Source organism: Gobius niger, assembly GCF_951799975.1.
Source record: "Gobius niger genome assembly, chromosome: 3".
NCBI classification, from domain to species: domain Eukaryota; kingdom Metazoa; phylum Chordata; class Actinopteri; order Gobiiformes; family Gobiidae; genus Gobius; species Gobius niger.
This window is the reverse complement of record NC_136854.1, coordinates 10,306,056-10,450,234: the sequence shown is the minus strand read 5'-3', so window position 1 is coordinate 10,450,234 and position 144,179 is coordinate 10,306,056. Positions and strand designations below refer to the sequence as shown.

The 144,179-nt window shown below is 41.9% G+C and overlaps 5 protein-coding genes and 1 pseudogene across 6 annotated transcripts in view; all 6 read right to left on the bottom strand.

The window, feature by feature from the left end:
• Positions 1-26,235: 26,235 nt before the first annotated feature.
• LOC306961018 (uncharacterized protein) lies at positions 26,236-31,080 on the bottom strand (the record flags this gene model as incomplete). Its single annotated transcript, XM_079553626.1, has 4 exons — positions 30,845-31,080; positions 30,712-30,759; positions 30,363-30,422; positions 26,236-26,244 (listed from the first exon to the last, which is right to left on the bottom strand). The coding sequence occupies exons 1-4, from the start codon at positions 31,043-31,045 to the stop codon at positions 26,236-26,238; spliced, it is 318 nt and encodes a 105-aa protein (XP_079409752.1). The 5' UTR covers positions 31,046-31,080.
• Positions 31,081-31,459: 379 nt separating this feature from the next.
• On the bottom strand, positions 31,460-32,588 carry LOC306961017 (uncharacterized protein; the record flags this gene model as incomplete). Its single annotated transcript, XM_079553625.1, has 3 exons — positions 32,162-32,588; positions 31,981-32,085; positions 31,460-31,599 (listed from the first exon to the last, which is right to left on the bottom strand). Exons 1-3 carry the CDS (start codon positions 32,553-32,555, stop codon positions 31,460-31,462), a joined length of 639 nt encoding a protein of 212 aa, XP_079409751.1. The 5' UTR covers positions 32,556-32,588.
• A 24,439-nt stretch (positions 32,589-57,027) lies between these two features.
• LOC306960276 (G patch domain and ankyrin repeat-containing protein 1-like) lies at positions 57,028-63,299 on the bottom strand. Its single transcript, XM_079552654.1, has 5 exons — positions 63,161-63,299; positions 61,455-61,880; positions 60,177-60,318; positions 57,822-57,897; positions 57,028-57,530 (listed from the first exon to the last, which is right to left on the bottom strand). The coding sequence occupies exons 2-5, from the start codon at positions 61,866-61,868 to the stop codon at positions 57,080-57,082; spliced, it is 1,083 nt and encodes a 360-aa protein (XP_079408780.1). The 5' UTR covers positions 61,869-61,880; positions 63,161-63,299; the 3' UTR covers positions 57,028-57,079.
• Positions 63,300-69,179: 5,880 nt separating this feature from the next.
• On the bottom strand, positions 69,180-78,863 carry LOC306960711 (uncharacterized protein). Its single transcript, XM_079553189.1, has 2 exons — positions 74,468-78,863; positions 69,180-69,970 (listed from the first exon to the last, which is right to left on the bottom strand). Exon 1 carries the CDS (start codon positions 78,791-78,793, stop codon positions 74,483-74,485), a length of 4,311 nt encoding a protein of 1,436 aa, XP_079409315.1. The 5' UTR covers positions 78,794-78,863; the 3' UTR covers positions 69,180-69,970; positions 74,468-74,482.
• Positions 78,864-100,688: 21,825 nt separating this feature from the next.
• Positions 100,689-107,314, bottom strand: LOC306961016 (kynurenine/alpha-aminoadipate aminotransferase, mitochondrial-like; the record flags this gene model as incomplete). The annotated part of the gene is made up of 6 exons (XM_079553624.1): positions 100,689-100,733; positions 101,824-101,925; positions 102,551-102,657; positions 103,837-103,901; positions 104,006-104,067; positions 107,189-107,314. 6 exons carry the CDS (start codon positions 107,312-107,314, stop codon positions 100,689-100,691), a joined length of 507 nt encoding a protein of 168 aa, XP_079409750.1.
• A 32,085-nt stretch (positions 107,315-139,399) lies between these two features.
• Positions 139,400-144,179, bottom strand: part of LOC306961015 (NXPE family member 3-like) — a 10,410-nt pseudogene continuing 5,630 nt past the window's right edge. Inside the window, exons 4-5 of the transcript XR_013794271.1 lie at positions 141,134-141,328; positions 139,400-139,983 (exon numbers count right to left, since the gene is read on the bottom strand). The product of XR_013794271.1 is annotated as an NXPE family member 3-like (transcript). The remainder of the gene's footprint in view (positions 139,984-141,133; positions 141,329-144,179) is intronic.

The following is a 144,179-nucleotide window of genomic DNA, read 5'->3' as shown; positions in this document are numbered from 1 at the left end:
AGAAATACACGATGCAACTTAAAACACAAAACAGCAACTCAATCTTAACCTAGAACATCATAACTAAAGCAGAAATCTTCATAGAGAACATGTGCAATAAATCTGAATGTTCCACATCATGAAAGATGACAAGTCATGAACCAACAGGTCGACAGCATTGGCTGCAATAACAAACAGAGGAGCAGCATCCTCCCCCTCACAGCAGGTCTGAACCATAACCTTAGTCAGAACATTACACAATTACATTACATTACCTTCACATCACACAATAAAACAGCCTCATCACACACGCTCTCACAGCAGAGAAACACAAAAAAACACATCACCACAGAGGATCTAACTGTTAATAACTGGACCATTTCACCTAATGCAAACAAGAAATAAGAGTGTTCCTCACTAACAAAACAATTCAACTTCAATAAGATAGTGATTTGAAAAGGATAGAAAAGCCAACTTAATCTCCATAAAATCAGTTTTTAAAAAAACATGCTATTTTGTTTAAGAAACATTAGGTGTTAAAGGAATAGGCCACCGTTTTTACATACTAAGATATGTTCTTACCTCACTTTAGACGTGTTAATATATCCCCGTCTGGTCTTTGTCCGTGCGCTCTGCCAGGCAAACGGAGCACATACGCAGCCTCTCCCACATGTCCTATAGCTCCAAAGAAGCTCACAATAGAAGCTACCAAGCTCTTCCACGAGTTCCCTATTTAAATAAAGTTACGTGAAGTGTTTTCATGCGAAGTATATTTACCCAGAAATGTAGCATGTCGATTTTATAAGCAAATAAAAAGGGGGACTATATTGTGAGGCGTAATGATACGAGGAGTAAAACGTCCGCGCAGTAACTCCTAAAGGTTATTGACGGAAGTGAGCGGGGGAAGTCTTTAGGAGTTACTACGCGGACGCTGTGCTCCTCGTATCATTACGCCTCACAATATAGTCCCCCTTTTTATTTGCTTATAAAATCGACATGCTACATTTCTGGGTAAATATACTTCGCATGAAAACACTTCACGTAACTTTATTTAAATAGGGAACACGTGGAAGAGCTTGGTAGCTTCTATCGTGAGCTTTTTCGGAGCTATGTGACATGTGGGAGAGGTTGCGTATGTGCTCCGTTTGCGTGACAGAGCGCGCGGACAAAGACCAGACGGGGATATATTAACTCGACTAAAGTGAGCTAAGAACATATCTTAGTATGTAAAAACGGTGGCCTATTCCTTTAAGTGACACTATAAAACTGTTCCAAAACATATTTACAACATGACGAATGAAAAAAGATGAACCAGCAGGTCTAATGCAAACACAGTCCCAGAATCAAAATGGCGGCTCTCCATCACACAGACACCTCTCACGAGGAGGAACATTAGGTCTGAACCAGTACCACACTGAGACTGGACCATGAGCCAGGGTCAGACTTTATTGTGAATAGAAGACCTGCCATATTAAAATGATCCCCAAAACACAGAACTAAACCAAGTCTTCAACAAGACTGTCATCATCACTGCATGAACATTCACATGACTTGATAAAACTGTCCACAACATTAAAGATGTTTAAATCATGAACTGAAACGTCTAATGCAAACACAGCTCAGCACAGACGTGTTCTTCAAACAAGGACAAACACGTGTGAAACATAACCCTAGTCAGAACATTACATTTATATCACACACGCTCTCATAGCATTTATCCTCACGTCACACAATAAAACAGGCTGAGCAAATGACCTGCAATACACACAATGACCACCCAGAGCACTGCGCTTCAGAGAATATGTACTCCTGTTCATCACATGCAATCTCACAACAGAGAACCAGAAAAAAGCAAACAAATAGATGCCAACTGTGTCAAAACTGGACATTTTCACACAACACTACAGGCTACACCAACAAAGACTTGTTCCCCACAAACAGCTAAGCTACTAGAACAAAATAGTTTTAAATGATGATTTATTTGTGAAGTGTCACAGTCGAGCCAACAAGTCTAATGCAAACACATTAGCAGTATCATATCTGACACAAAATGGCGGCTGTCCTTAAACACACAGAACATCGTCCCTCCTCTCACAAGTACAAACCCTACATCAGGTCTGAACCAGTACCAGAACACTACAGTAATGTTGACATGAATCACTATAACAGTACATTTATAGGTAACACTTTATTTTACACTACCACTGATACATTGTACCTGCCACATTTAGTACAGTGTAATCTGCTCTGTAACCATGTGTTATGGTTACATAGAACATTACATTGTACTAAATGTGGCAGGTACAAAGTAATCAAGGGTAATGTAAAATAAAGTGTTACCCATGTATATTCACATTGCAATAAAACCGCCTGAGCAACTGTCCTGCAGACACAAAATGGCTGCCTATTACAGTTTTGTTCCTTTAGTAACACAGAAGGTTTAGTTTACCTCCTTCACTAGTTTCGATCGCTTCCTGTGATCTTCTTCATCTCCCTCCTTCCAGAGGAAGATCACAGGAAGTGATTGAAACTAGTGAAGCAGGTAAACTAAACCTTCTGTATTACTAAAAGAACAAAACTGGAATAGACTTAACCTAACAAGACAGTATGAACCTTTTACAAAGACGAAATGGCTGCCCACAGCACTGCACTTCAGATATTATTATATAAACACCTGTACATCACACACGCTACCACAGCAGAGAGTCAGCAAAAAACACCACCACACAGAGGCTAACTGTGCTCCAAATTTCACCCAATGCAAACAGGCAAAACCAAGAACAAAGACTTCTTCACAACAGTTTTAAATGATGATTTACTTGTGAGGTGTCACAGTAAAAACAGATCAAATGTGTGTATTTGACCTTGTAGTGACCCAGCGGTTGTATATGAGTGGTCAACATGGCACCTTTACTTTCCATCACAGTGGTCTTTAAAACACTCCTAAAAGTTACACAATGAAGCTTTAAGTAAAACACAAGGACATTAACAGAACGAGAAACTAGCCTGAAATGTACAGACCATCACTTTAAAGCCACACAGTGGGAACATTCCAGATTATATGAGCAACTGAAAACTATTGCCAATTTCAAACATTCACAAACAGATCAGATAAGCAATTGCAAAAAGCGGACTAATCAGAAATACACGATGCAACTTAAAACACAAAACACCAACTCAATCTTAACCTAGAACATCATAACTAAAGCAGAAATCTTCATAGAGAACATGTGCAATAAATCTGAATGTTCCACATCATGAAAGACGACAAGTCATGAACCAACAGGTCGACAGCATTGGCTGCTATAACATCTGAGACACAGACAGAGGAGCAGCATCCTCCCCCTCACAGCAGGTCTGAGCCATAACCTTAGTCAGAACATTACACAATTACATTACATTATCTTCCCCTCACACAATAAAACAGCCTCATCACACACGCTCTCACAGCAGAGAAACACACAAAAAACACATCACCACAGAGGATCTAACTGTTAATAACTGGACCATTTCACCTAATGCAAACAAGAAATAAGAGTGTTCCTCACTAACAAAACAATTCAACTTCAATAAGATAGTGATTAGAAAAGGATAGAAAAGCCAACTTAATCTCCATAAAATCAGTTTTTTAAAAAACATGCTATTTTGTTTAAGAAACATTAGGTGTTAAGTGACACTATAAAACTGTTCCAAAACATATTTACAACATGACGAATAAAAAAAGATGAACCAGCAGGTCTAATGCAAACACAGTCCCAGAATCAAAATGGCGGCTCTCCATCACACAGACACCTCTCACGAGGAGGAACATTAGGTCTGAACCAGTACCACACTGAGACTGGACCATGAGCCAGGGTCAGACTTTATTGTGAATAGAAGACCTGCCATATTAAAATGATCCCCAAAACACAGAACTAAACCAAGTCTTCAACAAGACTGTCATCATCACTGCATGAACATTCACATGACTTGATAAAACTGTCCACAACATTAAAGATGTTTAAATCATGAACTGAAACGTCTAATGCAAACACAGCTCAGCACAGACGTGTTCTTCAAACAAGGACAAACACGTGTGAAACATAACCCTAGTCAGAACATTACATTTATATCATCACACACGCTGTCACAGCATTTATCCTCACTTCACACAATAAAACAGAATGACCTGCAATACACACAATGACCACCCAGAGCACTGCGCTTCAGAGAATATGTACTCCTGTTCATCACATGCAATCTCACAACAGAGAACCAGAAAAAAGCAAACAAATAGATGCCAACTGTGTCAAAACTGGACATTTTCACACAACACTACAGGCTACACCAACAGAGACTTGTTCCCCACAAACAGTTAAGCTACTAGAACAAAATAGTTTTAAATGATGATTTATTTGTGAAGTGTCACAGTCGAGCCAACAAGTCTAATGCAAACACATTAGCAGCATCATATCTGACACAAAATGGCGGCTGTCCTTAAACACACAGAACATCGTCCCTCCTCTCACAAGTACAAACCCTACATCAGGTCTGAACCAGTACCAGAACACTACAGTAATGTTGACATGAATCACTATAACAGTACATTTATAGGTAACACTTTATTTTACACTACCACTGATACATTGTACCTGCCACATTTAGTACAGTGTAATCTGCTCTGTAACCATGTGTTATGGTTACATAGGACATTACATTGTACTAAATGTGGCAGGTACAAAGTAATCAAGGGTAATGTAAAATAAAGTGTTACCCATGTATATTCACATTGCAATAAAACCGCCTGAGCAACTGTCCTGCAGACACAAAATGGCTGCCTATTACAGTTTTGTTCCTTTAGTAACACAGAAGGTTTAGTTTACCTCCTTCACTAGTTTCGATCGCTTCCTGTGATCTTCCTCATCTTCCTCCTTCCAGAGGAAGATCACAGGAAGTGATTGAAACTAGTGAAGCAGGTAAACTAAACCTTCTGTATTACTAAAAGAACAAAACTGGAATAGACTTAACCTAACAAGACAGTATGAACCTTTTACAAAGACGAAATGGCTGCCCACAGCACTGCACTTCAGATATTATAATATAAACACCTGTACATCACACACGCTACCACAGCAGAGAGTCAGCAAAAAACACCACCACACAGAGGCTAAATGTGCTCCAAATTTCACCCAATGCAAACAGGCAAAACCAAGAACAAAGACTTCTTCACAACAGTTTTAAATGATGATTTACTTGTGAGGTGTCAGAGTAAAAACAGATCAAATGTGTGTATTTGACCTTGTAGTGACCCAGCGGTTGTATATGAGTGGTCAACATGGCACCTTTACTTTCCATCACAGTGGTCTTTAAAACACTCCTAAAAGTTACACAATGAAGCTTTAAGTAAAACACAAGGACATTAACAGAACGAGAAACTAGCCTGAAATGTACAGACCATCACTTTAAAGCCACACAGTGGGAACATTCCAGATTATATGAGCAACTGAAAACTATTGCCAATTTCAAACATTCACAAACAGATCAGATAAGCAATTGCAGTTTTAAAAAAAACATGCTATTTTGTTTCAGAAACATTAGGTGTTAAGTGACACTATAAAACTGTTCCAAAACATATTTACAACATGACGAATAAAAAAAGATGAACCAGCAGGTCTAATGCAAACACAGTCCCAGAATCAAAATGGCGGCTCTCCATCACACAGACACCCCTCACGAGGAGGAACATTAGGTCTGAACCAGTACCACACTGAGACTGGACCATGAGCCAGGTCAGACTTTATTGTGAATAGAAGACCTGCCATATTAAAATGATCCCCAAAACACAGAACTAAACCAAGTCTTCAACAAGACTGTCATCTTCACTGCATGAACATTCACATGACTTGATAAAACTGTCCACAACATTAAAGATGTTTAAATCATGAACTGAAACGTCTAATGCAAACACAGCTCAGCACAGACGTGTTCTTCAAACAAGGACAAACACGTGTGAAACATAACCTTAGTCAGAACATTACATTTATATCATCACACACGCTGTCACAGCATTTATCCTCACGTCACACAATAAAACAGAATGACCTGCAATACACACAATGACCACCCAGAGCACGGCGCTTCAGAGAATATGTACTCCTGTTCATCACATGCAATCTCACAACAGAGAACCAGAAAAATGCAAACAAATAGATGCCAACTGTGTCAAAACTGGACATTTTCACACAACACTACAGGCTACACCAACAAAGACTTGTTCCCCACAAACAGTTAAGCTACTAGAACAAAATAGTTTTAAATGATGCTTTATTTGTGAAGTGTCACAGTCGAGCCAACAAGTCTAATGCAAACACATTAGCAGTATCATATCTGACACAACATGGCGGCTGTCCTTAAACACACAGAACATCGTCCCTCCTCTCACAAGTACAAACCCTACATCAGGTCTGAACCAGTACCAGAACACTACAGTAATGTTGACATGAATCACTATAACAGTACATTTATAGGTAACACTTTATTTTACACTACCACTGATACATTGTACCTGCCACATTTAGTACAGTGTAATCTGCTCTGTAACCATGTGTTATGGTTACATAGAACATTACCTTGTACTAAATGTGGCAGGTAAAAAGTAATCAAGGGTAATGTAAAATAAAGTGTTACCCATGTATATTCACATCGCAATAAAACCGCCTGAGCAACTGTCCTACAAGACACAAAATGGCTGCCTATTACAGTTTAGTTTACCTCCTTCACTAGTTTCGATCGCTTCCTGTGATCTTCCTCATCTTCCTCCTTCCAGAGGAAGATCACAGGAAGTGATTGAAACTAGTGAAGCAGGTAAACTAAACCTTCTGTATTACTAAAGGAACAAAACTGTAATAGACTTAACCTAACAAGACAGTACGAACCTTTTACATAGACGAAATGGCTGCCCACAGCACTGCACTTCAGATATTATAATATATACACAATTGTTTTGGAGGTTTTCTGGTGAGAGGCTCAGTCAGCAGTGAAAACCTTCCAAACAATTGATCCTGGAGCGTCCTAGAGACCACTGTGATGGAAAGTAAAGGCACCATGCTGACCACTCATACACCCACTGGGTTACAAGGTCAAATACCCACAAATATAAACTATTTTTCCACATGAAAGTTACATAATGCAGCTTTAAGACACAAGGACATTAACAAACCTTACACTGAAACAACATCCGCACTAAGCATGGACCAGAACTATACTGAGGCTAACTGTCTAAAAGTGGTCATAGACAGATTTTAATTAAATGCAGATAAGGTAAACAGGCAAAGATGGACAGACCATCACTTTAAAGCCACACAGTGGGAACATTTCAGATTATATGAGCAACTAAAAACTATTGTCACTGTAAAACATACACAAACAGATCAACTTAACTGTTGCACAAAACTGTACAGTAAAAACGTGACACTACAGGACTAAACAAGAACCAGAACTCTGCAAGGCCTACACAAACAATAAGACCCACCAGGGTCAGACTTCATTGTGAATAGAAGACCTGCCATATTAAAATGATCCACAAAACACAGAACTAAACCAAGTCTTCAACAAGCCTCATCATCACTGCATGAACATTCACATGACTTGGTAAAACAGCAGCTGCACAACATTTAAGATGTTTAAATCATGAACTAAAACATCTAATGCAAACACAGCTCAGCACAGACGTGTTCAAACAAGGACAAATGACCTGCAATGCACACAATGAACACCCAGAGCACTGCGCTTCAGAGAATATGTACTCCTGTTCATCACATGCAATCTCACAAGAGAGAACCAGGTTACTACCAAGTCAAATACCCACAAAAATAAACTTTTTTTTCCACATGAGAGTTACATAATGCAGCTTTAACTAAGACACAAGGACATTAACAAACAGAACGAGAAACAAGCCTTACGCTGCTTTACCAAAGCACTGCACTTCAGAGAGTTCATCACATGCAATCTCACAACAGAGAACCAGAAAAAAGCAAACAAATAGGTGCCAACTGTGTCAAAACTGGACATTTTCACACTACAGGCTACACCAACAAAGACTTGTTCCCCACAAACAGTTAAGCTACTAGAACAAAATAGTTTTAAATGATGATTTATTTGTGAAGTGTCACAGTCGAGCCAACAAGTCTAATGCAAACACATTAGCAGCATCATATCTGACACAAAATGGCGGCTGTCCTTAAACACACAGAACATCGTCCCTCCTCTCACAAGTACAAACCCTACATCAGGTCTGAACCAGTACCAGAACACTACAGTAATGTTGACATGAATCACTATAACAGTACATTTATAGGTAACACTTTATTTTACACTACCACTGATACATTGTACCTGCCACATTTAGTACAGTGTAATCTGCTCTGTAACCATGTGTTATGGTTACATAGAACATTACATTGTACTAAATGTGGCAGGTACAAAGTAATCAAGGGTAATGTAAAATAAAGTGTTACCCATGTATATTCACATTGCAATAAAACCGCCTGAGCAACTGTCCTGCAGACACAAAATGGCTGCCTATTACAGTTTTGTTCCTTTAGTAACACAGAAGGTTTAGTTTACCTCCTTCACTAGTTTCGATCGCTTCCTGTGATCTTCTTCATCTCCCTCCTTCCAGAGGAAGATCACAGGAAGTGATTGAAACTAGTGAAGCAGGTAAACTAAACCTTCTGTATTACTAAAAGAACAAAACTGGAATAGACTTAACCTAACAAGACAGTATGAACCTTTTACAAAGACGAAATGGCTGCCCACAGCACTGCACTTCAGATATTATAATATAAACACCTGTACATCACACACGCTACCACAGCAGAGAGTCAGCAAAAAACACCACCACACAGAGGCTAACTGTGCTCCAAATTTCACCCAATGCAAACAGGCAAAACCAAGAACAAAGACTTCTTCACAACAGTTTTAAATGATGATTTACTTGTGAGGTGTCAGAGTAAAAACAGATCAAATGTGTGTATTTGACCTTGTAGTGACCCAGCGGTTGTATATGAGTGGTCAACATGGCACCTTTGCTTTCCATCACAGTGGTCTTTAAAACACTCCTAAAAGTTACACAATGAAGCTTTAAGTAAGACACAAGGACATTAACAGAACGAGAAACTAGCCTGAAATGTACAGACCATCACTTTAAAGCCACACAGTGGGAACATTCCAGATTATATGAGCAACTGAAAACTATTGCCAATTTCAAACATTCACAAACAGATCAGATAAGCAATTGCAAAAAGCGGACTAATCAGAAATACACGATGCAACTTAAAACACAAAACACCAACTCAATCTTAACCTAGAACATCAGAACTAAAGCAGAAATCTTCATAGAGAACATGTGCAATAAATCTGAATGTTCCACATCATGAAAGACGACAAGTCATGAACCAACAGGTCGACAGCATTGGCTGCAATAACAAACAGAGGAGCAGCATCCTCCCCCTCACAGCAGTTCTGAACCATAACCTTAGTCAGAACATTACACAATTACATTACATTACCTTCACATCACACAATAAAACAGCCTCATCACACACGCTCTCACAGCAGAGAAACACAAAAAAACTCATCACCACAGAGGATCTAACTGTTAATAACTGGACCATTTCACCTAATGCAAACAAGAAATAAGAGTGTTCCTCACTAACAAAACAATTCAACTTCAATAAGATAGTGATTTGAAAAGGATAGAAAAGGATAGAAAAGCCAACTTAATCTCCATAAAATCAGTTTTTAAAAAAACATGCTATTTTGTTTAAGAAACATTAGGTGTTAAGTGACACTATAAAACTGTTCCAAAACATATTTACAACATGACGAATAAAAAAAGATGAACCAGCAGGTCTAATGCAAACACAGTCCCAGAATCAAAATGGCGGCTCTCCATCACACAGACACCTCTCACGAGGAGGAACATTAGGTCTGAACCAGTACCACACTGAGACTGGACCATGAGCCAGGTCAGAACACGACAGTAAAGTTAACATGGATCAATAAAACAGAGCCCTGTTACACATGAGACACAAAATGGCCGCCCGTGTCCTATTATGCAGATAATAGCACATGGAAGAGACGTAATGGCCGCCGGAGCATGAGACGCAACTTCAAAGGCACAGTGAAAAAAGCCTACTAGCCGCATTAGCATATGAAGAAAACATGAGGCCTCCATCCACAACTAAACGAAAATCAACCTAAAGCCAATATTAATGAATGTGGTCGACCTACAACAGCGTGATAGCACATTTAGCATCTTTATGCCATTATTTTAGCTCTATTATGTGATCACTGAACATGTGGCACAGGGCACAGGGACAGAAAAAAAGCCTGCTAGCTGCATTAGCATATGAAGAAAACATGAGGCCTCCATCCACAACTAAACGAAAATCAAACTAAAGCCAACATTAATGAACTCTGTCAACCTACAACAGTGTGATAGACATTTAGCCAACAATAAGCATCCAGCAGAAGTAAATTAAATCACACAAAAGCCAGCCTTAATGCATGAGGTCTTCAAACACCACCTGCTAGCAACATTAGCATCTGAGAACAATAGGCTAACAAACTAAACTAAACTTAATCACAAAAAAGCTAGCACTTTACCCCACATTTGAAATAAACAGCAATAAAGAGAGTAAAACATTTTTTTTTCTTACCTTCTCCTGGGAAAGTGGCTCTTTGCTGAAAGTCAAAGACGATCAGACGGTCCTTTCTCCAGCCGAAGATGTCCTCAATCCAAAAAAAAAGTCCACACAAAAGACGATAAAACTCACAAAAGACTACAAAAGACTAACAACCAAAAAACAGTAATCCAATGATCCGATGATCGCAAAGGCAAGCCAAGGTTTGAGAAGACGATTCTGGTTCAACCACAAGTGACTTCACCCGAAGTCTGGAACGTTCAGTCCTCTCCCCCTTCTATTTATAGACTCCAGTGAGTCACAGATAGCGCCGTCTCTCCACCAATCAGAGCGGAGGGAGGGGAGGGTGGGGCTCGTGGGGGAGGGGAGGGGCGCTGTTACTGGGCAGAAAATACACAGGGATGGGAGGGGCTGAGGAGACGTGCTCTGTGCGGAGCAGAAAGAGACACAGAAACAGCCTCCGTTTGGACATGATTAGTTTAGTGAGTTTAAGGACTACAAATATAAACCAGGACAGGAGAGATGATTTGTTTCTGAGATACTTATATCTGCACAAGAGCTGTGTGATCAGGGGAGAGTTATTTTATCACAATTCTTAGTAGATTTCTGTTTCTCTTTGGCTCAATGGTTAATCACTCAGACTGGAGTTTGAGAGATGTAGTTTCTAAACTGGGAGTTCTTTGTACTTTATATACAGATATTATACAGATATACCTTTACTCCTGTGATGACGTGATTTACAATAATTAAATAAGACATGTATTATACTGATGGAAAATATTTGCTCTTAAAGAAAGGACAGAAAGTGGCCAGAGAATTGCATATTTGCATTTGCAACAATAGCATGACATTTATTGAACATGTAAGTCGTTTTTATTGGGTTTACTCAAATAAATCAACACAGAAGCTAAATCTGTGGAATAGTGGTTCATTGATGACTGGTGGAGATGCATAATGAGATCCTACATGTGTTTGCCTGATCGCTCACATGATTTAATCACACTTAATGTAAGTAAAGTCAGAAATGCCAGGCACGTTGGCGCCTTCTGTATGTGTAGTCACAAAGTTTTACCCAATGTTAAAATGATTTTTATTTTTTTTAAATATGTGTTCCATTTGTGGGAAATAAAAAAGGCGCGACAGCGCCACCTACAAAAGTGAAAATACTCCCATGAAAAAAAGATAAACAGTATGTTGACCCTTCACCCCTGGACACAACAAATGTAAACCAATGACAGTGGGCGCGATAGCGCCCCCTCTAGTTTGAGAAGAAAAAATGCATTGGTAGTCAAACAATTAGTTTGTAGGAAATGTATGTAATTTGGCAGAATAATAGTTGATGGCATCCTGATAAAATAAGCTAATAGGAACCACACGGTGTTTTGTACGGTGTTGCCATGGAGACGACTGAGGCCCACCATGTTTTTCTGACGGGACAGACACATAGATCTCACATTATACAACATTACAGCGCGTTAGCGCCCCCTATAAGGAGCTTGTGGCCAGTGGTCATTGAAGTATGGCCGTACAACACTGCTTGTGAAACAAAAAAGATTTGGGGCGCGCTAGCGCCCACTACAGGTTGGAGCCATTATTCGCATGGACAGGCTAAATATTTAGTTTTGACAAAGATTAATGGCACATCAGGGCAATAAAATGTAGTTGGCGCGTTAGCGCCCTCGGTAGGGTTACAGAGGCGCGGCAATGGAGATGCAACAATCGAGGCACAGACGGTGGTCAGTGAAATAGAGCCCGATGCTGCTTGTGAAATTAAATAGATTATGGGCGCGCTAGCGCCCTCTGCATGTTGGAGACATTATTCACATGGAGAGGCAAAAAATGCCGTTTTCATGTTTACTGACAAAGATTAATGGCACTCAAGGGCAATAAAATATAGTGGGCGCGCCAGCGCCCTCTTCAGGTGGGTGCCATTATTCACAAGGACAGGCTAAAATGCAACTTTTCGTCTGTGTTTACTGACGGATTAATGGTACATCAGGGCAATAAAATGTAGTGGTGTTACAGAGGCGCTAAAGGAGGCACGGCCCGCGAGGGCCGTTCGATGCCGCTTGCGGCTTTAATTAGGCCCGAGCGGCCTGCCGTCGCAAGGGCCTATTGTAATCGCAATCACAGCGCAGTGCGCGCAGCGCACTGAACCTAAGTGCGCGGAGCGCACAAAAACAGCGCGAAGCGCTGTCCCCATGTCAACCGTAAACTCACCATGTAAAACAGTGAAGCCCACACCAAAGGTGTGGGCCCTTATACTTATTATTGCATTAAAATGAATGGGGGTATATAGTGTGAATGGGGGTATATAGTGGATGACGAGCGCGAAGCGCTCGTCATCCACCCAGGACCCCCACGGATGCGTGCGGATCGTTGAAAGCTTTCCAAAAATGTATAATATGATATCGTCGCGAAAGCGACGATATTGTTTTTGTAAAAAATATTATTATTAGGCCCGAGCGGCCTGCCGTCGCAAGGGCCTATTGTAATCGCAATCACAGCGCAGTGCGCGCAGCGCACTGAACCTAAGTGCGCGGAGCGCACAAAAACAGCGCGAAGCGCTGTCCCCATGTCAACCGTAAACTCACCATGTAAAACAGTGACAGCCCACACCGGAGGTGTGGGCCCTTTATACTTATTATTGCTTTAAAATGAATGGGGGTATATAGTGTGAATGGGGGTATATAGTGGATGACGAGCGCGAAGCGCTCGTCATCCACTCAGGACCCCCACGGATGCGTGCGGATCGTTGAAAGCTTTCCAAAAATGTATAATATGACATCGTCGCGAAAGCGACGATATTGTTTTTCTCGGAAATATTATTATTCTTTCTTCTTTCTTCTTCTTCTTCTTTCTTCTGCTCTTTGAGCAGGAATTTGACCCCCTGAACATTGTCGAAAACTCACCAAACTTTGCCCAAAATTCAGGTCCGGCGAAAAATTAATTAAAATGTGTGTTTCATATTGGGGAAAAAAAAAATGGCGCGACAGCGCCACCTACAAAAATCAAAATACATTACGCCAATGGGGGAGGGGCCGAAGTAAACTTTGTCGTAGAGCGACGAGATTCGGTACAGATATTCGTCATGTGACGAAAAAAAATATATATTATTGTGGCCACGCCCCCTGACAAACCGGAAGTCCGCCATATTGACAGGAAGCCCGGAGATTGCTGAGTCAGCGTTTTCGCTGACGTCGCATTTTAACGAACTCCTCCTAGGGCGTTTGACCAAATGAGCTCAAAATCGCTCCAGCTCATCTCGAGATGTGGGGCATCAAAAGTTATCCAAATTTTTTGTTTATGTTTTACGGTTTGTTTGCGGCGAAGCCGCAATCTTTCCGAAGTATTTTGCGATTCATCAAAAACTAAAAATCGCTCCCATTCGCACAAACAAACTCCGATTAAAAATCGGAAATATACATTTTATTGACCTTTCACCCCTGGACACAACAAATGTGAAAAAGTGAAATTGGGCGCGATAGCGCCCCCTCCAGGTGCAAAATAAAAATTGCATTATGGGAAAAAAATTAGTTTCTCGGAAATGGATAAAATTCAGCACAAAAATAGTTGATGGCGTCCCGATCCAAAAAGCCAATGAGACCCATATCGTATATTGTACGGTGTTGCCATGGTAACGCCCGGGGCCCCCCATGTAAATCTAATGGGGCTGACACATAAATCTCACATTATACAACATTACAGCGCGTTAGCGCCCCCTGTCAGGAGCTTGTGGACAGTGGACATGGAAGTACGGCCCGTTAGGGCCGCCAGATGCTACTTGTTAAATTAAAAAGTTTATGGGCGCGCTAGTGCCCTCTGCAGGCTGGAGCCATTATTCACATGGAGAGGCTAAAAATGTAGTTTTGACGTTTACTGACAAAGATTAGTGGCACATCAAGGCAATAAAATGCAGTGTGGCGCCCTTGGGTGGGTTGTGGCACGGATAGATAGAGGCGCTAAAGGAGGCACGGCCCGCGAGGGCCGTTCGATGCCGCTTGCGGCTTTAATTAGGCCCGAGCGGCCTGCCGTCGCAAGGGCCTATTGTAATCGCAATCACAGCGCAGTGCGCGCAGCGCACTGAACCTAAGTGCGCGGAGCGCACAAAAACAGCGCGAAGCGCTGTCCCCATGTCAACCGTAAACTCACCATGTAAAACAGTGACAACCCACACCGGAGGTGTGGGCCCTTTATACTTATTATTGCTTTAAAATGAATGGGGGTATATAGTGTGAATGGGGGTATATAGTGGATGACGAGCGCGAAGCGCTCGTCATCCACCCAGGACCCCCACGGATGCGTGCGGATCGTTGAAAGCTTTCCAAAAATGTATAATATGATATCGTCGCGAAAGCGACGATATTGTTTTTCTCGGAAATATTATTATTCTTTCTTCTTTCTTCTTCTTCTTCTTCTTCTTCTTTCTTCTGCTCTTTGAGCAGGAATTTGACCCCCTGAACATTGTCGAAAACTCACCAAACTTTGCCCAAAATTCAGGTCCGGCGAAAAATTAATTAAAATGTGTGTTTCATATTGGGGAAAAAAAAAATGGCGCGACAGCGCCACCTACAAAAGTCAAAATACATTACGCCAATGGGGGAGGGGCCGAAGTAAACTTTGTCGTAGAGCGTTGAGATTTGGTACAGATATTCGTCATGTGACGACAAAAAAAAAATATTATTGTGGCCACGCCCCCTGACAAACCGGAAGTCCGCCATTTTGACAGGAAGTCCGGAGAATGCTGAGTCAGCGTTTTCGCTGACATCGCATTTTAACGAACTCCTCCTAGGGCGTTTGACCAAATGAGCTCAAAATCGCTCCACCTCATCTCGAGATGTGGGGCATCAAAAGTTATCCAAATTTTTTGGCTAAGTTTTACGGTTTGTTTGCGGCGAAGCCGCAATCTTTCCGAAGTATTTTGCTATTCATCAAAAACTAAAAATCGCTTCCATTCGCACAAACAAACTCGGATTAAAAATCGGAAATATACATTTTATTGACCTTTCACCCCTGGACACAACAAATGTGAAAAAGTGACATTGGGCGCGATAGCGCCCCCTCCAGGTGCAAAAGAAAAAATGCATTATGGGAAAAAAATTAGTTTGTCGGAAATGGATGAAATTCAGTACAACAATAGTTGATGGCGTCCCGATCCAAAAAGCCAATGAGACCCATATTGTATTTTGTACGGTGTTGCCATGGTGAATCAAAATACATTGCGTCTCTGGAGGCGGGGCCAACGTCAACTTTGTCATAGAGCGACGAGATTCGGGACAGACATTCGTCATGTGACGACAAACAAAAAATATTATTGTGGCCACGCCCCCTGACAAACTGGAAGTCCGCCATTTTGACAGGAAGTCCGGAGAATGCTGAGTCAGCGTTTTCGCTGACATCGCATTTTAACGAACTCATCCTAGGGCGTTTCACCAAATGAGCTCAAAAGCGCTCCAGTTCATCTCAAGATGTGGGGCATCAAAAGTTATCCAAATTTTTTGGCTATGTTTTACGGTTTGTCTGCGGCGAAGCCGCAATCTTTCCGAAGTATTTTGCGATTCATCAAAAACTAAAAATCGCTCCCATTCGCACAAACAAACTCGGATTAAAAATCGGAAGTATACATTTTATTGACCTTTCACCCCTGGACACAACAAATGTGAAAAAGTAACATTGGGCGCGACAGCGCCCCCTCCAGGTGCAAAAGAAAAAATGCATTATGGGAAAAAAATTAGTTTGTGGGAAATGGATGAAATTCAGTACAACAATAGCTGATGGTGTCCCGATCCAAAAAGCCAATGAGACCCATATTGTATTTTGTACGGTGTTGCCATGGTGAATCAAAATACATTGCGTCTCTGGAGGCGGGGCCAACGTCAACTTTGTCATAGAGCGACGAGATTCGGGACAGACATTCGTCATGTGACGACAAACAAAAAATATTATTGTGGCCACGCCCCCTGACAAACTGGAAGTCCGCCATTTTGACAGGAAGTCCGGAGAATGCTGAGTCAGCGTTTTCGCTGACATCGCATTTTAACGAACTCCTCCTAGGGCGTTTCACCAAATGAGCTCAAAATCGCTCCAGCTCATCTCGAGATGTGGGGCATCAAAAGTTATCCAAATTTTTTACCTAAGTTTTACGGTTTGTTTGCGGCGAAGCCGCAATCTTTGCGAAGAATTTTACGATTCATCGTAAGCCAAAAATTGCTCCCATTCGCATAAACAAACTCCGATAAAAAATCGGAAATATACATTTTATTGAACTTTCACCCCTGGACACAACAAATGTGAAAAAGTGATATTGGGCGCGATAGCGCCCCCTCCAGGTGCAGAAGAAAAAATGCATTATGGGAAGAAAATTAGTTTCTCGGAAATGGATGAAATTCGGTACAAAAATAGTTGATCGTATCCCGATCAAGAAAGCCAATTGGACCCATACCGTAATTTGTACGGTTTTGCCATGGGAACGACCGGGAACCCCCATGTTATTCAAATGGGGCTGACATATAAATCTCACATTATACACCATCACGGCGCGTTAGCGCCCTCTGTCAGCAGCGTGTGGACAGTAGTAATTGAAATGAGGCCCGTTAGGGTCGTCCGATCCTGCTTGTGAAGCAAAAAAGATTATGGGCGCGCTAGCGCCCTCTGGAGTTTGGAACCATTATTCACAAGGAGATGGAAAAAACACATAGCACCTATGGGGGCGGGGTCAACGTCAACTTTGTCGGAGAGCGACGGGACTAGGTACAGACATTCGTCATGTGACGACAAACAAAAAATATGATTGTGGCCGCGCCCCGACAAACCGGAAGTCCGCCATTTTGACAGGATGTCTGGAAAATGCTGAGTCAGCGTTTTCGCTGACATCGCATTTTAACGAACTCCTCCTAGGGCCTTTAACCAAATGAGCTCAAAATCAGTCCCCCATTCATGCGTAATCTCATCGTCTCAAACAGTGACCAAACATATTGTTATTGCTGGATAGTGCCACTCAGTCATATTGAGCTCTTTTTTTTTTTTTTTTTCCAATAATCTTTGAACATTTATTGGAAAATACACTGACCTAATTTCATACATGTTGACAGAAAATCCTGAGCATTGTGACAGATTTTAGCCAAAATGAGAAAGTCATGTGACGCTAGTTCATGTGCTGAGAGAGAAGACGCTGGACCTTGGGACAAGTTTTGTTTCATATGGATAGGTCCAGCCATAAACCAATAGTAATCATGGTTACCACAATAAAATTTGTAACTGTGCCAACTTGATTTTAAATTGTAGGCTGTTTTTGTGACATCATGAGAACACAACCTAATGATGCAATTTTTTTTTTTAGAAGTAGAAAAGATAAGACAGATCTTTATACAATGAAACCATAGACCAGAACACTGATGGAGCTCACTAAAGTGCACTCAGTCTCTACCCCGTTCATCTCAATACCATAAGAAATAATCATAAACATGAGTTTATTTTAAAAGTACACCTTGAGTTGAGAAAGGATTACAAACACAACTGTTATTGCACTTTGCGCTATGTTTCCACTGATCGTGGGTAAACCTGTTCTGCAGCCTATTTGTGTGTGCCCTGGGATTTTGGAGTCTGCCTGAGGAGAGAGTGGAGAAGAGGCAGTTTCCTGGGTGAGTGGGATCCTGCAGTATGTTGACTGCACGTGTGAGCAGTCGAGTGGCGTAGATGTCATCCAGGTTTGGCAGACAGGAGCCCAAGATCCTGTCTGCTGTTCTTATCACACACTGCAGGCCCTTCTCAGCAGCAGCTCGCGCACCATGCTGTGCAGCAGTATGTATGTAGTATGCTTTCTATGGTAAAATGATAGGCGAAAGTGATCCTGAAAAGGGACCCTGCAAGTTGTGTAAAGTGACGATTATTTGAAATAAAAATATCAGGTATAGGGACTTTAATAATGCAGGTGTTTACACTCCAGGTTTTTGGGTGTGCAGATCAGTGAGGACCTGACATGAAGTCTGAGACCCTCTCCACCTCCACCCCATCAGTCCACAGACCACTGTGAGGCGTTTTCTCGTTCTCTCCCAAAATCAATTATGACCTCTGTTTTCTTTGTGTTCAAAAGTTGCAGCTAAAATGGCAGGAAACATTCTAAAAGACCTGACAGTATTTGACCATTTAAGATAAACATGTGTCATGTATCTGAAACACTAAACCTGCTCTATATGTCTGAATTCTTTCATCTGCTGCCTTTGTAATTTGTCATAAAATTTCTACACCAGAAAAATGACTAAGCCTTGAATGTAAGCAAAATCAATAACAAGTGTAACAAAACATTTATTGAGTTGAATACTTCTTTAAATTGACATTGACAAAACATTTATACACATGATTCAAACATTAACAACCGTCGCTTAAAATACAAACACAAAACATTTTCAATTTCTGTCACATTTTTACAAAATAACTACTTTTTAAAAACCTTGTGAATACATTCAAACCCATTTACATCATAAAAAAAAAATAAAAAAAATGAGGATAAATCAGTGAAAACTTCATTGTAGTTTAATTTAATATAATCTGAACCACTCTTGGTCTGGCCTGTCACCTAGAACCTGTTTGCCCTGGGAGTCCCTTCAGAGGCATAAAGCCCCTCACAACATAGCTCCTAGGATCCTTCAGGCGCTCAAACCTCTCCACCACGATAAGGTGGTGGTTCAAGGAGAGGAAAATTTATTTACATTATTAGTGTCATTACAATTGAATACATGATTTACATTAATAATACATTATAAAATACATAACAGTACATAAAATATACAATATAAATACAATACATACATTATTATTTGGCATGCATATATACATTACATAATTAATTTATTATTCGAGGGACCCTTTGAACCAGTCAGAATGGTTCAAGACCAGAGACAACAAACCTTACAGTATGTGTGCACGCATCACTGTAAGGTACAACACACAATAAAGGCAAAGCTAAAACGGTAACAGCAATTACAACCAAAAGCCCTAAAACTACAACGCCTAAATCAGCAAACACATGATCCAAAGCTAAGCAGTCTCTTCACAGACAGGTTTGTTTGTTCACCTGCTTTACAACTTTGGTTTTCCTCAGAAACCCCCCTCTTAACATGATGTCACTGTGTAAAGGCTTGTAGTCTAATAATGTACTTTTGTCAGACAAAATGGGAAAACTTTAACTGCATGGTCACAGATAAGTTTCCCCAGTCTGACAAAATGACATTAGAAAACTACAACACTGAGCACAGCCATTCACCTAATTAAGAGGACGAGAGGAGGAAGACCAATATTGTAATGTATGATTCACAAAAAACCTGTCAGCAAAGAGAAAACCTCTGCAAATAAATATCTCAAAATACTCCATCACTGAATTTCCATGATCCAACATCTAAAGCCTATCATCAAAACAAACCAACACATAAATATATACAACACTCGAAATGTTTCCAAAGACAAACACACACAAAAGTCAAAATACATGATTACTGCCAATTATTAAAATGTTATGTACAATTTTGACAAAGAGTCAAACACTGAATGCTCAATAATCAAAAGAGAGGAATGAACTGCTTAGGGCATGATGAAAGGGCATGGGAAGACATAGTTATAAGAGACACAAGACAAGTCATATGTAAGGAGCAATGTGATGAGCCGACACAATAAACAACAGCTGTCCATTTTAACTATAAAGTAAATCTAATCTAAACGCGGCATTTCAACGCACTTCCCCCTAAAAGAACAGACGATCCCTTCATGGTCGCTAAAGTATGTTGGCACGACTGAACAGTCAATGTCGTACTCACTTGACTTTAGATAGAAATGATCGATTAATGTCCCTCTCTCAGTTGTGGGAGATGTGACGTATTGAACATAACCTCTTTCTACCATAAAATTGCAGAGACTTGTAGATTTCAATACGTCGTCATTAAAATCTCCCATCACAGCCACAGTGGCACAATGTGAACTCAGCCAATTCAATAACCTGTCAAAGTTATATTTGAATAGAGACATGGGATAAGACGGTGGCCGGTAAATTACTGCTATGATGATTTGATGCTCTGCAAAATAGTTCACTAAACACTCCAAATCGAAATCTCGTACTGTGATTTCATAGTTACGGTTCTCCTCACAGTACATGCCAACTCCACCGTACTGTTGGCCACGTAAACTAACCAACGCTGTGTGGTTACTGCGCTGGTAGGAGATACTACGGGGACGACTATGGAAGGTATAACCTTCAATTTGACAACCATCAAAAGATGAGTCTACAGATAACCATGTCTCTACCACAGCGATACAGTTAGGCTGCAAAAGCTGTGTGCGTGAAGCTAAGTCAGACACATGTCGGGCTAATCCCTGTACATTCATAAAAAACACTGTCAAAACATGTGCCTCTTGTCTGTGCCAGGGCAAACTGTCGGCCACGAAGGGAGGCAGGTTCTCTAACGCGGCTCTAATGTTGTCCTTGCAGTAAATGGCCTTTTCCGAAAAGTCTTGAATTACAAGACCCTCTAAACTCCGGACGCGACTTAAGGCCACATACGCCTGACCCGCGGTAAATATTTTCTTCAGGGACACCACAGCTTCATCTACAGTTACCCCTTGTACTTTGTGTACTGTACAGGCCCACGCGAGTTTAAGCGGAAACTGTCTACGCCTCTCGGTGCGTTTATTCACCTGTTCTTCAGCTGGTCCTATGCGGGTAGAACCAGTCAGGTCTGCAGGGGTACGGGTCTGTTTCCTTGTCTTCGCGCCCACTCTATCGTCATCAAATTTCACGTAAATAGCTAAAGGAAACTTCTTGTTCTGGGGATCTTCGACTATATAGGTTACAATGCCACATACCCCATTTACTAGACCGTCAGAAAGATCTATGTTTTTACAAAGCATAACGCGTGCATTGACGCCGATATGCAGTGCCTCCGCCAAACTAGGTTTCATTTTTTTGGACTTATGGAAACACAGATGACCATGGAGTTCCTTAATTTTACCGGAGCCCTTATCAATCCCAAAATCCCGCGCCTCTATGGTCATCACCTCTGAACAAACGCTACTAAGCTTTCTTAAGTTATATTCCCCAACATGAACCCTCCTCGCGAAAATATGCAATACGTCGGGCTCTTCGCCTGTTTCACGACGCTTCAATATATCTATGTCGCTTTGGAGCATGGGTGTCCCTCTCGTACGCACTCTTAGCCGGTTTAAGAGGTCCGCGAAAGTACTATCTTGTTGTCTAACAACAGTTTTTAATTCCGCTACTTTAAACAAATCGTTGAAAAAATCAACGCCTACATTTTCTTTATACAAAACCTCCCCCCCAACAGGAGCTAACTGATAAAAATCCCCAACTGCAATAACGCAAACGTTTCCAAATTTTATCTCCTCATCCGTCTGTTTAATTTGACCCAAACGACCGTCAATCCACTCAAAAACCCTTTTGTCAACCATCGATATTTCGTCGATTACAACAATTTCAACATCGATGTATCTAGCGCGCAGTGTACTTAACTTTTCCTCTCCAAGCTTACCATACTTTGCTGGAGGATTCGCAGGGATAGAAAACGTTGTATGGATTGTCGCCGCCTCTAAGTTATACGCTGCTATCCCGGTCGGAGCCATTAATAAAACGCTAATGTTATCCGGACTATGACAAATAGGAGCCAATAACCGCGACGCTTCGTACTGAATAGCCCTAATCAGGTGACTCTTCCCGGTGCCAGCTCCACCTGATATAAATACGTGCAATGGCTCAGGGTTGTTACCGGCAACCTTATCTAAGCACCATTGCCGTATTTTGTAAAAAATTGACAGCTGTTGCTCATTCAGGCTTCGCAAAAGTGCAAGACCCTCTGGACGACTCATAACATTTGTCCTCTCCAAATGACAAATGTCCTCGTTCCTTACAGCTAAGTCAGGGATGGGCTCTTGCTCATGCTCAGAGAGGACCTCCTGCAACATCTCCCTAAACTCCTCCTTCGACTCCAACCTTTCAACTTCCAGCTCTGGGCAGAGATCGGCCCATGCCTCTTCCAAAAGCTCTTCAGAGTTCATAGCCTCTTGGATCTCATCCAGATCCTCAGCCTCCACTTCAAAACGACACCTATTCGCATCAACTATCGCCTTCACCGAATGCACCGACCCGTCACTATAGCGCACTTCCCCATTTTCATAAAAGTCCTTATATGTTTCGTATGGAGCCGGCTTAAGGTCGGCTTCATCGCGATATGGTAAAAACAATTGAAGGATGCTAAGATGGAATAACTCTGAATCTTTTGTCTCTGAAAACCGTGCATACCTAACAATTGCAGGCTTGGTGTTCTGCCGTTTAGCGACAGCACCTAAAGAATTTAGTAAAGGAATAGCCTTTTGACATGTATCTGTTTGACTAAGTACACGGTATTCAGATACAAAAGAAGCAATACACATATCATTAAAAGTACTATCGTTTGGCCTACTCATAAAGCGATCTATAATGTTGGTCATCCAAATATCGTCCGCAGCCGAATCACCATCTAACTGACTGATAGGTTTGCTCAATCTAACAATGTTGTTTCCCGTCGGAATGAATTCTACTTTACGTGAGAATTCCTTAAGGTGCATGTTTGTAACGCGATAAACAGCTTCCTGCGCAGAGACATCCCGATTATGCAAATAAACGCGTCCTAACTTTTTCAATGCCTCTTTTGCACTAACATTATCTTTGGAAGCTTCTTTTTGGGCAGCGCCCAAGAGCAAACCCATCTCCCTCTCTGCCTTAGAAATATATGAAATTATATAAACTATACACGCCCACGCATCTACAACAAACTGAATATCCATATTCGCATCCCAAGCATCCAACAATTTCGCGTTATAATTATTAATCCAAACTTCCTTAATCCCCCGCTTTAAAACTACATGAGTGTGACCGCCTAAAGCCTGGTACACCATTTCAAACGAGTCCTGTGTTAAACCGGCAGCTGCAAACAATGACTCCACACTATCAATGGGAACATTCTCATCTACAATAGCATCTTTAAGTGCAGTCATAAACGCCACAGCTTCCTCTTTAGGCATAATCGGTTCGCTCTCCGGGTCTACTTTTTTAATAAACGTGCGCATGGACGGAGGACGTGGGAAATTAAAGCGACACTTCTTTTTTCCCTTTTTACACGTTTTTGAGTGACGCTTTGAATGCTGCTGCACTGAAGTAACTTTTTCCAATAATTTTGGATCAGAGGGTAATTCACAACTAATGTACTTGTCAATAAAGTCAATTACCTCCTCGTCTGAATTAACTCCTAGCTTGGGGGCGTCTCTAACCCAATATAAACAGTGGACGTGAGGGCTTCCGCGCTGCTGAAACTCTACACGATAAAAGGAATCTATAATTTCGCCTATCGGGTGAGCCGGGGACTTCAGGACGGTATTTTGAAATCTATGCCACCGCTGATCAAACATACGGGCGACAGTTGTGGGGTGGCGACGCAAAAGATCACATCTGTCTGCCCAATTTAAGTCCTCTACACTCCTGGTACTCCCTTCTATTTTTAACAGGGCCTCGAGGACTTCTGGCCAACGCATATCTGCCGAACTAAATGAACAAAACCATGTTGGAATACCCAGCTGGCGCACCATCGCGATTAAGTCTTTCAGTGTGGCTTGCCAGTATGGGGGCGTGCCTCTAATAGGCTTTAAAAAACGATAACCGCTATCAAACTGTAATAGATTTTCCAAAGATTCTTCATCTGCAGCAGCATTACCCGAACCCTGACACGCGTGTCCCTTTCGCAAAGCTATGGAGACCTTCGATACGACCTGCTCTACTTCCAACATGTACAGAGCCATGAATAGAAATTTAAGATTACGCGCGAAACGACCGTCCGCGTGCAATAGTCTGTTAATGAAATACCGGCACAAAGTAATACGAACAGGCCTACGGGTGTGAAACGTATTACGCCCAAAGGGGAACTCTTTTGGGAAGCATTTTGCCTCATTTTCCTTATCAGTGAGCAAACTCACTGGACTGTTCCCCTCTGCCGGAGCCAAATTCAGTACACCCTGGAAGTAGTGGTCAAGAGCCTCCTGAGCCATATCTGCAGGCATAAAGAAGGTGTCCTGAAACATACAATGACGCTGACGGTCATGGAGATGCTCATCATCTAAATCTTCATCCTCTCCCTGTGCTGCCTGTCCCTGTGCTGCCTGTCCCTCTCCTTCCTGTCCCTGTGCTTCCTGTCCCTCTCCCCCCTGTCCCTTCGCCTGTCCTGCCTGTCCCTTTGCTGCGCGTCCCTTTGCTACGCTTCCCTTCGCAGCGCGCCCCTTCGTCGGTCGCCCCTTCGTCGGTCGCCCCTTCGTCGGTCGCCCCTTCTTCCCCTGTGCTTCCTGTCCCTGTGCAGCCCCCATCTGCCCCTGCGTTGCCTGTCCCTGCACCGCCTGTCCCTGTGCTTCCTGTCCCTGTGCAGCCCCCATCTGCCCCTGCGTTGCCTGTCCCTGCACCGCCTGTCCCTGTGCTTCCTGTCCCTGTGCAGTCCCCATCTGCCCCTGCGTTGCCTGTCCCTGTGCTTCCTGTCCCTGTGCAGCCCCCATCTGTCCCTGCGTTGCCCGTCCCTGCGATGCCTGTCCCTGCGTCGCCTGTCCCTGCGTCGCCTGTCCCTGCGTCGCCTGTCCCTGCGTCGCCTGTCCCTGCGTCGCCTGTCCCTGCGTCGCCTGTCCCTGCGTCGCCTGTCCCTGCGTCGCCTGTCCCTGCGTCGCCTGTCCCTGCGTCGCCTGTCCCTGCGTCGCCTGTCCCTGACCCGCCTGTCCCTGACCCGCCTGTCCCTGACCCGCCTTTCCCTGACCCGCCTGTCCCTGACCCGCCTGTTCCATAGCTTCCTCTTCCTGCCTCACGAACTCATTAACCCACTCTTCATCAAACTCTATGTCTAAATAATGCTGGTTGTTCGCTTTAAGAAAGGCTATCGCGCTCTTTATCCGACCCGTGTCGACGTATTGATATTCATAATGGCCTTTGTAAGTAAGTTTACGCTTTAATTTCACAGGTAATAACCATCCGTCCATGCTACGACGCGGTAACAGCTTAGTGGTATCAATAATATTGGACGGCACACAGGTGGCCGGACCATGAGTCCCCCCTTGACCCCCTTTTGGCAGAGCATACATCTGCATAAACACTATATTGAGCGCCACTAAATGCTGTTCGACAGTGTTCAAACACGCGAGTTCAGGAGGAATGTCATCTAACTGTAAATTGTTTATTGAGCATTCAGCCGGCATTTGACCCTTTTTGAGTTTAGAGTTACAAGTGTAGCAGATCCACAAACTCCCTCTACAATCAGACAGCGGACACGGTGACGGACAACTCTTACTACACGTATGTAAATAGGCATCTGAGATACAGGCCTCAGCAACAGCAGCACATTTAGGATCAACCATAAAATCATCCTTTCTACAAGGTAAGACCTGGTTGATAAATAATAATTTAAAGCACACGCAACAAATGTGTTCAGGACCGTGTTCAACTTCCCGCCAAAAGCGTTCCTTAACCAAATCAAAATTATCAGCCAATTGTCGCTTAATTTGCCTTTTACGATTTCTGTAAGCAACACGAGTTTGAGCTTTGTATTGCTCATCTTTGTGGTATTTCACTTTGCTATAGGTTTTTACTTTCTGCCTATGTTTGGGACTATCTTTGTACTTCTGTTTACTGGCGGCCCTGACATCGTGTTTGTGCTTTAAGTTATCTTCATACTTTTTAATGCTAGCTGCCTTTTTCGTTTGTCTATACTCTGTATTAGCACAATATTTATCTTTATTTGCTGCCTTGATTGCCACTTTCCTTTTCTCTCTATAATCTACATTGTCGCTATATTTAAGATTGACTGCAGCCTTCTTTTCCTCTTTATAAAATACATTCTCTCTATATTTAAGATTGACTGCAGCACTGCTTGCAGACTTTTTTTGTTCTCTATAATCTACATTGTCTCTATATTTACGATTGACTGCAGCCTTCTTTGCCTGCCTATAATCTAAATTTTCTCTATATTTAAATTTGTCTGCAGCCTTCTTTCCCTCTCTAAAATCTACATCTTCCCTATATTTAACTTTGTCTGCAGCCTTCTTTCCCTGTCTATAATCTACATCTTCTCTATATTTAACTTTCTCTGCAGCCTTCTTTCCCTGTCTATAATCTACATCTTCTCTATATTTAACTTTGTCTGCAGCCTTCTTTCCCTGTCTATAATCTACATCGTCTCTATATTTAACTTTGTCTGCAGCCTTCTTTCCCTGTCTATAATCTACATCGTCTCTATATTTAACTTTGTCTGCAGCCTTCTTTCCCTGTCTATAACCTACATCGTCTCTATATTTAAGGTTGACTGCAGCTCTATTTGCGGCTTTCTTTCCCTGTCTATAATCTACATTTTCCCTATATCTACTTCTCAATGTTTCACGCAGTCTATCTTTAATTGTGGCATATTTGCTTTTTAAATGTGTATGCTTTTTGTTTTGAATGTACTTGGATAATTTAGTGTGTTGTACATTCGTTTCAGTGTTTGGACTAACCACTGATTGGGCATCTACCTGTCTAGACCTAGTGTTGTAACCCATAAGAATAGAACTATTAATTTGGCAGCTTCCGTAACAACTATGGGTCACAGGGTTTTTAACGCAAGTTACATTTTCATAATGAATATTGTTAATATTTTCGAGGTAGATGCCGCTGGTTGACAAAGGCCTGGTAGTACAACCATATTTAAGCCAACGTCCACTCAAAAACGTATATATATCTACACATAAAAGATCTGCTGTTGCTTGGATCTCTATCTCAGTGGCCCACGTGTTAACTCTATGCATATTACTATCGTTAATATACTGGGCCACAGAAGAGCAGCCATCACGCAAAAGACTATTGTATTTTGATGCATTACTTTTAAGATGTTTAACGACCGCAAGTCTAAGTTTCCTATGATGTTTCTGTGTGCCACTAACAGCCTGCGAGATCGAGCGAAAGAAACAGTTACCGTCGGCAACGATTTTATCATTTGTACACGGCACATCTAACTTTAACGATCTCAAAGGATCTATTGTTTCTGGTTCTGCTACAGCGAGTCTCTCATAGTCAATGTTTAGGTTCTTACACAGTGCCCTACAAACATTCTCCTGAAGAGGAATAAAATCAAGAGCATCATCTGTGGCACCGGTACAAACAACATCCCAATCAACATCACATTCACGATCAAGCTTTGTCTTTTTAGGTGTGTGTGTGTGTTTGGGAACAGACGACTTTGCTTTAACTGAGCTTTTACGCTTCGGCTTTTGGTCAGAAGTGTCAAGCTTCGGAGGGGAAATGACCTCAGACGCTTCACACTTCAAACCAACCACCACGACAACAACACCCGTGATCTCAAACAACTTATACTCAAGTCCATAACACTCAGCTAACGCGCAAAAATGAGCATACACTTCATCCAGGCTGCTAAAGTAAACAACAACACTTTTACCATCAGGGTCAACCATCCCAGTCGCACTACGACTGTGTGAGTCCACCACCGCGTATCTACCGCTGTCTTTAATGACTGCACAAGTGTTGCCACACATCGTCAGTAGACATGCATCATAGTGTGCCAACATCTCCGCTAAACCACCATCTAAGGTCACACAGGTACCGGAAACAATAAGCTCATGCTCCACTACATTTGCAGCCCCAGCAACCGGCCGACTGAACTCAAACTCAAACGGTTGACCATCAATAACTGACTCTTTGGGCAAGTCAGAAGGTAGTAAGTTATCATTCCCATTAGTCAGGTCGTTACCCCTAAGCTCTGTGTAAATAGCATCACCAATCTCTAAAGTCCTGTCTAAATCCTTTTGCTGCCATGTAAACACACTGGACACAGTGTGCCTAGCTAATGCCACCAGAGCTATGGCTGCACACTGCACCCCTCCATACGGGAACCTGCTATCAGCCTGATGAAAACTACCCCTAACACAACTCGGAATATCAACGGGAACGCTATCCTCCATAACTATATCAGAACACGCTACAACAGGACTATCAACTAGAACACTATCCTCCATAACTACATCAGCACACACAACATCCAAATCATCACGTTCACGTTTCACCCTCTTACTTGTGAGTGTGCATTTGGGAACAGACGACTTAGCTTTAACTGACCTTTTGCGCTTTGGCCTTTGGTCAGAAGTGTCAGGCTTCTGAGGCAAAATGACCTCAGACGCTTCACACTTCAAACCAACAACCACGACAACAACGCCTGTAATCTCAAACAACTTATAGTCAACTTCATAACAGTCAGCTAACGCGCAAAAATGAGCATATAAATCATCCAGGCTGCTAAAGTAAAGTACAACGCTTTTACCATCAGGGTCAACCATCCCAGTCGCACTACGACTGTGTGAGTCCACCACCGCGTATCTACCGCTGTCTTTAATGACTGCACAAGTGTTGCCACACATCGTCAGTAGACATGCATCATAGTGTGCCAACATCTCTCTTAAACCACCATCTAAGGTCACACAGGTACCGGAAACAATAAGCTCACTCTCTAGTACATTTGCAGCCCCAGCGACCGGCTGACTGAACTCAAACTCAAACGGTTGACCATCAATAACTGACTCTTTGGGCAAGTCAGAAGCTAGTAAGAGCTCGTGCCCATGAGTCAGGTCGTTATCCATAAGCTCTGTGTAAACAGCATCACCAATCACTAAAGTCTTGTCTAAATCCTTTTGCTGCCATGTAAACACACTGGACACAGTGTGCCTAGCTAATGCCACCAGAGCTATGGCTGCACACTGAGCCCCTCCATACGGGAACCTGTCATCAGCCTGATGAAAACTACCCCTAACGCAACTCGGAATACCAACGGGAACGCTATCCTCCATAACTATATCAACACACGCTACAACAGGACTATCAACCTCCATCTCTACATCGCTACTACCAAACGTGATAAGGCTTTCACTATCACTAACATCCATGTCAGACTGTGCACAACAAATGCAAGACTTATCTGGGTCCCTGGCGTCAGAAGCGCTCTCCCCGTGGACAGCTGGTGGAATGCTGCGGCGTGGAGAAGGCTGACTGGCTGAAAGGGGGCTGGTCCTCTTCATCTACAAGTCACAAAGAAAACACATAACCATTAGACATCTCTCAAACTAAAGCGGATCTCACTCTGTTCAGTGTAGCTGCTTTTGAAAATGATACATAAAAATCATCATCTCACCTGGTCCACGAAGACCACTGGGGCGTCGGGGGAACTGGTGAGTGATGCTCCTGGAATCACCCCCACATCCACGAACTCCAGCTGCAAAAAGAATAACGTGTTAGATACTACTTCATGACAGATCATAGAGTGTCAATTAATAAAAAGTACACACACCTCCTCCTCCAGGAAGCCGTCCAGGATGACCACGCTGGTAGGTGACGTTCCTGGTGTCACCTCCACGACAGCTGCCGCCACCTAGAGGACAACATTTGTTAATAATCAAAGAAGTTACAATGTATAAACTTATTCAGCCACTTTAAACGACACTGACCTGGTCCTCCTCCATAGTAGACACGGAGCTGGCAGATGAGCTGGGTCTCACCGCCACAACCTCTTGTGCTGCCCGCGCCTACAATAAACAAAATAACAAATATGCATTAATTTCTTTAGAACGTATAAAGAGCACAGCCTTAAAAACACCTACCTGCCGCGTGGGCTGGCGTCTCTTTGGGGCAGCACGCTTGCGACGCCTCGTCCGAGACGTCTGCAAAAAAAAGACACGTTATTTCACCAGCTCAGAAATCATGATTAAACAACAACATTTCACACAAGATCTGATACTTACCTTCTTTCCCGAAGGAAAGGAGCCGATGCCCTGGCCACAGCCGCCGTGAGATGGAGAGAAGCGCTCCATCTCCACCAGCATGGCAGGGCTGAAGAGGCAAGGCGACAGGGGAAAGGAGAACACGTTCTCCACCTCAAAACAAAGGAAACAGACAGTTTAGTCACAGCACTCACAATCTAACCATAGCTTTATAGAGTAGAACACTAACCTCCTGCGCCTGCAGCAGTCCCTTGGGGCTCACGGGGGAGACCCCAGGCTGAGTGACAGAGATAAACACAAAGCAGTCAGTATAATGCAACTTCAGTTAACAATGCTTTAACAAAACAGGAACAGTATCTCACCTTGCTGCCCCGTCGAACCTCGGTCCACTCAGGAGGGGGTGGAGGTGGCACGGGCGGCGGCTCGGGCACCTCCACTCTTGGGGAAACCCTCCTGGTGGCCGGGCGGGGCGGGGGAGGAGACACCGGCGCAACAGCGGCAGCGTCATCCAGCTCCAGCTGCATGTAGCACGCCTGCCACAGCAGCTGGACGAGGATGGGCATGCCAAAGTCGTCGCTCAGGTGAGTCTGAAACACATCATTCACCCACGTTAAATAAAACAACAGTCACTAAAATGGTCAACTTTAAAGAGAGAGACTGTACTTACACCATCCCTGGCCCACAGATGCCCTTTGCTCCGGGGAAACTTGTGTGCTACACGGAAGTAGCGGATCCCTAAAACAGATGTTAGCAACAAAAAGAACATGTTAAAGTATGCGCCACTCTAAGGAAAATAGTGATGACAGTTGCATTTTTTATACATACCCATGCTGACAGCGATGCGGTGGTACGCCTGCCGAAGGAGGGTCTGAATCTCCACCCCAGCGCTAAGCCGAGGTGGAAAATCCACGACACACACCTACGAACACAAAATTACAATTTAGACAAGTTAAATACAATAATGAAGTACTCAGACCTCATAGAAGTGAAGTACACACCTTGGGCCAGCGTCCACAGACGTAGGCCAGGAGCTGGCCGAACTCCCTCGCAGCCTGGTCCAACGTCCGGCACGTCGACAGTCCGTTGCAGGGTGCCATCAGAACGACAAGAGCTGGCTCTGACAACAAGAGAAGGGTCAGAGGTCAAACGTGCTGAACTATATGAGACATTTCAAAAATGTAAAAAAAAAAAAAAAAAAAAAAAAAAAAAATTTTTTTTTTTTAAAAGGCTAAAATGTTGCTAGTACAACTGTACCCACCTCGGGGCAGGGTGGTCCCAGCCAGCTCCCTGTGGATGTGCGAGGGTCCACCACCAGGCGTCGCGCTGAAGCCGAAGGAATAGTGCCCCTCCTGCATCGGCACGTGCTGGTCCACGATGGCTCGCAGATGGGAGTTCCCGACAAGCAGAATGAACTAAGACCAAAAAAGAAACAATCTGTATTTAGTGATTGTCAGCACATCAAAAGTCACACATTTATTTCCTTCTCAAACTCGTGAACTTGCCTTCTTGTCGGGAGACTCCTGCGGGAGCACCAGCCGGTGCTGCTTCCCGGACACTCCAGTGGGCCAAACCTGGGGACGGTGTCGGTAGCCGGGTCCACGGGCTTCAAAGACAAGAGAAATCATTGTAATATCAAACAGAATTAAAAAGGAGGTGGAAGTATTCTGAAATCCACTTACGTTCCTCGATGGGGGGCCAAAGAGGAGAGGGATCGAGCTCCTCCTCAGGAACAGCCGACTGCCCCGGGAGCAGCTCGACGGGAACAGCGGACTGCCCCGCGAGCTCCTCCTCGTGAACAGCCGACTGCCCCGGGAGCAGCTCGACGGGACCAGACGACTCCCCCAGGAGCAGCTCGACGGGAACAGGGGACTGCCCCGCGAGCTCCTCCTCGGGAAGAGCGGACTGCCCCGCAAGCAGCTCGTCAGGTACAGCGCACTGCCCCGGGAGCAGCTCGACGGGAACAGAAGACTGCCCCGCGAGCTCCTCCTCAGGAACAGCGCACTGCCCCGCGAGCTGCTTCTCCCTCCTCCTCTTGGCCGCAAGGGATCGCCTGGACCCCTTGCCGCGCGGCATCTGAAATACAAAAGTGGAATGAGTAAACAACACAATGGTCAAACAATCAAACCGAAGTAGCCATGTCTTAAACTAAAGTCATACGCATAGAGAAACCACACTTCATATCATCCTAGCCTCAGTCTTGTGATGGTGCTGTAGAAGGTACTGACCTCATTCTGGCATCAATGGACTGAGGCAGAGACGACCACAGCATGGACTGGTATGACTCAGTCCACACTGTCAACAGCTAAAGATTTAATTCAGGTTTAATGTGAAACAACTTCTGTCCTCAGTGTCCTCACAGACAGGACCAGACATGGACCAAGCCAGAACCAGCAAAACCAAAACCACATGATCCTAGATGTATCTAGTTTAACACCAAATATAGCCTAAAGTGAGATTTAGTCAACCTGCCAGACACAGACAATACATTTCCAAATCTGACAACAGAAAACGCTCCACTTCCCAAATTTTCACCAAAGAGTAACAAAAGAAAGACCTTATCCCAAGCAGTACTAAGCCACTATCTCAGTTGTACCAAGAAGACAGTCATTTACGGCCCGTTTCATCAAAACATTCCACATAACATAAGCAACTAAAAACTATTAACTCAAAACAGTCAAATGATCTAAACTGTAGAATTCATCTGAACTGTAGAATTCATCATTAGTGGGACCCATCAGGTATAAGGCAATAAACAAAAAAGACGTACACAAGACACAGAGCCACACCAAGTCTGCACCAACAGTGTTATCATCACTACATTAAAACATGCCACTGCTCCACAACAAGAAAGAACCAACAGGTCTAATATATTGGCTTTAAACTGACAATTTTGGATGCTACAAATATGTTCCGAAAGTTAGGAATGAGTTTGGCCCACAAACAACATTTTAATTTAGTGATTTCCTTTTCTGTGTTTGCAATCAACAAAGTCACATAGGGCCTTTAAACACAGGGCAGCAGCATCCCTCCTCCTACCACAGACATGTCACAAATACAAACCCTGCATCAGGTCTGAAACAGTACCACTCTGAGGCTGAACCCTAAGCCAGACCAGAACACTACAGTAAAGTTCACATGAATCAAGAAAACAGCCGCTGTCAAACACAAGGTCAAATACCCACAAATATCAACTATTTTCTCCACATAAAAGTTGCATAATGCAGCTTTAAGTGAGACACAAGGACATTAACAAACAGAACGAGAAACAAACCTTAAACTGAAACATCCGCACCAAGCTTGGACCAGAATGCAAACTCTATACAAAACATGTAGACAGTTCCACCAGGAACAGAACTCATTTAGATTAAATCTTAGAGGAATCTATCAAGTTAAAATTAGCTTAAAATGAAAACAAATAAATCAAATCAACAAGACCAAGAACCAAACCAAGTCTGCACCAAAACAAACATGAATACGCGACACAATGAAACTGTTCCACAACATGAAAGATGAGAAATCATGAACCAAAACATCTGAGACAAAATGGCCGCTCTCTATCACACAGATGTGCTGTCACAACAATAAACACTACATCAGGTCTGAATGAGCACCATACTGAGGCTGAACCTTCAGCCATGCCAACGCTCCTGTTCTTAACACACGCTCTCACAGCATCTATCCAAACATCACACAATAAAACAGAATGACCTGCAATACACACAATGGCCACCCAGAGCACTGCACTTCAGGGTCAAGGTCAAATACACACAAATATAAACTCTTTTTCCACATGAAAGTTACATAATGCAGCTTTAAGACACAAGGACATTAACAAACCTTACACTGAAACAAAATCCGCCCTAAGCTTGGACCAGAACTCCACAAACTACAAACAAACCGTGTAAACAGAGTCCTCCCAAGAACAGAACTCATTTAGATTAAATCTAAAATATGAACAATGCACTTTTAAGTAAGACACAAGGACATTAACAAAGAGAAAGAACCAAACATTACATCCTCTTAGATGACACGCTCTCACATGTACCAGAACACGACATCAGGTCTGAACCAGAACCTGCGTACTACAGCACTACAGTAAAGTTCACATGACACAAGAAAACAGAGCCACTGTCAAATACAAGGTCAAATATCTACAAATATCAACTCTTTCCACATAAAAGTTACATAATGCAGCTTTAAAGCAGTACTAAGTAACTCTTCCCCCTAGAGGCCATAAGCGCAACTGCAGGTGTAGTAGAAAGTTACGATTTTTTTACTTATTAATTGTCTTGGAGAGTAAATACTACGCCAACAGGAAAGGCGAAGGGAGAGAGGGTTACAGTGCATCCAATTATACAATGGAAATATTTTTTTTCACTCAAACTTTGCTGTAAATACTGTTTAAAGTGACGTTAGCCCGCAGTTAGCTTTGCCCGTTAGCATGTTAGCTTCTTCTTCGTGATTTCATTAGTGTGTATTGCTTTCTCCGCACCGGTGGCAGTCAAGTTGCAAACATGGTTTTCTGTCCAGAGACACCAGGGGGAGATGAAAGACCCTCCAATCATCCCATAAACACTTCTATTACCCGCACAGGGACTACGAAAAGGATTTATTAAGGTAAACACGTTACTTAGTACTGCTTTAAGTAAGACACAGGGACAATAACAAACAGAACGAGAAACAAACCTTAAACTGAAACAACATCCGCACCAAGCTTGGACCAGATATCTACAAACTCTACACAAAACATGTAAACAGTCCCACCAGGAACAGAACTCATTTAGATTAAATTCTTAGAGGAATCTATCAAGTTAAAATTACCTTGAAATGAAAACAAATACATCAAATCAACAAGACACAGAACCAAACCAAGTCTGCACCAAAACAAACATGAATACACGACACAATGAAACTGTTCAACATAAAAGATGAGAAATCATGATCCAAAACATCAGAGACAAAATGGCCGCCCTCTATCACACAGACGTGTTGTCACAACGATACACACTACATCAGGTCTGAACGAGCACCATACTGAGGCTGAACCTTCAGTCATGCCAACACTCCTGTTCTTAACACACACTGTCACAGCATCTATCCAAACATCACACAATAAAACAGAATGACCTGCAATACACACAATGACCACCCAGAGCACGGCACTTCAGAGAATATGTACTCCTGTTCATCACATGCAATCTCACAACAGAGAACCAGAAAAAAGCAAACAAATAGATGCCAACTGTGTCAAAACTGGACATTTTCACACAACACTACAGGCTACACCAACAAGACTTGTTCCCCACAAACAGTTAAGCTACTAGAACAAAATAGTTTTAAATGATGATTTATTTGTGAAGTGTCACAGTCGAGCCAACAAGTCTAATGCAAACACATTAGCAGTATCATATCTGACACAAAATGGCGGCTGTCCTTAAACACACAGAACATCGTCCCTCCTCTCACAAGTACAAACCCTACATCAGGTATGAACCAGTACCAGAACACTACAGTAATGTTGACATGAATCAATATAACATTACATTTATAGGTAGCACTTTATTTCACACTACCACTGATACATTGTACCTGCCACATTTAGTACAGTGTAATCTCCTCTGTAACCATGTGTTCTATGTAACCATGTGTTATTACACACCCATTTATATTCACATCATACAATAAAACCGCCTGAGCAACTGTACTGCAAGACACAAAATGGCTGCCTATTACAGTTTTGTTCTTTTAGCAAGACAGACGGTTTAGCTGATCTGCTTCACTAGTTTTGATCGCTTCCTGTGATCTTCCTCATCTTCCTCCTTCCAGAGGAAGATCACAGGAAGTGATCAAAACTAGTGAAGCAGGTAATCTAAACCTTCTGTCTTACTAAAATAACAAAACTGTAATAGACTTAACCTAACAAGACAGTATGAACCTTTTACAAAGACAAAATGGCCACCCACAGCACTGCACTTCAGGGTCAAGGTCGAATACCCACAAATATCAACTATTTTCTCCACATAAAAGTTGCATAATGCAGCTTTAAGTGAGACACAAGGACATTAACAAACAGAACGAGAAACAAACCTTAAACTGAAACATCCGCACCAAGCTTGGACCAGAATGCAAACTATACAAAACATGTAAACAGTCCCACCAGGAACAGAAATCATTAAGATTAAATCTTAGAGGAATCTATCAAGTTAGCTTAAAATGAAAACAAATAAATCAAATCAACAAGACACAGAACAAAACCAAGTCTGCACCAAAAACAAACATGAATACACGACACAATGAAACTGTTCCACAACATGAAAGATGAGAAATCATGAACCAAAACATCTGAGACAAAATGGCCGCTCTCTATCACACAGATGTGCTGTCACAACGATAAACACTACATCAGGTCTGAACGAGCACCATACTGAGGCTGAACCTACAGATCAAATGTGTGTATTTGACCTTGTAGTGACCCAGCGGCTGTATATGAGTGGTCAACATGTCACCTTTACTTTCCACCACAGTGGTCTTTAAAACACTCCTGGATCAATTGTTAAGTAGGTTCCCTCCTGACCGCCAGAGGCGGTGTTGTAAGCACTGACAGAGAAGCTCTGGCGGTCATCCGGGATTCATAGAACCGTAGTTACATACGTAACTTTCGTTTTCTGATGAGGCTCAGTCAGCAGTGAAAACCTTTTAAAACAATTGATCCTGGAGCGTCATAGAGACCACTGTGATGGAAAGTAAAGGCACCATGCTGACCACTCATACACCCACTGGGTTACTACAAGGTCAAATACCCACAAATATAAACTATTTTTCCACATAAAAGTTACATAATGCAGCTTTAAGACACAAGGACATTAACAAACCTTACACTGAAACAACATCCGCACTAAGCTTGGACCAGAACTCAACAAACTACAAACAAACCATGTAAACAGAGTCCTCCCAAGAACAGAACTCATTTAGATTAAATCTAAAATATGAACAATGCACTTTTAAGACACAAGGACATAAACAAACAGAAAGAGAACCAAACATTATATCCTCTTACACGCTTTCACAAGTACCAGAATACTACAGGAAAGTTCACATGAATCAATACAACAAAACCACTGTCCTGTGAGTCACAACATGGCCACAGCACCACAGAAACAACAAGAGTAAACATAATGCCTTTTTAAAATACAAAGCCTTAGAACTACTCCTGTTCATCACACACAATCTCACACAGAGAACCAAAACATACACAAACAGATCAACTTAACTGTTGCACAAAACTGTACAGTAAAAACGTGACACTACAGGACTAAACAAGAACTAGAACTCTGCAAGGCCTACACAAACAATAAGACCCACCAGGGTCAGACATTATTGTGAATAGAAGACCTGCCATATTAAAATGATCCCCAAAACACAGAACTAAACCAAGTCTTCAACAAGACTGTCATCATCACTGCATGAATAGTCACATGACTTGGTAAAACAGCAGCTGCACAACATTTAAGATGTTTAAATCATGAACTAAAACATCTAATGCAAACACAGCTCAGCAGAGACGTGTTCAAACATGAACACGTGTGAAACCTAACCTTAGTCAGAACATTACATTTATATCATCACACACGCTGTCACAGCATTTATCCTCACTTCACACAATAAAACAGGATGACCTGCAATACACACAATGACCACCCAGAGAACATCAGAACTAAAGCAGAAATCTTCATAGAGAACATGTGCAATAAATCTGAATGTTCCACATCATGAAAGACGACAAGTCATGAACCAACAGGTCGACAGCATTGGCTGCTATAACATCTGAGAGACAAACAGAGGAGCAGCCCCTCACAGCAGGTCTGAACCATAACCTTAGTCAGAACGTTACACAATTACATTACATTATCTTCACATCACACAATAAAACAGCCTCATCACACACGCTCTCACAGCAGAGAAACACAAAAAAACACATCACCACAGAGGATCTAACTGTTAATAACTGGACCATTTCACCTAATGCAAACAAGAAATAAGAGTGTTCCTCACTAACAAAACAACTTCAATAAGATAGTGATTTGAAAAGGATAGAAAAGCCAACTTAATCTCCATAAAATCAGTTTTTAAAAAAACATGCTATTTTGTTTAAGTAACATTAGGTGTTAAGTGACACTATAAAACTGTTCCAAAACATATTTACAACATCACGAATAAAAAAAGATGAACCAGCAGGTCTAATGCAAACACAGTCCCAGAATCAAAATGGCGGCTCTCCATCACACAGACACCCCTCACGAGGAGGAACATTAGGTCTGAACCAGTACCACACTGAGACTGGACCATGAGCCAGGTCAGAACACGACAGTAAAGATCAGATGAATCAAGAAAACAGAGCCACTGTCAAATACAAGGTCAAATACCCACAAATATCAACTCTTTTCTCCACATAAAAGTTGCATAACGCAGCTTGTAAGACACAAGGACATTAACAAACAGAATGAGAAACAAACCTTAAACTGAAACATCTGCACCAAGCTTGGACCAGAACGCAAACTATACAAAACATGTAGACAGTTCCACCAGGAACAGAACTCATTTAGATTAAATCTTAGAGGCATCTATCAAGTTAAAATTAGCTTAAAATGAAAACAATTTCAAATCAACAAGACACAGAACCAAACCAAGTCTGCACCAAAACAAACATGAATACGCGACACAATGAAACTGTTCCACAACATGAAAGATGAGAAATCATGAACCAAAACATCTGAGACAAAATGGCCGCTCTCTATCACACAGACGGGCTGTCACAACGATAAACACTACATCAGGTCTGAACGAGCACCATACTGAGGCTGAACCTTCAGCCATGCCAACACTCCTGTTCTTAACACACGCTCTCACAGCATCTATCCAAACATCACACAATAAAACAGAATGACCTGCAATACACACAATGGCCACCCAGAGCACTGCACTTCAGAGAATATGTACTCCTGTTCATCACAAGCAATCTCACAACAGAGAACCAGAAAAAGCAAACAAATAGGTGCTAACTGTTCAAAACTGGACATTTCATCCAATGCGAAGAGGCAAAACCAAGCACAAAGACTTCTTCACAACAGTTTTAAATGATGATTTACTTGTGAGGTGTCAGAGTAAAAACAGATCAAATGTGTGTATTTGACCTTGTAGTGACCCAGCGGCTGTATATGAGTGGTCAACATGGCACCTTTACTTTCCACCACAGTGGTCTTTAAAACACTCCTGGATCAATTGTTAAGTAGGTTCCCTCCTGACATTTGTCCTTAAACACACAGAACATCGTCCCTCCTCTCACAAGTACAAACCCTACATCAGGTCTGAACCAGTACCAGAACACTACAGTAATGTTGACATGAATCACTATAACAGTACATTTATAGGTAACACTTTATTTTACACTACCACTGATACATTGTACCTGCCACATTTAGTACAGTGTAATCTGCTCTGTAACCATGTGTTATGGTTACATAGAACATTACATTGTACTAAATGTGGCAGGTACAAAGTAATCAAGGGTAATGTAAAATAAAGTGTTACCCATGTATATTCACTTAAGTAGGTTCCCTCCTGACCGCCAGAGGCGGTGCTGTAAGCACTGACAGAGAAGCTCTGGCGGTCATCCGGGATTCATAGAACCGTAGTTACATACGTAACTTTCGTTTTCTGATGAGGCTCAGTCAGCAGTGAAAACCTTTTAAAACAATTGATCCTGGAGCGTCATAGAGACCACTGTGATGGAAAGTAAAGGCACCATGCTGACCACTCATACACCCACTGGGTTACTACAAGGTCAAATACCCACAAATATAAACTATTTTTCCACATAAAAGTTACATAATGCAGCTTTAAGACACAAGGACATTAACAAACCTTACACTGAAACAACATCCGCACTAAGCTTGGACCAGAACTCAACAAACTACAAACAAACCATGTAAACAGAGTCCTCCCAAGAACAGAACTCATTTAGATTAAATCTAAAATATGAACAATGCACTTTTAAGTAAGACACAAGGACATTAACAAACAGAAAGAGAACCAAACATTACATCCTCTTACATGACACGCTCTCACAAGTACCAGAACACTACATCAGGTCTGAACCAGTACCTGTGTGCCAGAACACTACAGGAAAGTTCACATGAATCAATATAACAGAACCACTGTCCTGTGAGTCACAACATGGCCACAGCACCACAGAAACAACAAGAGTAAACATAATGCCTTTTTAAAATACAAAGCCTTTGAACTACTCCTGTTCATCACACACAATCTCACACAGAGAACCAGAGCAAAATACTATACTGAGGCTAACTGTGTCTAAAAGTGGTCATAGACAGATTATAATTAAATGCAGATAAGGTAAACAGGCAAAGATGGACAGACCATCACTTTAAAGCCACACAGTGGAAACATTTCAGATTATACAAGCAACTAAAAACTATTGTCACTTTAAAACATACACAAACAGATCAACTTAAAGGTCCTATATCATGCAAAATTGACTTTTTGGAGCTTTTAGCCATGTTGTTATGCTATTTCCTTATCAAAAACACCCCAGAGTGGTCTGTGGCTTCATTCACGCAGCTCTCAGTAATCCTCCTGAATCCTGCTCTCTGAGCAGCTGCTCCTCCCTCTCCTGGTGAACGACTGAGTGTTCAGTTGTGTCGTAACAGCGACAGCAAAGATGGACAGACCATCACTTTAAAGCCACACAGTGGAAACATTCCAGATTATATGAGCAACTAAAACCTATTGTTACTTTAAAACATACACAAACAGATCAACTTAACTGTTGCACAAAACTGTACAGTAAAAACGTGACACTACAGGACTAAACAAGAACCAGAACCCTGCATGGCCTACACAAACAATAAGACCCACCAGGGTCAGACTTTATTGTAAATAGAAGACCTGCCATATTAAAATGATCCACAAAACACAGAACTAAACCAAGTCTTCAACAGGACTGTCATCATCACTGCATGAACATTCACATGACTTGATAAAACTGTCCACAACATTAAAGATGTTTAAATCATGAACTGAAACGTCTAATGCAAACACAGCTCAGCACAGACGTGTTCTTCAAACAAGGACAAACACGTGTGAAACATAACCCTAGTCAGAACATTACATTTATATCATCACACACGCTCTCATAGCATTTATCCTCACGTCACACAATAAAACAGGCTGAGCAAATGACCTGCAATACACACAATGACCACCCAGAGCACTGCGCTTCAGAGAATATGTACTCCTGTTCATCACATGCAATCTCACAACAGAGAACCAGAAAAAAAGCAAACAAATAGATGCCAACTGTGTCAAAACTGGACATTTTCACACAACACTACAGGCTACACCAACAAAGACTTGTTCCCCACAAACAGTTAAGCTACTAGAACAAAATAGTTTTAAATGATGATTTATTTGTGAAGTGTCACAGTCGAGCCAACAAGTCTAATGCAAACACATTAGCAGTATCATATCTGACACAAAATGGCGGCTGTCCTTAAACACACAGAACATCGTCCCTCCTCTCACAAGTACAAACCCTACATCAGGTCTGAACCAGTACCAGAACACTACAGTAATGTTGACATGAATCACTATAACAGTACATTTATAGGTAACACTTTATTTTACACTACCACTGATACATTGTACCTGCCACATTTAGTACAGTGTAATCTGCTCTGTAACCATGTGTTATGGTTACATAGAACATTACATTGTACTAAATGTGGCAGGTACAAAGTAATCAAGGGTAATGTAAAATAAAGTGTTACCCATGTATATTCACATTGCAATAAAACCGCCTGAGCAACTGTCCTGCAGACACAAAATGGCTGCCTATTACAGTTTTGTTCCTTTAGTAACACAGAAGGTTTAGTTTACCTCCTTCACTAGTTTCGATCGCTTCCTGTGATCTTCTTCATCTCCCTCCTTCCAGAGGAAGATCACAGGAAGTGATTGAAACTAGTGAAGCAGGTAAACTAAACCTTCTGTATTACTAAAAGAACAAAACTGGAATAGACTTAACCTAACAAGACAGTATGAACCTTTTACAAAGACGAAATGGCTGCCCACAGCACTGCACTTCAGATATTATAATATAAACACCTGTACATCACACACGCTACCACAGCAGAGAGTCAGCAAAAAACACCACCACACAGAGGCTAACTGTGCTCCAAATTTCACCCAATGCAAACAGGCAAAACCAAGAACAAAGACTTCTTCACAACAGTTTTAAATGATGATTTACGTGTGAGGTGTCAGAGTAAAAACAGATCAAATGTGTGTATTTGACCTTGTGGTGACCCAGCGGTTGTATATGAGTGGTCAACATGGCACCTTTACTTTCCATCACAGTGGTCTTTAAAACACTCCTAAAAGTTACACAATGAAGCTTTAAGTAAAACACAAGGACATTAACAGAACGAGAAACTAGCCTGAAATGTACAGACCATCACTTTAAAGCCACACAGTGGGAACATTCCAGATTATATGAGCAACTGAAAACTATTGTCAATTTCAAACATTCACAAACAGATCAGATAAGCAATTGCAAAAAGCGGACTAATCAGAAATACACGATGCAACTTAAAACACAAAACACCAACTCAATCTTAACCTAGAACATCAGAACTAAAGCAGAAATCTTCATAGAGAACATGTGCAATAAATCTGAATGTTCCACATCATGAAAGACGACAAGTCATGAACCAACAGGTCGACAGCATTGGCTGCTATAACATCTGAGAGACAAACAGAGGAGCAGCATCCTCCCCCTCACAGCAGGTCTGAACCATAACCTTAGTCAGAACATTACACAATTACATTACATTATCTTCACATCACACAATAAAACAGCCTCATCACACACGCTCTCACAGCAGAGAAACACAAAAAAAACACATCACCACAGAGGATCTAACTGTTAATAACTGGACCATTTCACCTAATGCAAACAAGAAATAAGAGTGTTCCTCACTAACAAAACAACTTCAATAAGATAGTGATTTGAAAAGGATAGAAAAGCCAACTTAATCTCCATAAAATCAGTTTTTAAAAAACCATGCTATTTTGTTTAAGAAACATTAGGTGTTAAGTGACACTATAAAACTGTTCCAAAACATATTTACAACATGACGAATGAAAAAAGATGAACCAGCAGGTCTAATGCAAACACAGTCCCAGAATCAAAATGGCAGCTCTCCATCACACAGGCACCTCTCACGAGGAGGAACATTAGGTCTGAACCAGTACCACACTGAGACTGGACCATGAGCCAGGTCAGAACACGACAGTAAAGTTAACATGGATCAATAAAACAGAGCCCTGTTACACATATGAGACACAAAATGGCCGCCCGTGTCCTATTATGCAGATAATAGCACATGGAAGAGACGTAATGGCTGCCGGAGCATGAGACGCAACTTCAAAGGCACAGTGACATAGAAAAAAAGCCTACTAGCCGTATTAGCATATGAAGAAAACAGAGGCCTCCATCCACAACTAAACCTACAACAGCGTGATAGCACATTTAGCATCTTTATGCCATTATTTTAGCTCTATTATGTGATCACTGAACATGTGGCACAGGGCACAGGGACAGAAAAAAAGCCTGCTAGCTGCATTAGCATATGAAGAAAACATGAGGCCTCCATCCACAACTAAACGAAAATCAAACTAAAGCCAACATTAATGAATTCTGTCAACCTACAACAGCGTGATAGACATTTAGCCAACAATAAGCATCCAGCAGAAGTAAATTAAATCACACAAAAGCCAGCCTTAATGCACAAGGTCTTCAAACACCACCTGCTAGCAACATTAGCATCTGAGAACAATAGGCTAACAAACTAAACTAAACTTAATCACAAAAAAGCTAGCACTTTACCCCACATTTGAAATAAACAGCAATAAAGAGAGTAAAACATTTTTTTTTTCTTACCTTCTCCTGGGAAAGTGGCTCTTTGCTGAAAGTCACAGACGATCAGACGGTCCTTTCTCCAGCCGAAGAAGATGTCCTCAATCCAAAAAAAAAGTCCACACAAAAGACGATAAAACTCACAAAAGACTACAAAAGACTAACAACCAAAAAACAGTAATCCAATGATCCGATGATCGCAAAGGCAAGCCAAAGCTAGAGAAGACAATTCTGGTTCAAACACAAGTGACTTCACCTGAAGTCTGGAACGTTCTGTCCTCTCCCCCTTCTATTTATAGACTCCAGTGAGTCACAGATGCGTCGTCTCTCCACCAATCAGAGCGGAGGGAGGGGAGGGTGGGGCTCGTGGGGGAGGGGAGGGGCGCTGTTACTGGGCAGAAAATACACAGGGATGGGAGGGGCTGAGGAGACGTGCTCTGTGCGGAGCAGAAACAGACACAGACACAGAAACAGCCTCCGTTTGGACATGATTAGTTTAGTGAGTTTAAGGACTACAAATATAAACCAGGACAGGAGAGATTATTTGTTTCTGAGATACTTATATCTGCACAAGAGCTGTGTGATCAGGGGAGAGTTATTTTATCACAATTCTTAGTAGATTTCTGTTTCTCTTTGGCTCAATGGTTAATCACTCAGACTGGAGTTTGAGAGATGTAGTTTCTAAACTGGGAGTTCTTTGTACTTTATATACAGATATTATACAGATATACTTTTACTCCTGTGATGACGTGATTTCCAATAATTAAATAAGACATGTATTATACTGATGGAAAATATTTGCTCTTAAAGAAAGGACAGAAAGTGGCCAGAGAATGCATATTTGCATTTGCAACAATAGCATGACATTTATTGAACATGTAAGTCGTTTTTATTGGGTTTACTCAAATAAATCAACACAGAAGCTAAATCTGTGGAATAGTGGTTCATTGATGACAGGTGGAGATGCATAATGAGATCCTACATGTGTTTGCCTGATCGCTCACATGATTTAATCACACTTAATGTAAGTAAAGTCAGAAATGCCAGGCACGCTGGTGCCTTCTGTATGTGTAGTCACAAAGTTTTACCCAATGTTAAAATGATTTTTATTTTTTTTAAACATGTGTTCCATTTGTGGGAAATAAAAAAGGCGCGACAGCGCCACCTACAAAAGTGAAAATACTCCCATGAAAAAAAGATAAACAGTATGTTGACCCTTCACCCCTGGACACAACAAATGTAAACCAATGACAGTGGGCGCGATAGCGCCCCCTCTAGTTTGAGAAGAAAAAATGCATTGGTAGTCAAACAATTAGTTTGTAGGAAATGTATGTAATTTGGCAGAATAATAGTTGATGGCATCCTGATAAAATAAGCTAATAGGAACCACACGGTGTTTTGTACGGTGTTGCCATGGAGACGACTGAGGCCCACCATGTTTTTCTGACGGGACAGACACATAGATCTCACATTATACAACATTACAGCGCGTTAGCGCCCTCTATAAGGAGCTTGTGGCCAGTGGTCATTGAAGTACGGCCGTACAACGCTGCTTGTGAAACAAAAAAGATTTGGGGCGCGCTAGCGCCCACTACAGGTTGGAGCCATTATTCGCATGGACAGGCTAAATATTTAGTTTTGACAAAGATTAATGGCACATCAGGGCAATAAAATGTAGTTGGCGCGTTAGCGCCCTCGGTAGGGTAGGGCAATGGAGATGCAACAATCGAGGCACAGACGGTGGTCAGTGAAATAGAGCCCGATGCTGCTTGTGAAATTAAATAGATTATGGGCGCGCTAGCGCCCTCTGCATGTTGGAGACATTATTCACATGGAGAGGCAAAAAATGCCGTTTTCATGTTTACTGACAAAGATTAATGGCACTCAAGGGCAATAAAATATAGTGGGCGCGCCAGCGCCCTCTTCAGGTGGGTGCCATTATTCACAAGGACAGGCTAAAATGCAACTTTTCGTCTGTGTTTACTGACGGATTAATGGTACATCAGGGCAATAAAATGTAGTGGTGTTACAGAGGCGCTAAAGGAGGCACGGCCCGCGAGGGCCGTTCGATGCCGCTTGCGGCTTTAATTATTCTTTCTTTCTTTCTTCTTCTTTCTTCTTCTTCTTCTTCTGCTCTTTGAGCAGGAATTTGACCCCCTGAACATTGTCGAAAACTCACCAAACTTTGCCCAAAATTCTGGTCCGGCGAAAAATTAATTAAAATGTGTGTTTCATATTGGGGGGGAAAAAAATGGCGCGACAGCGCCACCTACAAAAATCAAAATACATTGCGCCAATGGGGGAGGGGCCGAAGTAAACTTTGTCGTAGAGCGACGAGATTCGGTACAGATATTCGTCATGTGACGAAAAAAAAAAAATATTATTGTGGCCACGCCCCCTGACAAACCGGAAGTCCGCCATATTGACAGGAAGCCCGGAGATTGCTGAGTCAGCGTTTTCGCTGACGTCGCATTTTAACGAACTCCTCCTAGGGCGTTTCACCAAATGAGCTCAAAATCGCTCCAGCTCATCTCGAGATGTGGGGCATCAAAAGTTATCCAAATTTTTTGGCTATGTTTTACGGTTTGTTTGCGGCGAAGCCGCAATCTTTCCGAAGTATTATGCGATTCATCAAAAACTAAAAATCGCTCCCATTCGCACAATCAAACTCCGATTAAAAATCGGAAATAAACATTTTATTGATCTTTCACCCCTGGACACAACAAATGTGTAAAAGTAACATTGGGCGCGATAGCGCCCCCTCCAGGTGCAGAAGAAAAAATGCATTATGGGAAAAAAATTAGTTTGTCGGAAATGGATGAAATTCGGTACTAAAATAGTTGATGGTGTCCCGATCCAAAAAGCCAATGAGACCCATATCGTATTTTGTACGGTGTTGCCATGGTGAATCAAAATACATTGCGTCTATGGAGGCGGGACCAATCTGGGCCAACGTCAACTTTGTCGTAGAGCGACGACATTCGGTACAGATATTCGTCATGTGACGACAAACAAAAAATATTATTGTGGCCACGTCCCCTGACAAACCGGAAGTCCGCCATTTTGACAGGAATCTGGAAAATGCTGAGTCAGCGTTTTCGCTGATGTCGCATTTTAACGAACTCCTCCTAGAGCGTTTCACCAAATGAGCTCAAAATCGCTCCAGCTCATCTCGAGATGTGGGGCATCAAAAGTTATCCACATTTTTTGGCTAAGTTTTACGGTTTGTTTGCGGCGAAGCCGCAATCTTTCCGAAGTATTTTGCGATTCATCAAAAACTAAAAATCGCTCCCATTCGCACAAACAAACTCTGATTAAAAATCGGAAATATACATTTTATTGACCTTTCACCCCTGGACAAAACAAATGCAACAAAGTGACATTGGGCGCGATAGCGCCCCCTCCAGGTGCAGAAGCAAAAATGAATTATGGGAAAAAACTTAGTTTCTCGGAAATGGATGAAATTTGGCAAAAAAATAGTTGATGGCGTCCCGATCCAAAAAGCCAATGAGACCCATATCGTATTTTGTACGGTGTTGCCATGGTGACGCCCGGGGCTCCCCATGTTATTGTAATGGGGCTGACACATGAATCTCACATTATGCAACATTACAGCGCGTTAGCGCCCCCTGTCAGGAGCGTGTGGACAGTGGTCATTGAAATACGGCCCGTCAGGGCCGTCTGATGCTAATTGTGAAATTAGAAAGTTTATGGGCGCGCTAGCGCCCTCTGCAGGCTGGAGCCATTATTCACATTGAGAGGCTAAAAATGTTGTTTTGATGTTTACTGACAACGATTAATGGCACATCAGGGCAATAAAATGCAGTGTGGCGCCCTTGGTAGGGTTACAAAGATGCGGCAATAGAGGCGCTAAAGGAGGCACGGCCCGCGAGGGCCGTTCGATGCCGCTTGCGGCTTTAATTTGTCCTTGTGTTTTGTTCATCTGAGAAGTCGTAAAATGCACACTCAAGAACAGTAGGTGGCGCTGTGCTTGTGCACTGTCGACACCGCCGACAGCGAGGAAGAAGGTTTGTCCCTGTCGCGTTGCCGTACAGTTTTTTAAGCTGCAGCGAAACACTTATTTTAAACAGATTTGTACTTCCTACTTTGAAAGTCCGCATCCATCCTGAAATGGGAAAAGAACTGAAAACTTAACGCACAGTGGTGGTGTTTTTTACCTGCTTTTCACTCTACTTTTGGTACATTTCCCTTGATTTTGTCGTTTCATCTTATGATTTTTTTGACTGCGCTGCTTTGGATCTGAATTTCTGCAGAAAATGCAAAAATGTGAGAGAAATTTTATTATTTCTGTCTCTTGCTGCTGCGATTTTGATATAAAGAATATGCCACAACAGCAGCCAATCAATATTAGTAGCAACCAGCAAGAGCTCTACTAGTTACTATTTGGAAAATATTTACAGTTCTTTTCAACTTTCTATACAAGAAAATGTATTTAATTAAAAGGGTCAATGTCTTTTTAAACAATTTAATTATTGAATGTTTGGTACTTTTGGAAAGATTTGGAGTAGATTAAGAGAAATAGAAGAAAAAATGTTAATGGTAGGGCTGGGGACGTTAAACAATACCAGGATGGTACTGGGGGAAAAGTACAACTGATATAGAAAGGTTCCGTGACCACCTTACAGAGCGTCGCCATTGCTGCAATACCTCCATCTAGCGGTTTCCGTTAAAGCTAGTTTTCCATTAAAAAGCATTGCCCTTTACACATGTTTTAAACAACTGTAAAGCCTGGTTTCTCTTTTTTTTTTTTACTTTCTACAGCTAGATATTCCTCCTAACACTGGGTTAGTTACAACTGAATAAACCAGGTGGGTTTTAGTAAGGAACATTTTAGAAATCTCATATACTAATGAGGGCCTGACTTTGACTGACAGGCCGTTAGCATCAGAGCTAACGGCGCGGGTGTGGTTACGACCGAACTATGCGCCCGAGCGCCGACTCTACAGTGAAGATCCCGCCCTTATGCCCTTTTTAGGAACATGCTCCGTCACAGCAGGGTAGAAGGAGTCTGTAAATCCATGACTGACTCCCTGTTGAATGTGGTCATGAACGTAAACCGAGAGGAGTGAGCAGACAGACAATATCTGTCATTTTATTTTTTACAATCTATGGTGGAAATCTAAAAGACTCTTGACCAGAGAGCTTGACCTATAGGCCAGTGTAACGCCTCATTCCAAAGCTGAAACCTACAAAACTCATCGCAGCTTCTTCTTTGTTTTTGATGTTATGTTTTTTCTTGCTTTTTTGTAGCGTTTTGGCCACATAAACGCAACAAAAACGGGACAACATTGCGAGAAAAAAACACAAAATGTGGAAAAAAGTGCATTAAAAAAAGTGATAAGATGCATAAGAAACCCAAACGTGACATAATCGTGACAAAAATGCGACAAAAACGAGGAAAGAGCTTAGATTTGTTTTATAGACCAGGCGTTTCAGTGACATAGGCTATAAACTCTCAAGTCAAAAAGCTTTTAGATTTGGATAATGCCAAACTCGAGAAAATGTGCTCGGTTAAGAGGTTTTAGTAGAAGTAACTTGGTTGTTTCAGCTCAAATAAATGATAGAAATCTAAAAGAAATGGGTTTTTTTAAGCAATAAATTGATATTGTTCTGTTTTCTGGTTCTAAGGGACTGAAAACAAAATCGTTCCAGTATTGGTATGGTAAACCAAGTCTCGTTTATGTACTGGTATCAAAAAAAATAAAATAACGGTGCCCAGCCCTAATGTACGGTGATTTTATAACTGTTTTAGATGCTGTACACCAGGGGTGTCCAAACTTTTTTCATGGGGGGCCGCATACTGAAGCGTACACAGGGTGAAGGGCCATAGATCGGTGGTTAGTGCCGCAAAACCTTTCACTAGCAGAGGTTTAAATTGCGCCCCACATCTTTATTTATGCTCAAAACCTTCATGCCAGCTCTGTCTCACAGTAAAAGGTTAGTTGTTTGGTTAGAATTGTGTAGAATTATTACATTTCAAATAAAAAGGACTATCTCTGATGATGTGTCCCGATTCAGCAAGAAGGCACAGGGCCACCAAAAATTGGTCTGAGGGCCGCATTTGGCCCCCGGGCCGCACTTTGGACACCCCTGCTGTCCACAAATGCAGTAACATCCATTTATTTTAAAACCTGCGTCTTCACGGGTTCGGTAACTTGAGCTTTTCCTGTTTTCAGCTCTTTTTGTTGCAGGACCTTTCAAAAGATGGAATGTCCTGTTAAAGGCCTCATCTTTCCTCCTGTCAAACCCATGGATGGAGGACTTTTGAAGCCCTGGAGGCGATAGTTAGGGCTTGGCCGCGTGGAGACGTGGGTAAATTCCACGTGTAGGTGAAAAGGTATGACTGATGACACACATGCGGTGAAAGGTGAACTGCTGCAGTCACATGGTAAACAGGTGTGTGGACGAGCGGAGCTGAAGTCATCGGAGGAGCTGTAGACTTGTATAATGCAGATGACGCAAGAGAACTGGAGCCAGGGCTGGTTGGAGCTCTTTGGAGGTCTGTGGTAACATCGGTTTAGTGTTTACAAATCAGGACTTGTTGTTTTTCACTCACTAGTTAGTCCTTTTCAATTCAAACATGACTTAAGGGCCTGTCTCACTGGAGAGAGTTGTGGAGACGTTGCGGAGACTGCCGTAATGATAGTGATAGTGCGTATACAAAGAACCTACCTCACAGGCCTGCAGACTAGTTGGAGACTAGAGGCGCCGCTTGTCACGGAGATGTCTTTAGACGTCCCCTGGAGATAAGGCGAGTCTCTGGTGGAAACAGACATGTTTGATTTCAGCGGAGTCTCCCAGTGGTCTCTGAGAAGTCTACACGGTCTCAACTCTCAAGCAGCCGTGGCAACACTGCAAACACTATTTGATGTCCTCAACCCGTGAGATGGTTCTGTGACGTCTCCCAGACCTGACGGAGACCAAGGAGATCTCAAAAAGTCGTACGTTTGAGATGTCCTTATTCGACAGGTCTCGGAGATATTGCAGGGACGTCGCAGAAACGTCTCACAGGTTGAGGACAACAAAGAGTGTTTCCGACACAACTGTTTGAGACCGTGCAAAGACTCGGGGACCATGTAGAGACCACATGAAGACTTGTGGTCTCCGCTGAAATCGAATCTGTTTGTTTGCGCCTAGACTACCTGGAGACTCGCCTTATCTCTGTGCCAACAGTGGCGAACCTGAGGAAAAGTGCAGATACTATTGGTCAAAAGTGACTCCAATAAAAGTACAAGTTGCTCGGGCACATTTTTCTTAAAAATGTACTTGTTACCATGTTACAATGTTGTTTATGCATTAAAGGGACTATACGGAGTTTAAAAATGTTTTCCTCCTCCTACATGTTCCAGCCATGTCCTAATGTGTAGAATGAGCTCAGACCTGTTCACCACAACTGCCTCTAAAATCAACTCAAAAAATTGTTATTTCGGGTCTGAAGTGCCGTCATGCACAAGCTTAAAGGGGGGGTATTATGCAAAATTGACTTTTTCAAGCTTTACATCATGTTATTATGTCATTCCCTCATTAAAAACATGCCTGAAGTGTTGCCTTGGCACATTCACGTATTTTTGAGAAATCTGTAAAAACTCTGATGGCAGCCATTTTAGGGATAGGTTTGCCTGAGTCCTCCTAGGAACGCCCCCACCTCCTGGAGACGCCTCCGAGCTTTCGTCACCAGCCGAGTAACCAACCACTGCTCCCCAGCAGAACCCCCTCCCCACTGATGCCACAGACAGCATGTGGAGGGGGCGTGTCTGAAAGGCTCAGAGGTTCTTAAAGAGACAGAGGCCTATTTCAAGACATTTGCACCAGCCATTTTGATAGAGCAATTTTATACAAGGCAGTTATTCTAATTTACTGCATTTACAGACCAACAGAAGGTTTGGTCATCATTGTGGTGTTATGTAGACTGGTGCTATGTGACTGAAAAAAGCATAATACCCCCTCTTTAATATATAGACTGCAGTTACGCATATGACCTGAGGTGGCAGTAGTGAGCATTAAATGACCAACTTGCATCTAGTCTCTTTAAAAACAGACCTGGAGACAGCTAAGAAAAAGCTCCTCCTGAGGTCCTACAGGACTGGGTACGTTGTTTCTGATTCCAGTACTTTAAAGGTGCATTATGCAACTTTTTATGCAGAAAAATGTTGATATTTGTAGGTATTTGACCTTGTAGTGACCCAGCAGCTGTATGAGTGGTCAGCATGGGACCTTTACTTTCGATCCCGGTGGTCTCCACAACAATCCAAGATCTATTGTTTTGTAGGTTTTCTGGTGAGAGGCTCCGTCAGCAGAGAAAACCTTCCAAAGAGTGTATCCTGGAGCGTCCTAGAGACCACCGTGATCAGAAGTAAAGGTGCCATGCTGGCCACTCATACAGCCACTGGGTCACTACAAGGTCAAATACACACAAATATCCACTTTGTTTTCACAGAAAAAGTTCCATAATGCACCTTTAACAATACTTGGTTGTCAATACCTTATTGATACTTTTTTCGGATAGCTACAGTAAAATGCAGTATTCGTCGTCTAGAGCCAAGCAACAATAATGTTTGGAAGATCTGCAAATATACAACATCCGTTTTTTAAAATGGTGTAAGAAATTGGGTGAAATGGTGATCTAAAGTGAGTACTTTCATTTTATCGATACTAGGAGTGCCAAAACTTTATTTTTTGATGCTATACTGGTTTAACAGTGCCCAACCCTAGTCCTGAGTCCTTAATCCTGTGATCGTGGAGTAAAAATGCTACACGGGCCCCCCCCCACCTTATAAACTATATGCTAACGATCTGTTAGATCTGTTGAAATTGTGTAGCCCTGATGCTAATGCTAATGCTAATCTTAAAACTAATACAGCAGCAAAAGAGATGTTACAATCCAACAGGTCAAAGCTATTTATTCACCGTTTATTTTCTGACTTCTGACCCGACAACCTTTGAAACCAGCCGGGCAGGCCGCTCCCCTCTGTGAGCACGCTCCCGTCAAATGGGAAAGTCAGCTCCAAACATGGGCAGTGAACCTTCCACTGGACCAGCTTATTCCAAGAACGGACTCGGCGCTGATTGTGGGGATTGTAAAAACACAGCAGTCAGTTATCAGAGACCAGATAAAATGGTCATTGTTTAATGAAAATACATGCAATCAATCAATCAAAGTTTATTTACATAGCACCTTACAACAACACAAGGAAGACCAAAGTGCTTCATCTAATCAAATGTTTATCCTTCAGTTTGTATCTGTCTGTTAAGAAGCAGCCTTCAGGTGTGGTCATTCCCTCCCTGTTTATTCACATAAATTCCCCTGGAAAATCTCCCAGATTTTGAGCCACCCTGGGTGAAATGCAGTTATACTTAAGGCCAGCAGGGGGCACACGTCCACAAAACTATTAGCTATACTTTAAGTATATTGAATATCCATGCAAGCAGCGCCAATAGAGAGGGTTTGGTTTGTTTGTTTGTTTGTGACTGTGGATGTTGACCCTTAACCCCCACCTGAACCGAACACATTTTCTCTGATGCTTTTTATCCAAACCAAAGTGACAAGAAATCAGGTAAAACAAAGGTAAAAACATCACAGAAATGCCACAAAAGAGCAACAAAAAAGTGACAAAAGCGCAGTTTCGTGGGTTTTTTAATGAAAGCTAAGATTTAGATTTGGATAAAGCTGAACTGGAGAAAATACGCTTGGCTAAGGCGTCTGGTCCCATACATGGGACTCATGCATGTAAACATGCCATGCAGGATTGTAGCCTTGGGCTAGTTTGCATTTGTTATCCCACACTCGCACTCTCAGACACACTCTCATTCATCCTGGCCTATTGTACATGTTTTTAGTGGTGAATGTGAATAGACCCTTTGAAAGAGTTTTGCTTTGTTTATAGTCGGTGCATCTGGAAGAGATCAATCCCCAACACTGGATTTCTAAAAATGCAGCAATGCTGGAAAGTTTGGGATTCCAAAATGCAGGTCAAAATCAGTTCATTAAAAACACAGGACAAAGAAAGTCCAGAGACATCATTTATAAAGGAAATAATGGCTTCAATATACAGTTTACACTTTACAAAACTTGACAAGCTTTTCTGAAAGTAGTTAAAAAGCCTGAATAACGCTGTGCTCCTGGCAAATGGTAACAGGTCAGCTAGAGTTGACTAGAGTGCTTTGAAGACAGGAATGACGCCTCCTAGTGGAAAAGTGCAGCTAATGACAAAACTTCAACAAAATCACTGCACCAGTGAAGTGAACGTTACTTTTAGTTTCAACATTATTTATAAGATAGCAGGATAAGACACGTACCATACAAAAAAAGGGTGTGTGGCAAAATTAAAAGTCCCTTAATTCAATTCAATATGGACCTGCCTACACGTTTCGACAAAGTGTCTTCCTCAGGACATACATTTTGACCTTATGCCCTGAGGAATAAAGGCATACAGTGCCCTTCTTCCTTATTTTATGCCCTGCTCTGAGGAAGACACTTTGTTTGTCGAAACACATAGGCATGTCCATCTTGAACTAAAGGACTTTTCATTTTTCTAAAACAGAGTGCCTCGGAATCTGTTTTGCCACACACCCTTTTATTGATTGGTTTGTTTGTTTGTGTTTGTTTGTTTGTTTGTATGGTACGTTATGCAAGATCCTGCTCTTTCTTAGTCCATAGGCCTTTTCCTAGAAGAGCACCTGGCTTTACAGATCTTTACAACATTGCTTGGATCCCACAGCAGTGCTTACCTACAATGTTATTTATGTTTTTAATCATTTCTCATGTGAAGAATATTGTTAGCATCTTAATAGCAAACTGCTGTAGCATTAGCTGCAAAAATATTTAGTAAAACTCTAGATTGGACATGGCACTCGTTGATGTGGCGGCCATCTTTTGACCCGTCAGCGAGGCTAACCCCTATGCCACCAATGCAAAACCAGAAGCAACATTTTCATTGATTCGGCGTCAGAATGTGAGACACTCATTGTTTGTGATTAGTTTATTACTTCTCAGTCTCGTATCTCAGTCTGAATCAGGTCATTTATTTTATTTTCTCGTTCTTTAGTCGTATTACTTTTGTTTTCTCATGGGTTCAGAGTTAGCATTCACTGTATCACTGTCCCATGTTCAATAAATATTGGTCATGTCGTGTTAAAAAGTACAGAAACACTGTTTTAAAGGAGGAAACAAATGTTATATTTGATATAAATAGAAGTGAATGATTTGAGAAGTGTTTGACAGAGGAATATCCATGAACAAATGGAGCCAAAGTCTGTGCCTCCAATAAAACTAAAACAACATTTGAAAAACTATATTTTCTTTGATAATTGTGACTATGTCAGATCTGCAAAGAGTCATGAAATATCTCAAAATAGATCCAAACAGTATCAAGGAAATAACTGGCGTTTCCATTTGATTACACTGCACTGGGTTAGAAGGGCCAGTCACAAGATGGCCGCCAAAATGTCCATTTGTTCAAACGTATTCCTATGGCCATGTCCTATCTAGAGTCTTATTAAAGATCTTTTCTTGACAACGTCATTCAGCTGAAACACTCTAAGGTCGTACATTGTAATTTTCAAGTGGAAAAATAACCCAGTCATCTGGAAATGCACCATATAAGACCTTTAACCCTTGTGCACCGCTGAGATAATCACGATTTCTATGTGTGTGAAAAACACACTCAAAACGTATTTGTACAACAAATTCACACTGTGTAGAAAAAATAAATACAAAAAACACTGCTTTACATAAAAACTGAATGTGTTTTAGACCAAATTTATTTGTATTTTCAATAAATTTGTGCAGCAAAATTCATCAAGCAATGTCATTATTTTCCAAAAGAAAATTCTGTTTAACACCAGGTGGAATCCAACCCTGATTCAAGTCAGATTTATATCTTTACAGCAGTGGAAAAAAGTGTTGTGAAATGCCGCTAATGGTGTATAGACGTCGTAGTGCACATGGGTTAAAGTGATAGTCTGTAAGATTGCAAAATAAGAGAGAAAGCTCAAAAGGAAATAATAAAACCCCTCCTTCCCTCCCTTTTGGACATGAAAGCCACACCTAGTTTTCAAAATAAGGAGAGAGAGAGAATCAGATTTCAAAGGCAAAAGATCAAATTTGTTTCCTGATTGGACCTCACAGGCCGGTTCAAAGGGAAGCTCGTCTCATTGGTCAGAGTTATGGCACCGGAGATTCAGATTCATTGCTGGGATGGACTTTAGATAAAAAAAAAATATTGAATATTACTTACGTTATGTGAAATTGCAGGCCCAGACAAATTATACGCAATTTCTAAAACATTTCAACTTACAGACCATCACTTTAACCGCTAAGCCCCCACTTTAACCGAGTGCATTTTCTCTAGTTCGGCTATACCCAAATCTAAAAGCTGCTGGACTGGAGTTTACAGCTGATGGGCCAGAGTAATGCCCCATTTGAAAGCTAAGACCTACAAAACTGGTCTGATTTTCCTCGAGTTGTTGCTGTGTGGTCGTCACTTTTTAGCCGTATTTTTGCCGCTTTTTCATCTTGTTATTGTCGTTTTCCAGACTTTTCAGACAAACATTGTGAGGTCCATTCCATCGACGTTCCACTGTCCTACAGATAAAAGGAGCTCCGAAAGTCCCTCTCCCAGTCTTTGTCTCTCTGCTCCTTCCTCCTGGCCTCCTCCCTCCTCACCCCCCTGCCCTCTCCCCCCTCTCCCCCCTCTCGCCTCCTCTTCCCCGGGACTTGAACCGCCTGCGTGTCCCCTGCCCTGAAGTGCGTCACCCTGGCCTTCAGACTGCGCCCGAAGCCCAGCCCCAGCGTGTCCCGCTTGAGGACCGTGGGCACGGGCTGGTGGGCCCCGTCGCCCCCCGGGCCCAGGCCGCTCCCGGGGGCCCAGCCGGAGCGCAGCATCATCCGGTATCCGGTGCTGGAGGCGGGCAGGCAGTAGTGGGGCGTGGGCGGGGGCCGGCGCAGGTTGAACTGGTGGAGCGTGGAGGAGAGGTGGGACGAGGGGGGGCCGGTGTAGGACGTGTCACACACTTCGCACCGCAGACAGGGGGCGCTAGAACACAGGGGATAGTGAGGATCCACAGGTTAGGGTTTGTCTCATACGAGTCATCAAGTGGACCTGAATGGTTGCAATAAAAAGCAGTAGTGTAAATGTTTCAGTGATAAATGTGGAGTACAGGGTTTACACAGGCTGAAGCAGCTGATGTAATGCTTTCAGTGCCAAAAACTCAAAAAAAATCAGCGTATATTTCATTTTAGGATTTGCAAACATTTCATCAAACAGAGACATCGGCAATAAGCACCAGAGGGGTTAGCCTGCTCATTTGTGTGTCCGTGAACTCACCTTTTGGCTGGTCTGGAGCTGCCTGTCGGTCTTGTGCCAAAACTATCAAACTCTTCGACCACTTCTTCATGGCCCGCTGCGGAGTAAACAAAAAAAGAATAAGCTGAAAGCCCATCTCGACTGCGTGGGTCAATCAGGCCCCTAATTTTGGCCCAAACAAACCACACACATTGAAATGTGTGAGCGAGTCCAGATAGTGGAGCCATAACTGTGACCCATAAGGCTCACGGCCATTGGTTGAAAGGCTATTAGTCTCAAGTGACATTTCTTGATAATATTTATGTTATCAATATCTTGAAAGTGAGGGAAGAGTCAGGACGGTGGCAGGAGCGGACCATAGCGGACCATAGCGGACCATAGCGGACCATAGCGGACAGGGGGAGGACAGGACCTGGGATCAGCCCGACACAGACACCATCACTTTTTAAAGGGGGACTTTTTCAAGCTTTACATCATGTTATTATGTCACTCCCTCATTAAAAACATGCCTGAAGTGTTGCCTTGGCACATTCACATATTTTTGAGTAATCTGTAAAAACTCTGATGGCAGCCATTTTAGGGATAGGTTTGCCTGAGTCCTCCTAGGAACGCCCCCACCTCCTGGAGACGCCTCCGAGCTTTCGTCACCAGCTGAGTAACCAACCACTGCTCCTCAGCAGAACCCCCTCCCCACTGATGCCACAGACAGTGTGTGGAGGGGGCGTGTCGGAAAGAGTCAGAGGTTCTTAAAGAGACAGAGGCCTATTTCAAGACATTCACTACAGCCATTTTGAGAGAGCAATTTTATACAAGGCAGTTATTCTAATTTACTGCATTTACAGACCAACAGAAGGTTTGGTCATCATTGTAGTGTGCTATAGACTGGTGCTATGTGATTGAAAAAAGGATAATACCCCCTCTTTAAATATAGTGGGCACATTTCCGTCTGTCAAATTAGCGATAGATTAGCCATGTTGTACCATCTGAGCAAATTTAGCCTATATGTGTATGTGGATCTCTGGTCACAATTAAAAAAAAGATTTAGTTTACTGTCCACTTCCTTATTGTAAAAAAAACTAGAAGGATTCTATGTTTTTATTTCTCATTCCGGTTTAAATGTTCTAAATATCGGTGACATGAGGCCACAGTTTCAGACCCTAGTCGCCTTCAAGGGTCCGAAATGTTTGTCTCACATAGTTTTTCCAACTAGGACTGATATGAACGGCCGGTCAGTTCTTTCAGTTTCTGTCTCCGTTACGCAGCCCTGGTTGTAAAAACAGACTTTAAGATAATATTGTACAAGCTCCGCGGCGACGATACAAACACTTTAAATCATCAACTTTCCAGCGGATAAAACGGTCCAAATCTTTCTTTGTTGCTTTACGCTAACTATCAATATTGTTTGGTCGCCAAAAGAAATTCTACTACCCATGATGCAACAGATGTTGGGCAAGATGGGCATTCGGCTTATTAAAGCAGTACTAAGTAACTCTTCCCCCTAGAGGCCATAAGTGCAACTGCAGTTGTAGTAGCAAGTTACGATTTTTTAACCTATTAATTGTCTTGGAGAGTAGACAGGAAAGGTGAGGGGAGAGAGGGTTACTGTGCATCCAATTATACAATGGAAATATTTTTTTTCACTCAAACTTGGCTGTAAATACTGTTTAAAGTGACGTTAGCCCGCAGCTAGCTGTGCCCGTTAGCATGTTAGCTTCTTCTTCGTGATTTCATTAGTGTGTATTGCTTGCTCCGCACCGGGGGCAGTCAAGTTGCAAACATGGTTTTCTGGTCAGAGACACCAGGGGGAGATGAAAGACCCTCCAATCATCCCATAAACACTTGTATTACCCCCACAGGGACTACGGAAAGGATTTGTTAAGGTAAACAAGTTACTTAGTACTGCTTTAAGTATTAAACATGAATGAAGTCGTGTTCCAATATGCAGCCGTGTTAGTGAGTGGCTTTTACAGTAGTAGATATTATTAATTATTCTCAACTAAACTTTCTGGTTCATTTTTCCACTCTATGCAAAGTCAATACAATTCAAACAAAAATACTAAAGAGAAGACGATTTGTGAAGACGATGTTTTTCGTCCCAGCATTCAAAATGTAAATTAGTCATTTCTGAAGTAATTGGCCAATGAACTTTATTGGGATATAGACTGAAGGACTGAAGACATTATGTGCACTTATGAAAACAGAATTTACATTTTTTTCATATATTGCAAATCTAATCTCCATTGTTAAAGTAATGAGAAAAAATTCCCATTTTATATTATTCATAAAGCGGTTCGAGCACATTCACTGTAAATTTCATGGGCTAAAACACTTCTGATCATTTAAATGCCTCGCCAATCCACGAGACTCATTGGTTACCTTCCATTGCGAGGTCCATGGCGTCGCGGCCCTGTAGGTCCACCACTCCCACCCAGGCGGCTCCTCTCTGCAGCAACAGTCTGACCGCAGCCCGGTGCCCCGCCCAGCTCGCGCACATCAGGCCCGTCCACCAGTACGAATCCTGCACAAGAAAACCCCCCCACAAAGGTTTAGTCCCAGTTCACAACTGGCTTAGTTTAGTGATGTTTTTACTCTGAGTTTGTTCATATCACAAATTTAGTCCTTACATGTTTGTTTCTTTCAGGAGCTTTCTATCATAGTAGAAGTCTTCAAACTATAGAATATAGAATAGAATAAAAAATATAGAATAGAATATAGAATAAAATAGAATAGAGTAGAATAGAATAGAATAGAATAGAATAGAATAATTATTGAAAAAATTATAATCACGATTATTTTAAAGAGTATTTGTTGCCTTTAAAAAAAAGTCTTTATTTTATTTATATATTCATTGATAAAAAAAAAAATATGCAGAATATTTTCTGTTTTCTGAACAGTCATAAAAGTACAAATGATTTCAAGTTTGCCTCGATTAAGGAGAGGTCTCTGTTTCACACCTGCCCCCTGCTGGCCAGCCCTCACACCTGCACAAGTAAACTGAGCAGCGCGGCCTGATGACATCATCACACAGCGCTGTTTGTTTTTATGTCAGGCAAAAGCATGAGCCATGGCACGGGAAATGTGAAGGGAAAATAATCCCAGCGCCATGAAATAATGCAAGTCTGCTCTGCAAAAAAAATTAAATAAATAAAAAAACAAGGAAAAAAAAACGTATTTTTTTCCGATTATGCTAATTTTGTAATCGTTTGGTGTAATAATCGAAATTGTAATCGAATTTCGATGAATTGCACAGCCCTAGAATATAGAATAGAATAGAATAAAATAGAATATAGAATAGAATAGAACATAGTATATGAAATAAAATAAAATAGAACTGAATTGAATTGAATTGAAGAAGCTATATACTGGTGGGTCTGACGTTTCTTACCCCCGTTACATACTTTGGGGATCAAATGTTACATTTTAGACCATATTCACCAGGTTTATGATGAGCAGCTAGCATCATCCATCAATTAACAACAGCCAAAACAGTGTATGGGAAGGATCATTTATTTGTAGAGTACTATTTGAACACTATCTGGAATTCTTCTACTTCTTTACCAGCCGCATCATTACATGAAGAATCACATCTATCACCAGTATTTTACATTTTACAATATTGTCATGATATGGAGGGTGGGAACGTTATTATTTTACCTGGAAGTTGATATCGGCTCCCTTGGACAGCAGATCTTTCAGGGCGGAGGTGTCTCCTTCATGGGCACAACGCAGCAGACGAAGCCCCTGGAGCTCTCCTCCCCTCTGCCCATCTCCTCCCTGTCCATCCCCACTTCCAGAGCCGCCAACTCTCCCTTCCTCGGAGACCGGCAGACCACTCGCTGTCCCGTCTCTCCTCCTTCTCGCTCGTCTAGTTTGATCTTTTTGTTTTCTTCGCCGGTGCTGCTTTTCACTCTTTGCCGATGCCCCTCCCGCATCTTTGACCAGGTCTTCGTAGAACTGTTTTACCTCATGTCCAGTGAGTGCGCAGGAGGGGGGAGCAGGGCTGGAATGTTGCGGCGCTGCCCCGAAAACGTCCGGATCACTGGCACGGGTGAAACCTAAAGTGGCCATGGCGAGTCAACCCTAAAGGCAAGCAAATCGTTCGATGGATTTGAAAATAGTTAGCACAATCAGATTTAAGATGCAACTAAAAATTTTCCTTTTTTGGGGGTGATGTGTATTATCAATCCCAGGGAACGGAATGTGACGCAGAAACATCACGCGAATAATTCTGAATACTGTCACCACTTTTGGACATCTTTATGAAAAGATAATTGGACCATAATATGATAATAATTGGACCTTTATTTGTGAGGAAAAAAACAGAACTTTGAGAGCATTTTTGTTTCAAGTGGATTGTCCCAGTAATGACAGATATATTAGCTATAATATTCAAGAATTTATTCAAGCAGGAAAAATCTCATTGAGATCAAAGAAGCAGCAACACGGGAGTAAATACTTAACACATTAAAGACCCTATACCAGATGTTTTTAATTGCATCCTAATTCTAAATTTTTGGGCACATTTCACTCAACTGACTTTTCGGGGGAAAAATAGCCTCAAAGTTTACGAAGTTGATAGAAATGATTTATAATTAGATGCACACACACACAAACATCTTTCCCCCAATTGAGTTTACAATATACTAAAGAAGGTGAAAGGCCCGAGGGTAAAATCTGTCCCTCCAGCAAAGAAGCTCTGGCCCTCGAGATGATTTTGAGAAATATTAGTACACAAATCAGAGATCAAATACCTGGCAAACAACTCTTCAAAATGTGGAAAATACTGTCAATTCTGTTGAAACTTACTTGATATGAAATGCAATGCCCTTATTTTTTTTTTTTTTTGCCGATTAAGAAAAGTAGCCCTCCACCAAGCAAACGTGCCTGTCCTGCCATAGTGCCTATAAGCGATATGAACTTTAACCTTATTGTCCCAGAAAGCTAGCTCAAATGGTGCCATTGTCCAACATGCTACCTTGAAATTTGCAGTAGTTCATGAATTATTACTATAATAATAGTTATTTTTAGTATTACACCCTTGCAATTATTATTATTAAAAGATGAGTAAACGTACATTTATTTCATGAGCATGGAGCTTGTTTACAAACAGAAAACTGTCATGTGCACTAATGTGTTTAAGCTAACTACTGTAGCTAAACTGGTGAACACCTCAAAGAACCCAATAGTTCTTGGCTTATTCCATCATTCATATTTATTTCATATATATATACATAGATAGATTTAAGTAAGAAGCTACCGAGCAACATAACAGGGAAGCTATTAGCATGGTGCTAAGTGAGATTGTTAGCATATCCTTCAGCACACACTTGTATAAAGTTTATACACAGAAATAAACTCACAGAACATGGCGGTGAGCTGGCATTAAGCAGTCCGGGATATTTGTAAATGTGGTGACAGATCTTTTGGAAGTGACCCGAAATAGCAAGGGTTTATTTTAGTGTTAGCATCAAGTCAGCATAGCATTACTTGTAAACAGACTGGAACCGGAAACGGAAGGATGTCAGTAACGTTATGTTTAACGAGTGCTGCCCCCTAGTGGTCGCGATACGAATTCTGTATTGATGCCTGACCTAAAATAAATCATTGATTCTTATGACTCTGTGGGAGAAAGTATATATATAAATAAATGTTCAAATATTAACCTCCATGCAATAAAATGCTTCCTTTTAGCAGTATTGTTATTTTTTTTCTAAAAGGACTGGAACTTATATAACTTTAACCTCTTAACACCCGCCAAAACCAAATGCATTCTCTCCTCTTTGCCATTGTCGTCACTTTTTATTTCCCTTATGTGTTTTTCTCACTTTTTTAATGGCACTTTTTTTGTTACTTTTTTGATGTATTTTTGTCACATTTTTTGCTGGATTTTGGTCACTTTTTAATGCTGGATTTTGGTCACTTTTTTTGCTGGATTATTGTCACTTTTTTGTTGGATTATTGTCACTTTTTTGTCACATTTTTGCTGCTCTTTTGTCACTTTTTTGCTGGATTTTTGTCATTTTTTGCTGGATTTTTGTCACTTTTTTGCTGGATTTCTGTCCCTTTTTTGCTAGATTTTTGTCTTTTTACTGGATTTTGGTCACTTTTTTTGCTGGATTATTGTCACTTTTTTGTTGGATTATTGTCACTTTTTTGTCACATTTTTTGCTGCTCTTTTGTCACTTTTTTGCTGGATTTTTGCCTTTTTTTGGCTGGATTTTTGTCATTTTTGCTGGATTCTTGTCACTTTTTTGTTGGATTATGGTCACTTTTTTGTCACATTTTTTGCTGCTCTTTTGTCACTTTTTTGCTGGATTTTTGCCATTTTTTTTGGCTGGATTTTTGTCATTTTTTGGCTGGATTTTTGTCACTTTTTTGTCACATTTTTTGCTGCTCTTTTGTCACTTTTTTGATGGATTTTTGTCACTTTTTTGCTGGATTTCTGTCACTTTTTTGCTAGATTTTTGTCTTTTTACTGGATTTTTGTCACTTTTTTTGCTAGATTTTTGTCTTTTTGCTGGATTTTTGTCATTTTTTGCCGGATTTTTGTCATTTTTCATCCTCATTTTCTCCTCATTTTTTGTCGCCATTTTAAAGAAGCTTTTAGATTTGGAGAATTTGGAGAACAGGAGAAAACATGTTCAGGTGGGAGTTAAGGGGTTAAAATACCGGGACAGCATTATCACAGTTGTTTACTGAACCATTTCCACACAGGTCGATCCATTACATTTAAACTAAATCTGTAAGCAAACTTTCCCAAAACAATGCATGGCTCCTTGCATAGTGATGGCTGAATGACTGTATGGGTTTCTACAAGAATACATCAACATGTTTTCTTTCATTACAAAGAGAAGATTTATTCATGGATGGTTTTAAACAATTGTGGTGGTTACAGAGAATCATAAATGTACACATAGTTTGAAAGAGAGAAAAACTACAGAAGTGGTTGATAAACATGCAAACTAATTACACACAAATGTCCGATCGGCTTTTAATATCCACTGTCCTGTACAGAGGTGAAAGGAGGACTCACGTTCCTCACTTACTGTAAGTAAAAGTATCAGATAGAGGGGAAAGTAAAGTATAAAGCGCATAAGATAGGCGGGCATGCCTTTCAAATCATTTGTTTGATTAATGGCTTCATTATGTTAAATACAGTTTTCCATATTCTGAAGATAAAACTGGGACTTGCTCATGACCCATCAGTGCAGCATGATTACACAGCAACAACAAAGGACCCATGTCACTGGAGAGAGTTGGGCACATACAAAGGGCCTATCTTACCGGCCTGGAGACTAGAAGGAGACTAGACTCCCCGCTGGTCTTGGAGACTTCCCCTGGAAATAAGGCGAGTCTCCAGGTAGTCTCGGTGAAAACGAACCGGTTCGATTTCAGCGGCGTGTCCGAGTGGTCTACAAGAGGTCTCCGCGGCGCTCTCAAGCAGTCGTGGCAACATAGCAAACACTATTTAGTTAGTTTGATTTTAGTTTATTTCAACAGGGACAATGTGCAAAAAACATTAAAGATGCTTTGCACTAGATTAGTTGTCCTCAACCTGTGAGACGTTTCTGTCACGCCCCTGCAATGTCTCTGAGACCTGTCGGATATAAAGGAGATCTCAAAGAGTCGTATGGAGTCTTTTTCCACATCTCCTTGGTATTCACTACTTGCACATGACCCATAATGCTTTGCGCCTTGGGGGGTAGCTATGACCTGGAGGGGTTTGAGTGCGAGTGAAGCTACAATGATAAAAACAACTCCTGCTGTGGTCACATTTGCTCCAACAATCAAAAACATAATCCGGAACTACAAAGCTCTGCACACCAGGTTAACCAGAGCTTTTTCCCGATCGACTTTTTAAAATCAATAGATAAAAAGGTACAGATTTTTTTGAGCTTTGGTTCAGTGTAATTTGATATAATTTTATGGTATTTAGAAGATTAATTAATATTAGTCTCTTCGATGACAGCTCGCAACCCCCCAAGGCACTATGCATTATGGTATTGCACAAGTAGCTAATCTCACTTTTTAAAGTCTCCATGTAGTCTCCGCTAAAATAGAACCTGTTCATAGAACCTGTCTCAGAGACATCACCGTGACCAGCGGCAACTCGAGTCTCCAACTAGTCTCCAGGCAGGTGAGATAAGCCCTTTATGGAAATGTTAAAGGGATATTTCAGGATTTATTTATTTTTGTAATTCATGCAGTATTTGAAGAGTTTTGTGGCGCTAGGCTAGTGCACTGCTAGCACATTTCTATGGTATCAGCTAGCCTGCATTAAAAACAGTCTGACACACTCCACAGTGCACCTGAGGCAAATCATACACCATATAATACCATATAAATGTCTGTCGATAGAATAATTTTAACCATTTTGCATTTAAAATAAGTTATATTTGAGCAGCATGAGCTTTGTGGTTGTATAAGCTACGCAGCGGCGGAGTGATCTGCTAGAAAATACTCCCTCAAAATGTGATCGTTCATGTGCTGCAAGGTCAGTTATATTCCAAAAAATATTCTATGGACACAGACATTTATATGGTTAGTCTGGCGTTATAAGTGATTTGCCTCAGGTGCACTGTGGAGCGGGTCAGACTGTTTTTAATGCAGGCTAGCTGATACCATAGAAATGTGCTAGCCTTGCACTAGCCTAGCGCCACGAAACTCTTCAAATATAAGAACTGCATGAATTAAAAAAAAAAAAAATCCAGAAATCAACAACACTCTGGATAACTAGGAAATGAGGCCCTATGTCAAAAATCCTGAAGTATCCCTTTAACCTCCTCTCCTCCTCCAATAAGAACCTTTTTTAGACAAGCTTAAATGTAATTGAGTCAAAGCCACACTGCATAACATTTCACCCAGTAAATCAGGGTAAAAAAAAAAAAAAAAAAGTTCAAATCCGGTTCAAGAATAATTATTGTTGTTGTTTATAATATTTAATATAATTTACTGTTTTTAGTTACATAATACTTGGGTAAAATGTCATAGTTTTGGAAAATTCTACCTTGAAATTAACTCACGACCCCCCCCCAGGTGCCAATTGTTTCCCCAGAGGGTTCCCTGTCAAAATACCGCTGTGTGTTTCTGTGTAGAGTTTGCATGTTCTCCCCGTGTCTGCGTAGGTTTCCTCCTCTGGTTTCCCCTACCACTAAAACATGTAAAATAGGTTCCCCTCTGGGGCCAGGACTCCCCTGTTAAAGAGTTTCTTAATCTCAGTGGACTTTCCTGGTTAAATAAAGGTAAAAAAAATCTCTCTGTATATATATATATATATTACTGTAATGGAACCCTCTCCTCTCATTAGAACGGACTGGTAACTTTAAACGTAAAGGTTGCTTGCCACCTAAACTTATTGTTACTTTCCGCTCATATTTGTAGCCCCCCAATTCTTCACAGGGACGAGTTTAAAGGCACATTTCACAACTTGCAGGGTCACTTGTTCAGGGTTACTTTCATAGAAATGCTAAAAAACTGGACTGCAACTTCATGAAATTGATATAAATGATTAGATGCACAGTGTTTTTTCCACTAATGTCCGAGTTAACGATGCACTAAAGGACAAAACAACTTCCATTCCATTGCTAGAGTAAAATAATCTGCTGTAGTATAAATGAGTAGTTTCAGGAACACTTTTGGATTGATGTGATTCAGGGGAACAGGCCAAAAAGAAAACGAGCTGGAGGCATCCCGCTCTCAGTAAAGTCAGGTCTGAAGAGAGGTGAGCAACTCAGCCCAGACACGCTTTTGTTTGTTCAGTTTTTAGAGATTTTCCAATAATAAAACATATCTGTTATAAAATAAATGCTTTTATTTTGTTCTATGTATTGGGTCAAATCTTATATGGCGTGGCTTTAACTGCAGTCCCAATAAAAGGTTAAGACCATTGGAAAAACGGCAGAAATTCACATTTTGCATGGTTGGATCTTAACAACGTTCTGAGTAGAACTTCAATATGCAACGAAGAAGAAATGGGAGTGAGAAAAAAAAAATATTGAGTAAAGCTGATGATTATAAAATTTAAAATATATCTCTCTATATATATACACACACACACATATTTTTATATGCAAGCAGCAACCTCCCTCTCTCTCTCTCTTGGTACAGCTGCATTTTTCGCCTTTTCTTGCAAACTGAATAAGTGGTTTCTGTGCTACACATTGTTTTACTGGATACTTTTGTGCGTCTTTGCTATGTTTTTTTCTTGGGATTTTTCTTTACTGCAAAGAGTCCATAATGGTCCTGAAGAAAGCAGCTTTCTAAAAGTAAATGGCAGCTTATCAGCTAAACCCATTTGAGAGCCACAAATGTGGAGGCGTCACAAGAGGAGCTACAGGAAACAACAAAGGGACAAACAAGGAGGTATCCCGGTGAGACTCGCAGCAAAGCCACACATGCCTGCTATTGTTCAGGCTAATGGACGTTCACTCAGAATAACACAGATTAACTGCTAAGCTCTTCACAGACGATTGTGAAAGACTTGTGGAGCGGAGGGAGCTGCGCAGGAGGAAGAGGAAGGAGGAGCTGACCAGTGCAGGACACCACGCTCTGAAACAGGGACAAACCCAGGAGGCGGTGCACTGTTTCAGAAGATCAGAGAGGCACAGAAGGCAGCCAGCCAGGTTTTCCTTCGGGTGCTACAGTTTCCTCTACCTCCAAAAACATATACAACAATACAGCACTTACTATAAACTGAAATAGTCTGTTTTTTCATCTGATCAAAAGCTTTGAACCACATGCCTTTAAAAGGATTCTGTGTCATTTCCTGTCAGGTTTTCACTCTTTCATGACTTTGTCCTGACGGCAAAGGCAAAACCTCTCGTTTAGTCCGTGAGCTGGATAAGCAGAGCCTCTCGCAGAGCGCCATCGCTGCAGAGGTGGGACGCAGTAAAACAGTCAATTTGAATTTCTTCCAAGATCCTGAGGGTTATGGATCAAAAAATTCAAGTGGAAGATCCAAACAAATGTCCCCAGTGCTGAGCCGGAGGATCTGATTGGCTGGAGGATCCTCCGTTACTGGAGCTGACTGCAACCCAATAACCATCAGAGGCACCTGCGACTTCTTAGGCCCTGCTTATGCAGCTCAACAACCCGACCACATTCAAAACCAGAACGTCTTTTTGCCTTTGCATCAAGGATTCAATGACACTGAATCCACATTTTTGCACAGATTTGTCCTTTTAAAGGCATGTAGTCCTAAACCTTTGATCAGCTGCAAAAACAGCATTTACTGTATTTGTTGTTTTCATAAAAGCTTTACTCAATTTTACTTTTGTCTTGCTCCCATTTCTTCTTGTTGCATATTGACGTTTTACTTCCGACCAGGCAAAATGTGCATTTTAACCATTTTTAAACAGGTCTTTTTCATCGGGACTGTGTGTTCTCATGAATGTTCATGTGCACTTTCAGTAATGTATCAGAATCAAATGCATTCAAGTAAAAGCATCCGAAGAAAAGTTTACAAAAGAACGTAGTTGATTTCAAATGCACTTAAAAGTCACAAAAGAAAAAAGGGATTTTAATATGCAAACTTTTAAAATAAAATAAAACCGAAAATAGTGAGTGTCCAGGATGAAGACTGGCGCCTGCATTGTCCAACCCAGTGAACAGAACGCAAACTGGGTTGTAATTTTTTGGATCAAAATGATTTCCCTGCAGCTTTTAGATTAGTTACAGCAGGTCGTACGGGACAGCGGTGACCAAAAATAACAAAGCTAGGAAATATAGCGGAGTAGAAAGAACAAAGACCTGCGGGTAAAATGGAAAGAAGCCAATGTAAAAAGCATCCATTATAAAAATTTAAATAAGTAAAGTAAAAAATAGCTTTAAAATGTACTTCAGTAAAGTAGCAATGTCATTTCACGTGTGACTTTTCCATCACTGACTGCCGATGCCGATGTCAACGCAGCCCAGAGTAGAAAATCAAATCATTGATACTGTGCGGTACAGGATGAATTATTTGAAATGACAACCTTGAATTTGGAAATCATACAATGCAAAAAACAAAGAGGCAGATGTTCAGTGAGGATGATGATTGTGTACCATTATTAGTCCATATGCTCTCAACAAAAAAGAGACAAATGCTATGGAACAGTCCGGGCGACGGCGCAGGCGGCTCCTTCAGTGCTGTAGGTTGGAGGGTGAATTCCAATGATTGTCTCTCCCTCTTCCTACAACGACAACAGACATTTGAGTTAACGTTCAGAAACTTTACAGGCAGGACCTGACAGTGTACAAGCCAAATGCTGGTAGTTTATTTAAGTTAGTTACAAATACGGCTGCACAATGTTGACCCCCCAAAAAAAATCTAACTGTGTTTTTCTGACAGATTTCAATATTTTATACATAATCTAAGTTTTATTTTTCATGCAATTGAGCATCAGGGGTGTCCAAATGACGCCATAAATCGTGTGAAACAAAAAAAAAAAACATTCTATAGATCAAGATGAGGCGTTTGCAGCTCAAATATTTACTCGCACTTTAAAGAGTGACAATTATTATTATTACTAGAGTATAGATACTTCATTATAATTTTACTCAGGTAGAAGTAAAAAGTACCGTATGACGAAACTACTCTAAGAAGTAAAATGTCTTCATAAAGTTACTCAAGTATATGTACTTGAGCAAATCTAACTACCCGCCTCTGCCCATAATAAAATGTTACTTTTTGAAGTTATTATTGTGATTGCAATTGGTCCCCAGGAAGTACTTTTCTGTGCTATATACTTCGAAACTACTGCTAAACATCATGGTACTAATTTTATTTCAGCTTCATAGCAACAAGATGCAAATCTTCAAAAGACGTCGGAAAAACATCCTGAGTTTGAATCATTCATAGAACAATTAAATCCAGCTTGATACAATGGTACGCGTGAACAGCGATGATGAACCAACACCATCAGCTTTTTTTGACCTCCCTAACCCGCTCTACAATGAAATGATTATTCTGTGGCAGAATCCGGCCCGCAGGTCGTGAGACACATGTTCTTTGTTAGTAGCGGCGAGGTTTGCAGTTTGCACAGCACTAGACAAATGTTTTTCTAGTTTTAGTGCACTGCAGAGCTTACAAACATGATTCTCCTGCACTACTACTGATCGGCCAACATGTCTATCACTCACAGGCAGACAAAGCAATCAAATCAAGTTGGTAGGTCAAATCGATTCATATTTTTAAAAAATTGCCCAGCTCTACCTCATCCCCTTGTGGTAAGGTTACTGTTTGCCTGGCTCTGCTATACTATACCCTGTCCATTCCACGCACGTAAGTTAGTCTGGTAAGATCGTAATTGGAGCAGTTTAAACGGGCGGACAATTCACAAAGAAGTAAAATCCTCGACTCCTTCCCCATGATTAGTTTTCGTGTCACTGTTGATAGAACTACAACATAGCAGCGCAGTGAGTGACGTAACCTTCTCAATTCTCTGTGACCGTTGTGATTGGTTCAGCCTCAGTCACTTGTTTACCATGTGTGTCCAGACCCACATTCTATCATGCAGAAAAAAAGTGGGTGTGGTTTACCAGGCTACGTTACCGTAGAAGTTCAAACCATAACACACTCAGTGCCAAAAATGAAAAAATTGCATTTGTATTTAATTACGAAACTAGACACTCTAATACACTTATGTGTGATTTTTGGTCAAAATCGGTCCAGGGACGGCTGAGAAACATCCTGATAAAGTCTTCATCCTGATAAAGGTTCCGAGAACCAGGCAGTTTAAATGCACACGCCATAAAAAGCGATCGATCTGCGGCAACAGGCGGTGTTTCAAAACGTGTCAACAATGTTGTTGAAAATTGACAATTGAAATGAAGATATTTAGGCATTTACCTCTTCACATAATGTTACTGCCCGTCCAGAGAGGAGAGAGGAGTTAATCAGAAAGGAGAGTGTTTCATAAAACATGAAATATCTCAGTTTCTAGAAGAAAAATCAGTGATTTTGATCAAAACTAGCCTCTGTTTAGCTTAGATTTCTCAGGAAACGGGGCACGTAGAATTAAACTGTTTCCGCCTACAGAGAGCTTAGAGTCTCACCTTTCAAACGAGCCACAGCATGTGTCCATAGCTATAACATAGAATATGGTGGGGTGTTACAAATATTATGAAAAATGGTCTGGCTTGTTGGCACTCTACAGCTAAATCCCCAAAACTAAACTTAATATCGATGCTACAAAGGTTCATCGTGAAGTATCACTTTACTAGTGGGGGAAATGTGGATAAGAATAACTCAGTAAAAATATATACCTGGCATAATATCATGTTTTGTGTAAAATTATAGAGTGAAATAATAATGCAGCCTATATTCCTATTTTTCACAAGATAGTTATTATCAATAGTTACTTTTTCAATTGAGCGATAGGCAACGTGGGGGGCGTGGCCCAGCGAGGGGGAAGGAAGTCTGCTATGGAATTCTTCTAATACTCTTTTTAGAAGTTTTCTGGCGAAAAATTAACATGTTTAGCAAACACCAATAAAGTCAAGTCAAAAACATCCATATGGATGTTGTGTCCAGTAGAAGTGAAAAACCGGCTTAAGTTAACATGAAGAATGGAGCTGCCGATAGAATCATGGTAAGCAGCATTCACTGCTACATATTATGGCAAAAGTCTTATTTGCTAGTTACTGCAGGAGTAATTGGTGAAAGAGTCAATATTTCTCCCCTGTCACCTGTATCTATTGATTGAATCATGTTATATTTATTGATCTGTGAAAATGTTGGAGAAATTGCTATACAAGATTAACTGGAATAGCAAACAGCACATGGTGAAAGTTACTGAATTACCCCTCCACCAACGACGTGGTGGAGGGGTTTGAGAACCTGCATGATCCTGAGAGCTCTGTTGTCCAGGGCTTTGTTCCCCTGGTTGGGTCTCCCATGGCAAACAGGTTCTAGTTGACGGGTCAGACAAAGAACGGTTCAGAAGCCTCATATAAGAGACCAACAGGCCCGGATAGAATCGTGAGGCCGTCCTTCTGTGGACCCACCATCTGCAGGAGGAGCCATAGGCGGCTGGTGCAATGTGATATGGGCAGCCCCCACGACCCGGCAATGGGCAAGTGGAAGAAAATGGATGGATGGATACTTTTAGGACATTTCTAAGGTAGTACAGTTGAATAATGTCCCAGTGCAAACACATCAGTAACAATTTATGAAGATGACCATGACGTTTCAACACATGTGATGCTACAACTAGATTAATCGCGACTGAATGGAAAACACAATTTGAAAAAGATGGATGATTATTGTGGATTTACAATTTCTTCTCCAAAGAGCAAATTATTCAGTCGCCAAGACAAAACGAAGACAAAACACTTACTAACTTCAGAAACTTTCTCTGTAAACACGGAGCCAGCTCAGTAAATGTGTGCGTCCACATGACTCAGGTCTGTGAAAAACCACAATTCATCCACCAGGCCTGTGTGAGGTGCTGTGGCGCTACCAACGAAAATAGAACAAGACAATAGATGGCGCATGCGCTGTAAACTTTATGAATAATAACAAAAACCCTTATGAAACTTCTCAATGGACTTACGATCTACAGAGGAGACGAGGAGGTGGATTTTTCTTCAGACTTTACAGGACTAAAGCAGAAAAACTGTCAGTCCAAAAACACAGACTGAATAGAGGAAAACTCTGCATCGTTTTTTTCTCCGGGTCACCTGTGGCTCGCCATGGGGCAGAGGAGTGGTGGATTGTGCGGTAAAGGTTATTGTAAAGGTTATCCTAAAGTCAGTAGATTATGGATAACAGACACAACGCTGGCACTGTGATGTCATCGTTTTAACGTGGCTTTCGTGTGGATGATACACTGGATTGATAAAATATTTTGGATTTAGTCCTGAGCTTGATTTCGTGTGGAGAGGGCCTAAGAGTACTCTTATTCAATCATACCTGCTAACCTTGTGCTTTAGACTTCTACAAAACATAACAGCACATTAGCATTTCACTTTTCACTCTTCTCTCAAATATTAATGCTTTTGAACGTGTTTAAAATTTGCAATGTGAAGACATTATGATTGCAATATGTTTGTGTAGGCTTTCTGTTCATTAGAGATTATCCATTAAAGTAGATAGATATTTTCAAATATTGTCAACGGGACTAGGTTTCTCATTCCATTGTTCCATTTGCAGAAACTTCTTCTTGCTCTTGTAGTCAAATGTAAAGTAGAAAACACTGGAGCGAGATCTTAAAAAAATCTGGTCACACTTGAGAGGAGCAGGCATGACTGGCATAACCACAACCTCTGTACATCCTTTTACAGTTTCAACTCATTAGAATAGTCTTTGTTAGGGGCTGGGGTGCAACGGGGGGTTGTTAGCTGTACAATGGTCTCCTCAGATCACAGTACCAGAACAAGGACTCTCTTTGAATGGGTCAAACTGTAGATAGGAAGTACATTATGTGTGCGTATGGCAGGAATGACTGGAGTTTTAAGACCTCTGTTTTACCAGTACATTTTGACTACAAGAGCGAGAAGAAGCTTCTGAAGATGAAAGCGAAACATCCTCAACTCAACCACAGAACCGTCAACGATGTCACAGCAACGCTACACAACATTTTTCCAAAATGACTAATGATGTTCAAGAAGATAATCCCTGGTGGGCAGTTAAAACCGTGATCACCAAGCACTGATTACATGGTAAAATATGAATGAATGATACTCACTGAGCTGTTGTGAAGCTAGTGGAACTTCTTTATGTGTCTGTTGCGGTCTCCAGTCTGAGAGAAGGTCTGTCCACAGTGGGGGCAGGAGTAGGGCCTCTCTCCCGTGTGGATCCGCATGTGCACGTTAAGCTTGTCTCTGCTGATGAAGCGCTTGTTGCAGCAGGAGCAGGCGTGAGGCTTGTCCCCCGTGTGGTAGCGCTGGTGCATCTTCAGTTCCGTCTTACGGCCGTAGGTGCGCCCGCACTCCGGACACTCGAACTTGGGCTTCACTGCCATGTGCTGCCGGCTGTGCAGCTTCAGACTGCTGCTGGTGCTGAAGCTCTTGGGGCACTGGTCGCACTGGAAGGGCTTGAAGCCAGTGTGGATGTTAAAGTGGAGCTTGAGGCTGGCAGCTGAGGGGAAGCCGTTGCCGCAGACGGAGCAGAGGTGAGGCCTCTCCCCGCTGTGGATGCTCATGTGCTTCTCCAACTTGTTCTTGTTTAGGAAGCTTCTGGAGCAGACGGGGCAGTTTTCCGGCTGCTCCCCCTCGTGTTCGCTCATGTGCTCCGCCAGCTCCGACAGAGTGGCAAAGGCCCAGTCGCAGCGAGTGCAGGAGTACGGACGCTCTTTCTTGAACTTCTTGTGTCTGAGGCAGTGGTAGTCATAGTCGTCCTTAAGCTCAAAACTCTCCAGGCAGCAGGAGCACTGGTAGGGCCTTTCGTTGACATGAGTGCGCAGGTGGTACTTAAATGCATTCACTTTGATGAAGACTGTGTTGCAATGCGGACACCTGTTCTCTCTCTTCTTGTGAACCGCCATGTGCCTCTTGAAGTGAGACTGTTTCTGAAAAAACTTGTTGCATTGGGCACAATAATAAAGGCCATTGGCGTGGGCTTCCTCATGCTTTTTCAGGGCAGTTTCAAGCTTAAACTTCTTCCCACAGACGGAACATTTCCAATTATGTACTTCATCCATATGCGCGGGAAGCTCTTCGGGACTGGCAAAGGTTTTCGAGCACAGCGGACAAATGCCCTGTTCCTCCTTCTCGTGCTTCTTCATGTGCCTCTTCAGATCCTCCGGGAAGGCAAAGGTCTGCGGGCACTTGCTGCACGTGTAATACTCTCCGTTCGTTGCTTTGCGGTGCCCTAGAATGTGTCTTCTCAAATGTGTCCTTCTCTTGAAGACTCTGCCACAGTCTGCGCAGGCGAAGCTCTTGAGGACACCGCTCACTCTCGGGGCGCCGCTTTTATGGACTTTGATATGGGCCAAATACAAGGACTTGTGCTTGAACTGTTTGTCACAGAAAGGGCAGCATACCACGCCCGGCTCGTGCAGGCTCTTGTGGTTCTTGAACTCTATCCAGTTGCCAAGCTTCTGCCCGCACTCGGCGCAGGTGTAGCGGCCCTGGTGGTGCTGGACCCGCTGGTGTCGAGCCATGTGGTAGTTCTGGCTGAAGGCCTTGTGGCAGATGGGGCACTTGAACGGTCTCTCCTTGGTGTGCACCCGCATGTGTCGGGCCAGTTTGTTGGCCCCCCTGAATGACCTGTCTTTACATATGGGACAGAAGTGCCCTTTCGATTTTGGTTTGGAAGATTTGCTTTCTTCCTGATTCTCATTTTTTGGATTAGATAACTCTCCGGATTCTTTGACACTTGTGGAGCTGTCACTAGCATTATCTTCACTACCCGGACAATATTCACTGTCTGATTCAACGGGCTCCAGCATGCCTGCCTCATTTTCCGCCTCTGTCTGGCTTAACTCCTCTGCAACTGCATTTAAAATCGCGGGCCCCTCACTGCTACAGCTGGGTTCGCTCTGAGACATGCCTTCCTGTGTTGTTGAGATAATCTGACGTCTTGGCCTTCCTCTCTTCCTTTTCTGAACTGAAGGTGCAATAACCTCTTCTGCCTGGACCAAAGAATTAGGCACGGGTGTCGGTGTCGGGTCCCCCCCAACACCAATATCCGCGCTTTGCCCCACTAACTCCCAGTTTCCCAATGGATCCTGCTCTTCCTCTTCATCACACTCGCTCTCATCACTTAGCGGTTTCCCCAAGGAGTCTTGTTCCACCAATAAGCTCATCTTGCCATGCCGCCTAATATGACCAAGGAACTTGTGATAGCTCGGATAGATCTTATTGCAGTAGGGGCACGGCACAGGTTCTGGAGGGTGCGTGCGCCTGTGCAAGTGCAACTCTTCCAGGTTTGGCGCATCTTTGCCACATTTGGAGCAAACAAACTGTCCCGCGCCATGCTGGACTCTCATGTGCCTCACCAAGTGGTACCCCTGGCTAAAGGTCATGGCACACAGGAAACACGAGTATGGCTTGTCTTGGGAGTGCGTCTGCATGTGCCGGAGTAACTTGTTGAAACCGTTAAACGTGTGGTGGCAATGTGGACAGTGGGGTTTTTTCAAGTCAATTTGAGCGAGACTCGCTACGTCGTCATTTTCACTTTCACTATCTTCCGTTCTCAGCTCGGATAGGATTTTTTGAGTTAGCTTGTCAGGAGCGCCTGTATCATTCTGTTGGCTAATGAAGTCTAGAATATTTTGAGAACTTTCCATTTGAGCAAAGCTATAACCAACACTATCTGCAACACTTTGCAGACTGCTTTGACCTACAAAAGCATTCATATCGAGATCATTCGTTAACTGTGGTGCAATTCTAACAGTGTCTGCTTGTTTTGCCTCCTTTCTCGGTCGGCCACGCTTCTTCTTCTTAGGAAGCAGCTCTAACTCCTCCTGACTAGGTGGCTTTTCGCAGTGTGCCTTGATGTGGCTTGCGAATGCGTTCGAACTGGGGCATACCTCCGCGCAGAGTGGGCACGACACGGCTTCAGCTGGGTGCAACTTTTTGTGCTCCTGTAGGTCCGTGGCGCTCTCGAATGTGATGCCGCAAAGAGAGCATACGTGCTCCCCAGCGTTGTGCTGCCGCCTCATGTGCCGCAGCAGATGGTAGGTTTGGCTAAAGCCGACGTGGCATATAAGGCAAGTGTATGGCTTTTCCTGCGTGTGGCTGCGCATATGACGCACTAGCTTGTTAATGCCTCGGAAGTGCCTGTTAACACAAATAGGACAGGACGGACCTTTGGCCTGGGACGAAACGTACTGCTCGTCGTCGCTAGGTTCTGTTTTGATTACTTTTAGCAGAGCGGGAGTTGTTGGTTGATTATCGTTACTAACCTCCGTAGCAACCTCGGCATTATCGCTATGATACAACTGGTCGGCATCATAATAATAATCATGTCTTCGAGAGGCACTTTGTCTTTTGCCTGTTCTATAAGCCGATTGGGATATTTTTGCAGAGGCCTTTGTTTTAGCTTTCACTTTTGCAGGCGGCTTCTCCCTGACTTCACCCTTCCTCGGCCTTCCCCTTCTCCTTTTGACCGGTGGTTCTACCTCGTCTATAAAAACATTCACCTCCGGTACGGTTTGTGACTCGACTTCTGCACTTATCTGCAAGGCCCTGGCTAAAGTCAACGGCACAGATTCGGAAAGCAATCTCTCCCTAAGCCGCGGGTTGTTGGTCTTCTCTACCAGCTGTTTGATGAGCAACTGTTCATAAAGTTCTTTGTAGTTCGATGGCTTTAGCAGCTGATCTAAAGCACAAATGAACTGACCGGCACTCTCCCCTTTCATCTGAGCCCTCTGGTTAAAATCGAGCAAGTGCACCTGTGAAGATTGCTCAGGAGAGAAATAAACAGCCAGAGCGGAAATGGCTTCGTCGTAATTCACTTCACAGGGGAATAACGTCGTCAGGATGCGCTGTCCTTCTTGACCCAAGGAGGTCTGCAGGAGGACAAACTTAGTGGAGTCGGTAAGCTTGCTCTGTCCCATCTGCTCGATGTAGTTCTCAAAGGCCGCGAGCCACTTGTGCCAGGGCATAGATGGCTGTCCCGGCTCATTGAGGAAGTTCGGGGGAGGGGAATGGATTATGAGGAGCGACTCTGCGGATAAGTCAGGTTTAGAAAGCTGGTTCGTTTTGATTTCGGTCACACACGTTTCCCCAGTCTCTGTTATATGAAGAAACTCCTCCACAGCCTCTCCAGCATCTCCAACTGGAGTCATCTTCTCTTGGCAAGCCTCTGCATTGCCCGTTTGAAGCATCTCCTCCTGGACGGCCTCGTGATCGCCCCTAAGAGGCACCTCCTCCTGGTTGGCTTCATGATCGCCCGTTTGAAGCATCTCCTCCCTGATTGAAAAGGGGGCGCCCTGATCATCCTCTGCATCATGTATGTGAGCCAGCTCTTGATCTTCCCATGCCTCTCCCATCGGATACATCTCCTGGGGAATCTCTGCGTCTCCCATTGGGATTAGCTCCTCTTGGGTCTCTGCAGAGTCCATCATTGTTGGTGTTTCCAATCGTTAAAAAAAAACGTCAGACGGGGGCGATATTCCGTATGTGGGGCGTTGATCGGATCAGCCGCAAACACCTGCAAGACAAGGGAAAGGAACCAATGTGAGACCTCAGTCAAAACATGGGAGGCTGGAGGCTGCACTAGCACTAGGAACTAGGGCTGCACGATATTGAAGTGACTTGCGATATGGCTATGCAATATCGCGATAACGATATTATTGCGATATTTCACCAAACACGATATGTTCCATTTTTTTCAGCAAATTGTGTCAAAAGAAGACTTAAAAACACCCAATCAGGACCAAAACAAGGGTAGAATTTAACAAAGCTAGTAAGTGTTAAACTAAAACTGAACTTTTACACATGACTTCAATGCATGAGTTTGAGTTTGAAAAAAAAAAAATGGGTCGATCCCAGTCAGATGAAGGCTATGGTGATGTTGTGATATATTGTGGCTTCTCGCGATACGGATATTGCATCAGCTAATATCGCGATACGATATTTTTTGCGATATACTGTGCAGTCCTACTAGGAACACATGCTTGGATTGCGGAAGTAGGTTAAAGGATTAGGCCACCGCTTTTACATGCTGAGATATGTTCTTACCTTAGCTTTGACGAGTTCTTTAGGACCTGTCTGGTCTTCACCTGTGCCTTCAATCACGTAAACAGGTCAAGATAGAAGCTACCAAGCTCTTCCATATTTTCCCTATGTAAATATGGTTACGTGAAGTGTCACACTACAATGTATAATTACACAAAATTAAACAATGTGGATTTTCCAAGCGGATAAAAGGGGGAACTATATTGTAAGGCGTATTAATACCAGGAGTAGTTCGAAATCCGCACAGTAGTATCTTCACTTTAATATGTGGATGCCAAACTACTCCTGATATTATTACGCCTTACAATATAGTTCCCCCTTTTATCCGCTTAGAAAATCCACATTACATAGGGAAAACGTGGAAGAGCTTGGTCGCTTCTACCTTGACCTGTTTTGGAGCTAGTGGACAGGAGGAGAGGAGGAGAGGCTAAATGCTAACGCCGTCTGCGCTGTGTTTACGTGATTGAAGGCACGGGTGAAGATCAGACAGGTCCTAAAGAACTCGTGAAAGCTAAGGTAAGAACACATCTCAGTATGTAAAAACGGTGGCCTATTCCTTCAAGAATCACTTTCAGTTCATTTCCGAACTGGTTTTAGTTATAGGATGTGGCAACCCTGAGAATGGGACTTACTGCGTTTTCTAATTGGCAAATGTTTTTGAAAACCAACTCAAATGAAAACAACATCCTTTTACAACATGTAAAATGTTTAGTAATTGTGAATGAATTAACACTACACTTGGAATTATCAGTAAAAAACAATATCATATCTAGGGACATCTAAAAGCACAAATTTGTCATATAATATGTTTAATAGTCTATAATTAAGTCTTCAGGATATTATTTTTAACTGATAGCCTTTGTTGAAAAATGTGATGCTCTTGATGTTGCCCTCAGCTCTAAAAAGGTTAGAGACTCTTGTCTTAAAATATCAGACAATAAACATGAAATACAATGAAACACAACTTAATAAAAGTACTACATTAGTCTAATCTAAGCAGTGCATAGAGTACTCAGATTAGGTTTTCAGAGTAACGAGTACAGTAACGAGTAGGGCTGCACGATATTGTACAAGTAACTTCAAATAAAACACAAATGGCTCGTTTTGCAGCGAGCAGAAGTCATCCAAAATCACAAAATCAGGATCAAAACATGGGTAAAATTTAACAAAGTTAGGAAACGTTTAACTAAAACTGAACACATTAAGTTCTGTTAATTGTTTGTCTTTTTGTTGAATTTGCAAAAATGCGCAATGCGACATTTTTTGTGATATACTGTGCAGCCGTAGTAACGAGTTAGTTTTGCATTTGCAGGTAATCAACATGGCAGAGTTTTCAGCAGTTCACATCGTGGAAACATTCACATTATTTTAAACTTACTGATGAACAGTCTCCCAGAGGTGGGTTTATGTGTGTCAAAGTCAACAATCAAGAAAAGACGCCACCATAGAGAATACAGACGATTAACCACACAGTGTAAACCACTGCTGAGCCTCAAAAACAGGAGGCTGCTTAGAGTTTGCAAAAAACATCCAAAAAAAGGCCTTTACTTTTCTGAAACAACATCCTAGGACGGAGAAGAACTGAGTTGTTGTCCCAATATTTATGGACCTGACTGTACATTGACATGCACTGTCCTGGCCAAATTAACCAAATAAACCAATAAATAAATATAGATGTGTATTATTGGTAACAAAAAAAGTCTCTAACGCTTTATTTTCATAATAAGTAGTGCAGTAACATTAAGAGCTACTTTTCCAGAGGAGAAACAAGCTAACTTAAAGGCACACATGCTCCTAATGACCAGCTCGATACAGAAAATGCTACTTTGCGGTGTGGCTTTAATGAGTTACTTTGAAAAGTAACGTTACCCAACACTGTCGAGGGCTAATTAAATATGACATTTTTCTTCAACAACCAGAAATGTTCACATTTTCGGTGATTTGCACAGGATAATGTACAGTAATGTGCTCTTTATGGTTACCATTCATATTAGGGCTGCCCAATATATCGTAACAAACATGGTATCGCGATATTAGATGGCGCAATATCCGTCTTCATTGGACTGAGATCGACACAATTTTCGCAAACTCAACCACTACATGTGTAAAAGTTCAGTTTTAGTTTTTCATTTACTGAGTTCAGTTGTCATCTTGTTTTGGTCCTGATGTAGTGACTTTTTTCATGTTTTGACACATTTGCTTGAAAAAATAGTAACTTACAATTTGTTTGTCATCCAAAAATCCAAGTTGTGTTTTACTCACAGATCTTACAAATACTTTCACAAACTACAAGGTCTTAGCTTTCAAACGAGTCTTTGTACTGGCAGTAAATATAAAACGCAACAAAAACGTGACCAAAAGGCAATGAAAACACAACACAAAGCCACAAAAATGTGACAAAAAACGTGGCAACAACGCAACTGCAAAGTTTAGGGCAGTTTAGGTGTTCTTAGCTTTTAAATGAGGCGTTTACACTGGCTTAGAGGCTGCAAGCTCCAGTCGAGAAGCTTTTAGGTTTAGGTCATACTGAACTGGAGAAAATACGTTAAAGGAACAGGCCACCGTTTTTTTCCCATACTGAGATATGTTCTTACCTGAGCTTAAACGAGTTGATGTGTACCTGTCTGGTCGTTGTGTGCGCCCTCAGTCACACAAAACGACCAAAGATGTTGTTAGCATTTGGCCTCTCCCAGCATATTCCTATAGCTCCAAACGGGGGTGAAGGTGGAAGCTACCACGCTCTTCCACGGGCGCACACAAAGACCAGGTACGTATCAACTCGTCTAAGCTCAGGTAAGAACATATGTCAGTATGGAAAAACGGTGGCCTGTTCCTTTAAGAGGCTGATTAGAATGGAACAGATCGGAGGAAATGGTTTAGTGAAATATCGCAATAATCGTCATTGCGATATTGCACAGCCGTATCGCAACTTACTTCAATATCATTCGGCTGTAATTCCTACTGCTGCTTTGATTTGCTTGCGGGTTCTCACAAATGTCTCTGGTGCTCCTTGGCCTTCATGATGTTGTTTAGTGACCATAGCTCTGAGGCCCTCACAGAACAGCTGTAATTATACTGAGAGTAGATTACACACAGGTGGCCTCTATTTAATGGTTAGGCCAAGGTGTGAACATTCTGCCGTCATTAGGAATGTCATTCACCTTATTCCGGAGACTCGCGTGGACGCCGCCATTAATTGAGCCCACCCTTTTTCTCCTGTCTGTTAACATGGGGCTGGAGAAGTTCACATAAAATCAGTCACTACACGAAAACAAAGCCGTTTTGCAAATGAACACTGGCCATTTTACACAAATCAATCTACGAAACATCGGACTTGAGCGGAGAATATTTTCCCTCGTGTCTGTACAGTGTCTGTACAACGGAAGTGCCGAGACAAGACAACGCAAAAAGTGGCAAAAGTGGGCGGGGCGGAATAAGGCGAATAAAGGCAATTTAATGCACTCAGAAAAATGCTGTATGAATACTTATGTACGCCCCACTTTTCACTTTTCTATTTTTTGAAAAATAACAGAATCATGTATCATTTTGCTTTCACTTCACAGTTGTTTGCTACTTGTGTGTGAACGTTCAGTAAAGAAATCAAAATAAAATCTTCATGTTTATGGTTGTAAACATGACAAAATGTGCAAAAGTTCAAGGTGTATTAGTACTTTCGAGAGGCACCCTGTAAAACACCCCGGCTCAGTCAAACACACACACACACACACCTACACACACACAGCAGCAGCAGCTTACATAAAAGGACAGGGGCCCCACATGTTACTCTGGGGCCCCTGAACAGATTTCACAATGGGTCAAGTTTGGCGCATACCAAACACACCGGACATTGCAGAACTGTTTTTAGGCAAAATATCAATTTAGAAAGAAACGCTGGGAAATGAGTCAGGACATAAATATGCTACAAAGTGAGTGACTAATAATAGAGCGTTTTCTCGACAAACAGTAAACAATCCATCCCCTTGCAGTTTCCGGTACTTTCTCACACAGCACATCTCTTTTCACTCTTCATCACGATTAAAGGAAGGAGTACGTTGCAGAGCTGTTTGGATAACTTTTCCCCTGGGGTTGCACTGTTTGACCATACTGCAGTTTGCGACCACCTCCACAACCGTATATCAAACAAAATACAAATATCACGCCTTGTTCCGGGAGGACCCAGCACGTTATGGATCACTGACAACGACATGCACGCAAACACACAGCTCGTTTGCTTCACATTAGTCTGATAACGCTGCAAAACAGAGAGCGGCTGCGGGAGTGTGGAGGAGGAGGAGGAGACAGTCAGGGCAAACCGCCGTAAAGCGAGGCGATCCCGGGACATAAACGCGTCGCACCGGGCCGGGGCGGAGAGACGCGGCTTGCAACGAGAGCGTGCACTCGCTCCGCGCGTGTTACGGCTCACCTGCAGAGGTTTATGTGAAGAGATTCCACCAAAACACCGCAGGCATCTCCGCCATGACGGAACCAGCTCCTCTTCCGCTTCACGGGCTGTGTCTGCTGCTCGCACGCGCAGCGCCCCCACATGGACGGGAGGGGGTTGGCATCTAGTGGTACAACAGTTTAACCTCTTACCACCCGCCAAAACCAAATGCATTCTCTCCTCTTTGCTATTGTCGTCACTTTTTATTTCCCTTATGTGTTTTTGTCACTTTTTCAATGGCACTTTTGCTACTTTTTTGTTACTTTTTTGATGCATTTTGTCACATTTTTTGCTGGATTTTGGTAACTTTTTTTTGTTGCTGGATTATTGTCACTTTTTTGTTGAATTATTGTCACTTTTTTGTCACATTTTTTGCTGCTCTTTTGTCACTTTTTTGCTGGATTTTTGTCACTTTTTTGCTAGCCTTCTGTCTTTTTACTAGCCTGGCTAACACCAGACTAAAATCACAAGTGATATTTAGTCTGGGGACCACCAATTCATTTTCTCGTAGGAGAGGTGTGGTTTACGAGCGTCCATAGTCGTTTATTGGGCGATACGAAAAAAAAAAAAAAAAAGTCTCATGCGTCTGCACGTAGCCCCAGCCAATCATATCATCGTATGAGGTGACGTATGACGTACCCGCTGTAAACTTTTGAGCTAAATTATTTAGAACAAGGTCTAAAGCTTGATCAAAAAATACCATCGTGTCTGCTGCTGTCATGTTGGATCCGTAAATAAACTTTTTTTTTAATTATCCGTAAATAAACTACAAGCTTCCATATATCGAATAGCGCGTCATCGTCTTGCCGTCCCTCCTCGCTCTGTGATTGGTTCCCAAATCCACCGGAGATTTGGCCATGGTCCCCAGGCTGTTGTGCAGTTCGAAATAATTCGAGCGCACACAGCAGCCTGGTGTTAGCCAGGTTATCTTTTTACTGGATTTTTGTCACTTTTTTTGCTAGATTTTTGTCTTTTTACTGGATTTTTGTCACTATTTTGCTGGATTTTTGTCACTTTTTTTGCTGGATTTTTGTCATTTTTGTCAATTTACATCCTCATTTTCTTCTCGTTTTTTGTCGCCATTTTGAAGAAGCTTTTAGAGTAATCTTTGATTCAACTTTCAAAGACCATGTCAAGAAAATATGCAATATTGTTAAATTTAACTTAGCAAATTACCTGACACTAGTGTCAGCAAAGGTTTATATCCACACTATGATATTTAGCCACATTCATTATTGTCACACGACTTGGTCTCATACGTCTGGGAGCACTTTGAAGCCACTCAAGTCTCTGTTAAAGAAAACACTTAAAACCTTAGATAGGAAGCCCTTGCATTATCATTACTGTAACATTGTAAGCAAATACAACATTTTAGATTTTGAGAGCTATCAGAAGTTCCTGGATGCTTGCCTTATTTTTAAAGTTCTAAATGGACTTGCTCCTCCACCCTTAAAGGAATAGGCCACCGTTTTTACATACTGAGATATGTTCTTATCTAACCTTAGCCGAGTTAATATATACCCGTCTGGTCTTTGTCCGTGCGCTCTGTCACGCAAACGGAGCACATACGCAGCCTCTCCCACATGTCATATAGCTCCAAAAAAGCTCACGATAGAAGCTACCAAGATCTTCCACGTGTTCCCTATTTAAATAAAGTTAAGTGAAGTGTTTTCATGCGAAGTATATTTACACAGAAATGTAGCATGTCGATTTTATAAGCAGATAAAAAGGGGCACTATATTGTGAGGTGTAACTATACGAGGAGCAAAACGTCCGCGCAGTAACTCCTAAAGACTTCCCCCGCTCACTTCCGTCAATAACCTTTAGGAGTTACTGCGCGGACGTTGTGCTCCTCGTATCATATCTCATATGTAATATATATGTATATATATATATATATGTAAAAACAGTGGCCTATTCCTTTAACTGATTTTATATGTAGAAAAACAATACTGGAGTCAGAACCAGAGCACTAACCAGGGGAGACTGCAGTGTGCAAAGGCGCTGGACTAAATACAGTGAAAGGGTGCATCCATCCATCCATCTGAGGCACAACATTATGGAATACTGGTATTTACACTAACTCGCGATGTGGTAGGAAAAATGTGACTTAATATACAAGTGTTATATATCATTTTTATCAGCTTCATCTTCACAAAACTGCTATTGAGATCATTTTATGCCTATGTCTTACCCAAAATGTGAATATTCTAAAGTGTTGTCAATAAAGACAGACGGATAACCACCTTAATTATAGCCTTTTTGTTACCTTCAAGGCTGCTTGTGGAGGTCTAATTCTCATACAACCCAGAAGTGCGCTTGTACTCTTTCCATTTGTTATAATATGTAGGATAGAAACAAAAATCCATATTCATATTCAGGACTAAATACACACATAAAATAAATATAAGCCATTGCACATCACTTCATCAACATCTCTTTCTCTTCAGTTGTATTTATATGATGTGGGATGTCTTTGTCTTCCCATGCTTCATGGCTTCAAAATAAAACCATCCCAGAGCCCTCCAGTGCCATGGTTATAGAGCTACAGCCATTCAAAGAAAACAAAGGTGCCATTTTGCACAGAAATGGATCACATGTGCCGAATTGTCCTTTTTTGCATAAAAGGGCCGCAGAATCCAAACGATTGTTCCAAAAGTTTTAAAATTTTACACAGTTGGTGCTGTCAATACAAGTAGAAACTACAGTAAGTTTCAAATGAAAACTATGAAGTATGTTTGGAATCTTTTTGTAAAGTAGCATCAACGTTTCGAAACAAAAACACATAATTTTTTGGCAAATATAAACAAGTGTAGTATAAGTTGTGTTTCACTAACACAGATCTAAGCTCTCCAGTCAATTAGCTTGGAGATATGGATATGCAAATTTAAGAAAATCCGCCTGGTGGAGGTGGCAGTTCAGAGGTTTTAAAGGTGTCCTTAGAAATTGGTTGAAATACAAACAGTCATGCTCCCATTATGCTTTTCCCTGGACTTTCTCTTTATTCCTGTTGTGTTTTTGCTTAACTAATGTTGTCTTGTGTGTGTTTGTCTTTTCTACCTGCCTTAGGACAATGGATGCAATTTAGCTTTTGTGCTAATTCCAGCATATTTATGTGGAAGCTGTCGGCCGACACATTGATTAATATGTACTGTCCTAATTCAAATAAATGTGTTATTTATTTATTTTTGGTCGAGTTTAATCGCATTAAATTGTGGAGCAGGAGAACACTAGACATGTTTGTCCATCGTGGCCTATGTCAGATGTGTGGGTGAGTGAGTGGTTGGTGGTGGTGGTTGTATGGGCTGATGGCACAGATTGGCAGCCCCGGCTACAAGCAGAATTTAGGATTGTACTCAGTTATAGGGAGGCACGCTAATATCGGCCGCCAATAATTATCGCAATTATCGGCCTTTTTGTGTTGCACAAACTACAGTGCGAATGTGGACACTGCTACATTGGTAGAACAAAGAGACGATTGAAGGATAGGCTAACAGAACACACAAGAGCAATCCGCAAAAACCACCCCCAACGTAGCTCTTTGAAATGTTCATGTTTCTGAGCTGTTTATCAGTGCTTGGTGAATGTATTGGAATTGTAGATTTCTTCTTAATATTGTTGTCATTGCTTAATTGTTTTGTGTTTTTTGGGGCACCTCCCCTTATTATCCCCCTTTCTCACTTTACCTGCTTGCATCCTGACGAAGACCCCCGGCTGAAACGCTTTGGTGCATTTTATCTTTTGGGAGCCATGCTTTATTAAAGGCCTTTTAATTCTTTCTACACAGTGTGCTTTGGATTTTCTCTTTTTTGCATATGATATAGACTCATGACATGCAAAGTGACATATGTCAAGCCTTTGTTTGTTTTAAGTTTGATGAAAAGGGACAATATTGTAGCTCAAAGTGTTTCCTTTCATCAATGAATCCAAAACACCTGCAAAGAGACTTTAAATGGTCTCTCAGTGGTTCAGTAGAATTCACCATCATGAGGAAGACTGCTGACCTGACAGTTGTGCAGAAAACCATCACTGACCACCTCCATAATGAGGGAAAGCCTCAAAAGGTAAAAGCAAAAGAAGTTGATGTTTTCAAAGTTTTCAAAGAAACAAATGATGTACAATGCAAAACGTAGAAATGATCCATGGATTACTAACGGAATAAAAAATGCTTGTAAGAAAAAAAATAAGCTATATCGTGACTTCATAAGGACAAGATCAACGGAGGCCGAAAGCAGGTATAAAAAATACAAAAATAAATTAACATTTATAATTCAGGCTGCTAAGAAAGAACATTACTACAAAATACTTGCAAAGAGTAGAAATAATGTACAGAGTAAGTGGGGTATTTTAAATAATATAATAAAAAATCAGGCTACCTGTCCGAAAAATGTACCTCAGTATTTCAAAGTTAACAAGGAAAGTCTTGATGACATGGATGATGTCGTAAATAAATTCAATGAGTACTTTGTAAACATTGGTCCGCAGCTAGCCTCTAAAATCTCTTGTCCTGAAACTCCTGATTATACCTTGATTAATAGAAACCAGAGTTCCATGTTTCTCTCGTGTGTAAATGAGAATGAGGTCATTAATACAGTTTTGAAATGTAAAACAAAAGTATCAACCGATTGTGATGACTTAGATATGAAAACACTCAAATGGGTTATTTCTGCAATTTCAAAACCTTTAAAGGGTATCTAACCCCCCCTTCCAGAGGCTCAGCCTGAGAGTGTCAGATTTGAAAATCTCAACAGAAAAGGGGCGTTGCCTGGAGGACTAAGGGGCACGCGGGAGGGGTGAGGGGTGGGAGGGGTTTCGGGGTCTGATTGACAGGCCTGAGTCATTTGACTAACGATGCACTCGCAACGCTCCTCGTAAACAAAGTTCGAGCACAGCGAGCTAACTTATTTAGCAACATGGTGAGACAGCTCTACAGCTCTCTTTACACAGGACAGGCATCGTGGCAGACAGCGGCCTTGTACCCGAGACTGCTCTGAGGCGCGGGGTTATTTTATTAGTGATTCCGCTGTCATTTACAAAGCTAACGGCTTAGCATTGAGCAAGATCGATGTTAGCATCGCAGCTAAGGGACCAAACGTAACTGTCCTGGCTGCTTTCAGAATCTACCGATCTATTTTAGAGGTAGACTTTCACTGTGGTCTACATAAGCATTGCAGATGTATCCCAGTGTCACAAGCAGAGAATGTGTGAGGTATAGAGACTTGATTATATGTATTACAAAGCTTTATTTTATTTCTCTCACAGCAAAGTGCACAAAACATGTCACATAAAAAAAAAAAATATTGTGCAAGAACACTGTCCTAGAAATAGTTTTCGGTTGGTCATTGAAGATAAAGCAGATAAATCATCCATGTTTATCTAAAGGCTTAACTAAGGGTCTGTAACATTAGGCTCTTGGGTCCACAAAGTCATTTCTATTATTACTACATTTAGTGAATTACAGGTTTAACCAATGTAACACACGCACTGAACTACCACTAAATGATGAGTAAAGGCTATAATAAAGTCTTTACATGTATGCTTATTTAGTTGAAATAGTGAAAATGATAGATCTTATTTTTTTTGTAAGTTTTCTTACTTAATTTTGTACTTCCTGGCTTTTACAACATTGCAATTACCCAATGCAATTTTTCTTTTGTTAATCTTACTACGACAATATCAATCAATCAATAATGACAGTTTATATTTCATTTGAGGATCAAGCTGCATGTGGTACTCTATTCACTTAGTCTACCTAGATGTGTGCAATAAACAAATTGAACAAATACAATTTAAATTAATACTTGCCATACAATATCGAACTTGACTGTTTAATACTTAATTTATGGAATCAGAACTAGAACACACTGAACTGAATTTTTAAATGTGGCTCGATCATCCATCAAACTTTGATACGCCTTTTAGATTGATATAATTACAGTTTTGAGGGGAAAAGGCATTAAAAACATAGCAGTAAAGCTGAATTCTTGCATCCACAGTTGAGCTACAGGATGGCTTAAATTAACCAAGTAGCAGTAGCTCATGTACAGTATGCTGCATGCATGCATACATGCAGGTCTTCTCAAGGCACGGGAGACAAAGTTGATTCTTATGGCTATACAGTTGTTGGGTTGCAGGTTAGTGTTCTAAAGGCCTATAATGTTATATAGAGGTACAATTATTTCATTTTTGAGGAAATGTTTGGTCTTGTATAAGAAAGATAATGGACCCAGTGACTGAAATTAGTGATCATTTTTGTAATTCATACATTTATTTTTTTGGCTGCAACTTGTGAAAGTGTAATGCAGTTAATATGAAAAACTGGCTCCTGCCTCCCCACTGGGGAGTGTGACATCACATTATAGAACCTGCAACCCAGCAATACCAACTAAAATAATTACACATGCACCATTAAGTTTTCAGCTTCTAGAGACAAAGTGGTACTGGTTCTACCTCACCAAACCATCCTGTGAAATATCTGGCAGAAACAGCTAAAGGCTTCATTTTGTTCTTGGATTGCTGATCAGTGTCTACAATTAAATCTTGCATGGAACATTGATTTCATCTACTATGTTGTCCAGTGGCATGTCAGCTTATAGAATTCTTCATATTGCAATGTTTACTCCCATCGTTCTATATGTGGTTGGCGACTGTCCTTGTCCAATGTGCCTCCATTTCCAGAAACATTCTTTCTTTGCCCGATAGAGAGGTCGTCTGTAAATGTGAATTGAAATGCTATAAAAATTAAAAAAAACACACAAAGACATGAATTACTTTAAAAGGGAAGTCTGTCATCAATATACTGATCAAATGCATCACCGTGTGATCCGATACATACAGTGGACATGAAGAATGGTTTGCATGCATTTTCTCCACCTCTTTCTCCACCTCTGACTCTGCATGGACAAGAAAAGTCTGTTACAACTCAGCATACATTTTTGCGTGCAAGATGTGTTAGCATCATTCTAATTTACATTTAAAATATAGTCCTCAATAAGGCAAAAAACTGATTTCAATGAGAAGAAATATAAACCACTTGGGGAAATAGTAATATAAACAAAATGATAGGTGTCAACAAATGCATTTATTGGTCAACACTAAAAACGATTCTTCCACTTACTGGTGTAAAATACAATACTCCTATGCTACATTTGTTAGAATTTTAATGCGAGTTGAGCAATATTGTGATGTGCTCACCTACAGGTACTTATGACAGTTCAAATGAGTGGCCAGTCCTGTCTTGCACACACCTCAAGCTGGAAAATCCAGAAAACCACTCATACACGGGCTTTTTTCATCCACTGGACTTTGGTTCATGGTTAGCCACTGCTCTCAGGCAACACAGTCTGCATTCTGAAAAGATTTTGTTCCATACTGCCAGGCCAGTCTGAAAATATAATAATGCATATTCCACAGTCAATCCATAATCATCTGAGAATTCTAATGATAACTGGTGCATTATTTCCCTGTAATCGCACAGTTCGTCTGAAAATCATGTTCTATATCCCTCCACTGCAGCAATTTTCACAGTAATGATTAAAAATTAAGCTACTATTGTTGTGGAAGTCGCTTTAGATAAATCATCTGAAAAAACTGACTCTGCGTTGTGCATTAAGGCAAGGCAAGGCAAGGCAACTTTATTTATACCGCGCATTTCGTACACAAGGCAACTCAATGCGCCTAATTAAACCTGTGTAATACACAGCTTCTTGTTGTTTAATCCTTACTTATTCTACATTTGCTAAACTAGCACTATAGTCTAGCATTATAAACTAGCTATGTAATCTACGTAATATACTGCCAGTTTGCAGAGGGACAGAGAGGGAGGGGGCAGCTCACGCGGTGGGGGCCACTACAGTGAAAGTGTGCCAAAGGTACAAATGGAGAGAATATATATATATTGTTTTCTTTCCTTGAGTATTTTATTCATCGGCATTGTTATGTCTGGCTAAAGTTTCAGAAAACATCTCGAATTATTTACATAAAAAAAAAAAAAAAAAAGTTGTGAGCATGAATAATAACTCAAAAACGTTCCCCATTGTTGTGTCAATTAGCAATTTAAAATTTTAACTGTAATCTAAAATTAGATTAGATTAAGCCTTTATTGATCTCACAATATACAGACGGCATCTCTGGATTCGCCCATATATGGTCATGTTTGAAAAAAGTTAAGGGGGAAAACAATTTGGAGAAAAGTCTAAACTTTCTCTAATTATTCAAAAACTAGGCCTACTTTAACAAATGCTGAATTATGAATATAGTTTTTTTTTTTTTACTAAAGAAAGAAACAAAGACATGAGAAGGAACAAAGTGGTTCAACAGCCCATAAATACATACAAAATTGAGAATGCTAACTTGATGCTACATGTTAGCATCGGGCTAATGCTAACGGTTAGCTAGCGCGAGCTACAACTGCCGTTTTTTCACTTCTACTGAACAATCTGCTGTGAGAAAATATCCATATGGGCCCAATTTACACCTGATTATATTTATGTGTGATAAATAACTTCATATTCCACCAGAAAATGGCTTGAAATAGTGAATTTATCTAAAGATTCTATTTTCCCCCTCGGCGAAGCCATGCCCCCTTCTATGACGAGATGCCGTCTATGGAGAAATTTACTTGTTACATTCAGCTCTTAGAAACACTCAGGGTGTGCAAATAGGCAGAAAATGTGAGGGAAAAATAAACAATTAAATAGTAAAATAGTGGTTTCTTATGTACAATGACCACTTACAAATCCGGCCCTCGAGCACAGAACCTCTGGCCCCCAAGATGATTTTGAGAAATATTATTATGCAAATAAGAGCTTGGTCATATATAATGATAAACAGTGATTCTCTACTGGTGGGTTGGGATCCAAAAGTGGGTCACGGAACCATGATCAGTGGGTCGCGAGTCCATTGGGAACTTTTTTCAAAATTTTCCGTCTAACTGCATGGAAGCACTAACTGTGTCTGTTAAAATGAATGTTATTGGGTTGTTTTGATCATAATTTCAGTCTTAATGGTGTTAGGGAAATACTAAAGGAGTCCGGAGGATATGTAGATGGAGAGACGGGACACAGTCTGGATGTCTTACATGGAAGAAGTTTATTACCGTATTACAGGCCTGGAGACATTTGAACAGTCAATACAGTGTTCGGAGCATTAATCATTCAGAGTCTGGGGATACTTCCACATGAAGAGAGTTAAATAGCCTCAGTTACATGAAGGCACTAACAGTCTACCTCGCAGACAATGTGCCACGTTGACGAGGCCACAAGTCATGTAGAATGTTCCTCATTCGACATTACAATATGATTGAAAGTTCGCAAGGAATGTGTTATGTCTGAATTAACTCTATAATTCTCCATCAATGGGATATCTACAGCTTGTTCAACAAAAACCTGCGTGGAAAATACAATGTTTTATACGATATATGACACATTACAGTTTTATTTGGGTCCTCGGCTTGTCATCCGAGGGTAATGGTGGGTCCCAAAGCCCTGCCACTTGGGAACCACTGATGTAAAACGTTGGCATTTGCACCATGTGGTATGTCCACTTATCTGCTCCCATCATTAATCACTTCATCCCTTTATACACAAGTCCATCCACTCCTGTTGTTCTATGTCAATTGTCGTTGTCTTACCTTATTTTACGTCTTATTTTTTTATCTTATTTATTTCAATATTCTTTATGCATGCCCCTATCCTTATAGTTTAAAGCTGCATTATGCAACTTTTAATGTGTGGAGAAAACACTGTTGTGTGTATTTGACCTGGTAGTGACCCAGTGGCGGTATGAGTGGTCAGCATGGTGCCTTTACTTTTGATCACAGAAGTCTCTACAACGCTCCACGATATATTGTTTTGTAGGTTTTCTGGTGAGAGGCTCCGTCAGCAGTGAAAACCTTCCAAACAATTGAGCCTGAAGTATTAGAGACCACTGTGATGGAAAGTAAAAGCCGCCATGCTGACCCACTCATACTACAAGGTCAAATACACACAAATGATGACTCAAAAAATAAAAGTTACTATTAGTGACAGGCTAGCGTTTGTTCAATTACTGTGTTTAATGAAATATTCAATGCAACTTCATCTTTTTTCTATACAGTCCTTTTATTTATCAAACCCTAAACCATTTGTTTTCGAGGTTTTAAACACTATGGTCGTGTATAACGTAGTCGTACAACGTAAATTCAAAAGATTTATTGTCAATTCTCATCTAAATCAAAATATTAATTTCTCTCAAGTCCTCGGTGTGGGGGATGGGGGGTGGACGCTCAGGGAGGGGAGGGAGTTAAGCTTCCTGACAACCTGGTAGATAAAACTGTTCTTCAGTCGACTGGACCTGGCCCTTGGACTCTCTATATCCAGACCGGTTGCCAGAGGAAATACGTTTAATCCCATTTTCAAAGACCGGGGCAATTTATGACAACGCAACATAGTTGGGAAGAGAAGGGGCCGAACAAAAAAACGGACAAGACAAAGCGGTGGCAATATTTATGTGGATGAGAGACATTTAATCTCTTAACCCCCGCCTTAACCAAGTGCATTTTCTCCAGTTCAACTTTATTCAAATCTAAAAGCTTCTCGACTAGAGCTAAAACACACATTACATTATTCTAAATTTACTAGGGACAATGTATCAAGGTAGTGTAAAATAAAATGTTACCGATTTAATTTGAATTTTTACCACTTTTTTGCTACGTTTTTGTTGCGTCTTCGTAACTTTTGTTGCGTTTTTGTCCCATTTTTGTTGTGTTTTTGTAACTTTTTTGTTGTGATTTCAACACTTTTTTGTTGTGCTTTTGTCCCCCTTTTGGGCGACACTTTACATTACGGGCCGGTAAGTCTTTGGTACTTACAGAGGTCGTTCTAGATACTTATCATGGTACCTAGAATTACCACTGTGCATACCACTGTAAAAACCACAATAAGTACCACTGTAAGTACCACAATAAGTACCACTGTCATCACTAGCAATTACCACTGTAGGTACCACGGACTTACCGGCCCGTAATGTAAAGTGTTACCCTTTTGGCTAGTGTTTTTATAACTTTTTTGTTGAGTATTTATTGTTTTTTCTCACATTTTTTCTCTCTCTCTCTTTTCTCACATTTTGTGGAGCCATTTTGAGTGCTCAACCCTTGTTTTTTGTGTATTCAAAATCCCTCCTCAGCAATTGATGGACTGTCTTTGAGCCTGATTGACGGATGTCCTGTGACTGATGTGGATTCCCAGAGTCTGGTTAACTCTGAGATTCCACCTGAGCTGACACGTCCTTCTGAAGGACCCGCCTCTCTGCCATTCTTGGCTGTGGGGACTTCATTTGAACAGCCACTTTGCTCTGTGTCTCTTCGTAGGTGGTCACATTTGTACAGCGCTTTTCTACCAAAAGCACGTTACATTGAGACAGCACTGACAGAGAGACATGCAGCAAAGTGGCTGTTCAAATGAAATCCTCACAGCCAAGAGTGGCAAAAAGGCGGGTCTTTCATTAGGATGTGGCAGACCTGACTCCTAACCGTCCTGGGTGAAGCTAGACAAATCCAAACATTCATCTATCTCCTCCACATAGCAGGGTGAGCGTCACTTCTGGACAAAACGTGCATCAGAGGGCAAAAGGCAGGTCGGGCATGTCGTGAGGGAAATTTAAAGGGATGGTAAGTGGGAGAGGGTCATGGAAAGAGAAAATGGATGTGAATTAAATGCGCTGCCAAAACTTCCACTTTGACTTTCGCTTCTTCTCCATGTGCTGCAGGAGAACTTCTTTCTCCTGCTGTAAACCTCTCGATGTGGCCTGTTCTGTGGCGAGGGCCTGGGTCAGCTCCTTCATCTGGTTCTTATCGCTCTCCATGGTCTGCTGCTGACCTGCCACTGTCCTGCTCAGCTCATTTCTCTCCATCACAACAGCCTTGATCTGCGCTGAGGAATTGTTGGCAAAGTCTTTGAACTTGTCTCTCTCCGACTTGAGAAGGGTCTTCAGATCTCTCACTGCACCCCTTTGTTCCTCCAGTGTCTTCTCCAGGGCTGGGACTTTGGCCTGGAGCTGTTTCCTGCTCTGCGCTTCTTGTTTCAGGGCTGCCTCATAGTCCCTAACTTTGTCATTGTAAGATCCAGCTTCCGTTCCGTTCCTCCTTATCTGTTCCTTTAGTTGTACGTTAGCCTGGCGCTCCTTTTGCAGACAATTTCTTTCTTTCTCAATCATCGTATTAGCATCTGTCAGACGTTTTCCCATCTGAGTAGCGTTGGCCTTGTATTCACCTTCCACCTTCTTGAGTTGCTCCTGTGCTTTGCGGAGCGACACCTCCATCTCACACTGCTTTTTCTCAAAGGTCTGATTCAACAACTTCAGTTTTTCCTCTAGATTTCTATTCCTGTTCTGTTCTGCCTGCATCTCGGTCTTAAACCTAAGCTCTTGTTTTTGTAGATTGGTGATGGTTTGTTGACGCTCATTCAGCGTCTTCTGAAGGCTTTGAACAACCTCTTCCTGAATCTCCTTCTGTGTTTGCATCTTATAAAGCTGTTCCTCCTTCAACGCCACATCCCCCCACACTTTACTTGTATCATCTCTCTTAATTTCAGGTTGATGCTTCTTTTGCAGACAACCACATTCTTTCTCGATCATTGTGCTAGCATCTTTTTCCATCTGAGTTGCGTAGGCCTTGTATTCACCTTCCACCTTTTTGAGTTGATCCTGTGCTTTGCGAAGCGCTGCCTCCTGATCACACTCCGTTTTCTCCAAAATCCGATTCAACGTCTTGACTCTATCCTCGAGATTCCTATTCCTGTTCTGTTCTGCCTGCATCTCTGTCTTAGATCTAAGCTCTTGGTTTTGTAGATTGGTGATGGTTTGTTGATGCTCATTCAGCGTCTTCTGAAGGTTTTGAACAAGCTTTTCCAGATTGTCCTTCTGTGTTTGCATCTTATAAAGCTGTTCCTCCTTCAACGCCACATCCCCCCACACTTTGCTTGTATCATCTCTCTTAATTTCAGGTTGATGCTTCTTTTGCAGACAACCACATTCTTTCTCGATCATTGTGTTAGCATCTCTGAGACGTTTTTCCATCTGAGTAGTGTAGGCCTTGTATTCACCTTCCACCTTTTCGAGTTGATCCTGTGTTTTGCGAAGCGCTGCCTCGTACTGTTCACATGTGAGATGAAATACTGTTTCTGAGACACATCTTTCCAACCGACCTTTCAGAAGTTCATTTTGACCATTTGATTTATTTAGCATGCGCCTAAGGTCCTGTACGAGCTGCTCCTCCTCTCCAAGTTGACCTGGTTCTTGATTGTCCCATCTCTGGGGAGGTTGATGTGAGTTAACATATCCGAGACGTTTTTCCATCTGAGCAGCGTAGGTCTTGTGTTCACCTTCCACCTCTTCGAGTTGATCCTGTGCTTTGCGAAGCGCTGCCTCGTACTGTTGACATGTGTTCTGAAATACTCTTTCTGAGACACATCTTTCCAACCGAGCTTTCAGAAGTTCATTTTGACCATTTGATTTCTTTAGCTGGCGCCTAAGGTCCTGTACGAGCTGCTCCTCCTCTCCAAGTTGACCTGGTTCTTGATTGTTCCATCTCTGGGGAGGTTGATGTGAGTTAGCATCTTTGAGACGTTTTTCCATCTGAGTTGCGTAGGCCTTGTATTCACCATCCACCTTTTTGAGTTGATCCTGTGCTTTGCGAAGCGCTGCCTCCTGATCACACTCCGTTTTCTCCAAAATCCGATTCAACGTCTTGAGTCTTTCCTCGAGATTCCTATTCCTGTTCTGTTCTGCCTGCATCTCTGTCTTAGATCTAAGCTCTTGGTTTTGTAGATTGGTGATGGTTTGTTGACGCTCATTCAGCGTCTTCTTAAGGTTTTGAACAAGCTTTTCCAGATTGTCCTTCTGTGTTTGCATCTTATAAAGCTGTTCCTCCTTCAACGACACATCCTTCTGCATTTTCTCTGTGTCCTCTCTCTTAATTTCAAGTAGACGCTTTTGCAGACAATCCTTATCTTTCTCTGTCATCGCATTAGCATCTGTCACCATCAGAGTAGTGTAGGTCTTGAATTCACTGTCCACTTTCCTGAGTTGATCTTGTGTTTCGCGAAGCGCTGCCTCCAGCTCACACTTCTTTTTCTCGAAAGTCTGATACTCCAACTTGAGTCTTCCCTCGAGGTTTTCATTCTTGTCTAATTGTGTCTGCATCTCGGTCTTAAATATAACCTCTTGTTTTTGTAGATTGGTCATGGTTTGTTGATGCTCATTCTGCGCCATCTGAAGCCTTTGAACAAGCTTCCTCTCATCCTGGTCCTTCTGTATTTGCAACTTATAAAGCCGTTCTTCCATTAGCGCCACATCCTCTCTTAACTTATTTTTTTGCTCTTTCTCAGTTTCAAGTTGGTCAATTTTTTTCTGGAGTTCTTGCCTTGTTTCATTCAATCGGCAATCCTTATCCTTCAATAGCGCCTCTCGATCGTCAAGTTGTGCCTGCAAGTTTTTAGTATCAGACTCTAGGCTCGCGTTGTTGTTGATCTGCTGTGTAAGTTTACTCTGCAGTACAGGGAGGCCGTTCTCCTGGCCTGTTCCGTTGTCGACCTGATCCTCATTCTCCTCACTCACACTTTCAAGTTGCGTTTGTTGACCGCTTGCAGTGTTATGTTGCTGGCTTATTTGCTGCAGAACTTCTGAATAGGCCTGCGTTGCCTCAGACAACTCCTGCTGTGTGTCTTTAAGGCTCTGTTTTAGAGTCTCGGTAAGGTAAACCTGTTCCCTAAGTTTTACATGCATTTCCTGGCCCCCTCTTTGCAATTTTGCCTGCAACTTTTCATTTTCAGCATTTGATTCCTTGAGCTGGAGCATAAGGTCCTCTACCAGCTGCGCCTCCTCTCCAAGTTGAGCTGGTTCTTGATTACCCCGTCTCTGGGGGCGTTGATGCGAGTTTCCCCTTCCGCGGCCCCTTCCCCTCCGAAACTCTCGTTCATATGTGCCCTGTGTCTGAGGTCTCTGGGGGTTCCTCAAGTTGGTCTGTGGGCTGGGGCCTGGGAACTCCTCATGTCCAGTTGGTTCTTGTTGATTTGCCCATCTCCGGGGTCCGTTGGGCGCTTGATAAGAGTTAGCTCTTCCACGGGGTCGTTGGTGCTGTGGTACAGATGTGTCCTGTATCTGAGATCTTTGCATCTGTCCTCCTGATGCGTCCTGTTGGCTGTGTGCCTGTGCTCTGGGGTTTGTAACTTCCCCAAATTGGACGGGTCCACGATTTTGCCATCCTGGAGGTCCGTTGGGCGCTTGATAAGAGTTAGCTCTTCCACGGGGTTGTTGGTGCTCTTGTACAGATGTGTCCTGTATCTGAGATCTTTGCATCTGTCCTCCTGATGCGTCCTGTTGGCTGTGTGCCTGTGCTCTGGGGTTTGTAACTTCCCCAAATTGGACGGGTCCACGATTTTGCCATCCTGGAGGTCCGTTGGGCGCTTGATAAGAGCTGTCCCGTTCATGGGGTCTCTGGCAAGCTTGTGCAGGCGGTTTCTCCATCAGGAATCCTTGGGTGTTGTCTCTGAATGCTAAATGCTGATCTGACATGTTGCCGTTGAGGTCGTGTGTCACTTTTCTTCCGCTGTTTTGTGAAATATTAAGTGAACGAGTTATATGTCACAGACGTCAAAATGTGGGCACTTCTGTGGACAGACTCGGCGATTGTGAGGGTATGTGGGAAAGATGTACGAATAGTAATGAGGGAATCTGATGACATCACATCGCCATGGTCACCAGATCCAGAATAGATTCTGTTCATGTGACATCATAACATTCTAAAGGTTCTATTGCAGGTTCTAGAATGTGATGATGTCACAGGACCCAGTTTGGGACAGGAGGTCAGTTTGTCCTTTTAACTGCATTACACAATGTATGAATTACACAAATGATCTTTAATATCAGTCACTGGGTCCATGATTTCTCTATAGATACAGACGGCATCTCGTCATAGACGGGGGCGTGGCTTCGCCGAGGGGGAAAATAGAATCTTTAGAGAAACACAATTTTCCACTCTTTTTTGCCATTTTCTGGTGGAATAAAAACTTATCTATCACATAAATAAAGTCAAATGTAAATCGGGCCCATATGGATATTTTCTCACAGCTGATTGTTCAGTAGAAGTGAAAAAACGGCAGTTGTAGTTAGCGCTAGCTAACCGTTAGCATTAGCCCGATGCTAACATGTAGCAAAAGGTTAGCATTCTCCATTATTTATGTTATTTATGGGCTGTTGAACCACTTTGCTCCTCCCCATGTCTTTGGATCTTTATGTAGTAGAAAACTATATTCATGTTTCAGTGTTTGTTAAAGAAGTTTTTGAATAATTGAAGAAAGTTTAGATTTTTATCCAACTTGTTTTCCCCCTTAACTGTTTTCAAACATGACCATATGTGGGCGATTCCAGAGATGCCGTCTGTATCTATGTTAACAGTGGAATTTGATATTGATTGATTTTGGTATTGATGCAGAGATACTTGGACTCTGACCTTCTTTTCGCATTTCTTTCCATTTGAATTTGGCTAAAAAGACAATCACAATATCACCAACACATTTGCAATGGCAGCTGGAATGTCCTATCAAGCCTTTTTTTTTAATACATAGAACTGATGTAAACTAGTAGGAGTCTTAACTTTGACTTTCTTTAATTTACTTTGTTTGATTCGACACTTTACCCAAATCTCTTCAAAGACAACTGAAAAACAATCTTGTTTACAGACTTCTTGACCTCTCTGTACAACATAATTCAGGTTTTCTTTTCCCCTTTATCTCATTCAGCAGTGACTTAACTTTAAAGTCATTTGTTGTTAAACAGTGACCTAAAACCTCTTGCAGCATAAAGTCTCAACACTGAGCTTCTTTGACGAGCAACGACAGTCTCCTGAAAGCCTGCAAGACACAATACATATAATTACAGCATTGACAAGCACAAATCAACATGAATCAGGCAAAACATTACGACCACATGTCTAATATACAGACTCCCAATAGGAAACAAACCATATTTCCCTAATGTTTTGACACTTCTATTATATATATATGTATTTCAACCATTATTTTGTGTGAAACTATGGTTATAAAATATATTTGTATCTTATTTCTTGATGAGAAAACTATCAAGAATTTTCCCATGTAACCTGAACAAGGAACTATTCACATAAGTGTTTTTAACAACGGTAACAAACGAACGTTACCATGGTGATCTGCCAGGTTAGCGGACACTCGCAAACATTGTCAATGGACTAACTAAGAGGTGACATGATGTCCTCATTATTAATTATTAACCTTTCACCCCCACCTGAACAGAGCACATTTCTCATGTTCTGCCAACATAACCCAAATCTAAAAGCTTCTCCCCGTGGGGAAATTTGTCCTCTGCATTTAACCCTTCCTTCGATGCCGCTGGGGCGACCCGTAAGGAGCAGTGGGTCCCATCTCTATGATGTGGAGCCAGGCTGGTGCCCAGAATCACCTGGCTGGAGGATTCACCTATTGTACATGTTTTTAGTGGTAGGGGAAACCGGAGTACCCGGAGGAAACCTACGCAAACACGGGGAGAACGGCCCTGTCCTCGTGGGAATCGAACCCGGGACCTTCTAGCTGTAACCACTGAGATACCTGGCCGTGACTGGAGAGCAGTAGGCCGGTGTAACATCTCATTTGAAAGCTAAGACCAACAAAACTGATCTAAATGGATCGTTTTCCTTGCATTGCTGCCACGTTGTTGTCACTTTTTAAACTTTTTTTTCCATTGCTCTTTTGTCATTTTTTGCTGCTTTTTTGTGGATTTTTTGTACATTTTTGTCACATTTATTCCACTTTTTCCATCTTTTTATTGTCATTTTTGTGTGGCTTTTTTGTTGTCGTTTTGCGTTGCTCTTCTGATGCCTTTTTCAAGAAGCTTATAGATTTGGGTAAAACCAAAATGTGCTCAGTTCAAGTGGGGCTAAGAGATTAATGTATCATTATATTGAAATACCTCATCCATTTGCTCTGGGGACGAGATCGAGAATGCGGCTCGTACGAAGGCACAGGGTTCACTGCTGTCGATCATGAACTCTCCTCCAGGAAGTAACAGCACCTTCAAAAAAACATTTACGCTTTACTCAAATGTGTTTAGAAAACCACTTTATGAAGCAGCACAACACAAGACTGGAATTTAAACATGTCCAGGAGCTGATTTTGGCGACAGTTAATCAAGTCTCACATTTGGCCTTTGTTGAGGATTAAAATCTGAGCCTCCAAATCCGGAGAATCTCAGCCTGTGCCCACTCATGTTTTTTTCCAGTGGGATTTACAGTCGCTGCTGTTTGAGTCTAAACCCATTCACTCTCCACAGAAATGACAGCTTCAACCCAGCGTCCCACACAAACAGCTCCCACAGGCCTTGAACTGCAGAACAGGGGGCACTGGTGCATTCTGGGTATCTGCGCTCATGGTCAGAAGATGGAAAGGAGCAAAGCCTCAGTGACAGAGAATAGGTGAGAATTGCAAATCAGAAATAAAGTGCTCAAGAAATCTGCAATCATCCAAGTGAAGGTGAACATGAGTGAATGCAAACACCACTGTAGCTACTGTTAGTAAACAAATACTAAAATATGTGATCAAGAAGATAGATGAGGATTTTGACAGCAGATAAATAATTATTCTACACCAGAAAGAAAAACTACTGAAGCAAAATGAAATGAAATCAAAAATAGTTTCACCTCTTTCTCCAGTGCCTTTTCCCTGACGAGTTTTTGTGTGTCTCTAATTCCCTTTAGTTTAATCCACAGGAACATCCCAGCAGATGGAGCGTGCCACTCCGCCACATCTGTGTGAACCGGGACAATGTAAACAAAATTATATAACATGTGACCTTTGCTGCAGACGTCATAACAGGGAACACGTTTTTATTCATAGATACTGTATGTTTAGATTTCCACTGTGATGGAGAGAATGAACGCTATATATTTTTGGAAACCTTATGGTGTAGGCCACATGTGTCACGGTCAAGGCCGAGATTATTTAATGTGGCCCTTTTAGGAGCATGAATTCCTGAGCATGTAAAAAAAAAAGTTATGGATTTTTAAAGAAATAACCAGCTTGCTCACTCCAGCCACTAGGGGGCAGCTTAAATTAAAAAAGGAAAGAATTCCACACGTGTCCAGCAGAGATCAGGATATAAACAGCATATTATAGTCACATGGTGAATGGTCAGTCTGAACCAGGGCGGCTGTGGCTACAATAGTAACTCACTGCCATCGAGTGTGGAGTGAATTGAGAAACATGTGACACAGGCTGATGAAGCACAATAAGAGTAAGATGTTGTTATTTATCAGGCCAGTCCTTCACAATATATGCGGCCCACGACCCAAACGACTTCGACACCCCTGGTGTAACAATGAGAAAAACAATGTCTCCATTTGCGCTTTTTTCCATTAGAGTAAATGGGGCGTTCGGTCATCGCTATGGTAACTCCAGAAAAATATGATAAGGGTTTTACGCCACATATAAATGTTATTATTTCTATTATCAACCTTTTTTTTTTTTTTACATATCAGAGCAAATGGGAAAAAAAAGAAATTGTGAAATACATGGTGAACCGGACTAACTTGTATTATTATATTTTGTTTTAATGGATTGTTTGCTATTAATCGCAAAACTAATAAATGTTATTCATTATATAAAATAAAGCAGCAAAAGGTTTCTAATCACACTCCAGTATATTCCCTAGTACAGCGGTTCCTAGAGTGGGGCCCCTAATGGGCCTTAGAGACACTGCAGGAGGCCCCCAAAAAACTTGCCTACAAAACAGCTACACTGGAAAATAAAGATTATTTAATAATGTAACACAATCAAACACTTTCAATGTGGTTTTAGCCAAAGACCATTGCCTTTTTAGAAAATTTCAACCAGTTAAACGTGTCAAACTCTTTTCATTACAGTAAATTCATTTTATTAGGGGGTAAAGTAGTCACATCACATAAAGATCTCCTGTTTTTATACGAACCTTTGAGCCACTTGTCTGCAGATCTGATCATGGCGTCTCGCTGCTTCCTGTAAAACTCTATCACCCTGAGGATTGTCATGAAAGTAAATTACAAGCACACGTCTTTGTTTACCCTTCAATAAACCCGTTCATGTTGTAGACAGGAACAGGAAACTCACACATGACTCACCCCTCGATGTGCTGAAGGAAACCCTGTTCACCCCAACTGTGCAGCAACTGGCACACCATGAACTGGAAGAAAAAGAAAACATGATTCCTAAGCTACACTTGCTGACCCCTTGAACGTTTCATTAATACTCTGTGTACCCTGTAAACTCGACTTTCTATGTTGTAAAGCTGTTTCCTCCAAGTAGCAGTAGCTCATGTACAGTATGCTGCATGCATGCATACATGCAGGTCTTCTCAATGCACGGGAGACAAAGTTGATTCTTATGGCTATACAGTTGTTGGGTTGCAGGTTAGTGTTCTAAAGGCCTATAATGTTATATAGAGGTACAATTATTTCATTTTTGAGGAAATGTTTGGTCTTGTATTAGAAAGATAATGGACCCAGTGACTGAAATTAGTGATCATTTTTGTAATTCATACATTTATTTTTTTGGCTGCAACTTGTGAAAGTGTAATGCAGTTAATATGAAAAACTGGCTCCTGCCTCCCCACTGGGGAGTGTGACATCACATTATAGAACCTGCAACCCAGCAATACCAACTAAAATAATTACACATGCACCATTAAGTTTTCAGCTTCTAGAGACAAAGTGGTGCTGGTTCTACCTCACCAAACCATCCTGTGAAACATCTGACAGAAACAGCTAAAGGCTTCATTTTGTTCTTGGATTGCTGATCAGTGTCTACAATTAAATCTTGCATGGAACATTGATTTCATCTACTATGTTGTCCAGTGGCATGTCAGCTTATAGAATTCTTCATATTGCAATGTTTACTCCCATCGTTCTATATGTGGTTGGCGACTGTCCTTGTCCAATGTGCCTCCATTTCCAGAAACATTCTTTCTTTGCCCGATAGAGAGGTCGTCTGAAAATGTGAATTGAAATGCTATAAAAATAAAAATAAACACACAAAGACATGAATTACTTTAAAAGGGAAGTCTGTCATCAATATACTGATCAAATGCATCACCGTGTGATCCGATACATACAGTGGACATGAAGAATGGTTTGCATGCATTTTCTCCACCTCTTTCTCCACCTCTGACTCTGCATGGACAAGAAAAGTCTGTTACAACTCAGCATACATTTTTGCGTGCAAGATGTGTGTAGTCCTCAATAAGGCAAAAAACTGTTTTCAATGAGAAGAAATATAAACCACTTGGGGAAATAGTAATATAAACAAAATGATAGGTGTCAACAAATGCATTTATTGGTCAACACTAAAAACGATTCTCCCACTTACTGGTGTAAAATACAATACTCCTATGCTACATTTGTTAGAATTTTAATGCGAGTTGAGCAATATTGTGATGTGCTCACCTACAGGTACTTATGACAGTTCAAATGAGTGGCCAGTCCTGTCTTGCACACACCTCAAGCTGGACAATCCAGAAAACCACTCATACACGGGCTTTTTTCATCCACTGGACTTTGGTTCATGGTTAGCCACTGCTCTCAGGCAACACAGTCTGCATTCTGAAAAGATTTTGTTCCATACTGCCAGGCCAGTCTGAAAATATAATAATGCATATTCCACAGTCAATCCATAATCATCTGAGAATTCTAATGATAACTGGTGCATTATTTCCCTGTAATCGCACAGTTCGTCTGAAAATCATGTTCTATATCCCTCCACTGCAGCAATTTCCACAGTAATGATTAAAAATTAAGCTACTATTGTTGTGGAAGTCGCTTTAGATAAATCATCTGAAAAAACTGACTCTGCGTTGTGCATTAAACCTGTGTAATACACAGCTTCTTGTTGTTTAATCCTTACTTATTCTACATTTGCTAAACTAGCACTATAGTCTAGCATTATAAACTAGCTATGTAATCTACGTAATATATTTGCCACACAAAATAATCAAGCCAAAACTTAACATGCTCACCTTATGTCCTCTTGAAAAATCTGGACCTGTGCCTGCTCACAGCCTCCTGCTTGTCTGGCCTCTCGTACTGGGCACAGAGTGGTTCAGGCACAGGTACTTTGTCTGTGTGCTCCTGGTATGGGAGAGGATCCTCAACCACACTTTCAAACAGCAGGGCCATTAGTTGGTCTATGTAGACTGTAAACAAAGCACAAAACATTTGTCTTTGTAAAAGCATTGGTTGTGTTGTTTTTAATGTGACATACCTGAGGTAGCTCTGGTCTTCAAGGCTCGCACGGTGTAGTCGCCACGTTTTCCACTTTGGGTACACTATCGCATACCGCAGTACACCTTCAAGTGTTGTAGCATGTGACCTTGTTTTTTTTTATTTTTTTTTTATTACAACTTTAACGTAGAAACGTCGTGCCCAAAGGCATTGACGGCTGGTTCACGAATATTAAAACATAACATCAAAGATGAGCCTCTTATCAGTGTCCCATAATTTGTTTTTAAAACAGTCCAAAGTAGGACAGTCCCACAGTTCTGGAATTTTGTTTAGTAGCTTTGTTGTGAATAGAAATGGAGATCGGTCCAGTGCTCGACTCGTGGGGAACTCGATGCCCAGATGGACAAGTGTTTTATTCCGTGTTTCAACAGGAGTTCTTTTAATGGTTGGACATAGGGACTGGAGAGCCTTTGGAAGTGATCCTCGTAACAGCTTGTAGCCATAGCACATAACTGCAAAGTTTCTCCTGTGTTTTAAAGGAGCCAGTTTGAGTTCTTCATAGTCCCCATCTGTAACTGGTTGCGTGTAGGAGTAGTGTAGTATGATCCTAATGGCTCGGCGTTGGAGTTTTTCCAAGCGGTTAGTTTGTGTGACATTCAAAGCGGCCCAGACAGGTGATGCATATTCAAAATGAGGTAGAATATAGCATTTATACAGTCTTGTTAATAGATTCTTGTCATTAACAGAGAAGGAGAGTCTACGAAGGAGGAACATTTGAGATGCCGCCTTTCGGCAGGCGTAGTCCACTTGTTTGTCAAATTTGAGATTGCTTGTAATCCAAAATCCTAAATGGAGATGTTCATTAACCATTTCGACTGGACAGCCCATGAACTTGATGTCGATGTTTGCATTTTGCATTTTGGAGAGAAACATTGCTTTGGTTTTGCTTGGATTAAATTGCATACCCCACGTTTCAGCCAACTTAGCAATGTCCAGGAGATCTTCATTTACTTTCTCCACCATTAGAGGGAGCTGTTGGGATGCAACAAACAGTGTAGTGTCGTCAGCATAAAGAAGACAATCGTTTACAGTCCCAGGCTTGCTTGATGACTGGATTTCACCAGGAATCAGATGTGAGAGATCATTCATGAACAGCACAAACAGAGTGGGAGCCAGAGTGCTTCCTTGAGGCACGCCTGCGTGGACAGAACGCATTTCTGACAGAATATTGTTGATTTTGACAGCCTGCTGTCTGTCCGTGAGGTAATTTACAATCCAACGAAAGAGAGTTCCACGGATTCCATATGATGGAAGTTTTTGAATTATTGCAGGATGCGGCACAGAATCGAATGCAGCTGCTAAGTCCAAAAAAACAGCACAGCATGAGAATCTTTTCTCCATTAGTGATAGACATTGGTGGTAGAGATAGCTCAACTGGTCAGTGGTGGAATGACGTGGTAGAAATCCAAATTGCGAAGCTGATATTAAGTTGTTTGTACACAAAAACTCCAACAGTTTTTTGTTGATGACCGACTCTAGTATCTTCCCCACATTTGATGTTATTGAAATTGGTCGATAATTTTGCGGATCTGACCTGTTGCCCTTGTTTTTGTAAATCGGTGTCACGTGTGCCGTTTTCCAGGCTTGGGGCATAACTCCGGTGTCAATAGACTTTTTGAATAAAATGTACAGAGGCGTCGCTAAAGCTTCGTGACAGTTTCTCAAAATCAGATTGGTTATTCCATCAGGACCAGTGGATTTTGAGGGATCAAGCGTAGCTAGTGCCTTCAAAATGTCTATTTGGTCAAAATAGACGTTGGAGAGAACTTTAGATGTACTGAGTGGTAAAGGTGGGAACAAGATATTAGAGTTGGGCTTCTGTCCTTTAGTCGTAAAATGGTTATTAAGAAGTGTTGCTTTTGTAAAGTTACAAGATGCAGAAGCATCCGCTGTGGTTATTGTAGGGATGGTATCAGTTATTTTGGTACCAACATAGAGCTTTCTTGCCAATTTATGCCATTTTTTGGAAGTATTAACCGAGTGCGCCATTTGTTCCATTGTTTTGTTAACGTCCTTCTTTTTTGTTTCTTGCAGATATGCTTTAAGTTTATTGCGAGCAGTGCGATATAGGTTGTATGCTTGTGAGGTTTTAGAGAGTGTGTAATCTTTCCAAGCTCTTGCTTTTTTTGATTTGAGTTCAGCATAGGTCTTGTCACAGCATAATTTGTCTTTCGTGAAAGTGTGAGGTGCTGGAATTTTCTTAGCACATACATTCAGAAGTGAGAAATAGGTTGTAATGAAACTTTGCCAATCTTTCTCAATAGAATCACTGTCAAGTAAAGATTTCCAGTCAACATTATTAAAGAGATCGTTGAGTTCAGTCCAATTTGTTACATGATGAATGAATCCAGTGGATTGAGTTGCACTGCTGAGTTGGTCACATTCATCTGGCAGAGATACAAGTACAGTAGAGTGATCTGATTTGCCAATAGGTGGTAGTGTTCTTTCAAATTTAATTAATGAAGGACTGATTGTGAGAACTAGGTCCAGGCAAGATTGTGATGTTGTGGTAATTCTGGTGGGGACATCAACAATTTGATCCATATTGAAGTCAGCCATAAAATCATTAAGAAGTCGTCCCGCGTGATTAGTGTAGTTGCAGAAAGGCCATAGGCTATGGTGAGCATTAAAGTCACCTAGTAGGATTGGAACAGTGTTAAAATCAAATTTGTATTCCGAAAGTTTGCCAGCCATATGTGAGGTGAGATCTTCTGCATTATTGGGTGGCCAATATGCTGTACAGAACAGTGCAACAGTTTTTGTACTGAGAGTGAACCAGATTGTTTCATGGGGTGCTTCCTCCATATTGGCTTCTCTTTTTATAGGTAGGTGGTTTTTATAATATATGATGATTCCACCACCATTTCTTCCTCTATCTTTACGCATAAAGGCATAATTTGGTATACTTATTGCCACGTCTGGAACTGTTGGGGTCAGAAAGGTCTCTGTGAGGCTGAGGATTAGTATTTCAGAGTGTGACTGGAGAAAGGCAGTCACTTCATCAAAATTGCTGATGAGACCTCGAATGTTGGTGCTAGCAACCTGCATTTTGCAAAGGATGTAAAGACTGCCTGTCCAGTGTTAGGGATCGGCGTATAATACAGCCTTTAAAGTTTGCCTTATGCGCCTCACCACAGTTTGCACATTTGGCAGGACTCATACAGTTTTTATCAGGGGCATGACTGTCACCGCAATTAATGCAGCGATGTTGTGATTTGCATGCAGTTGATACATGGTTAAATCTTTGACATTTATAGCATTGGAGAGGTGGATTTATCCAGGGCTCTACACGAAATATACTGAGACCGATATGGACACCATAGGATGAGATCCTACTCAGTTCATTTTTGTCCAGCAGGGTGACTTTAACACTTTGAAATCTATTGATCGAGCCAGGTTTCAAAAGGCTAATAGTTTGCGTGGCACTTGGGTATTCAGTGGTAATTTCTGTTTCAATAGAATCGATGCTATATTCTGCAGGGATACCGCGGATCAATACTGACTCATTGCGTGATGAGCGTTCAGCTGTCATGTGTCTCATAGTTGCATTCTCACCAAATAGTAGGGCACTTTCAATCTTAGGATAGATAGTGTCTCGAGCTGAAGCATTAATAGCCTCCAGCAGTATCTTACCACTACTGATGACCTTAGCGCTTGAGATGTCAGCAATGATTGAGTTATTTTCGTTCTCCAATGCTTTTTTAAGCTCCAGTGTATTTGCATATTTTGTAGGATTTATCACATGTTCGATGACAATAGTATGATCAGGATTCACAAGGCGCTGTGGGCGTGGTGAACTCCGAGGTAGTTGAAGTTTTTCCATAGATCCATTCCTCATAGTGTGTCGCTTCGCTATTTCCAAATAGGATGGCTTCGTGACGAGTTCAGCAGTGTGCTTTTTTTCCAGAGAGTTAACTTTCTGCATTAACTCGTGCTGATTTTGACATGAGTTGTCGATTTTTAAGTTAAGTGCAGTTAGCATGGTCTCCACATTGGTAGCGACCTGGAGTGATAGCAGTGCGGGCACATCTAAGTTCATAATGGCATACATTGAATCGGAGAAACAATAGATTGAGTCAGTGTTGTTAGCCTCGAAAAGTTGCTGCTTAGTTTCTGCCACTTTCCCGGAAAGAGAGCATGTTTTACACAGGTAGAGGCCAGGTTTCTCGTGGATGACTGCATCAAGTTGTTTCATCGATAATCCAGAGCATAGGTAGTGGATCCAGTGCCGACAATTAGAGCATTGTATCACAGTTCGATTTTCCGGAGTACTGCACCAGCATTTCTTGTTTGGTGGGGGCATGATTGGAGTAGGTAGCGGGCTAGCTGGCCACCAGCTTGCTAGCCGATGGTGCTAGCCCCTGTCCTTCAGCGCTGGCTCTTACAGCGATAAGTTAAGCGTTTGTACTCCAGAGAAGTTTGTCTGGATGTTAATCCAGAGTTACGTCGTTTGCTGCAGGTATCAGAGCGTGGACGGAGAGACAAGCTCCGCTCGAATGTAGCATTTTCATTGTAGTGCAGGGCAGCAATTTGCAACCTACAACATATTTAGGTACAGATTCACACAACATTTTTTTTTTAAATGTATGTATGTATTACCTTGCTAACATTCCTCTGAAGGAGAAGCCTGCACTTTTGGGGGAGAACCTAATTATCAGGCTGTGGAAGGCCTCAAGGGTTGACGTGTGGTACACCGGGCTGATTTTCTCCACATCCTTCACAAAGCGTGGAGCCAACACAATGTCACTGAGCCTCTCACATGCTGCTGTGCCTACAGAGTAAATTACCATGACATAATTGTAAAGCAATTTTTGTTTCGAATGACAATGCCAACCTTACATTTTTGAAATGTACATAAAATACAATGAGTAAAGGGCCAGTATTACTGATAACAAATGCAAAACTTACTTGGTTTGAGCCACACTCTTGACCCTTCCCCAACCAGAGGCCCGTGTAGGCACCGAGGGAACAGGGCATTGTCGTGCGTGTGCACATTCTGCATGTGGTTGGCCACAGACGTCCACTTAGCGACAGCCTCTTGTCCCGAGGTGGAAGTCGAAGCTGCCCAATAGAGATGATTTACCACGCTTTTTCTCCACTGGCCAGCGTCCTGGGTGCTCTTTCTCTTTGCGAGCTCATCAATTTTTTTCCCAATTCCTAGAGTTTAAAATACATATTTACTAAATGCAGAATAACCATAATATTACACAGCATTCCACAAATGCATACCTTTTCCCATGTGCCATGGGTCAAAGTAGTGCCTGATTTTCTTCTTTTCCTCCCTTAAAAACTTTTGCACGCCGGTGTGTCGGTCCGTCACAATGGCCTCCACATTGATACCCCTCTCTTCCAGCATAGTCAGACTCCGCACAAAGCCCTCCTTCTCCATGCGCACGCTGTTTCCAACCTCATTGCTCTAATAAGACAAAAAATTAATTAGGTGCTGAAATGCACAGAGTGATCCCAAATTACATATTGAAACATTCCTTGAATTCCATTACCTGGACTAGCTGGATGTCAATGACTTTGTTATTACTGAGATTCATCATGGTGTAACTGCCATATTTGGCCGAATGTCCTACACGAATGCAAGTTGTACGTTAGCTGACTTTTACTTAATACTTCTGATAAATGTTAATGAAATGTATTTACCAGGTGAATCTGCCCGCATGTCCCCACCCAGTGACACAGAGCCGCTTTCAAGAGCCTCCCTGATGAGGTCCTCCTGCTCCAACTTCCACTGCCAGTTGACCGTAGGGATGAGGAGCTTTGCCTGATGCCTGTAGAAGCACTGCTCTGACAGTCCCTGAATATTGAAGGCCCCCAAGAACTATAAAAGGAAAAAATAGGTTATCAACTGATAATAGATGGAAACAAAATCCAAACAAAATAATTTGTGCTGTACCTTTGAAATCTGGCTAAATGATGAGGCGGTGAACAGCACAGCAGCACAGAGCTGCAGGTTTCCAGCTGGGATGTTGTTCACCATGGGCTGACTGGACCACTGATTGGAGAACTCACAGCGAGGACACTGTTGAGTGACCCGAAGCAGTGTGCCGACTGTGATGGTGTCCACAGCACAGCGACCAGTGCAGACAGGACATCGCCTGAACAGCTCCAGCAGTTGGTCCTTGTGAACAATATATTTTTTGTCCTTGTGTGGAGGGACTTCAGTGGGAATGCTATATAAAATAAAGGATATGTCATCCCTCAAAAAAACAGGAAGCTGTAGATATTTTTTCTATTAAAAAGCTAGATTTCCTTTGTACCTTGAACAGTTCACAGTGCTGGCACTGTCATCTATGTGGAAGCTGGGGTCAGACGCTGACACCTCACACCTTCTCCTTTTTAAAGGTGTAGAGGCTGCTCTGGGACTGTCAGGAAGAGGGATTTCCATCAGGTCCTCAGTACCACAACCGACGCTTGTGTAAGCGGTCCGGGCTTGAGTAGCTGTACAAAACACAAACAAAATAAACAAACATGTTAAAAATGGCCGTAATTATCATTTACACAAAACAGTGTTTTTAGAAATAAAATGACTGTATAAACAATAAAAAGAGATATCACCTTTGCTTCGCCTGCTCGGCTTCACATTGGCCTGGACACTTGCATGCCTTACAATGACTGGATCAGTCTGGCAGCCAAATTCTCTGGTCACTGGCTGAAAACGTAAAAATACATATTATTTTTAAAATGTACACTACAGAAGAAGGGTAATGTGTTACATTTCCTTAGTGCATTTAATTGTTGTCTAATGCAGATTAGTGAACGTAAGCCAACATATGGATCCCAGCACCTGAGCACCCAATAACCATACGGTCCACCTGGAGTGGTCAGCCCTCTCGCCCCTCACTGACCACGATCACATATCACACGAGCGCGCGCGGAGCCACGGGCACCTGCCCGGTCAGTTTAGCCACACATTAAATGATAGCTATCCGTTAGCTTTATAGGTTAGCTTGTAGATGCACTCACGTTTTGCGCAGCTGTTGTCAAATATGAAAGCTACTGTCATCGCGAAAATGTAGACTAGTTTGGTGCTCAGTCTCAAGCACAATTACGCGCGGTCTCAGCGTAACTTTGTTGTGCAGACTGATGCATTAGCCACTCCCGCTAGCTACAAAAGGCTATAAAAGTTCACATGTCATAATATACAGCGGTGTAACTGTCAGCTCACCGTCTCATGCGGTTCATAGCTCTCTGTTTGAGCGGGGTTAGAGAGTTGCCAGGCAGCTGATGGATGCAGACTGCTGTTCCTCTGCCCAAGTCAAGTGAACGAGTGCGGGGCGCACCGCTTGGAGCACACGCAGCCACAAGCCTCACCCAGTGCATAGTTTATTTACACGTCAGATCCCGCATTGTTTGAGACACTACTACAATCTATTTCAACGTGCACTATCGAAATTCTACTTACATGACATTAGTAGCAGTTTTAGGTTGTTGTTATTCTCACTCACCTCAGATTGGCGCCTGAAATCGTCCTGCTGGCGGGGCAGCAGTGTCGGTGGGCTCAGTCGTGGAAGAGCAAGGGTGGGGACTGCCTCATTCTTCAAACGAAGAACCTTACTGTAGCCCAGCTCAAACTCCAAGGAGTTGGCAAAGGAATCGCAAGTAAAATGTTGGTTGCAAACTCCAGCACGAGGCGGGAGTTCGCAGTTTTCCCCCAGGCCAATTACGTGCAGCCACTGGCGCCTAATTTCTAAGTCCTGAGGAAAGTAATGTAAACCTACAGAACTATGACAACCTACAACACTACACTTTCTCCCCATCCTAACAAACAAGACTACAACACTACACCTAATATTACACAATACAGAACACTAAATACAGCTAACCTAGCTAATTCTTATGCTAAATGCTACTAATCTCTCACTAAGACTAAATAAATGTGACCAAGTGAGGGCGATGGTGATATTTATACAATTATGTTCGATCCATGACAACGCCACTGGTTAAACCAGAAATATTTTGTTCTATACACCAAAAGGCTACGCAGGTTCGTTGACTGAAGTGACAGAAACACATGATTACAGGACGGAAGTTTCGTTTCTTAGATTAATTTATTTTCTGCTATATAAAACCAGCATTAAAATATATGTTCGACTTTGACGTTAATGACACGTGGTGCAACATCCCATTCACAACTGGGTATAAACAAAAATGCAGTCCGTTAGTGAGTCCAGTGGTTACAACGGTGCACCCGAAGGCCAGTGCACACAGGAAAAAGGGGGAGACTCCCGCCAGCAGAAGCCTGGACAACATGGATACATTCAGTTTACATACAAATGAGTAGGCAACATGCGCACATAAACAAAGACATAACACCAAGGACATACCGAGACGTATAGAGCGACGCTGCGCCACCCTTTGGCCCGCAGCAGCCGCAAGGATCCCCGAGCCGCCGAAGACTAGAAAGAACAGGGCCGTTAGCCACACGCCAAGTTACTTAAAACCACGAGACTGCTCCAACGCTTACCCACGATGCACGCGCAACCATGTCGAGCTACTGCGCTTGACGCCCTCAGAAGCTACGGTGCGCCTTATCGTGCCCAAACAGCTTGGAGCCCCAGTCTCGCCGCCATGACAGCTGCGCCAGCGTGTGACGTCACGGGGTGGGAGGTCAGGTGAGGGAAAGTGCGGATGAAGGTAGTGGCCTTTTATAGGCAGGGAGGGGTAGCGCACCCCGAACTACCACATTCACCCCCCCAAAGTGAATCGGCGGCCCGACGAATAACCATTTAAACCCATTATACACTACGGGAAGGCGCGGTGAAGCAGCTCCCTACCCCGTAGCCGACTTGAGCAACAGTACAAAGATAAAACGGTCTATACATAAAACAAAAACATTAAATGAAGGGATGCCCCCAAAAGGCAACGAGGGAAGTGCGGGTTGGATCCACTTGGTACCCACGTACGCTGCAACTGCGGCTCTACTTTACGTTCAAGCCAACACGTACGCTGCCCTGAAGGCTGGCACCATGTGATGCGGACCCAAGTCCCCATACCCCAATTCTCCCCCCAGCCACACCTGAAAGGCCCACCCCCAACGTCTTTTCCACAGAGCCTCCCCCTTTTAGCTCCACTTTGCAATGTCTGTACGAAAATCAAATCCATTTAGCAAGACTTGGTGAATAGTTACAATATAGTAAACTTTACACGTGTTACATCCACAGGCTAGTCCGGTACAAAAATGAACCAGGGCTGTCAAATTACACAAAAGCCACACAAAAATTAAGCACACAGCCTACACACAAAACATGCAGGGCAAATTATGAAAACAAATGAAAACAATTGTACAGGCCCAAGAACATCCTGCACAGAAAAATCCGATGGCTTCGACGCTTGATGTTTACAACATTGATCCCATTGTGCCACAATCAATCTAAATTTTCATGTAGTTTCTGTCAATCTTGCAGTCAATCCAGACGACCAACGCCAAATGTGACCAAGTGAGGGCGATGGTGATATTTATACAATTATGTTCGATCCATGACAACGCCACTGGTTAAACCAGAAATATTTTGTTCTATACACCAAAAGGCTACGCAGGTTCGTTGACTGAAGTGACAGAAACACATGATTACAGGACGGAAGTTTCGTTTCTTAGATTAATTTATTTTCTGCTATATAAAACCAGCATTAAAATATATGTTCGACTTTGACGTTAATGACACGTGGTGCAACATCCCATTCACAACTGGGTATAAACAAAAATGCAGTCCGTTAGTGAGTCCAGTGGTTACAACGGTGCACCCGAAGGCCAGTGCACACAGGAAAAAGGGGGAGACTCCCGCCAGCAGAAGCCTGGACAACATGGATACATTCAGTTTACATACAAATGAGTAGGCAACATGCGCACATAAACAAAGACATAACACCAAGGACATACCGAGACGTATAGAGCGACGCTGCGCCACCCTTTGGCCCGCAGCAGCCGCAAGGATCCCCGAGCCGCCGAAGACTAGAAAGAACAGGGCCGTTAGCCACACGCCAAGTTACTTAAAACCACGAGACTGCTCCAACGCTTACCCACGATGCACGCGCAACCATGTCGAGCTACTGCGCTTGACGCCCTCAGAAGCTACGGTGCGCCTTATCGTGCCCAAACAGCTTGGAGCCCCAGTCTCGCCGCCATGACAGCTGCGCCAGCGTGTGACGTCACGGGGTGGGAGGTCAGGTGAGGGAAAGTGCGGATGAAGGTAGTGGCCTTTTATAGGCAGGGAGGGGTAGCGCACCCCGAACTACCACATAAAGCTAATAAATCTAACTAAAAGCTATGCTAATAAATATAACTAAACGCTATGCTAATAAATCTAACTAAAAGCTATGTAATAAATCTAACTAAAAGCTACGCTAATAAATCGCAAACCTGAAAATCGATATAAAGATACTCGCTATTCCAAACTCCAACTCGCTACGGGGGCGTGTGCGGAGTGGGCTGCTTTTATACTCCACAGAAGAGAGGCCGCTGACGTCGGCGCCCTCCTGCTGACGTAAGCGCCCCGCTCAGAGCTATTCACGAAGGAGACCAACAGTAAAGCATGTAATGCACTCGATAAGGTGCAGATGGCGCCACACAGACGGTTTGGGACACAAAGACAGGATTTCAACAAATATGCACTAAATTGTTAAAATAGTGACAGATACATGTAGACAACACTATAAGATACCCATTTATACAACTTAGCTAGACAAAAAAGTTGATTTTGGGGTTAGTTGTTCTTTAACTTATATTTGTAACTTGTCATTTGAATCTGGTGTATTTCCAAATAACATGAAAACAGCCAAGGTTATTCCTATATTTAAACATGGTAACAAACACCTCTTCACAAACTACCGACCCATCTCCTCCCACAGTTCTCAAAAATCATAGAAAAAATATTTGACACAAGACTGGACTCATTCCTACAAAAGCACAATACAATTACTGACAATCAATATGGTGTCAGGAAAAACCGATCGACATCCCTGGCAATAATTGATACAGTTGAAGACATAACAAATTCCATTGACTCCAAAAAACATGTAGCCGGGTTATTTATTGATTTGACAAAAGCTTTTGACACTATAGATCATCATATTCTAGTAAATAAATTGGAGAGATACGGTATCAGAGGAGTTGCTTTAAATTGGATCAACAGTTATTTATGTAATCGTCAACAGTTTGTGAAGATGGGTAATCATACATCTGCGCGCTTGAACGTTGCTTGTGGTGTCCCCCAGGGGTCAGTGTTGGGACCTAAACTGTTTAACTTGTACATAAATGATTTATGTAACGTCTCAAAATGCTTGAAAATGGTCCTCTTCGCAGATGACACCAACATGTTTTGTTCTGGTGATAACCTTGATCAACTAATAGTAAAAAAGTAATAAGCATAGAATTAAAAAAAATAAAATCATGGTTTGATTCTAACAAACTCACCCTAAACTTAAGTAAAACTAAATTAATGATATTTGGTCGGCGAAGTAAGAAATTAAATGCACAATTGCAAATAAATGGATCAGTTATTGAAATTGTGAAAAAAATCAAATTTCTTGGAGTAATAAATGATGATGAAATTCGATGGAAAGGTCACATAGAACATATTGGGAACAAGATATCAAGAAACATTTCTATAATGCAGAAGTCAAAGTACCTTTTAGATCATAAATCACTTCATATATTGTATTGTTCACTGGTATTACCCTATCTAAGCTATTGTGCTGAGATTTGGGGAAATAATTACGAAAGTTCACTGATTTCACTAACTCGTCTACAAAAAAGAGCCGTGAGAATTATCAACAAATCTGGTTATCTTGATCATACCAACATATTGTTCTTGGAATCAAAAGTCATTAAACTCACTGACCTTGTAGATTATAAAACAGCCCAAATAATGTTCAGAGTACAGCAGAATACTCTACCAAACAACATACAAATGCATTTTCTCACACAACAAAATGTGTACAGCCTCAGGAGTACTGATGACCATAAATTTACAATACAAACGTTCAAATCAACTATGAAAAGTTTTTGTGTTTCCATTACTGGTGCCAAATTATGGAATGATTTAAGCTCAGATCTAAAACTGTGCTCAAGCATGAATCAGTTTAAGAAGAAATATAAAGAAAACATTTTTTTGAAATATGAGACAACAGAACTTACAGATTATTAAGTGATTCGTCTCATGTATGTGCCTTGTTACTATTGCTACTTAGCAATTTTCTTTTGAGTTTTGAGTAACTATGTAGGAACAGGAAAATGATGTTATCAATATGTTTTTGAACTAGGGGGTGGGGTTAAATAAGTTTAACTTCTCCTCACTCCTTTTTGGACATGTGCATTTGTATTTGGCTTTTCAAGGGAACTGACAAGTTTGCTTTGTCTTTTTTGATTTGTAACAGCCTTTACGTTTAAAATTTTGTAAAGGTGTTGTGTTGCTCACATGTTCAAAATAAAATAACGAACGAAAGTGCTGGATCAAAGCACATTAATAGAAAGTTAAGTGTAAGGGGAAAGTGTGGAAGAAAAAGGTGCACAAGCCGCAGGGATGGCCGCATGGGTCTGGAGAGGACTGTCAGGAAAAGGCCATTCAAAAGTGTGGGGCACCTTCACAAGGAGTGACTGAGGCTGGAGTCCGAGCATCAAGAGCCTCCACACACAGACGGATCCTGGGCTTCAAATGTCAGATTCCTCTGGTTAAGCCGGTCCTGAACTACAAGCATCGTCAGAAGCGTCTTGTGTGGGTTAAAGAAAGAAAGACCTGGTTCCACAGTTCTCTTTTCTAATGAGAGCAAATGTTGCATCTCATTTGGAAACCAACACCCCAGAGTCTGGAGGAAGAATGAAGAAGCACACAATCCATGATGCTTGAAGTCCAGTGTGAAGTTTCCACAGTCTGTGATGATTTGAGGAGCCATGTCTTCTGCTGGTGTTGGTCCACTGTGTTTTATTAAGTCCAGAGTCAGCGTAACCGCCTACCAGGAGGTTTTAGAGACTTCAATCTTCCTTCAACAGACAAGCTTTATGGAGATGTTGACTTCATTTTCCAGCAGGACTTGGCACCTGCCGACACAGTCTAAAGTACCAAAACCTGGTTCAGGGACCAGTGGATTACTGAGCTTGATTGGCCTGCAAACTCACCTGACCTGAACGAAAGATGAGAGACATGAGACTGAACATTACAGAGGAGCTGAAGGAGCTAATGAAGCATCCTGGTCTTCCATAACACCTCAGCAGAGCCACAGGCTGATAATAATAATTTTATATAGCGCTTTTCTGGACACTCAAAGACGTACTTGGTGGTGGTAAGCACCAAGTGGCAAGCTAAGCAGGGAAGGGCCCTGCTTAGCTTTCAAGGTCTGACTGGATTGAGCAGAGCAAAGGCGGTGTGGCTAACAGCATCCATGCCACCAACCGCATTAACGCAGTAATTCAAATAAAAGGGGCCCAAACCAATGGCCGCTGGCTGCTCTGCTTTATGACCACGACACTGGGGGCCGCCATGCTCCGCCATGGCTGTAGTACCTCCATATCGCCGCTAGTGCCCCATTGAAAAGCATTGGAGTTTAGACACGTTAAAAACAACTTCAACGCCTGGTTTCTATTTTTTTTCAACACTAGACTAGGCTCGATGTTCCTCCTGTGATAACGCTGGCATTGGAGCAGCGCGAGCTACACATCACGCAAGGGCCAAGTCTACAGTGAAGATCCCGCCCTTATGCCCTTTTTAGGAACATGCTTCGTCAGAGCTGGGGAGGGGGAGTCTGTAAACCCGCCATGAATTCCCCCACGACCGTGGTCATTATGGTAAACGGGGAGGAGTGAGCAGAAGCTGTCCATTTATATATACAGTCTATGGCCCAAACCAAGCACTAAATACATATGCATGATTATAGTTTTCAGAGGACCCACATTTCTCTGTTTCATTTTTTTTATTGACTTCATGTAATCTTCTGAGCTGTAAGGCAAAATAATTAAAATTGAAAAAAAAATAAAGGCTTGACATATGTCACTTTGCTTGCAATGAGTCTATATCATATATTAGTTTCACATTTTAACCTCTTAACTCCCGCCTGAACCGAGAGGATCTTTTTCCTCACGTCATCAGATATTTTTTCCATCATTTTTGTCATTTTTTCATAAAAAAAATTGTATTTTTGTTTTCAAATTTTTATCAATTTTTTGTAATTTTTTTGTCATATTTTTGTCATTTTTTGGTCACATTTTTTGTCATTTTACCGTTCATTTTTTGTCACATTTTTGTCATTTTTTATCAACTTTTCGTCACTTTTTTGTCAATGTTTTCTCACTTTTTTGTCACATTTTCATCATTGTTTTCGTCTCAGTTTTGTTGCTATATTCACAGCTTTTTTCCAGAAGCTTTTGGACTGGGGTAAAGCCAAACTGGAGAAAATGTGCTCGGTTCAGGTGGGAGGTAAGGGGTTAAGTTGAATTACAGAAATAAATTAAACTTTTGTCACAATTTAGTAGAATTTACCTCTTCCATCCCAACTCCAATTCACAAATGTGTGTAATTTGCTGTTTAGCTGATTCGCATGAGCGTCACATCAGTGTGGTAATATCCGCTCTCACCGCTGGATGGCGGTGTTGCTCCTCACACACGTGGTTAAGGTTTTCTCACTATGGCACATGTTTTTGAAACCTGCGCCTAGTTTCCCTTTTGATTCAGACATTTTTCTCAACATTTCTCTCGTTTGTCAGATTATTTAACACATTTTTTTTTTTTTTTTTTGCTTTACATCACTTTCAGACTATTTCCATGCCTTCATCTGTCTGAATCCAAAATCTCACTGAGTTAAACCAGTGCTCACAGTCACTGAAGTGCGCTCTGCATAGGCTACGTGAGAACAGTTTGAGGGTTTTGATGCAAAAACGTTTGATATCTTTTGAATGTGAAAGTTAATTTGGAGGTGTTCGTATCTGCTTTTGTGAGGAGGAAACTCAGTTAGAGAATGTGTGAGCTGCTATGCAAATGTTGCTTCGGTTTGGAGAAATGTGTGAGAGCGATTGAGGAAAAACTGGCCTGTTCCATATTGGACACAGACCTATTTGCTCCTGCCTATTGTCTACCTCCTCTCTGCTTCCTCCTCTCTCTTCTACCTCCTCACTCCTCTCAGTCCTTCCTCCTCTTTCTCCTTCCTTCTCTCTCCCCTCTCTCCTACCTCCTCTTTCTCCTCTCTCCTTGATCTCCTCTCTCTCCCTCTTACCCACTCTCTCCTACCTCCTCACTCCTCTTTCTCCTTCCTCCTCTCTCCTCTCTCTCCTACCTCCTCTTTCTCCTCTCTCCTTGATCTCCTCTCTCTCCCTCTTGCCCCCTCTCTCCTACCTCCTCTCTCCTCTTTCTCTTCTCTCTTCTACCTCCTCACTCCTCTCAGTCCTTCCTCCTCTCTCCTCTTTCTTCTACCTCCTCACTCCTCTTTCTCCTTCCTCCTCTCTCCCCTCTCTCTCCTGTCTTCTACCTCCTCACTCCTCTCAGTCCTTCCTCCTCTCCCCTCTTTCTTCTACCTCCTCACTCCTCTTTCTCCTTCCTTCTCTCTCCCCTCTCCTACCTCCTCTTTCTCCTCTCTCCTTGATCTCCTCTCTCTCCCTCTTACCCCTCTCTCCTACCTCTTCACTCCTCTTTCTCCTACCTCCTCTCTCCTCTTTCTCTTCTCTCTTCTACCTCCTCACTCCTCTCAGTTCTTTCTCCTCACTCCTCTTTCTCCTTCCTCCTCTCTCACCCTCTCTTCTCTCTCCTACCTCCTCACTCCTCTTTCTCCTACCTCCTCTCTCCTCTTTCTCTTCTCTCTTCTACCTCCTCACTCCTCTCAGTTCTTTCTCCTCACTCCTCTTTCTCCTTCCTCCTCTCTCACCCTCTCTTCTCTCTCCTACCTCCTCACTCCTCTTTCTCCTACCTCCTCTCTCCTCTTTTTCTTCTCTCTTCTACCTCCTCACTCCTCTCAGTTCTTCCTCCTCACTCCTCTTTCTCCTTCCTCCTCTCTCCCCTCTCTCTTCTCTCTCCTACCTCCTCACTCCTCTCAGTCCTTCCTCCTCTCTCCTCTTTCTCCTTCCTCCTGTCTCCCCTCTCTCCTGTCTTCTACCTCCTCTCAGTCCTTCCTCCTCTCTCCTCTTCCTCCTTCCTCCCCTCTCCCCTCTCTCTCCTGTCTTCTACCTCCTCTCTCCTTCCTCCTGGCTCCTTGTCTCCTGCATGTGTCCTTGCTGGCAGGACACAGAGCAGATAAGCCCAGATGAGCGCGGCTGATATCGATCGTGCCTGACCCGTCGCTGTAGTGGAAGTATTTATTTCACAATGCCAGGGGCACAGGAGCAAGGAGAGCATGGGCGTGGGATATCAAGTCTGATCGACATTGAAAAACCTCATTTTGTGGCGGAGTTTGGGGCGCAGTGATTCTCTTTGCAAAGTGCCACATAGATAATGGACTTTGAGCTCAGGCCCAGGCAGGTGATGACAATAATGTTGAGGTAGATTGTGTGTTGGCCTATTCAGTAACGATTTGTAACCAGGCTTTGACACCATGTGAATGTTGACAACAGCCGCCAACACCTTCTGATTCTGATCGTTTGATGGCTAATGCTAATGCTAATGCTAAGTAGCTGCATGCAGTGTGTGTTGCCGTGCGCTCCACACACGTGCGCACACCTCAGAGGAGGACGAGGATGGACGCTGAAGTGGCCTCGCTTGAGGACGTGTTGATGGAGTAAACTTTAAGTGAATGTTTGTTGGAGGCTCTTGGTGCAAATTCTGCTTCTGATTGGACGAGACACAGACAGATATTCATGATTGTACAATGTACAAAACACTTCAGGCAGGTTTTCATCAAATATACTACATTTTCATGTCATTTTTGCTCTATTTGAGTCTGTGTGAACCAGTAAACGATTAATTGATCACTGAAATAGTTGTCGACTATTTCAATAAACGATTAGTTGTAGATTAATCGATTAGTTGTTTCAGCCCTACATTGTTTGTGATTGGTTTATTACTTTGTTTTATTTGTGTTGTGTGTCTTCAAGGAGACCTCGAGTCTGATAAATAAACATGATGGGTGGTGGTGGTGGTGGTGGTGGTGACTTCTAAGTCTCGTATCTCAGTCAGGATCAGGTCATTTCTTTGAAACATTGTGTTGTTTCGCCGTATTAGTTTTGTTTTCTCCATAACATTCCCATGGTTCACTGCATCACTGTCCCATGTTCAATAAACAGTGGCGTAGCAGGGGTACCAAGGGGCCCCAAGCAAGAATGTTGGTAAGTTTTCCTCAGAAAAGAAAGCTGAGCTTCTTTAGGTCATAATGAGTGTAACAATAAACTGGTTTCCCTTTAGAAACATAATCTGGTGGAGACATGAGTAAAAAGTTTGTCCACAGCTCATTATAAGTTAACATTAGGGAACCATGACTCACTACAGCAGCAGCAGGTGGAGATAAACAGCGCCACGGTCCATTAGTGGAGACATGGTGTAATCGCAGCTCCAAAATCTTAGAAGACTGTAAGCGTTTGACGCAAGTTCAAAAACATAGGTTAGTTCCCCGGGGCCCTTGCCTGTTGGGGGCCCCAGCAGCCTGCCTTATCTTAATGGCAAGCTACGCCTCTGTCAATAAATATTGGGCATGTCATACTAAAAAGTACAGAAACACTGTTTTAAAGTAGGAAACAGATGTTATATTTCATATGTTATATTTGATATAAATAGAAGTGAATGATTTGAAGGTTTTGACCGAGGAAAATATCCATCAACAAATGGAGCTAAAGTCTGAGCCTCCTATAAAACTGGAATAACATTTGAAAAACTGCAAAAACTTTATTTCTTTCCAGTTCTGACAATAATTTTTGGAATACAACTGACCTTGAATGATCGCATTTTGAAGGACTATTTTCTAGCAAATATAACTTATTTTAAATGCAAAATGGTTAAAATGATTCTATCGACACAAACATTTATATGGTTAATCTGGTGTTATAAGTGATTTGCCTCAGGTGCACTGTGGAGCGGGTCAGACTGTTTTTAATGCAGGCTAGCTGATATCGTAGAAATGCGCTAGCCTTGCATTAGCCTAGCGCCACAAAACTCTTCAAACAAAAGAAGCGCATGAATTACAAAAAAAATCTCTCCAGAAATCAGCAACACTCTGGATAACTAGGAAATGAGGCCCTATGTCACAAATCCTGAAAGCCCCAAGCGCTGCCCATCCGTCCGTCAGAGCTTGTTCTGTGGTTGGGGGTCAAAGCCACAAATCGCTCCATATTTCCACAGAGTTGGATTCAATTAAACTTTATGTAAATGCTGTCACCGCTCAGGTCGACCTCATGGCGCTGCTCTAGTGTGTATTTCAGGTAGTCAGGGCGGCAGGGCAGGTCCTGTCTCTGATTGGCTAGGGTCAGCTGACAGTCGTAAAACTTTAGTGTTATAGAAAATGGAGAATGACTTGTGTTTTCTTGTAAGCTAAAGATGATTAGGCCATGCATCATGAACTAACACTGGGATAAGATGTATAACAGTTTGATTCTTGCATGTACCAGTAGAATATGTGCCAAGGACAGACTATCTCAGTAGTGGCACCAAACATCAACACATCATGTATTGCATGTTCACTGTACACGTCATAAAACATATAAATAGAATCTGTAGACTTTGTGAGGAAGTGAGGACATGGAAGTTGATGAATGTACGGTACAATCCCTCTGCTGACTTCCTCTGAATTGCCTGTTTGAACTTCTGGTTTCTGTCGTCAATAAATCTGCCTCTAGACCGACTACTGCTGCCTCTCTGGTTTGGATTTTCAAACTTCGACAGTAGACATCGCTATCCTTAAAGGAACAGGCCACAGTGCTTCCATACTGAGATATGTTCTTACCTGAGCTTAGACGAGTACCTGTCTGGTCATTGTGTGTGCACGTGGAGGAGCTTGGTAGCTGACAACTTCACCCCTGTTTAGGAATATGCTGGGAGAGGCCAAATGCGAACAACATCTTTGGTCTTTGGGTGGAGGTGGGGTGGAGGTGGGTCGCAGCGCAGCTGGGAAGCGAACGAACCGTGATTGCTGGGGCTTAAAAGCGGGACCGAGGGCGATGATTGGCTGCTATGGAGGTGCTGAGGTGGCTGGGGTGGACGTGTGGCCCTCTCGGAAGCGATCATTGGCTGGAGGTATGTGATACTGAAATTAGTCTCCCAGGTTGAATTAACGCCTAGGCTTCATATCTCAGTATGTAAAAACGGTGGCTCGTTCCTTGGAGGTTGGGGTTAGGTAGTTACTACCTGGTAGTTAGTGTCAGTTCAGCCTGACTAGCTTGCAAATCAGAGGCCGTGTTGTCATAGCTTCCCTGACCAATGAGAGGCATCACTTCCCCTCCCATCCTGCATACAAAAATATTCCCGGGAAGGCGGACCGAGAACGAGCCTCCACTGTTCTTCTGGACCCGTCAAAGCCCCTAAAACTTTATAATTCCATGTTGCTGAAAACTGAAACTCAGGCAAAGTATTTTATTAGGCCCGAGCCGGACTATTGTTTTTGGGTGGTTTCTTTTTTTTAACAATCGCATTTTTAACCTGCTAAACGTTGACGAAAACTCACCGGATTTGCCGGAGACATTCGGGTGGCGTGAAAATGGATGGTACAGTGAAAGTGGACATCGAGACAAACCAAAAACTGAATTGGAGTGCCACGCCCCGACGCACAGGAGGTCAGCCATTTTGGATTGAAAACCAATGAACCAATGAATCTAATGATCTAGTCCTTGGTGTTTCATCCAAAAAAGGTCACACTGGGCACAGGGCATCTAGACATATTGAAATTCAAGATTTAACAACGGTTTATAAAACTGTTCAACGGTCTCCTCATAAAGCCACGGCGAAGAACGCGAAGATTTTGTGTATTTTGGTCGACAGCTGATTTGTGATTTTGTGATTTGTATGACACATTGCAGGTATATGTTACACAATAAAACAAACTAAAAAATATACTACATGTCATATTTTCTATGTTGTGGGCGTGGCCAATGCAAATGTCTCTCCAATGGTATATTTTCCTGGATAATTCAGACATGCAATGATCTATTGAGCTTATATTTGAGTCACTAATGCACAACCCCAAACTGGACAGAACAAACTCATTAGCAGGCACACTTCAACGCAGTACAGCGCCACCTACCTATACCTTGAAAATTGCAGTTTGTGCCATTTGTATGATTTTGCATGTATATTGTACACAATGAATCAAGCAAAATATCTATTACAGTTATATGATATTTTATAGGATGTGGGCGTGGCCAGGCTAAATGTCCCAAAGATTGCATATTATCCATTATAATTCACACGTACCTTGTCAGACTAAATTGAACATTTAATCACTTGTAAATTGGATGAAAACAAATCCATTGCCATGACAATAGTGATGGTCCATGCCATAGCGCCCCCTAAAAATGGGATAAGGGCGAGGACCTCTATTGCCGCTTGTGGGTTTAATTGTTTTAGTTTTTGACGTGAGTCACCCATACAGTCGCCCTCCACTAGAGGGTGGTATTGTCAGCTTCCCGGCATGAGGACTAAAAAGAAGCGCTATCCTCGCCCACTGGCAGTGACCCAGCATCTAACGGGGTTGCATCTTTTTGCCACTGTTTTATATTATTTGTTTTTGTTTTTTAGCTAATGTTATGGACAATGTTTGCGAGTTTCCCACGAAACTACACATTACTATGGTAACCATCTGATTTTGAACTGCTCTGTAGTGAATTTAAAATCAAAGAACAGCACATCTCGGCTCAAAGCTCACAGAAGTAGACTGTGCGTGGTGTGTGTCTCCCATTGTTGAGGTGCAGACTGTGTAAATATTCCCTCAGGTGTATTATAGATCTTTGTTGACCATGCCTTAAGCAGCTGTCCCTCCCGACACATGTCCACACAAAGAGGAGCAGGGACGCCTCATCTTTGAAACATGAGCGCGTCCACTGCAGCTGCACCCGTCTGGGACACTGCCATGAACCCAGCGCTGAAAAGGCCCTCGCTTCACCCGGACACTGAACACTTCTGTTCAATGTATGTCTAATATTACAGAGTGGAATGTTTGGATCAAGGTGGGCCACAATACCTGCTGGAGTTCAGGAAGGCCAGACTTTAATCTAATGACACAAGTAAAGTGCAAAAGTAGCTTGAGGATATACAAAATTAGAAAAAAAGTTTCTACAAAAAAAAGCCAGGATTTTAGAAATAGTGAGGACCATATTGATCTTTTAGCGTGGGGGATCCTCAACAGATGCAATTTAGTGCAATCTAGTGCATTTTAGATGACCATAGTTCGCTTTAATCAGTGTTATTACATAGTAATAAAAATTACACAAGTTCCATTAGAGCATATTTTTTCAATTTAATTGATTTGTTATCTAATTTATTATCTAATTTAAATGTTTTTTCTCCATTGTGTTTTTGTTGTTAACTTACCAACTCAAATCAATGGAAAATATTATTTCAAGAGAATTAATTATTATTATTTCTATAGTATGTTCCAAATTATTATGCAAATTGTGCTCATGAACAGAAACTGCTGCAGTGGCTGAGAAATATATGAAGACTCATTTTGTCTTGTTCACTGATGAGGCCGTGTAACCCTGGATGGTCAGATGGATGGAGTAGTGGATAGTTGGTGAATGGCCACCATGTCCCAACAAGGCTGTGACGTCAGTAAGGAGGGGGCGGAGTCATGTTTGGGCCAGAATCATGGGGTGAGAGCTGGTCGGCCCCTTTAGGATCCCTGAAGGTGTGAAAATGACCTCTAAAAAAGAAGTGGAGTTTCTGACCACTTTACCAAAAGAAGAGCTGTGCGTTCCCGAACAAAATCATTTTCATGCATGACAGCGCACCATGTCCTGCTGTAAAGAATACCTCTGCATCACTGGCTGCTATGGGCATAAAAGGAGAGAAACTCATGATGTGGACCCCCTCCTCCCCTGACCTCAACCCTATTGAGAACCTTTGGAGCCTCAAGCAAAACATCTATGAGGGTGGGACGCAGTTTTCATCCAAACAGCAGCTCTGGGAGGCTATTCTGACATCCTGCAAACAAATCCAAGCAGAAACTCTCACAAGTTTAATTAATAATTAATAATAATAATAATAATAATAATAATAATAATAATAATAATAATAATAATAATAATAATAATAATAATAATAATAATTGATTAATAATTTTGAAGCCGCTATCAAATAATGTTCCTATGTTAAAATATAACTTGACCTGGCATCTTTTTACCAAGTGTGTGCCGCATTAGAGTGTTGCCAAATCTAAAAGTTATTTGACTCGAGAGCTATAGGCCAGTGTAACTTCTAATTTGAAAGCTAAGACCAACAAGACTGATCTTAATGGATCTTTTTCCTTGCGTTGTTGCCGTGTTGTCATCACTTTTTTTCACTTTAGTGTTCTCTTGTTGCACCTTTTTTGTTGCATTTTTGTTAAATGTTCACTGCTTTTTCCAGCTTTCTCTCAGGTGGGAGTTTTTTATCTTTGAAAATGTACAAAATGTCCGAGCTACAGTTCCCAGAAAATGCATAATGCAAATGAATTATCTGGCCCTTAGCAACCGTAACCGTGACTAAAACACTGCAAACCATCACAGTCCACGTAATCCCCTTGATTTTCTGCGACACGCTGCCTCTCTGTAATTTCGCCCCGAGTGAGCTGGTCCATTTCCCTTGTTTCCCCCCTCTCCGTAAACCATGAGCAGGCTATGGTCACATGATCACCTGTTCACCTCCAGAGACCCATTTCCGTTCCCCGCCGTGCAACCAGCTGCCATAACGCACCGCTCTCACAAACCTCCCTCCACTCTCTCTCTGGCCGAATGCCATCAATGCAGCCATGAGGCGGCCCTGACTAAAAACATAAGTCCTGCTTCATCCTTGCTGCAGGTGGACATAACAGCCAATAATGAACATGAGGGTGAGGGAGACTCTCCTTATACACTTGCAAATGATTATGCAAATGATATTTTTCTAAGATTTTCTAAATCATCAACTCAAATGACAGTCAGCATAACGGTTGCCTTTAACTGTTAGAGGATCATTTGAATTTGACAGAAAAAAACTCCCAATGGTAGCAGTATTTTTTCAAAAACTTAACATGTACTGCTCCAAATGATTACGCACAACCGAGTTTCAAAAGATTTTAAAGGCTGTAAAGACATGAAAATGGTCATTTGTTGAATTTGCAGCACTAGGAGGTCACATTTACTGAAATCAAAAGCTATTTCAATCAAAAACATCTTAACAGGTCGAGTTATATTTTAACATAGGAGCCCTCCTTTGAGCAGCTTCAACATTCTTAAATCCATTAAACTTGAGAGTTTTTGGAGAGTTTCTGTTTGGATTTCTTTGCAGGATGTCAGAATAGCCTGAAAGAGCAGCATGACATGGTACATGAAGATGTTAAAACTATGTGGAGTTTCTACTCCACATATTTTTTAGAGGTCATTTTCACACCTTCAGGAATCCTAAAGGGGCCGACCAGCTCTCTTCCCATGATTCCTGGCCAAAACATGACTCCGACCCCTCCTTACTGACGTCACAGCCTTGTTGGGACATTGTGGCCATTCACCAAAAATCCACTACTCCATCCATCTGACCATCCAGGGTTACACGGCCTCATCAGTGAACAAGACTGTTTGAAAATGAGTCTTCATGTATTTCTGAGCCACTGCAGCCGTTTCTGTTCATCAGCTTCAATTAAAAGTTTAGGGGAGGCCGGAGAGAAGGTTTATGTACAACTGCAGCCTCTGGAGGGTCCTACACCTTGATGTTCGGAAGACTCCAGAGGCACCAGCAGCTTCAAATACCTGTATGCTGCTTTGTAGCAGCTGTTCTCTTAATCTAATGTGATTGTCCTGGCAGAAACTGTCCTCATTGTGCCTTTATCTGCACAAACCCGTGTCAGCTCTGAATCAGCCACAAATCTCTTAACAGTACGATGATTAAACTTAATCTTTCATGAAATATCGAAGGTTTTCATACCTTGACCAAGGCATTCAACTATTTCACGCTTTTCATCAGCAGAGAGACCCTTTTTCTTTCCTATATTGCTTGAAAATGATGATCTGCTTAATAATGTGGAATGACCTTTTTCTGTAGTTTTTTCCTTAACTGGACTTTACCTAAAAACTAATCATCACAGGTCTCTGAGATTGATGTCAGTGATTCAAAGAGTCCTGAGACATACCATGCATGAGTTTCATTGAATATATATTTTTTTTTTACCTTTATGACACAAAAATCCAATTTGCATAATATTGTTAACACATACAGTGTACATACACCGCCATTGGTCATGAGAGTTTCTCTAGCCCACATACTTCCCACTTAAAGGGGCGTGATTTTATACTCACTACTGCCATCTCAGGCCTTATGCGTAACTGCAGCTTCTATATTAGCCTCGTGCATGACGGCACTTCGGACCCAAATTAACACCTTTTTGAGTGACAGTGCAGGATTTTAGAGGCAGTTGTGGTGAACAGGTCTGAGCTCATTCTACACATTAGGACATGGCTGGAACATGTAGGGGGAGGAAGATACATCATTTTAACATTTTTAAACTCTGTATAGTCTGGAGTGGCAAGATCTCAAAGTGCGCTACTAATAAGCACAAAATGTTACGCTCTGCATTTTGAAACACAAGATGGGGCCCTGGGTGCTTCTCTCACTGTGTCTGAATAGGATTCCTCCAGCTTCCCCCTTCAACCTAAAACATACCCAATAGGTGAATCCTCAGCCAGGTGATGCTGACCATCAGCCTGGCTCCACATCTGGAAATGGGCCCCCTGGGGTTGCACTGTGGTCGCCCACTGCTCCTGACGGGTCTCCACAGCGGCATCAAAGGATGGGTTAAATGCAGAGGACACGTTTCCGTATACAGGACAATAAAGTAAACCTTAACCTTAACATTAACCTATGCTGCAAAGCAAAGATGTTCAATTGACTCATGATCGGACATGACGCTCGTGGCCAGTGAGGCTAAACCCTATAGCAACCAATGCAAAACCAGGAGCAACATTTTCACAGATCCAACGGCAGAATGTGAGACTCATCGTTTATGATGGTTTATTACTTCTAAGTCTCGTATCTCAGTCAGGATCAGCTCATTTCTTTGAAACATCTTGTTTCTAAACCTAAACTAAACCTTACACCAGGGGTAGGCAAGTTTTCTTGGCGGAAGGCCGATTTCTTTATTGTAAATAGACTGAGGGCCGACGCCACTGATATTTAGCCCAAAGTAAAGCTGGAAAAAATGCCATCATGAGATAGATGACTTAAAATTGCTGGAATTAAAGTTCTTTTATTTTAGAGAGGAAACAAAGTGATCGATACAGTGGGTAGAATAGTCTGTAAGGAGGTCAGGTGCTCTTCAGGTATAGGCAAAAAAAGGGATCGAGGCTCTCCGATACCAGGTTAAAAGTCCTTTAATGAATGGACGTGCCAGGCCTCGGATTTTTCCCTTTTTTTGCCTAAAGTTCTTCTATGTTGAATTTGAGTTGGTTTGAACTAATCCAATATACAAATGCTATAGCGCCAATGGAACAAAAATAAAACCCTCTTCAGACAAATAATTGTTTTTCTCTTAAAATTGCACAAAATTATCTGAATTAAGAGAATAATTACTACTAGAGGTTTTATCTAATCTAAGACCAGACCAAATCTACTTAAACCTTAGATTTAATCTCTTAATTCAAGTAGATTTATGTGATTTCTTCCTTAAAACGACTATTCTCTTTCCAGTGGACCTTTCAAATGCCAGTGTTATGACATAATTGGGTGCATTGACAGTATTTCTACCTTTTTTCCCTCCCATTTAACTCTAATAATGTTAAAAGTACTCTGTGATTTGTGTAATAGTGTTTCTCAAAATCATCTTGAGGGCCAGAGGTTCAGTGCCAGAGGGCTGGATGCCTACCCCTGCCTTACACCGTCCCTTCAGTGCGATGCGATGTTGCATTGTGACACCCCCAGTCACTCATCCAGGCGGCGATTCGGACACGCCGCTCATTAGTTCCTCCTCACCTCAGGTTTCTACCCATCCATCCACCTTATCGCACCTACATCCCTTCTCCCTCTCTTCCTCCCCTCCTCGTCGAGCTCATTGGTATGGGCGAGCGAGGCTGTGCGATTGGCTCCCGCAGGTTAATCGTTCGGGGGCTAATTACAGAGCGTAACGAGATAAGAGGAGAGCGAGCGCCAGAGGGGGAGGCGGGTGTCAGCGAGAGGGCAGCGCTCCGCTCACGTACATTACCGCACAGGAGTGGATCACAGGGGCCCCTAATGTCTGCGTCTGGGGGGGTCTTTGGCGCTTAAACACACGGATCACGGCACACCGGGGAGTCGGGAGGGAGCGGCCGGCTGCAGAAATGTCCTTTTGATATGGACAGAGGCGTCGAAAATGCCATAGACGCTGTAAAGGGGGAAGCATTTGAGCTTGAGAGAGATGCTATAGGCCTCAAATGTTAAATGCATAATTAAAGTACCCATATTATGCATTATTAAGTCAAAGTGACTCTTGGACACCCCCATTGGTGTCTCACGTTGTGTTTGTGCAAGTCTTTTCTCTCATTGCCTCTGCACATGTAAGCTTTTTTGTTGCTTAGTTTCAAGGGTTATCCACAGCTCATCAATATATTTATTTTTATCTCCACACAGCTGCGTTTTCTTATCTTGATGTCGCTGGTTGGGCGGCGTGGACCGTTATGAGTCTCGCTTCTGCACATGATAATCCAACAACCCGATGCACGTGGTCCTCCTGCTTCTGTTCTGTGACATCCGTCCAAGTCCAGGCCTCCCATAGTTCAGCCTTCGTACACCGTTTGACAGGGCCATGTTTATATTTGCCATGCAGATGAGCTGCAAAAGTGCAGGGGAAAAAAACTACATTCTTATGGAAAATTGAACCGCGGATGTGATTAACCCCTTAACTCCCACCTGAACCGAGCACATTTTCTCCAGTTTGGCTTTACCCCAGTCCAAAAGCTTCTGGAAAAAAGCTGTAAAAATAGCGACAAAACTAAGATGAAAACAATGATGGAAATGTGACAAAAAAGTGAGAAAACATTGACAAAAAAGTGACGAAAAATGGATGAAAAAAGTGGCAAAAATGTCACAAAAATGTCACAAGAAATTGAAAAAAAAATTGACGAAAAAATGTCAAAAATGGGACAAAAATTTGATTAAAAAATTGACAAAAAAAATCCAAAAATGTGACAAAATGTGACAAAAAAATGAAAAAAAAATTATAAAAAATTGACCAAAAAATGACCAAAATGTGACAAAAAATTACAAAAAAATTACAAAAATGTGACAAAATGTGACAATTTTTTTTTTTTAACAAAAATTTGATTAAAATTTGACCAAAAAATGACTAAGAAATCACACAAAAATAACCAAAAAAATGACTAAAATGTGACAAAAGTGACAAAAAATGACAAAAAAGTTACAAAAATGAGTTGAATACCCAACAAAAAAATGATGGAGAAAAAAATCTGATGACGTGAGGAAAAAGATCCTCTCGGTTCAGGCGGGAGTTAAGAGGTTAAAGTGGGGGTTAAGAGGTTAAATTGCTTGGCAGGCGGGAGTCCTAGGCCAGCCCAATAGCAGCTACTCCACAAGAGGACCACAGACCGCCACCAATGCATGGAGCCCTGGGCACAATGGAATGGTGTGCAGTGAGGCCCTTATAATAGAGGCCATATAAAGAATTCAGTATCTCACATGCTCCAGGGGCGTAGCTTCTGGCAACAGTCAAGCCCCAACAGTGCTCTATGAATGCGGAGTGAGTCTTCCTATTGACTTTGCTGCTGCAGTGCTCTCTGGCACCATTCAAACCCCTGCTGCTGCATGCTTTAGTGCAGGGCTAGGCAATGTCAGGTACGGGGGCCAAAACCGGCACTCCATCACAAAACCGCTGGCCCTTAAGATGATTTTGAGGAATATCGTCGTCATGGCGACGTGAAAACAGGAAGGGACCTCCCTCTCTCCTGGTGCAGCTGAATTGTTTGCCTTTTTCAGTGAATTGTTTGCCTTTTTCAGCGAACCACGTTGTTTTTCTGGATACTTTTGTACGTCTTTACCATGTTTTTGTGGAGGTTTGGTGGATTTGTTTACTTTGAGAGTCCAAAATGGTCCTGAAGAAAGCGGCTTTTTGAAGGTAAACAAACTGCTAGCTTATCAGCTAAACCCATTTGAGATCTACAAACATCTTCTTTGAGACACTGAACAGTGAAGAGGCACCAAGAGCCCCCACACCTGCAACACGGAGGAGGCGTCACAAGAGGAGCTACAGGAAACAACAAAAGGGACCAACGAGGAGATGGTGATAGACTGTGGAGGGAGCTGTGCAGGAGGAAGAGGAAGGACGAGGTGGAGCTGACCAGTGCAGGACACCACGCTCTGAGACGGGGACAAGCCCTGGAGGCGGTGCACCGTTTCAGATGATCAGAGGAGACAGAGGGCAGCTACAGTTTCTCCATCCTCCAAGGTCATGCGGGTGGAGTGGCTGAAGGACAACGAGATCATCGACCCGGCCGAGGACAGGAACTTCTACATCACCGTGGACACAACCTGATCATCAAGCAGGCGCGTCTGTCCCACACGGCCAACTACACCTGTGTGGCCAAGAACATCGTGGCCAAGCGCAAGAGCTCCACCGCCGTGGTCATCGTCTACGGATTTCCCATCAACCAGTGCTCCTCCTGTGACCAAAACAGTGAAGATGGCGGCCGCGACACAACGATCTTTCACCAAAGAAAAAAAAGAGTGGAAAAAGAGTGGTGCGCACTGAATGGGTGCTGCTGCCGGATGCTCTCTCATCGAATGCAATTTCTCCATCTGTGAGATGAATAAAGTATCATCTTATCTTATCTTATCTTATTACTAGGGCTGAGTATGGCATTGTAAAAAAAAGTTTAGGAACTACCAGTATTGAACAAATGAAAGTATCAAAAGCAGGTACCGAAAAATGTCTTCTCTCTGTAGATCCAAATTTTGAGATTAAAGGAAGAGACTTTGTTGTTTCAGCTCAAATAAATGATTAAAAAAAAAAGTTTTTTCTTATTTTCCCCCAAATTTGTATAATTCCCCCCCTATTTTCTGCTCATCTTTATTTATTTTTTAATATTATTAATATATATTTTCCCATTTCACCAATTTTTCCCCCAATGTTTTCCCCATTTTTCAACACATTTCTTGACATTAGAGATAAACCTGATATTGTACATTTGCAGATCTTCAACACATTATTGTTCTGTTTTCTGGTGCTAGATCACAATATTTTATAGGTATTGGAAAACACTATATCTTTCAGGTATCGGTATTGAAAACCAAGTACTGCTAAAGGAACAGGCCACTGTTTTTACATACTGAGATATGTTCTTACCTGAGCTTAGACGAGTTCATGCCCTCAGTCACGCAACGACATCAACGAAAGATGTTGTTAGCATTTGGCCTCTCCCAGTATATTCCTATAGCTCCAAACGTGGTGAAGTTGGAAGCTACCACGCTCTTCCACGGGACCAGGTCAGGTACGTATCAACTCGTCTAAGCTCTGGTAAGAACATATCACAGTATGCAAGAACGGTGGCCTGTTCCTTTAAAGAGACTGGATGCAGTTGGTCATTTTATGCTCACTACTGTCACCTCAGGTCTTACGTGTAACTGCAATCTCTATATTAAGCTCGTGCATGAAGGCATTTCAGACCCGAAATAACACCTTTTTGAGTGACACAGCAGGATTTTTGAGGCAGTTGTGGTGAACAGGTCTGGGCTCATTCTACATATTAGGACATGGCTGGAACATGTAGGGGGAGGAAAATACTTAATTTTAACATTTTTAAACTCCGAATAGTCCCTTTAACCTCTCAACTCCCGCCTGAACCGAGAGATCTTTTTCCTCACATCATCAGATTTTTTTTCCAACCTTTTTTTGTTGGGTATTCAACTCATTTTTGTAACTTTTTTGTCATTTTTTTGTCATTTTTTTGGTCCATTTTTTATCACATTTTTGTCACATTTTGTCATTTTTTTGTCGATTTTTTGTAATTTTTTGGTCAAATTTTAGTAATTTTCTTGTCAAATTTTTATCACATTTTAGTAATTTTTTGGTAAATTTTTTGTAATTTTCTTGTCAAATTTTTATTACATTTTTGTCACATTTTTGTAATTTTTTTGTAAATGTTTTTGTCACATTTTGTCATATTTTTGTCCTTTTTGTCATTTTTTTGTCACATTTTTGTCAATTTCTTTTGACATTTTTGTGACATGCTCAGTTTTGTTGCTATTTTCACACCTTTTTTCCAGAAGCTTTTGGATTGGGGTAAAGCCAAACTGGAGAAAATGTGCTCGGTTCAGATGGGAGTTAAGGGGTTAAGGTAAAAAAATGTAATGGTACCCATCCCTAAATAATACACAAATCAAATGCCTTTTGAATGTTCTCTTAAAATGTGAAAAATACTCAGTTCTTTTCAGCACTCCTTTAAAATGTCTCAACAGAACACCCATTTACTGTAGGCCAACACTGGTGGACAACACTGGCTTGTAGAAAGTAAAGCTTTACTTCGGTCCTTGGTCTTTTGACAATGAAGAAAACCGGCTCTCCACCAAGCAAACTTGCAACCCATGTTTAGTGAGTGGTTCCCTAATGTAAACTTATAATGAGCAGTGGACTCATGGCTCTCCGACATTATATTTCTAATAATGAAATCCCTGCTCCTACATGTGCACACTACTATCGTTGTGTCGTTGAGCAAGACACTTCATTTTACATTTTTGTAACAGTCTTCACGAGGATGTGAGACAGGCCTCAACTCTGACAATGTTCAAATCCAGGCTGAAAAGAGTTCAGTTTGCCCTTTTACTGTAATTGATTAATTTTATGTTGATGTTGAGGAGAAGGAGCGACAAAATAGAGGTTAGGCAACTTTGTGTGAACGAGCAAGAAAAATAGTGCTCAAGACAGAGCGAAATAGTGCTCAAGACAGAGCGAAATAGTGCTCAAGACAGAGCGAGTCAAAACAAGGCTTAAAAATAGTGCTCAAGACAGAGCGAAATAGTGCTCAAGACAGAGCGAAATAGTGCTCAAGACAGAGCGAAATAGTACTCAAGACAGAGCAAAATAGTGCTCAAGACAGAGCAAAATAGTGCTCAAGACAGAGCGAGTCAAAACAAGGCTTACAAATAGTGCTCAAGACAGAGCGAAATAGTGCTCAAGACAGAGCGAAATAGTGCTCAAGACAGAGCGAAATAGTGCTCAAGACAAAGCGAAATAGTACTCAAGACAGAGCGAAATAGTTCTCAAGACAGAGCGAATCTAAACAACGTAAAAATGCATATAACTGAAAGTATTTTATCTACACTCTTGCCTCTTACTGTAATTGTGTATGTCGATGTTTTTATTGATTGTATTTGTCTTCTTATATTTATGCAACTGTGAAGCACTTTGAATTGCCTTGTGTATGAATTGTTCTCTACAAATAAACTTGCCTTGCCTTTATTTTGTGTTGGCAGAAAACAAGGGAGCAGACAAAATAGCAATAGTATAAGTCCCAACTATCATTACCAGTCAGCCCCTCTTTTCTGGGCATGTGTTGGACAGAATCATGTCAACCATGAGTTTGATGATTTCTGCTGGAGGATGGAGGCTATGAGGATCTTTCATGAAATATCGAAGGTTTTCATACCTAGACCAAGGCATTCAACTATTTCACGCTTTTCATCAGATCCTTTTTCTTTCCCATATTACTTGAAAATGATGGTCTGCTTAATAAAGTGGAACGCCCTTTTTCAGTATTTTTTCCCTTAACTGGGCTTAACCTGACATCTATTCATCACAGGCGTTATAGTGTCACAGGTTTAAGTCCCTTTTCTGGAGAGCTCCACATTGTTGTGTAGCCAATGATGAAACCATGTTAAAAGCATTAAAATACCATTTAATGTATGAGTAAAAAGTCGACATAAATACAATAAACAGGATAAAACATACATGTTAAAAAATGGGGGTCTTAAAAAGGGCTAAAGGGAGGGTATAAGGCCCTGGTGCATTTCGTCCTCCAGTCCCAGGCTCTCATCCATGCGTCCTCTTTCCTGAACCAGCCATAGTATTTATTAGGGATGCACCGATACCACTTTTTCTAAAACCGATACGAGTACTTTGATTTAAGTACTTGCCGATACCGAATACCGATACGAGTACAAGGCATTTTCTTCAACATTCTTACTTTTTCACAGCAGATTGGTTTGTATTTAGTTAATTTACTCATTTACATTTCCTTAAGTGAAGTAGGTAACACTTTTAAGAGACGTTTTATCAAAATTGTGCCATTTATTTTTTTTATTTAATTTTCATTCAATATATTTTTTTATTGTTTTTGCACCGTCCATCATAGACAAAAAAGCTTAGGTCCAAAAGCTCCCCAATGCTTTATTCATTTATGTATTTTTATTCAACAATAGTATTGAGATGTTACTTAAATGGTCTCTTTTCACCTTTACTTCAGCTCCGAGTAGATTTTCTCATGTGTTTATTCACCTTATTCCGCCCCGCCCACTTTTGACTCTTTTTGCTTTGTCTCTGTACTTTCGCTGTCCTGACACTTCCGGTCCAGCGCGAAGCCCATTCATTAAGCAGAGAACGAGGGAAAATGTTCGCTGCTCAAATCTGATGTTTAGTCGATTGATTTGTGTAAAATGGACAATGTTCATTTGCACCAACATGTCAACACTGCACCGTTTCTCTGCACGGCCTGAAAACGGCTTTGTTTTCGTGTAGTAACTGATTTATGTGGACTTTTCCAGTCCCATGTTAACAGATAGGAGAAAAGGGGCGGGCACAATTCATGGCGGCGCCCACGCGAACCTCCGGAATAATGTGAATAGCAACTTAGTTTTGCTGCAGATAATTTTTGTTCAATATGGACATGCTGTATGTCTTTACTTTGCATTTTCTGATTCAATTTCATTTTTTGGGTTAAACCCCTGGGCATAAAACGGCGTCAGAATAGCCTGTATCTTGTAAACACTGCAGACTCCACGCTGCAGCACTAACAACATTTAGCTCTAGTTAAATCCTGCACAGACTCTGATTTAGGGAGTGTAGTCTGTAATAAAGTCGGCTCAAATGGTATCGGTTTCTGGTATCGGGACCTCATGAATGAGTACGAGTATGAGTACAAGCATGTGGTATCGGTGCATTCCGAGTATTTATAGATAAAAGTCCCAACAGTCAGCCACCGTTTTCTGGGCATGTGTTGGACAGAATCATGTCAACCATGAGTTTGATGATTTCTGGTGGAGGATGAAGGTTATGAGGAAGGTAATGGGCCTGTACCATCTCCCAAGCTTCCAACAAGAGAAAACCTGGATGGTTGAAGACGGCCCGGAGCACCTTGTCCCGCTGCAGGGAGAACCAGTCACTGTTGTACAGGCTTCCCTCCACGTTCATGTCTTTCATGTTTGCAGTCCGGACGATCACCTTAGTGCCTGGAGCTCTGTTTAGCAAGCGTCCCACTGCCCTGCGAATGGCCATGAGCCGCTGATAGTAGACCTCCATGGGGAAAGAGCCGAAGTGCGCCCAGACGGCCACCACGACCACGGTGTCCGGTCCACCGTTGAGTCGGTCCAGTTCGTTCGCCACGTACTGCAGCTGAGACAGGTTGATTTTGCGGTTGCGCAAAGGAGGGCCGTGGCAGCGGAAGGTCATCATGATGTCGTTGGTGTGGTCGACAGCCAAGAACGGGCCACACTGAGGTGTACTCTGCTTTTCAAACCTCAGCAGATCAGAACAGGAATATAGTGCTGATTCCAAGCCTTGAAGAACTTTGTATTTTAGAAATAACTGAATATTCTGTCATCTCATCATTGACAAGTCGCCAACTGGGTCCTCTGGGATTGAGATTTATTGTATCTTTACAGCAATACACTACATATTACACTGATAACCTGCTAAGAAAAACAGACTCCAAATTTGTACTGCTCAAGATCTTGTTGGTTTGAGCACCCGAATGATCCTAGGAGCTCTGTTGTCAGGGGCTTCGTGCCCCGGTAGGGTCTCCCATGGCAAACAGGTCCTTGGTGACGGGTCAGACAAAGAGCGGTTCAGAAGACCAATAGGCCTGGTTAGAACCATGAGGTCGTCCTCCTGTGGACCCACCACCTGCAGGAGGAGCCATAAGGGGCTGGTGCAATGTGATTTGGGCAGCTCCAACGGCTGCCCCCACGACCCGGCAACGGACAAGTGGAAGAAGAAGGATGGATGGATGGAAGATCTAGTTCTGCATCAGTTCAATTCAAGTTTATTTGTATAGCACATTTAAAACGACAACAGTTGACCAAAGTGCTTCACAATAACAACAGGTGACATAGATATAAAATACAAGTAAAAAATAACAGGCCAAGATACACTAAACTAGCTAGCATTGAAGGAGGTGTGTTTTCAGTCTGGACTTGAACTGTTCCACAGACTGAGAGAACCTGACAGACAAAGGAAGACTGATCCATAGTGAAGGCTTTATCTCCTCTCGTTTTTTGTCTAGTTTTAGGAACATCCAATAGGAGCTTGTCAAATGACCTCAAGGCTCTGGATGGTGTACAAAGTTGCAACAAATCACTCAAATAAGGCGGGCCCAAGGAGTTGAGACATTTAAAGAAAATCAACAAAACATTAAATTGAACACAAAAACTGTCAGGGAGCCAGTGTACGGGGCATGAAACAGAAGTGATGTGCTCACGCCTCTTTGTGTTAGTCAGGAGATGGGCTGCAGCATTTTGTACACTCTGCAGACACTGCAGGGAGCACGGGCCTAATCCAATATACAAGGCATTACAATAATCCAGACGCAAAGCTACAAATGCATGGATCGCCTTTTCAAAATCATGTCGAGGAAGGTAGGACAGAGTCATCGTCAGAATTCTACTGTCTACTACACTGATGTCATTGAGTAGGTAAAAAAAACTTTACTTGGTAGTTTTTTCGTGATGAATTCGTAGAACTGTTTGGTGGTGGAGTCTCCAAACATATGCAGCTGTTTACCCTTGAGGCAGGCAGTAATGACTGAGGCGTCATTAAACTGGTGAACTTTGGGGCCCCCAAGTGGCCGCCATTCGTTCCCGTAGTAATACCCAGAAGGTTCCGTTGCAATTTTCTTTATCTCACCTGTACAAAGAAAAAATAGATTACTGTTTTACTAAGGTTATATACATCATTAAAACTAAATATTACAACCATTACGAGCATTAATATACCAGGGGTGTAACAATGCACCGTGCCACGATGCCCCGCGGTGCTAAAATCTGATTATAAACATCATAGGCGTAAACCAATATTTTCTTGGTTTCACTCCTCTGTCAGTAGGACACTTTTACTTTTAATGATTTAACGTTACCATAAAATTTTGCCCATAGCTATTAGTTATAATCTTTGGATGATATTAGTCTATAATGCTCTTTTCAGTCTCTTTAATTAAAGAGTATCACTCTCCAGGTGCTAAAATGACCCGGAATGCAGGAAACTGCTTGTATTTGGCTCAAAGTTTCCTGGAGGGGTACTCCCCCAGACCCCCCAATGTTGAGACGAAAGCTACGCCCTTGATAAACATCATACTAAAGTGACAGTGCACGTTTTAGTCTAAAAGCTCCCACCGACTGGAATAAGTTACCTTACCCAAGCTCGACTAAGGCTTCTGTTTTCACTCACCCAAAATCAACCTGTTCCTGTTAAAGATAATTTTATTTTCACTTATAAATTTCATATTTTTCTTTTCAAGTTTTGTGTCTCGTCTACTTAACATACTTAAATATTTGTTACTTTGCATTGTTGACCTGACAGTATGGAGAGCTTGATGGTTGGATTCAAAGGGAGAACTGTGGTGTGAGTGTAGGTATGAATGTGTTTACTGTGATTGTTATTGTTTATTGCTGTTGTGTTTATGTCAAGGACTTATCTCAAGGGGCTTTTCCTACAAATTTTGTACAAATTTACAAAAAGTCTATATTTTTTTACTTGAATCAATCAATGAATCAATCCCATTTTATTTGTATAGCGCCTTACAACAGCCAAAAGGTGCACAAGGCGCTTTCCAGTAAAACCATCAATAGACAACAGTAAATAAAAACACAAATGTACATAAAAAACGCAGTCGAGTCGGAGGCTATACGGGTTTAAAGCTTGTCTAAATAGATGTGTTTTCAACTGCGATTTAAAAACACTCAGCTCAGTGATGCTTCGTCGGTGAGCTGGAAGTGCGTTCCACAGCTTTGGGCCTTGGACAGCAAATGCCCAGCCTCCATTCTGTTTACATTTGAACTTGGGAGTGACCAGCAAGGTGTGTTCAGAGCAGCGCAGAGTTCTGACCGGTTGATAAACCGTTACTAATTCAGTGAGGTAGACCGGGGCCAGACCATTGAGGGCCATGAACACGAACATCAGGACCTTAACCTCCACACTGAACCACACTGGGTGCCAGTGGGGAGAGCGGAGGACTGGGGTGATGTGTTGGAGAGGAGACGTGCTGCCATGTTTTGTACCAGTTGAAGCCGATTGAGGACTGATTAAATCCAGTGTAGAGGGCATTGCAATAATCTATCCTCAAACTGATAATGGCATGAATGACCTTTTCAAGGTCAGCTCGGGACAAGAATGGTTTGACCTTACTGAGTAGCCTTAGCTGGTAAAAGTTCGCCTTCACAACTGTTCCTATCTGTTTGTCGTACTGCATACGTTTGTCAAAAATAACACCAAGGTTACACACGGTGGGGGCAAACTGAGGTGTTAGAGGACCAAAACTGGGGGAACAGGATGTACTCAATCTTTCCTTGATTCAGACGAAGGACATTCTGGGAAAGCCACTGTTTGATGTCCTTAAGGCAGTTATGGAGTGGGTCCAACGCAGAACGGTTGCTCAGAATCAGAGAAAGGTAGATCTGGAGGTTGTCTGCATAAAAATGAAAGTGGAGGTTGTGACTGGAGATGAGTTGACCAAGCGGCAGCATATAGAGTGAAAACAGAACAGGACCAAGATCCTTGAGGCACACCGAATGACAGAGGGGCAGCTGAGGAGGAAAAGTCATTAAGCATAACTGAAAAAGTTCTGTTAGTGAGATATGAAGAGAACCACTTGAGCACCTCGCCCTGCAAACTGACAGCACGTTGAAGTCAAGAGATGAGGATGACATGATCCACGGTGTCAAATGAGTTTTTACTGTCCAAAAAATTCTTGCTCCAAGAATGTCATTATGGAGCCTCAGTAACGCTGATTCGGTGCTATGTCTAGACCTGAAACCGGACTGAAATTTATCACCAATGGCAAGCAGTTGGATGTGACACTGAAGCTGGGAGAAAATAAGCTTCTCCATCAACTTAGACAGGAGTGGCAGATGGGATATTGGGCGGAAGTTGGACAGTATGGAGGGATCATGGTTGGGTTTCTTGAGCAGCAGTCTGACAATGGCATGTTTGAGAGCAGTGGGAACAGTGCCCAAACTAAGACAGCTGTTTATGAAGGAGAAAAGGCAGGGGCCTCGGATGTCAATAGCCTCCTTCATAATCCTGGCAAGAACAGCGTCTAGAGGACAGGTGGTAGCTTTCAACTCATGGACAGCTTTTTTGAGGTCCGCAAGAGTAACTGCCTCAAAGTTATCCAGCACACATTGCGCCGCCCGGGAGGACATGGCCACAGCAGGGGCTTGTGTAATGGTTTGACAAAACCTTGTCCAAAAAGGATTGTTTGAATGCATTGAATGTATTTTCAGATACATCATTCAAAGCAACAGACATCAGCCTGTCCTTCCATTTACGCACAGCCTATCTGACGCATGAAGGCCCGAGGTGTCTCATTGAGCCAGGGGTCCAATGGGCCAATGTACAGCCGGACCTTGTAGGGTGCAGCAGAGTCCATAATCTGAGAGCAAATGGTGTGGAAGGAGAAGAGGAAAAGGTTAGGACATGGAGGCGATGCAAATTTAGCAGTAGAGAGGGTGTCAGAGACAGAGAATGCAACAACAAAGTC

What these genes read in the sequence shown, in the direction of transcription:
- LOC306960276 (XM_079552654.1), bottom strand. Translation starts at nt 61,868, where the DNA reads ATGGCCACTTTAGGTTTCACCCGTGCCAGTGATCCGGACGTTTTCGGG. An exon ending in GAGCCGATATCAACTTCCAG is followed by an intron (nt 60,319 to 61,454) that starts GTAAAATAATAA and finishes TTTCTTGTGCAG; the next exon opens with GATTCGTACTGGTGGACGGG. An exon ending in AGCTCCAGACCAGCCAAAAG is followed by an intron (nt 57,531 to 57,821) that starts GTGAGTTCACGG and finishes CCTGTGTTCTAG; the next exon opens with CGCCCCCTGTCTGCGGTGCG.
- LOC306960711 (XM_079553189.1), bottom strand. Translation starts at nt 78,793, where the DNA reads ATGATGGACTCTGCAGAGACCCAAGAGGAGCTAATCCCAATGGGAGAC.